This window comes from Carassius carassius, chromosome 18 (genome assembly GCF_963082965.1).
Source record: "Carassius carassius chromosome 18, fCarCar2.1, whole genome shotgun sequence".
Lineage (NCBI taxonomy): Eukaryota > Metazoa > Chordata > Actinopteri > Cypriniformes > Cyprinidae > Carassius > Carassius carassius.
In genome coordinates this window covers 16,289,580-16,411,923 of record NC_081772.1, presented here as the reverse complement: position 1 = coordinate 16,411,923, position 122,344 = coordinate 16,289,580, and the positions used below count along the sequence as shown (strand labels likewise).

At 39.0% G+C, this 122,344-nt stretch overlaps 2 protein-coding genes across 10 annotated transcripts in view; one reads left to right on the top strand and one right to left on the bottom strand.

Moving 5' to 3' along the window:
• Positions 1-8,242: 8,242 nt before the first annotated feature.
• Positions 8,243-84,554, bottom strand: LOC132092544 (disheveled-associated activator of morphogenesis 1-like). 3 transcript variants are annotated; one of them, XM_059498824.1, is made up of 26 exons: positions 84,421-84,554; positions 46,491-46,763; positions 37,240-37,329; positions 29,645-29,716; positions 29,326-29,420; positions 27,098-27,431; positions 26,869-26,979; positions 26,637-26,740; positions 26,480-26,546; positions 26,199-26,316; positions 25,801-25,939; positions 25,532-25,590; positions 24,701-24,888; positions 24,291-24,602; positions 23,515-23,622; positions 22,369-22,398; positions 21,772-21,869; positions 18,192-18,276; positions 17,503-17,609; positions 16,255-16,343; positions 15,223-15,391; positions 15,017-15,124; positions 13,144-13,204; positions 12,938-13,069; positions 9,681-9,851; positions 8,243-9,455 (listed from the first exon to the last, which is right to left on the bottom strand). In XM_059498824.1, exons 2-26 carry the CDS (start codon positions 46,671-46,673, stop codon positions 9,243-9,245), a joined length of 3,243 nt encoding a protein of 1,080 aa, XP_059354807.1. In that variant the 5' UTR covers positions 46,674-46,763; positions 84,421-84,554; the 3' UTR covers positions 8,243-9,242. The 3 variants fall into 3 exon arrangements, with proteins under 3 accessions (XP_059354807.1, XP_059354808.1, XP_059354809.1); XM_059498825.1 differs by lacking the exon at positions 84,421-84,554 and adding an exon at positions 62,847-63,126; XM_059498826.1 differs by lacking the exon at positions 22,369-22,398.
• A 31,824-nt stretch (positions 84,555-116,378) lies between these two features.
• LOC132091895 (neuromedin-U-like) overlaps positions 116,379-122,344 on the top strand; it is an 8,845-nt gene continuing 2,879 nt past the window's right edge. Inside the window, exons 1-7 of one of the 7 annotated variants that reach the window (XM_059497974.1) lie at positions 116,379-116,553; positions 118,564-118,619; positions 119,000-119,047; positions 120,052-120,111; positions 120,441-120,470; positions 120,744-120,794; positions 121,980-122,054. In XM_059497974.1, coding sequence (XP_059353957.1) covers positions 116,439-116,553; positions 118,564-118,619; positions 119,000-119,047; positions 120,052-120,111; positions 120,441-120,470; positions 120,744-120,794; positions 121,980-122,054 — 435 coding nt within the window. In that variant the 5' untranslated portion in view covers positions 116,379-116,438. The remainder of the gene's footprint in view (positions 116,554-118,563; positions 118,620-118,999; positions 119,048-120,051; positions 120,112-120,440; positions 120,471-120,743; positions 120,795-121,979; positions 122,055-122,344) is intronic. The other 6 variants (XM_059497975.1, XM_059497976.1, XM_059497977.1 and 3 more) reach the window with 6 other exon arrangements.

Here is a 122,344-nt window from a genome sequence, read left to right as displayed (position 1 = left end):
TTAAAAAGCTACAAACTGAGATGTGAAAACTTAATGGTCTAATGCTGTGGTTCATTTTAATGCCATGCGACGTCCTTGGCAGAATGATGTTGTCTGGTACAATGCATGACTTGCAGTTAAACCATTAATTAACCACAAAAAGTTTTACAAACTCACAATGAATGAACGCGGTTGGCTGTCTTAGGTTGCTGCTCATTCTCCTCAATTATTTCCCAAACTGACCTCTGGAAACATTGAAAGTGAAAACGAGCACTGCACGCGGCGTCGCGGCAATTATTTGTTTGAAGTGTTTCCTCCGCCTTCAATACGCTTGAATTTGAAATTGAACGCACCCTTATGAGCCCAAGGGCGCTCGAATTGTTTTAAAGAATCGGTTCGCTCAAACGATTCGTTTCAATCAACTGGTTCAAAAAGACGAATCGTTTGAATCATCACTAGAGTGTGTGACATTTTTTTTGTGTGTTCAGCTGCGTTCTTTAAATGTTAGCTAAATGCTCCTGTGTAGCACTGCATTTTTGTTTGTGTGTTATTGTTTTTGATTCATCATTTCATGCCACAATTTAAGTGCTAAATGGTTATAATGAATCATTTATAAGGAACCGGTTCAAGAGAGCCATTCATTCGCGACATTTAAGCATACCTATTATTTTATTTATTATTTATTATTTATGCATCTGAGAACTGTCAAAGTCGGCATTCTTTATGACTCACTGATTAAATGCAGTACACATTGCGTGTTATTAAACCACTAGGTGTGCCTCCGCTGTCGATCTATTAATAGGTTTTAAAAAACCTGTTAACTGTTCAGTTAAATGTTCAATTTATGAACTTGGTATGTCCTCTCGCTAAGCATATGTTCACTGTTTCACTAATAGCCCATCTGACATACTTCCTTGTAGATGTCCTAACTGCGCCATCTGGCTGCATCTCTCTCATTTCACATTTCAAAATTGCCATGTAAAAATGGAACAAACCTATTCGAATGAAACAACTTTTTACACGTGAGACTGTAGCCTACTTTTCATTTTGAAACATTTATAATCCATTAATCTATCCAATTTAGAATCCTTTATGAGTTCCCCCACAACCAATGTTGATGAAGGTTGCAGGTGTTGGATCCCAGTGGATCGGGCCATATAGTGTACTGGAAAGAATTGGAGAAGTTGTTTACTGGGTTCAGTTGCCTCCAAGGGGTAGGAAGGTGGCCGTGCTCTGAGATAGACTGGCACCTGCAGCCCTGGCACCAGACTCCTCTAAGGCTATGTCTACCCCAGAGGGCGAGGCAGGACCTCAGTTGAGCACTTCCAGTCAGTCCCTCCTGCAGCCACACCAGTTCTTGAGCTGCAGCCTTTGCGTTTGGATAGCCCTGTTACAGTAACACTGTAACGGATGGTTTTGGGACGTTGTTCATTCCTTCAATGTCAAGAAACTTTGTTTCATCTGTTACACGAGTGCTCACGATAATATAAAGCCTAAAACTGTCAAGTAAGTCTTAGCACTCATTACAGTATTCTGTTTTTTTTCCTTTTATAAAAATAAGGCATTTTGACCAAATGTCGTAAGAGTTATTTAAGTGATGTGATGTTAATAGAGTACGTTTATTATATAACCATTCCAAACTAACCATTCCAGATTGCTTTGCAAGTAGAATTTTGGAATAGGTGTGTGTGTGTGTATTGGGGAATAACGGTTCAAATTACTCACAGTTTGGTTTGTATCATGGTTTTAGAGTTATTATTTCTGTACGCTTTGGTATGTGCTATGTTTAGGGAAAAAGGGGCTATACTGTCAAATAAAAATAAAGAAAATAAGAATAATCTAACAACAAACAAAAGCACAAATAAATACAATAGAGCAAAGATAAATAAAATAAACTGTGCTTCTCAGTTTTTTTTTTTAGGTAGGTCTAACATTAGTTTTAAGGTTCAGAAATTGAAGAAAGCAATCAAATGTAAAATAGCATTGCATATTTGACTGTATAAATAAAAGATTAATCCTTATTAAAGTTACAAAAGCTAAGGTATTTAGTCAAGAACAATGAGTGATTTCTTTGTCTTTTTTTATTTGATTAACATGAAAACTTTAAGACTATGCATGGATCGAGTGTTCTGATACTGTACAGTAGTTCGACTATGTCTGCTGGGATACTCACAAAGACGGGCATGTTAACATATTTTTTGTGTGAATTTTTGTGAGGGCTCCTGAATGTTTAAACTGGCAAGGCTTAAATGAGTGCAGTTTAAACATAGCAATGTGTGCTGTTCAGGTCTCACCTGATATGACTGGTCATATTCGAGCATATGGCACTCGAACTGAACAAAGTTTCCAAGAGTGACTGCTTTGTCCACGTTTCTTTTCTTTTTTTCTTTGTTAATTGCTATTGTTGTAATGTATTGGGAAGCCATAATGCATATCCATCAACAGAAACATGCGTTAGCTGAACTCTGTTTGTCTTACATGTTGTTATTTTTAACAAGCCATTACAGATGCATTGTCAGATTAAGTTGAACTGCGGTGCAAGTGTGTGCCGAACAGTATGGTTCAATAATTTTTTACAGAGAATCCTTACACCCATAGTGTTTATGTGGAGACCTATATGTATTGTGTGTGTGTGTGTGTGGCTTCAGTGAGTAAAATCACTTTTTGCAGGAGTCTGTTGGGTCATTATGTCACATGAATAAGACACCACAGCTGAGTGCAGTAATATAACCAGTGCAATACAATTAATATATATTTTTATTAGGAATAAATATGATAAATATCTACATTTTTAAAACTATAAATACACAATATAAAAGGTTATTTACTATATATTTAAAATATATACAATACTTTAACATCCCTAAGCCTAAGTAGAGGAACGGTATAACATTTTTAAATATAAAGAGTATAAAACTATTTAGAAAATATACAATATGACTATATACAAAATGTAAATATTGCTGATCAGTAATATAGCCAATTATGAGGCTGATCTAAAAAGTATAAAACCTAACAACTATTTACAATATTTAAACATTCAGTAATAAGGCCTAAATTGAGGCATGGAAAGGCCACGACACCGACATTATAAAACTACTTCTCATAGATGTTGTGAATACTGATTAGATGCATTCTAGTTATTTGGCAGGCCATTGTTATAATTGGAGACCCAGTGAAACGCAGGAGACGAGAGATCCAATCGCAGTAGGGTTTTAATGGGTAATCCAAAGAGAAATCAACAAGCAGGGGTCAAAACCAAAAATCCATCCAAACAAATAAATAAACAGGAATAGGAACAGGAACAGGAACGGGAACAGGAACTCGGAAGACGAGGAACTCGTAAGGCGAGGAAACTGGGTGACGGAAAGAAATGACTCCATGAAGACAAACAGAAAAGACCAGTTAATATAGGCAGGATAATGACTATCAAGTGAAGACACCTGAGTGCAATTAACAGGAGTGCAATTACTGTGATGAAGGGACAAGGCTTTGTGGGAATTGTAGTGGCTACGGTGAGGTGCCTATGGGGAAGTGAGACCACTAGTGGAGACTCAGGGAAACAGAGACCAGACAGCGTGACATTACCCCCTCCTCCACGGAGCAGCTACCAGATGCTCCACCTGAACCCAAGAAGAGACCAAGGAACACAGAGACCAGGAGGGAGGTGGAGCGGCGGAGGACCAGGGGGAGGGACGGAGGGCCAGGTAAAATGGGGAAACAGAGACAAAAAGTGCAAAAAAACAAAAACAAGGAGCCCAGGGAGGTGGACCGGTGGAGGATCAGGGGGAGGGACGGAGGGCCAGGTCCATAGAGGGAAACAGAGAGAAAAACAAAAACAAGGAGCCCAGGAGGGAGGTGGACCGGCGGAGGTTCAGGGGGAGGGACGGAGGGCCAGGTCCATAGAGGGAAACAGAGAGAGAAACAAAAACAAGGAACCCAGGAGGGAGGTGGACCAGCGGAGGATCAGGGGGAGGGACGGAGGGCCAGGTCCATAGATGGAAACAGAGAGAAGAGGAGCAAAAACAAAAAACAAAACACAAGTCCAGGAAGGACATAACATTCAGTGTCCCAGGGCCGAACCGACAGGGCAGGAATCCAGAGAGGAGCAAGGTGGAATTGGAGCCATGCGGTCAAGACAGAAGCCCACCAGCGCGGCGCAAAAGACCACCGCATCCGTGCGGTCGAGACAGAGGCCCACCAGGGCGGCACAGAAGAACACCACATCCGTGCGGTCGAGACAGAAGCCCACCCGGGCGGCGCAGAAGACCACCGCATTCGTGCGGTCGAGACAGAAGCCCACCCGGGTGGCGCAGAAGACCACCACATCCGTGTGGTCAGGACAGAGGGCCACCCGGGCGACACAGAAGACCACCACAGAGGGATCGATGACACAAGAGAGCAAGTCTGGTTAGGCAAGTCTAAAACAGAGAACATGAGCAAGTTAAGGGTGGCCTCCGTGGCCACGACAGGATCAGTAGAGCGCTCAGAGAGTTCGGCTGAGATGTGACGAGACCCTAGAAGTTCCGCAGAGACGAGGAGAGGCTCTGGTAGTTCAACCAAGACGAGGAGAGGCTCTGGTAGTTCAGCCGAGACGAGGAGAGACTCTGGTAGTTCAGAGGCGTTGAGAGGCTCTGGTAGTTCCGCAGAGGCGTGGAGAGGCTCTGGTAGTTCCGCAGAGGCGTAGAGATGCTCTGGTAGTTCCGCAGAGGCATGGAGAGGCTCCTGTAGTTCTGCAGAGGTGTGGAGAGGCTCTGGTAATTCCGCAGAGACATGGAGAGGCTCTGGTAGTTCCGCAGAGACGTGGAGAGGCTCTGGTAGTTCCGCAGAGTTTGGACTGGATTCAGGAAGATCAATGATGACTTGACTCTGCTCATGAAGATAATTGGTGACCTGACTCTGCTCATGAAGATAATTGGTGACCTGACTCTGCTCATGAAGATAATTGGTGACCTGACTCTGCTCATGAAGATCAATGGTGACTTGCCTTTGTCCATGAATATCAATGGTGAATTGCCTTTGTCCATGAATATCATTGGTGACCTGACTCTGCTCATTAAGATCATTGGTGACCTGCCTTTGCCCATTAAGATCATTGGTGACCTGCCTTTGCCCATGAAGAACACCAGTGACTTGCCTTTGCCCATGAAGAACACCGGTGACTTGCCTTTGCCCATGAAGAACACCGGTGACTTGCCTTTGCCCATGAAGAACACCGGTGACTGGCCCTGACTCTGGAAGGTCAACGGTGACTGGTCCTGACTCTGGAGGGTCAACAGTGACTGGCCCTGACGCTGGAGGGTCAACGGTGACTGGCCCTGATGCTGGAGGGTCAACGGTGACTGGCCCTGATGCTGGAGGGTCAACGGTGACCTGACTCAACGCTGGAGGGTCAACGGTGACCTGACTCGACTCTGGAGGGTCAACGGTGACCTGACTCGACTCTGGAGGGTCAACGGGAACCTGACTCGACTCTGGAAGGTCAACTGTGGCTGTCATCCTGTGCAGAGATGCTGGACAAGCAGCCATCTTGTGCCATGACTCTGGACCGGCGGCCATCTTGGGCCGTGGTGCTGGGCCGGCGGCCATCTTGGGCAGTGGCGCTGGGTCGGCGGTCATCTTGGGCAGTGGCGATGGGCCGGTGGTCATCTTGGGAAGTGGTGCTGGGCTGGCGGCCATCTTGGGCAGTGGCGCTGGGCCGACGGCCATCTTGCGTCGTGACGCTGGACTGGCGACCACCTTGTTCTGTGGCGCTGGGCTGGCAGCAATCTTGCATCGTGGCACTGGCTGGCGACCACCTTGTGCTGTGGCGCTGGGCTGGCGGCCATCTTGTGCAGTGGCGCTGGGCTGGCGGTCCTCCTGTCTGTAGACCCGGTCTAGAATCGGCCATCCCACCGGGAGAGACAGGTGTGGCTGGGGTATTCCACGGAGACCGATGTTGTAAATAAAATACAAACTCCCAGAAATTATAGGTGTCTAACTGCTCCATTTCAATTTGAGGAACCGGGTCATTCAGCCCAGTGTTGAAAGTGTCCTTTAGGGCCGCATCATTATATCCCATCCCTTCAGCTAGGGACCAGAACATTTGTGCCATGGCACCCACCTCATTGCCCTCTTGGCAGAGGGCGGTTAATTTTAAATATTTCGCCCTCTGCTCCACCATACTGGCTGGGGAACAGGAATGAAGTCCCACACCGCTGGATCTCGACATTGATGGAGTCCTTCCTTTACGATCGGAGACCCAGTGAAACGCAGGAGACGAGAGATCCAATCGCAGTATGGTTTAAATGGGTAATCCAAAGAGAAATCAACAAGCAGGGGTCAAAACCAAAAATCCATCCAAACAAACAAACAAATAAATAAACAGGTATAGGAACAGGAACGGGAAGAGGAACTCGGAAGACGAGGAACTCGGAAGGCGAGGAAACTGGGTGACGGAAAGAAAGGACTCCATGAAGACAAACAGAAAAGACCAGTTAATATAGGCAGGATAATGACTATCAAGTGAAGACACCTGAGTGCAATTAACAGGAGTGCAATAACTGTGATGAAGGGACAAAGCTTTGTGGGAATTGTAGTGGCTACGGTGAGGTGCCTATGGGGAAGTGAGACCACTAGTGGAGACTCAGGGAAACAGAGACCAGACAGCGTGACAGCCATTAGGAAAACCCAACACAATCCAGTCATTGTAAAGCATCTGCTCCAAGAGAATCCTGCGCTCTGGATGACGCTGCAGACAAGCCCACAAAACATGGATGCATTCTGTGCCAAAATGATGAGAGGAATTTGATTATTGCCGTAACTTTACACATGCAATCTAATTATTCATTCTTTGCTGAACATCTCACCTTGTGACACAGCAAATACAGAATGGTTGTTGCCTAAGCAGTACATCTGCCTCTGTCATGATATTCTGTGCATGGAGGAAGGACATTTTGTTTGATGTTTTATAACACAAGAATGTGGCCTGAATCCTTAATGGTTAAAGGTCCCCACACTGAAGTCGAATAGTTTGATCATAGATGTTGAGCTTGATGCCACGATGACAGCAAAAGCTAGCAGCATAAATTACCTGCCACATATTCATTGTTAATGCACAACGAAGGGTACAGCACCATGTGTGGCCACGCTGTCATTGCTCTCAGGTGCTTTGGGGTGGATTATGGCTTGATTAAATCCCTCACTTCACCAGAGGCACAGATAAACACACATTGCCCCTGCGGCTCAGTGAAGGCCTTTACACAGTATTCAAATGGGAAAACTGGAGCTGTCAGATTCCACAGTATGCCAGCGTTTGATTTCACTACAGGTGAGGAATATGGTGTTATCATGATAATATGATCATACATTTTTTATTACGTTTTATTATGATGACGGTTCTTCCTAATATGAAATCAATTGTCTGATGAGGACTTGTCTTTTGCTCCTCAGTCTATGTGACAGAGGTTTGTTATAGGTGTTGTCAGGTGGACAGAAGCCCTACAGGTCAGGCATCACTGAAATCATGTTTAGACACTGAATAAACGTTGTACTGTGACTGTTACTTGCCGCAGGACTAGTCTTGTAAACATTTAAGGCAGAAGATCTGGTGTGGTGTACTGATCATTTTCTGAAAAGTCCAAAACATTTATAGAATAATAAAAGGGAAAAGATGAACACTTTCCATAAGACATTACCACATCATCAGTTGTGATTTAAATAATAATAAAAAAAATGGATACAGATTAATGAAAATGAATTATGTATTGTTATAATTTGATACAACCTTATAATATTTAAAAATGATATCAAAATAATCTTTATCAATATTATTGGAAAATGTATTGACTATATTGAACTCAATAATATTAAAATAAATATATGTGAACAGTTAATGACATCTACTGTATGTGTGCGTTTGTAATTGTTACTAATCATTTCCTGAAATGTTTTAAACATTTAAGAATAATAGAAGGGTAACAATTTTCAAAAGACATTAATATATCATCTGTCTGACTGAATAATAATTAAAAAAAAAAATTATTATAATTTTGTTAATATTGCCCACCAGAGGGCACAATTTTACTATATTTGCCCAAGCAAAAACTAGGAACAGTGCAGTAAAATTATAAAATAATAATAATACAAAAAGTGTTTCAGTTTATGATCATCATAACCCCCCCCCCCCCCCCCCCCCAGCATTTTTCTTAACTGGTTATTGGCTTTTTGCCATTCACTAACAATCAGAGGTGACTTAAATTGACAGCATAACAGAAAATACTACTCAGATTCTTCCATTTATTCTCTTACAATTCATCTTACAATGGAAGGTTGTACAGTATATTCCTTAAATTATAAAAAGTCCAATGGAGGTATCTTACACTGAAAAAGGAAACTTTGTTACACCATACAACTAGGCTGCTGATTAAAAGAAACAAACAAAAAACAGGAGAAACTCCAGGAAGGAAGAACGGAAGAAATAGAGTATTGCCTTGATCCAGTTACTACATTTCACATAAAAGTCCTCAAACAGAGAGACCAACACTTGACATCAGAAACTGCATAGTCTGTACAATGACCGTCCACAGTGTTTAAGACAACGTGGGCACCAGTGGCGCCTAAAAACACATCTTTATTTTAAAAACCTCATTCCCAGTCATCCTGTACCGGATATCACAATGCAGTCTTCTTTCTGTATAAGCAACCCACAGCCCTGGTTATTGATGTAAGTAATATTCCTTAAAAACACTCACATCAAAAAAAAAAAAACTTTCTAAAAGGTGTATAGTCAACTTTACAGCTCTTCAGTGACCTATGTACAAACGTTTGTGATTAAACCTTTAAACACCATCCATTCCCACCTTGAATCAGTCAGAAGAGCCAGAATTGGGGTAGTTCAGATGAGTGACGCGTGCCAAGACTCAGTGTCACTTTGGCGATTTGTTTGGTTACAGTAAGAAAAATTGGTGTTGACAAAATTTGCAGTTTCTATGGTCAAATGAGTGCCCGACTCGTATCCATTCAGTAAACTCAGTTATCTCAAAGTCTAATAATATTCAGGTGCTCCAGCAGTCTTGATGAAATAAATCATTAACTTAATTTTCTGAATTCAAACAGGTTCCCCATTACAGTCTCAGGGCACATGATAAACTGACCGTCTTTGGGTAAACATGCTTTCCTGCGCTACCAGGGATCGTGCTTCATCTGAGGAGAGGAGAGGAGCTAATGAGTGTCCTCCAGACATTCACCACCGCAGGGAGTGGGTTGGTCAGCTTGAGCGCCGTTCAGAAGTTAAGCTTGGTAACTGGACGCTCCCTGCCGCTGTCTGACGTCTGGCTGTTGATGCGTTTGCGATTGCGCTTCATCTTCGACAGATCTTTATCGAAAACCTCTCCAGAACGCAAAGCGGACACCAGGTCGTCAAACTCGCCCCCATCATCCTCTCCGTTCTCTTTGGCTTTTCGAGCCTTCCTCTCTTTATCTCTCTGCTCCTTGAGCTAAAAGATGTCAAAAAGATGAAGTCAGATTTGGCAGTGAATAGGTGAAGAATGAAAAGATGAGTTATGGACCTGAAGGTTGAAGTTGTTCTCTTATGCATAAGAGAAGTATCTTATGCTGATCAAGGCTGTGTTTATTTGATTCAAATGCAGTAAGAACAGTTATATTATGAAATATTATTACAATTTAAAATAAAGCAGCATTTTCACACATAGTTCACAGACCTGAACCTCCATTCGTGCCCTGCGCTCCTCCTCCTCTTTGCGTCGGCGCATGTTCTCGTTCTCTTGACGAGCCTCTGCAAAGGACTGCAAGAACTGGTCGAATATCCCAAAGAACTCATCAGGCTGCATCTTATCAGCGTCTTCGCCGAAGTGCTTGACCACCTTTAAGAACTGGAGAACACAAACAGTGGTCATATGAAAGCCATTTCCTGCTCTCTTTACTTTTCAGAGTAATGACGAACAAGAATACCTCAAGAAAATCCTGATAAAAAACTCAATCTCAATATTTTAAAGGCACAAACGTGGCTCACCTATTTTTTTAGCAACATTCTGTGTACTACTTTATTAAATAATCGTCTGTTGTTGCTACATTAGTGATTGAAAATGAAATTGTGGTTGTTTCTCCATAATGCAGCTGAGAGACAATTTTCCATTTTTTAACAAAGTATTAATAGTACCAAAAAAATGTAAGATAAGTAATATGATAAATACAATTATTTATCAATTGACATGTCTCTGAACAACTTAGCCAAGTAACATGACTGTTTCATGATAATATTTACAGCATAATTTGCTACAACAATATTTGATTTACCACAGGAAACCATATTCTTAATTTCGTATTACATAAAAACATGTAGACTGAATGTGAGATGTAGTGACAATGAAAAAAAAAAAATCATAATTATAAAAATAAATAAATAAATATATATATTTTTTACAGTGCAAAGAAACTGCAGACTGTGAGGAAAAATAAATTGCAGTGAAACTGGCAGACAGTAGCATAACAAACTCTGGGTGTCTAATGAACTTCTGGTAAATGAAGTGTGACGCACTGCTAGTTATCCAGTAACTCGTAGCCAAGCATAAAGTGGTCTTGTTAACCCAGATTTCTGCAGTGACTGACTACAGCCTAAACACAGGGGACTGGAGCCTTGCCATGACTCTGCTGCTGCCTCGTGCCGTCTCACCACAGGGGAGGAGACCTAGTCTTCCCACAATGCTTTGATGTGCCTTTATTACTGCCATATGGAACTGCGCCTGTATGTGCCTGAGCCAAGGAGCATATTTCTATTTCTCCTTTGCCCTGCTTTTATATCTCTTCTTATCTGTCTCAGACTTCAGACAGGAAGCCTAGGTTAAGGTTGGAGATACATCCTTTCTGCTATAGAATGGATGTGGCAAGTTATTGTGCATTTACGTGTAGGTCCTCTCGGCTAAAAGGTTAGTTCAACCAAAAATGAAAATTAGCCAATAAATTACTCACCCTCAAGTCATCCTAGGTGTATATGACTTTCTTCTTTTAGACGAATCAGTCTGAGTTATATTAAAATGATCTTTGATCTTTCAAGCTGTTTTATGGAACTTAGCGGGCGGTGCAGTACTTCAGTCCAAAATAAGTTAAATTAAAAGCGCCCATCCATAAAAAAAAAATATGAATATCGTTTTTGTAAGAAAAATATACATATTCAAAATGTAACAATCTCTTTAATCTAGCTTGTGCTCACTGTTGTCAGCATTGCGCTTGTGCCGGTGAGTCTCTTGAAAACCAACATTTGATAACAGAAGGAAAAGGAAAAAAAGTTTCCTTACTTTAGCAAAGGAACACCAGTCTCCTCTTGGCTTATATCCTCCAACATTCTTCTTTAGAAATCCTCATTTTGTACTTCCTCGTTTTGTTTTGATCTCTCCCCTGCACTTCCGTGTGCGCCACTTCTGAGCAGATGTCATTTTCATATGTCATTATCATAACAGTGAGCGAAAGTTAGACTAAAGTGATTATTACGTTTTGAATATAGATATTTTTCTTCCAAAAACGCAACGATTCACTACAGAAGGCCTTTGTTCACCCCTGGAGCCATGGGAGACACTTATGGATGGGCACTTTTTATTTCACTTCTTTTGGACTGATGCTTGCAACACCTGCTGGGTGCCATGAAACAGCTTGAAAAATCAAAGACAATCAAACTCAGAATGGATCCGTCTGAAAGAAGAATGTCATATATACCAATTAAGACTAGAGGGTGAGTAATTTATGGCCTAATTTTCATTTTTGGGTGAACTAACCCTATAAGTCATTCAAATATGCATTACAATACAATTTATACATAAAATCTAAAAATTTTATCTGTCATGATAGCATAATAAAGAAAAAAGACTCAATATAATTCAGTAGTACAGCATAACCTGTTATAACTATGAATTAGATTTTTTTTTTTTTTTACAAAACTGTTTAAGTGCTTATTAATATAAAAAAAACAACAACAACAAAAAACAGATGATATCATAGAGAGAACCCTTGTGTGCATCAAGGTCAGTAAGAATTTTAATAAATTTCAAATAATTTGCAGTGGTGTTATCGTTAACTAATAATTTCCAGTAATTGTGTGTGTGTGTGTGTGTGTATATATATATACATATATATATATATATATATATATATATATATATATATATATATATATATAAACTAATATAAAAATTACAACAAACAGTTAAAAGCTAATATATTAATAAGTACTGTAATAGCATATAACTAATACTAACATAACATTTGACAATGCCATTATATGACAACACAAGTTTAGTTAAGGTTGTAACGTCATGTGATGAGACTCCCTAAAAAACAATATTTATTAATAATTAATCATATTTAGAAACACTTAAGCTTAATCATTATCTTAGTGCATTAAATACTGTAACATTAAATATGAAACCAATCTTAATACAAAGAGGATGTTTCTAAGAACTTGAATGTGGGCTGCCCCATTTATGAGAGATTTTAACATCCGAAACAATCACAATCCTGTCATAAAAGCCCACTCTCATGAATTTACTGCATTTTACCTATCAAAAACCAAGTAAAAAGAAAACATATATATATATATATATATATATATATATATTTTTTTTTTATATATCCATTTCCCCTCACAGAACTGGAAGTTATTGTGTAGCATGTGTATTAAAAACTGTCTGCCTCCCTCTGCACAGATGGACCTCTCAAAAGCAATACGAGTTTTATGTCCTGTCCCTCTCCGTGTCCTGTGAGGCCCCCAGAGGCCAGTGAAAGTGCCAGGGTCGCTACATAGGAAGCGTTCACAGCGAGAGGTGGAAGGTCAGCTCCTGCACGCTGGAGGATGTCCAGGGTGTCCGCAGCCTGTTTCTCCAGCTGGCCTTTGAAGGAAAGGCTGAGCACCAGCACCATCTTAAAGATACACACTCAAACAAACAAATGCAATCCGACACACACTCACCAGTTCTTTGGCCTCACTGAGGGAGTCCTCGACATCAGAGAAGCTGAAACTGGCCACTGTGATGAACTGGCTGACTACTGACACAAACTTATCCCCATATTCCTGAGGACGCTGCTTCTGGAATTCTAACTCCTGCACGAGAGAGAGAAACTGTTAAATGATTTGGTTTTAAGCTTAAGAACAAAGAGGAATCATGCAGCACTTACACTCTCTACGCTCTTCAAGCCACTACGGAGATGATTGATCTCCTTCTCCAGTTCAGTCATGCTGGAAAGACACAATCATAGAGATCCCTGTGATTTTATGTGTAATCAAGAATACATTTTCTAGAGGAGAGGGGGGTAAACTGTGCCCCTTTTGAATTAAGTTAAGAGAAATGATAAAAATGAATACTTTAGTCTGTCTACTATAAAGTCTATAGCATAGGGATACAGACATTTTTTATATTAAAAAGTGTTGCTCCACATTAGGGGCTAACTGGGCCACATAAAGCAGCAAGTTAAATCTGTTGGAAATATGTAAATTAGTTACATAAACAAAAAAACATCAAAACAAAAATATTAAGTGGGGGAAAATACTAAATGCATCATCCCATACCAAAACTTTTTTTTTAGATTTAACTATTGAACTTTATTCATATGTAATACCTGAAAAAGAGAGAAAGCTTGCAATTGGAGGCAAAGCTTACATTTATTAGTTAATATTTGCAGCACCTGATACACTTAACCCCACAGCTACCGTTTTGTAAATGCTTCATTTAATAATACGTGACTTATAGAATTTAGATAATTAAAACAAATTAAAATTTGCCATCAATTATTATATATTTTAATTATTATATTTTTATATAAATTATATTTATATTTTGTTTCATTTCCCCAAAATTAATTGTAATTGCCATATATATATATATATATATATATATATATATATATATATATATATATATATATATATATATATATATATATATATATATATATTACTGATTTAATTATTAAATATTCAAATATTTTTCATATGCCTCTCTCAATCAGACAGTTGTACATAAAAGACCCTTTTTAAATATATTGTCATGTAACAAAAATCTCCATATCCATACAGGCTGACCGTGTTTTAGCCTTTAATCCAAACAAGTCGCACTGATAAGAAGCACAGATATGCATAACAGGCCTTCATCTGAACTTTAACCCCTGTGATAGCACTCAAGTGACTCCATTAGTAAGATACTGCATATAATGTGTGTGAATGGCTCTGTTTAGAACTCAGCTATTCTTAACTGCAGAACTGCTAGCCTTTATTCCTCCCTCCACACAAATAGGCCTTTGTAACGAACTGAACTGTCAAAGTACACAGAGACGTTGTTATGGAAAAACCTGTCTGCATTTGCTGATTAGCCACTCAAAACTCATTGTACCTTGTGCAACACATTTTTTTATTTGCTGAATAAATGACACTGATTGATAGACTGAGATCAGAAACAAACAGAATCCCTTATTTCATTCTTTCTACCCCCTCAAATGAGATCATGGGCAAAATCTGTCTTGTGACTTCAATTGGGAACCGAGCATGATTACATTAGTCTCGCTGGCGTGACTAAAAAAGTAGTTTAGTGGCCGCTCTACTGTACATTTGGATAGTCCCTTTAAGGCACGGACTCAAAATTAGAAACTATTTTCCAAAGGGCAAGAGTGTTACAAGCATATCACTCACAATTTGTCCCAAATTTGTTGGCACGTACTTCACAGCAGCTCCCAGATCTCAAAAGGTCATCGCGTGGAGCTCTATTCACACTCTGTCTGCTGTGGTGGTATGCATGTATCTCCCTTTCACTTATATATTTCAGCACTGAGAGCCGAGGGCCCCATTTCCTCCCACTATAATTTGGGGTTTTGCTATGCTTATGTGAGTAACCAAAAGCTTGTATGACCCACAGAATGGATTTAAGCCCAGAGGTGGGCGGGAGTGACACCGCAAAAACTATTTCAAAATCCATTTAGCGCAAGTAGACCCTAAAGGCCTGTAAATCGTAAAGCTGACGAAAGAAGAGCACACCAGCGACTCCGCAGCTATACCTACTTTACTTTTGCAGCTTCCGGCACGTTCTGCAGCTCCTCTGAGAAGAGCATGACTTTAGAGTACTTCTTCTCCAGAATGGTGATCAGGTAGTGTAGGAGAGTGATATTCCTGCAATGGGACAGAGATGACAATAAAAGTAGGAATATAAAAGCTATAATTGACTGTGTTGTTTATTCTTTCATAAACATTAGGATATATCTTCTCACTTGTCGATGCTGGACTTGGTGTCTGCGATCTTGTTGAGTGAGGAGATTTTGAAGCCGTAAGCATTTCCTCTCTGTCCTTTGTTCATGTAGTTGCCGAACGCCAGCACCACCTCCAGCAACTGCTTGAGATTCCTGCTGTGCAGCACTTCTTTTGAGGCCTTGGTTAGCGCTGCAAAGTGAAAATAGTCATGCAATGCAAAACAAGCCTAAAATGTTTAATGTTCATGAACTATACTGTAATCACTATCACTGACAAATTTAGGCAATAGAATATCTGTAGAATAGTCTGTCTATTGTGACATGATAATGTAATATTGTGAAATATTATTACAATTTGAAATAACTATTTTATGTTTGAATATACTTTAAAATGTAATTTATTTCTGTGATGCAAAAAGCTGAATTTTCAGCATCATTACTCCAGTCTTCAGTGTCACATGATCCTTCATTCTAATATGATGGTCTAATATTTGCCGTTCAATTATTATTAGTGCTCAGTTATTGATAATGGTTCTTATTATCAATGTTACAAATAGTTTTTGCTGCTTAATATTTTGTGGAAACATTAATTATTTGAAATAGAATCTTTTGCTACATTATAAATGTTTTTCCTGTCACTTTCAATCAATTTCATGCATATTTGCTGAAAGTAATAACAGCAGAAAATTCAGATTGGCATCACAAGAATAAAATACATTTATGTTACAAAGAAAAAAAAAAAAAAAAGATACCTTAAATTGAAATAATAGTTCACAATATTAGTTCACTGTATGTAAATTATATATATATATATATATATATATATATATATATATATATATATATATATATATATATATAATTTTAATTAATTTTTATTATATAAATCATACTTTACATTTTAATTTATATTCTGCAACTGAATAAATACTTAGACACTAAAAAAGGGACTGTCAGTGTTTAAAATAAGTAAATAAATGTAAAAAAGGGTAATCTACTTTTTATTTTTACATTTTTACAATAGAAATGTATTTAAAGTGCACATGCGCAAACCTTCAACTTTAGGTTTAATTTCTGAAATCCTCTCTGCAAATTTCTTCTTGAAGTACAAAGACTGTAACCTCTGCTGGTAATGGTTTATTCTGTGGGAAGGACAAAGATAGAGGATTGGAAAAGGGAAAAAGGGAAAGTATATTAAATATAAAAGCAAGGTCCATTAAAAGGACTGCACACAACATCGCCCATAATAGATTCTAAATGAGCTGTAGAGATTTATTGTTTTGCATATGACACAATGAAATGCATATGATCTGTATACACAGCATTAATGGTTCCACTGAATAAAGAACAAACAGCCTGAAACCAGCGATCTGCCCCTGACACTGCTGTGTTGCATTCAGCACTCTCGTGTCAGGGAATATCACCTTGGTTACTGCACTTGCCGAGAGGCCAAACACAGCCTTAGAGATTAAAATCAGACAACCCAGTCGATTCTTGGAAAGATTCATCTTACATCCTCTATACTCCAAACACAGCCACAGCGGAGTAAAGAAAAAAAACTCACTAGGGTCTCATAAACAGAGGAAGAAAAAACAAGCAAGCCAAGGCACCTGTGCTTTGCTTGGCTAAGCCCTTCTGCTAGAAAACATAAGGCTGCTGCATTTCTGTGATGAGATAGTGCTTATTTAGTTACCAAAAATACTAATGCTGAATGGGATCCTCAGCTTGACCAGATCAATGTGTCACCCAGGATTCATAACCCTTTTCCTTCCTTCCTGCAGGAAATCGCATTTACTCCTGACACCGTGTGTGTGTGTGTGTGTGTGTGTGTGGAAAAACAAAACAGATCTGAATAAGTCACTGTACAGTGATGGGTGGCCTTCACGGATGAGATATTCCTTACATACAACGTTGTACTAGATCAACATCGTGAAATCCACTGTGTGGGACTGTGGAGGTGAACAGCACGACGCTCATCGTGGTGCCAAGATGAAATAAAGATCCATGGCAATCAGCAATGGGGCTTGTGGGTAGTGTGCAGCAAAATGTAGGTATCAGGTCAAGTTTCTGGAACTCCTTAATAAAATGAGTGGGGAGCTTGTATTCAACATTAAATAGACAAAGATGAACTTAGAGAGAAAAAGGAAATAAGTTAATCAAATAAGACTCCATTCTTTTTACTCGAGATGCATCACAATGGTCAGACTTGTGTATGTTTACAAAGACCAGCGATTAAATAATAAAATGTGTCCTATGTGAACAGCCCCCTTAAACTGTCACCATGATGATTAACCGTCCCACCTGCTCATTTCATAGAGGAAACGGTCTGCCTTTGCCATGCGGTCCAACTCATGTTTGTGTTCCTCCAGCAGGTCCACATCACACTTCTCTGGGACAAACTTCATCATCTGGAGCAGTGAAGAAAACACCATTAATTACATTCATTCTTTCTGCCTTATAATAAAAGTGTTCTATTTAATTATTAAATTGTTTCTTACAGTTACATGTATGTCACAATTGCAGCTTTTTAACTCACAATTTGACTTTTTTCATAATTATATCTGATAATTGTTTATTTCTAGTATATATTGCTTCATATACTTCATAATTGATAAGCGTCTCATAAGTGTGAATTTCCATGATTATTTCCCATAATTGTAACTCACAAATGCAACTTTTTTCATAATTGTGACTTTATTTCTAAAAACTGCAACTTTACATCTCACAATTGTGTTTGTTTACCCCATTATTGCAATTGCACAGTTGGGACTTTATTGCACAAATATGACTGAACAGACTGTTTATCTGACTGTATAGGACCATACAGATATGACTTTATATCTCACAATGTGACTCTAATTCTTATTTAAAAACTTACTCTCACCATTAGCTGTTGCATTTTTTACTCTAAGGCGGAAACAGATTTCCATACATGTTTGTTAAGCCATTTTAAACCCAGAATGCTCTTCCTTCTGTCAGTTCACACTCACCTGCTCCAGCATGTCCTTGGGCAGATCTTCCTGTTCATCCATAGTCAGAATGGCTCTCTTTATTTCCTCATTGGAAAGTTTCATTCTGAAACACACAAGCACAAGATATACAGATCAAGCAGACTGGGACAAATAAATTCATTTGAAATGAATTCCCAAATTAAATCAGAGCGATAGATCCACATCAGCAGAAAACTCAGTGAACTGAGAAAAGGGAATTGCTGGGAATTTCCTCCGCTTGCATAAAATTTTCTTTGCCATATAGTTTAAATAAATTAGTGTATGTTATTTAGAAGAGCTATTAATCTTGAGGCCCAATGTTGAACCCAAGTGTTTATTCCAGTTACCAAGAATATCTTGGCTAATATAATATATATATCATTACTGGAGTGAAGAAGTGATATTATCACATGACTCATAGAAGTTAACCCAGCATTTGCCTGCTTTAAATAATCTGTGAACATCACTGGTTAAATCGCAACAGTAACATGAGATTTGTTGATAGTTTGTCCTATGTGAATTCCTGCCCTTTCCACCAATTAGTTTGAGCTATACATGATAAGTATGTTGTAAAACTAGCTGAAAATATTTTCCTCCTAAAATTGAAGGTGTTGGCAGATCTCCGATAGACACGGACAAACTGCCCAGAGTAGAATCCACAAGTGCAGACATGATTGCAACTTAATGATATACATGCACATCTGATCCAGAGATAGCTTTGTGTGGACTTTAGGCCAAAAAGAACAGGTGTTTGATGGGTCTGAGATCAGCGTTGGAGAGCAGCCTTCGTTCCCCAGCGAGGATCCAGAGAGACTGCAAACCACAGCAACGACATGAAACACGGCCAGAGCTCTTTCCGTGTTCGAGTCGAGGTGTTTGTGCCAAGCAGCGCTTCCAATTCCCAGCATTCTGTTACCAAGTTCTTTCTAACAAAGTTCACATGTGTACAGGAGTGAGTGAAGTTAAACTCAGGAAGGAAAAGAAAGAAATAATGGCAGCCTCAGTTCATTCAGAGGCAAGCAAACGTCATTATTAGGATGTCATTAGTGTAACCACAAGACTCCCTCTTTATTGTTTAATCAGTAAATAATAAGCAGGAGACAGCGGGAGGAAAATCTTGTGGCGTTGTGGAAGACTTTCCATTTCATGTGGTCACAGACACTTTTTACCATGATTGTAAAATGCAATGAATCAAACCTTTAGAGACCCAATGAAATCACAGTTTTAGTCCCACATTTAACCAGATATGCAGGCATTTTCTCCTCCAGGAAAACAGATTATATTAATTGACATAATATTTAGTTATTTAAACAACAACAAAAAAATATTTGTTTAGTTTTTTATGTAACTTTTAAAGTAAAAAAAAAAAACATATACACACATATATAAATATATATATATATATATATCCTTAACACAAAATACATTTATTTGAGAAGCAACACTGCATAAGATATTAAGACTTGTTTATTAAAAGCATTTTGTCTTTTTTTTTTTTTTACTTGTTTAAATTCTCCATACTTATAGTGATGAAAGAAAAAATAAACTTGTGTTAAAGGTTCAAACACTGGACCTACTGTTCAAAATCTTCAAAAAAAAAAAAAGAATTCATGTTTTTGACATGACTCTTTTGTTCACCAAAGCTTAGTTTATTTGATCAATAAAAACAGTATATTGAAAATCACTGTTAAATTATAATGTGAAAATGATTACAATTTAAAATAACTGTATTTTTATTTTATTATATTTTAAAATTTTATTTTATTCCTATGGTGACAAAGCTGAATTTTCAGCATCATTAATCCAGTCTTCAGTGTCACATGATCCTGCTGCTCAAGAAACAATGTAGAATTTTGAAAACAACTGTGCTGCTTAATATTTTTGTGGGAACTGCGATACATTTGTTTCTGGATTCTTTGATAAATAAAAAGTTCAAAAGAACATTATGTGATTTTTTTGTAAAATTAAAAATGCCTTTATTGTCAATTAACCAATTTAAAGCATCCTTACAATGAACCCCAAAATGTATTAAAAAACAAAACTTTTTTTAAAGATATTGGATTTTATTTTTCTAAAGTGTAAAGCCCTTTCCGGTCTAAAAAAATTGAGAACTGTCAACAATGAGTTGATCTGATCGCTAAACTCTAATTAGCCATCACCGAGCACATGTTACACGTCAGTCTCATCTCCCTCCAGCCAGACCACCATCTCACCCTCCACCGCCTTGACGTCCAGCAACACATTCACCATTCACCTAAACCAACACTGAAGACTCTACAGGCTTCCACTTGAGAAGCAAAACTATTTAAATCCCTGTTAATCCCTGGGTGGTCCGTTCGGTGGCTCTACAATGGATTACACCCAAATCTCTGCTTGTGGAGATCCTGAGAGATCATTAAGGGGGGATAAGAGTGTAATAGAACCACAGGTCTTGATCTACAGATGGTGCTGAAGTCAGCTGTTAATGTACGTAAGATGGGGTCTCGATGTCGTCATTCATAAACTGTCATTAATAAAAAATCTGCAGGGAGGATTTTGGAATGAATCTGGCAATACTGGAATTGGTCTGGTTTGTTTCATGTAGTTTGGAGTCTTGCTTTACGAAAGCCTTTGGTGTCTGGGTCCCAGGCCAAACCGCAGTCAGTCAGTGAGCTGTTATATATCCGACACCGTCTGGATTGGCAGCTGTGACTAATTTACAGTTTGCTTTGTGGGATACATTTCGTACAGAAAGGGTAGTCCTGAGGTGGCAAACAGACATTTAACCTAAAATAAGAAATGGATCCTATAATGGAGAAATGGAGAACCCATAAGCAGGCCCTTCTTCCACATATTCTGCTAAGATTTTGGGAAAAATTCAATAGGAGGAATATATTTAAATATGGTACACTATCATTCAAAGGTTTGGAGGCAGTAAGATTTTTAAATGTTTTTGAAAGACATATCATACACTCAAAAAGGCTGCATTTAATAGATAAAAAAACATTAAACCATAATATGCTAATTCTCAAGATTCTTTGGTGAATAAAAGCATTTATTTGAAATATAAATATTTTGTAACATTATAATTGTCTTATAAATGAGAGCCAAAATATTTAATAAATGAGCTCCCAAAGGGCAATTTTTAATATGGATATTCCAAGCCACAGCAATTTGTGGAGCTTCTGTAATCACAGAATCCTTGCGGGTTCCTTGTGTGTGAGAAAGTCAAATATCATTCCTGGCAATGACAACCAGGTTGTCAAGCTTGAAAAATGACTTTTAATGATTTAAGGCTCTTAATTAATGAGGCATTGTTCCTGTTGATTTTTAAAGGCCCATGCTGCACTGATTTACAACGAATTCAAGGAAGCCACCTCATACTATATACTCATGAAAAATCTAAGGAGCGGTATGTCTTTCATTGATAGGAAATGCACAATAGCCAAGGTGGAAGATATAGTATCAAAGCAGGATGTAGGAACCGGAAGGTTTTACCCACAGGATATGACATTTACATCTAGTGAGGTCCACACACACACACACACACACACATGCCAGCCGGAGGTGAACTCATACCCGGTGCAGACACATCACTCACCGTGAGAGAAGGATGTTGCAGTTCTGAGCCCGGCGGCCATCGATGACAGAGAGCTCTTTGACTTTCTTGGAGCTCAGCGCATCGTCTTCAACCTCCTTCTGTGGTCGAAGTCACAAGGGAGATACATTTCACTCAAGAGAAATAAGAATTAAAATAAAAGAATCAATACACTCTGATTTTGAATCTCAAACTAACACTGACAGTCAAAAGTTCGGAATAATTGTGATTTTTGAATGTTTATGCATTAAGTCTCTCATGCTCACTGTCTGCATTTATTTGATCAAAAATGCTTTAAGATGCTTTTTTAGAAATTAGAACTGTTTTGTTTTATTTAATTTTTATATATATTTCAAAATTAAATTTTTTCCTGTGATGCAAAGCAGAATTTTCAGCAGCCTTTACTCTCGTCTTCAATGCTACTTCAGAAATCATTCTGATCTACTGATTTCAAACTTTTGACCAACTGTGCATATGAACATTATCAGTAAAGTCACATTAGGTTTCCACTTTTAAACACTGTCTGGATACAAAATGAATGACAGAAAGAGTGGGGTAGAGATGATGCAAACACTATTAGATCTGTTCAACCACACTTACCTGCTTGCAGTTATTGACCGTAAAGAAGTCCTAGAATGCAGGCAAGAAGCAGGAAAGATGCAGCACATGTTAGAGAGACAGTGTAGTCTTGTGAATTCAGCCAAAACAAACTCAAACAGGCATGTGCACATGATGACATTACTGGGGTGGTGAATGGGGAGTGTGAGGGTGCATGAAAGCAGAGCCTTCTGGGAAGTCTGTAAATATGTGTGTGCATTGAAAGATGCATGCTAGTTGCTCACAGATGATAATGTATAAACAACAGCTAAACATCACAAGCTACCTCTCCAACTCTAATAGTGGCCAACATTGGTCTTTTCTCTAGCAAATGAAAAATTCTTTTCATGATGTGGAAATCTGCACAGTTCAGAGAAATTACAACAAATAATCGCAATCGACAGGAAATTAAATTGCAACAGTGAAAAAATTAATTACTAGAAGCATAGTTATCATGCGAAAAAGATGCAACTGCAAGAAATAGAGTCAGTTAAGTTGCAACTGTGACAAATTGAATTGCAATTAATAAATACATTTGCAATTAAAAGAAATAAAGTCAGAATACTGAGATCTTAAGTTGTAGGCGTGAGATATATTATATAAGCTACATTTTAATTTATTTGCACTGATACAAAAATGGGTTTCATAATTAAATCTGTAAAATTGTGAGAATTTGGTGAAATTGGAGAGGTATAATGAATATCTGTTTTAATACATTAAGCATGCTTTCAAGACCTACAAAAAGTTATTTTAAAACCAGCTTTAAATAATTTATGATTTAAATAATTTATGCACTGTTTTAAAAAGCGATTATGAAGACACTATCAATTAAGTTTCAAGCTTTATCCAACCTAGCTTATTCTTTTTTCTTCTCTAATTTGACTGTTAAGCCATAAGAAATATATGTAATCGCTTTATGAGACTACGTGTGTGGTTTACCAAGCGTAATGAGGACATTTTGCCAATGTCTGCTTTTCATAGAAAACTGCTGGTGATATCAATGCATTATACAATCTGCTAATTCAAACCTCATGCTCTGTGATGCAGGATTACCATGGGAAAACGTATGAATAGCATGCATGAGAGACAGTGAATGCTTTGTGAGATCATCTTGGATGAACACCAGAGAAAGAAGCATTGTTTAGTGACCTGTTGCCTCTGATAGGCAGAGAAGGTCTTCTCAATGTCCACCAAGTCTAGGATTTTGAAAACTTTGCTGTCGTCAATGTCTGCCCAGACGGTTCCCTCAAGCTTGTTCTGTAAAACAAAGTGGGATGTTTAACTCAATTATTGTCCAGTGCAATATCACATGTTGTAAGTCACATGCTATATTTCATTAATTGTAATAACTTGAGTAAAAAATGCATTGCAAAACTGAAAAATAAGATGAAAAAAATGCATATAAATAAATCTGCAAAATAAATAAACATTTTATTTAATGCAAAAGAAATGATGATAAAAATGCTTTCATATCATTAAAAGTCATTTTATTCAATGCTAAAATGCATAGATAAAAATGGTTCCGTAAAACAAAAAATTGAAATAACATTTTATTCAATTAAATTCAAAAGAGTATAGATGGAAATAGTTTAAAGAAGTTAAAAATCTAAAAAAATGATATTAAATACTAAAAAGGACCGATCAGAATGGATGTATTTAATTTAAAATGTAAATAAATTAATAAAAAACAACATACTATTTAAAAAGTCTAAATATAAAAATAGTTTAATGATATTAAACATTTTAAATATAGTCTTCTACCCATATGACATTCTGCTGACAACCTGGCAAAATATAGGACAATTTCTGTCACTACACTTCCCAAAGTGTTTCTTGATTAAAAGTAGAAGGTTTATGAAACAGATTTTAGTCTCTGTGAGTGTCAGAATGCACAAGTCAACCCCTGTGATCCATGCCAGTCTCACCTCAGACAGCTTGGCCCAGTTGAAGGACTTGAGTGGATTGGACGGCTGAGGAATGCTTTTCTTCTTCAGGGAAGGTCCCATGGGAGCTCCTGGTGGAGGCGGAGCTGAACCGAAAGGAGTACGTCCAGGGGGTGGCGGGGGGCACCCAGGGGGCGGTGGAGGAGGTGGCGGCATCAGGGCGCTGCCCGGTGGAGGAGGTGGTGGAGGAGGCATCATGCCACCCGGTGGAGGTGGAGGAGGTGGAGGGGGTAGAAGAGGCCCACCTGGAGGACCAGCGATGGGAGGACCTCCAGGAACACTGGCTATTTGTCTCTAGAAATACAAAAGGAATGAATGGTGGTGGGTTGTTAATGTTTGCCTTTGTAAAAGGACATTTATTTTTGTTTGTATTTCTGCCATCTTCAGCGTACCGTGCTGAGGTCATGTAGTCTGGCAGTCATTTCTGACACCTTCAGCTTGACTAGTTTATGTTCCCCCATTTCTCTTTCTAACTTCTCTTTCATCTTGTTGAGCGTCTGCATCATCTCCTCCTTCTCCTGAGTTTTTGCATCACACTCTCGCTCCTTCTTTTCCAGCTTCTGTTGAAGCTCATGGTGATCTACAAGACAAAGATGTTAAAGGGCTAAATGTTATACATCTGTACAATGCATTCCAACCTGCTCAATCAAACTGAAAAAAATAGCCTATGTGTCAGAATTAACATAATTGTGAGATGACAACTCAGAGAATCTATTCTGAGCTGATGAAATTATTAGTTCATATGGTAACATTGCCAAATAGATGTCAATTAATTATTAACAAGTTATAAATTAATACATTTTCAAGTCACTCAGTGTTCAAGTTCGACGACTTTGTCATTGTTGTTTAATCAGAGTGATAATTCCTACATGAACAGGTGAAGACGAGGAAAAAATTTGCATACAAATAAACTGCAAAATAAAATGATCTTCTGAATGAATGAATAAACAAACATTATATGAAATGCTTAAAATTACAGCTAAAGACGTTTCATGAAATCAAATATATATATATATATATATATATATATATAAATAAACATTTTATTAAATGCTAAAAAGTATAGATAAAATGGATCATTTTTTTAATGACGTCAAGTCACATGAAATTCAAGAATGGTAATTCCTTCAAGATGCGAATGCATCAACAGTTACAGAGAATTGAATCTTAATGCAAAAAACAGTCTGTGGTAAAAGAAACATCAATGTGGACAACGTGCTGACCTTTACGCATTTTTTCTGCCTGTTCCTTCCACTGTTTCACCTCATTCTCGTTGACAAGCCTGAAAGAGGATAAGTGATGTGATTTAAGGAAAACTCATTACTCCAGTGCAGACCTTGGTTTATTTGGCAAAGACTTAATTGAGGGCATAAAAAACTACAACTACTATAAATACACAGCAACATATAGATGCCAAAGAAAATCTTAAAATAAAAAAAAAACTAAAATGATTATGATAAAGTTGCAAAAAAAAAAAAAAAGAGAAACTCACATTCGAACCACATTCTTTACATTGAAGTTTTCTAATGGTGTGACGTCAGGGTCGTGACCTTTGTCATTCTGCAGGACCATCTGTTGAACAATACGGTCCAGGAGCAGCCAGTACTGCACTGTGTTTCCACTTCTCTTATCTAAAACAAATGGCAGATTCAAGCATTTCTGTATGCAGAACACTTAAAGTCATTTGTGGCATTAATCCAGCTAGTTTTTGCATTAATAAACAGATTACTGCACATAATCTAGTTATAAACTAAGAGGGCCAAAACAAATGAGCTATTCAGATTATTCTGTATTTTATGTTGTGTTTAACTTGGAAAATCCTAATAAACATAATAAATAAAAAAAAGAAGAAGAAAGAAAGAAAGTCCAAACAATGATGTAAGCACTCACGAGGCATTAGCAGGCAATGGTGAAGAACGGACATAAAGTGCGGATATGCATCAGTGTGGGCCAGCTTCTTCCGTACAAGCTCAAAAACCTGTGTCGCACTCTTCGTGTCTATATGCATCTGAAAAAAGTGTTAGATAAATTCTATACAATCATATTAAATGGCAAAGTATATGATTAAAAATACGTATGATTATTTAAATAATAATCTACATTTCATAATACTAATTGTAAACAATATATATTTACAAAAAATAAAAAAAAAATAATACAATTCTACTCACAGACTCAAAGCGCCTTGATAACGTGAGCTCATCATCATTTCTCAGCATCTCAAAGTAATCCAAATGCCTGAGGAGGCAAAAAAAAAGAGAAACAGCAAAATCAAGATGCTCAAATTTTCTGATTTATTAAGCTTAAGTTAGCAATTGTGACCCTTACCTGTCTAAAGTAGAGTTTTCATGTGACCTAAGTTTGTCAATGACGGGCTGAATCCCCAACATGAGGAACTCGTATCGCAAATGAACCCGGAACTCAAGGCTGGCCTACAGGTTCATTCAAGAGCAAACAGGAGAGTTATTTTGGTAGATGCTTATAGAAGAAACCACAGATCTGGACAGTGAGTAAATTAAAATGTGTTAAAATAAGTGTGGAAATAGCCAAAATGGCTTACTTCACCAGCTCCTTGGCTTAAAACAGCATTAATGAAGGACATAATGGCCGTTTTCAGGCTGACCTCGTCCCTGTACCGCCCTGTACTTTTGTCCAGATCATTCAGTAACGTCTGTGACAAAAAAATAAAAAATAAAAAACGACAATGGGATAATCATTCATGCTGATACAGACTCTCTTGATGTTTTCATACTGTACTTGGATTAAAGGCTTTAAACAAACTAGCCCACCTGAAATCGTGTGCGCTCACAAGAGAACTTCTGATAGTGCAACATGGCCTCCAAAATCTTCTTGTGGCCGCCCGGCACTAAACACACTGCACCCATGATCTCCAGCACCGCCACTTTGGTCTTGACGTTCTCGGTGGCCAGACTCTGAGCGATGATGTTGATGCTCTCGGAGTGAGAGAGCACGTGAGCGCGACCCTGGGAGTTGTTCATCAGGGCTTTGATGCAGCCAATGAGGGAAGTGTGAATCTGAGACTCGGTGGTCTCATAATCCATGCTCTTCAAGAAGTTCAGGATGCAAGTCAGGCCGTCCATGTCAATGAACCGTGTTACAAACCTATGAGGAATGAATTCAGCTGTTTGTTAAACATCTTTCCCGCTCATATTAAACTTCAAAAGCCATGATAGAAAATAAACAAATAAAAGCTTTAACTGTAAAAGCCATCATATTATACATTTTTCTAATTTAATATAAATCTTTTTTTTTTATTATTACCATATAACTTTGGAGTTACCATATGATTTCCTAGGATATAAGGAAATTACTATGGAACACAGAAATTTTAAACAAATAAATGACTATGAATATACAGTTAATTTGTAATTAAATTTAGTACTGAATAAATTAATCCTCATTTAATAATAATTAATTAATTCAATCAAATAAATTTGTCCTTTATTTATTTTTATATTTTTTTGTTTATTTATTTTTAATTTCTGCAGGATTGGGCCTCCATAACTATATATTTTTCATATATTTCTCCTTTACTCCTAAACAGAGAAAAATCTTTCATTATAGTGAATGAATAAAAAAATCTCTCTTTTTCTCTAATTACAGTAGAATGTGGCATATGTAACATTCTTTTTGATAAAAATTTATATTAAAATTAAAATTAAACTATTTATTTTTATATTAACATTTTATTTAATTTATTGGCAAAAGTGAAGAGATGACAGGAAATTATGGGGAGAAGATGGTGCAATGGGACTGCCACGTGAAATGGGCTTTATTCAAACCCACAATAATTTGTGACATGAGCTCCAACCCAGGCATGTGTGTTAACCGCTAGGCCACGGATCTGAAAACAATTTGTAAATCTGAAAATGATTGACTCCACAGGGAGGTGATGAATGTGTAATGATATATCACATTGGTAGCTAGATTTATAGCCCCTATAAAGCCCTAGACTTTTAAATACAATTGGCTAAAACTGTGAATGGTTTGGTTTGGATTGGTTTGATATGCATTCTGAAGGTTATTAGGCCCAAAGAGGGCTGGAGTGCTTTGACCCGAGCCCTGCAGAGGTCTCTGCTGATGATCTATGACCCCAGGATCATATGGTAAGAGCAGGAACTACTAATCAAACCCATGTGTATGTGTGCATGTGTGTGATGAAATTAATCTCATTTGTGTAATGAGATCCCAAAGCACACACTATAAGGGAAGCGTCTTTTAATAACAGAGTGAGGTACTTGCCAATGGAAAAATCATTGACGTGTTAAACTATCGACATGAGACAGATGCCCTCGTCTTCAAATACAAGCAATAATATAATCTAAGCCATTTTTGTTGCTGTTGTTTTGATTTTGATTTTGATTTAGTGAGCAAATATGGATTATTTGAGATATAAAGTCCACCCAAAAAAAAGAGATGTTTTGAATTATTAATGCATTGTAAAAAAATAACCGTTTTCAATTTTGCTGTTTACAAAATAGTTCTCTTATGCTAAAAAAGGCTGCATTTTTGATGAAAAATATAGTAAGAACAGTACTATTTTGTAATATTATTGCAAATTAAAATACCTTTTTCTATTGGAATATATTTTAAAATGTAATATTTTCTTGTGACGGCAAAGCTGAATTTTCAGCAGTCAGTCTTCGGTGTCACATGATTCTTCAGAAATCATTCTAATATGCTAATTTGTTGCTTAAGAAAGATTTCTTATTAGTATCAATGTTGAAAACAGTTGTGCTGCTTAATATTTTTAATTTAATTTTTTTTTCAGAAAATAAAATAAATTAAAAATAAATGAAATAAATGTTATTAAAAATTTAAAACCCCATTTAAAATCTTATGAATTTCTTGACATTACATACAATTTTTTTTTTTTTTTTTTAAAGAAATGATCAATTACAAATTTGGGGGACTTTGATAAAGACAGAGTGTGTGTATCAGATTATATTTGATAAAAACAGAGTGTGTGTATCTATTTGTGTTACAAAGTGCAGACCTCATAGGTTGAGTCCGCAGTGCCGTTTTAAGGCTTTCGATAGTCTTGTTGCGTTCCTCCTCCTCTTCCTTCTCCAAGACCAACAGAGTTTTCCTCTGTAAAATAAAATGAGATGCCATGCTTACAGTAGAAGCACATACAGCAAGTTAGCTAGCTTAGATGTACATGTCTAACCATGGATATTATATGTCATGTGTTTTAAGGCGTCAGCATCCAATGGCAATGTAAAATGTATTATCAGTTTTACCACTGTAAAAAAAAAAGACTAATTCATAGACATTAAAGGACAAAGAAAGGTCATTAAAAATGACATACTTACAGCTGCCATTGAATTGAGCTGGTCAATGTAGTACTCTGGCCAGCTAGTAGCACCTTTAGTCTCCTCTTGTTCCTGAGAGAAACAAATAAATGGATTAAAAGGCACAGAATTAACACACTTTATCTTTAAAGAGCCCCCATTATGGATTTGTGAAAATTAAATTCCAGCAGTGTGTAATGCAGCTGTATATAAACAGACAGCAAAGCTGTTGTAAAGTTGAAAGTGCATCATAAATAAAGTTATTGTCTCTCAAAAGAAAGAGTCTACTCTGAACCGCTGATTTTAAATTCAAATCCCATTCCACCAATTTTACCAGTCACAAATTTGTACATTTGCATAATGGCCATGTATGTTATGCGTGGACATCCTGAGAAAAAAAATATTAAGCTTGTTCGTGTGGATGACATAATGTCAAGAAGATTCTGTGCTCTGCGCTGTTTTTTTATTTCCAAAGGACAAGGCTGTGAGGAATCAGTGGTTAAAATCCATCTTTACTAAGATACCACAGCTGTATAATCACAACATTTTGCTGCGTTCCTGTCATTTCACTGACTGCATCTCCAATCTCCCCAAGCTCAATGCGGGATTCTTTGAAAGATGGATCATGTTCGGGTCTTTACTACCAAAATGTGGATCCGGTTCACTAACATAAGTGTAAAACAGCTTTTTCACCTTCTGATTCTTTCATTTGAAAACAGAGTGGAGCACTTTTATTATTATAATAGGATGTATTATTGATAAGTCGTATTACAGTACTGGTGATGGGCGTTCCTTTTCCAACATGTGCTGTACGCAGTAGACCAATCACAACAGACTGTAGAGTAACATTCAGAGCAGAATGACTGTAATGAATTACAACCTTTGTAATCTTCGGCAAGAAGGAGGCGGGAACCGGCGGACAATCAACATGAAACTTTAATAACAAAATAAACACAAAACAGCGCACCAGCCCCTCACGGACGACTGGTGCGTGCAAATAAAAACCAAAACACAACTAAAATCCCAGGCCTGGTCCTCTCTCGTCCTTCACTGTCGTCGCTCCAGTTTTATATCCTTCCATCTCCTCTGTGGGACTCAAGACCGGTGGTGGGTCGCAGGTGTAGCGGATTTCCCAATCACTCCACCGGCCTCACTCGTGTTCCCACATCCCTCGGCCCTGCCCCATTTGTCACATACCCCCATCGCCCCTCACAGGCCGGGGGGTACCCTCGAGACTGCGCTCTACTCCCCCCCCCCCCCTCCCTCCGGGGGGGAACGCTCACGGGGACCTGCGGGAACCTGGGGGTAGGACAGATGAGGCGATAGAAACGGAGATGGAAGGAGGAGCGACAGAGACGAGAGAGGGGAGAGAGGAAAAAAAAAAAAAATTCCGGTTCCCAGACGCACTGCTGCTCGGCCCTCCACCGGCTGGGCGATCTCCTCCGCGGTGCCTGGCGGTGGCACTGGACGGCCCTCGGCGGACGGCACAACACTCCTCCGCCGCCCGGTGGACGGCGACGGCTCCTCCGGTTTTGGGCAGCCGGCAGGAGTCCCCCGTTCCCTGCTCCTCCGGATTCCTTCACGGAGGCAGCAGGCTTCGGCCCCCTGGCGAACGGCGCCGACTCCTCCGCTCCCTCAAATAAAAACCAAAACACAACTAAAATCCCAGGCCTGGTCCTCTCTTGTCTTTCACTGTCGTCGCTCCAGTTTTATATCCTTCCATCTCCTCTGTGGGACTCAAGACCGGTGGTGGGTCGCAGGTGTAGCGGATTTCCCAATCACTCCACCGGCCTCACTCGTGTTCCCACATCCCTCGGCCCCGCCCCACTCGCCACAATGACATTATGCAAAGGAGGGATCTTTGGAAAGATGAATCTTTGAATTAATCGTTTGAGAGTCGTTGAGGGATGAAGTAAAATTAAATGCATATTATAAGAAAATTACAGTGTTTTTTAAACTTGCATGCATGTAAACCTGTTGTTGAGGATTCCAAATTACGAACATTTCAAATAGCATAATATGGGCACGTTAAATTCTATCTTCGAGACATTAGTTTCAATATGTCAGCATGAGTATATAAAAAAACAAAAACAAACTTGGCTCTTGTTTTCATTTCAAACACGTCATTAATCCACGTTGCCCTCTGCTTGATGCTGGGACACGAGATGTGTGTTGCACACCAATCAGGGCACACACAACGGGAACATGACACTGGGAATAGAGGAATGTGAAACTACATATTGTGAATGAGCTGCATAATTTGGATGCTTCGGGGGGAATGAGACGTCCCAGAGTGTGCAGCAATGAAAAATGATCTTTATCTTGAAAATTATCTTATTTTGATACTGTCCAGTTGTGAGAAAATATATTTTTTTTCATATTATTTATTTGGTTATTATTTGAAGCTGGAGTTGAATTCATATCTCATTTTACTCGAGTAACATTCATTGCTTATATGTAACTGAAGCAAATCGAACATGAAATTGAGATTTACACTGCTATATTCCCACTTTCCCAAATATACAGACTTAGAAAAAGCACATCTGAAACAGAACATCATGCTCAAAGCGCTGGCAGAAATAGCACATTCTTTAAGTAGGCCAGCAGAGATTCACAGACACTAGAGAAACAACACGGATCCTAGATTCAGCCAATGCCGCATTAGCACAGAAGGCAAGAAGGAAAGTAAGGAGCTATGTAGGGAGTAATGAATTAAAAACGAGTGGATCTTGTGAAGTGTGACAACTTTCTTCTCAAAAGCAAGCACAGGTTCTCTGCGCGGCCACAAATAGGGAGTTTAATTGTAGCTTATGTTCACCGAACACACAGGAAAGGAAAAAATCTGGCATAGCAATGAGCTCCTTTGCAGCTACTGAGTGGGACGTTTCACATCTGGCTCTGCCAAGCCTTTTGGGAGATGATGGCATCTCACAAATGGACATCTGTTCGGATGAGTGGGGAGACCCCTGATCTTCCACTGTCCTGCATATTTCTTAACTCCCCCTCACCATTTGGCCTTAAAGGGATACTCCACCCCAAAATGAAAATTTTGGCATTAATCACTTACCCCCATTTCGTTCCAAACCCATTTGTCTTCGGAACATAATTTAAGATATTTTGAATGAAAACTGGGAGGCTTGAGACTGTCCCATAGACTGCCAAGTATGTTTCACTGTCAAGGTCCAGAAAAGTATGAGAGACATCATCAGAATAGTCCATCTGCCATCAGTCGTTCAACTGTAACATTATGAAGCGACAAGAATACTTTTTGTAAGCAAAGAAAACAAAAATAATGACTTTATGTTGTACTTTACTGTGTCTCTCCATATTACCGTATGCTGCATATGCTCTGTGTCAGCACATCCTTGTGGCGCGGCTGACACAGAAGAACAATATATAGTCATACAAATATAGTCATAATGAATAAAGTCATTATTTTTGTTTTCTTCGCTTACAAAAATTATATTCGTTGCTGCTTCATAATGTTACTGTTGAACTACTGATGGCAGATGGACTATTCTGATGATGCTTTTCATACTTTTCTGGACCTTGACAGTATAACTTACTTGGCAGTCAATTGAACAGTCTTAAGCCTCCCAGTTTTCATCTAAAATATCTTAAATGGTGTTCCGAAGACGAACTAAGCTTTTTGGAATGGGTTTAGAATGACATGGGGGTAAGTGATCAATGACAAAATTTTCATTTTGGGGATATTCCACCCCATTCCAAATTTTGTCATTGATCACTTACCCCCATGTAATGAGTAAGGCATTAATGTGGATTTCTGGCAGGACTCAATTCCAATGCTGTGGAAGGACTTTCCTCTGCCCTTATCCCATGAGCACTTCATTCTCAGACAGACATGTCATAACAACTGTGATATTGTTGGTTGAGGTTGGTTTGGAGAGACACTCTTTATAAGAACCAGACACACTTGAAGTGACCTGTGGCTAAGTATGGTGACCCATACTTGGAATTTGTGCTCTGCATTTAACCCATCCAAGTGCACACACAGCAGTGAACACACATCTGGAGTGGTTGGCAGCCATATTGCTGCGGTGCATGGGGAGCAGTTGGGGGTTCAGTGCCTTGCTCAAGGGTCTCACCTCAGTCGCGGTATTGAGGGTGGAAGAGAGCGCTGGTTATTCACTCCCCCCCCCACCGACAATCTCTGCCGGAACTGAGAATTGAACCCACTACCTTCAGATTACAAGTCCAACTCTCTAACCATTAGGCCACGACTGCCCCTGTGCAATGTGCTCAATGTTCAATTCAGATTATCACAATTTCAAGAAATCAGTTAGCAGGAAGATGAATCAGCCCAAAGATCTGACTGAAAGTATCAACAAGCAGTTTAAAGCTCCTTTAAACTGCACTGCTACCAAAAATTAGCTAAACAATCTCAATTGTTGCATAGCAGTCAAATGAGACTATAGCCAGCATATTTTAACACAAATTAGGGGATATCACATAAAAAATGCTGGAGTGAAATTTGTTCACACCAACAAGAAAGTTGAAAAGAGATTTCTGTTCTCTTTTTGTCTATTTATTACACATTATTCTTCGCATTATTAAAAGAATAATGTGTAAAAAAAAATGGCAGATGAGCTGAATATAAAATAACACTAAGATATTGTTTTAAGCAGTTTTTTTAAGAAACAAAAACCTTGCTGTAAAAACTCCTAATGACAGCATTAAAAGACATTCATTCAAATGCAAATGTTTATCATACTAAACATTGAAGGTTTTAAAATTTGCATTCAGCTAATATGCCGCGCTGATTAGACACACATCTTCATGCCATATGAATACTGAACATGTCATCGATCAAAATTTTGTAATGCACTTAAATTTAGATGAGCTTACGTCTCCTGTCTCCTACATTCGTAAGCATATAAATGGAAGTCAATGGAATGAAAAATGTAGGGTACATTTAAGGAATTTAAAGTTCAAAAGAACAGCATTTATTTGAAATAGAAGTTGTGTGTATTATAAAGGTCTTTGCTGACACTTTTGATCAATTTAATGCATCCTTGCTGCATACAAGTATGAAAAGTATCAATTTCTTACTGACTGCAAATGTTTAAATGACAGTGTTTTTTAAGATATATTCGTACATTAACATTTTGCATTGACAGTCCAGCACCTTATAATAAGTGGAAAGAGAATATAATAAAATAGATGATGGCTGCGAGTGTTGTTTCCAAGGGTTGACAGACCGTTCAAGAGCCCTGGTCCTTCTAGATAACATAATCTGCACCTGCAAATGGAGGCCTTCCTGTTTTCTTTGGACCAACCACTGCTTCCCTTATCCTTCCACCCTATCCCAGACTGAAGCCCTGGGGAAGAGCGCCAAGCCCCTGTTTTACTAGTCCCAGGCTGGGCACTATGCTGAGTCGGCATGAATGCTGTTACACAGACACGGGCCGTCTCATGACAGACATATTCTTCCTTAATCTCATCCATCCGCTCACCGTCTTAAATCTTTTTCATTGTTTCCATGTGTTGAATCATAGAGCATGACCTTCCATGCAAGTAGAGTGAAATTAAATGTGGCTGAAAGACACTTATCAAAACACAGAAACGGCAACCCGATCTGGCCAAACGCTCGTTCTGATATGCTTCCAAATACAAGGATCAGGTCAGAAAGCAGGTCATTTACAAAACATAAAAAAAACAGAAGTCAAAGGACAATTTTGAGCGCCCTACTTCACGTCATGCCCTCTTTCGGCTCAGTGTCCCATGACAATAAGTAATTAGGTCTGTAATTGGGACACAGCATATGTGGCTATACAAGAAAAGATGTCATGGCCAGACAGATGGCCGACCTGTAACCAATACCAGCTACTGAATCACTGCAACTCATTGATAAGATCATCAAAGAAAAATCTCAGTAGGGCGCTTTCTTTTAATGTATCATATTATGGTATTTTAAGTGGGGTAGATTCCATAACCTTCACTGTGCTGAAGCTGAAAAAAGAAAAATCTCTCCCTATCACATATCTAGAGAATAATCGAAGGTAAGCTAGAGTACAGATTTTTTGTTCATCCCCCTGCAAAAATATCAGTTATCAGACAATATCTGCTTAAAAAAAAAAACTGTATTAGACATCCTTATTATTAATATAAGCCAGTGTCAGATAATTTTTTGGTTCCACCTTTAAAAATTTTTTTTAGAAATCATCTAGCAATATCTAACAGATAGAGATAGATCATGGCAAGCTTAAACTGTAGTTCAGAAATCATGGCCTGACTGTCACCCTGACTGTATTATTGATGTCACATCACCGGCAGTTATCCACCGACCACCCACTGTCTGTGTCTGTGTATGTGCATCATGTTTCAGTGCTCAAGCTGTCTCGAGTCAAACACATGGATTCACGTCAGAAGAAACGTCTGGCAGGGCTTATGTTTGTGGCATCATAGAGGGTTTGATGTCATTAATGAATTCAGATTGACATTGGTATTCCTCTGCTCTCTAAGCTCCATTAGGTCATGAATGATAAATGGCATTGGCCTCACTGTTTCATGCATACCTAAACATATAGTGTCCAGTAAAAATTAATAAGTGTGATTTCATAAAACATGATTTGCTCGTTAAAAAAACATTACGCTTGAGGAAACTGACAGAATCACATGGTGATAACAGGAGACCCATGCGATGGCCTCACGTATGGCAAAATACAACATGGACACAGTAAATTCCTCTCTTCCTATCGCAAACTACTCAAGACTGAAACCTTTGCTTAAAGTTAATGAACTCATCATCTAGCACAACTCAACAGTGGCTCAATGGCCCAGGGCTAACCTTTTGACTCCAAATTCACACTAATATTCATAGGCCCTTATGATGTTTTTAGTCATTTGTGAATAACCGAGTAAGGATTAGGCATAAGGACTTTTAAAAGTATGTTTTCCTCTCAATTTCTAAGACTTTATTAATTGACATGATTTTTCCAGGTCTATAAATCACACTTTTGAAATTAAGTTACCTCATATTATCCAGGGTTTTCAATACAGTGGGAATTAAAATATGAAATGTCTTGTTTTATAGTTGTTTTACGTTTTGTCTTATTTATAATAATTTCACTGTAAGTCATCTTGAGAGCCCTCTAAAAGTCACTATGTCTTGTCTTTGATGTAAACACAAACAGGGTATCCTGAAGATCAGCATACAATATTTTTTTACTGTAGGTCACTTTGGTTTGAAATCATCTTTTAAGAACATAATGCCAGAGAAAGTCTCTTTATTTTGTGTTTAAGAAGTCCAACATGTCCACTTATCCAAAATCTCTGCTGAAACTTAACTGACAATGAAAAGATTAATGGAAACATTTAATAGATTAGCTATTTTTAAATCAGAGAAAGTGGAGATAAGATGCATTAACTCAGAATCCTGTTTCTTTCAGACGGAGAGGCACTTTGTTAAATACCTTGATATACGAGATGTTTAAACACCATTCTGACAGGATGACAGTGTAATCTGGCGCACAGAACCTTCGACCGAGGATGAGAGGGTAAAAATCCCATCCATCCATAAACCCACCCACCCTACCAACCCCCCCCCCCCCCCCCACACACACACACACAATGACCTAATGTTGGAGAGCTCTAACCTTCTTCTTGCTGCAGTATATCTGCCATTTCTTTTCTGCTGGTAAGGCAAACATGGCCTCTCTGTGCTTCTCTGTGAGGTCCAGCTCATCCTGAAATGATAAGGAAAAAAAGAGAGATTTTAGAACCTGGATATGGAAAAAAAAAAAAGCGTAAATCCTTAGAGGCGGGTCAATATCCAGCCACAAACCTTTGATAACAGCATAAGGAAACCACAGAATGTTTTTTTGCAGCTTTCTCTTTACTCACAAGTGCTTCCACCAATCAGCAGAGAGGACACAGAGGAAATCGACAGAAAGAGAACAAAATGTCTGTGACAGCAGACTGAGTTAGTGGTGATTTGCACTGCAACTTTTGTAAGTGTCGTTTTAATGCCTTTTATCTTTTTAGTGTGCGTTAAATATTTCTATTAAAACTCTGTGATTATGTTGAAATCAGTAAATTTCCTCTTTCTGACCAATTCAGCATTCTGTGGAGTGCCTCAAATTCAATTCAAATGTATTACAGCTAGCAGGGAATTCTGCCCAAAACCATCTGTAAACACTGAACGACTGATGACTGAACAATCAATGGCTTTGGCAACGAAAGGCCTACATATAAACTTTAGCCAATTGTAATTTCCTTTTGTTTTGTCCTTATAACAGCAGTTCACCTCAACAATCACTGTGTTGTGGTTCGTCCTCAAAGTGGGTGTGGGTTTCCACAAAGAAAGAACTGGTTTGTTTGTTAGCTGCTCTCGACATGGGAGTCCCATGCAAACTGATGATTCAATTGTGAATTCCCACTTGTACACATACACAATTGAAAATATTCATATTACAATGTATATGGGAGAGAAACACATTCACTTAAGCAAGCAACTAAATCAGTGTACAATCAGAAAGAATATTTTGTGACATGAGGGTGGTGTTCCCTTTCTAAATGTTCCTTTACAAAGCTCTCTGTTGTCCTCCAGAGACACTGCAAGATTTTTCCCATAGCCTCCTATTTCCACTCTATTAATTTATATAAAATGCTGAGGGGGGGGGGGGGGGGGGGGGGTCTGTAAGATTTTTCTGAAATGTTTGAAACTGTAAATCCCTGCATGTAGCACTACACGACGATCTGTCTGGCAGTTCTTGGTGACAGTGATGTCCCTGATGCTCCACAGGGAAAAGCTGCTGTTCCTCTTATCCGGCCTGGTGTCTCTTCCATCCCTTATCTTCCTGTGAATCCCCCAGCCTTTAGCGGAAACAAGCTGCACAGTCAGCAGTAAGTCTAGACATCTCTGGCATATACGCATACAGAACAAACGTGTACAGTGTTTTGTTACAGTCAAGGACAGCCAGACTACAACCAGGATGTTCCATTCATGCAGAAAACCACACCTTGCCTTATCTGAACCCAACATGCCACATCAAGCTCCAGCATTTAGCTGCAGAGCAAACATTAAAGTCTAGGCTATGTGCATCAATCTATCATTGCTCTACAACACTACAGCAAACCTTTCAGCACTCATGAGGAAAACGTCCACTGTAGAACATAAACTCTCTATTGTAGTCTGTACAGTAATGGATGGAGCTGTCAAATCAACTCTTGATTAAATAAGACTTGTACTCTAATGGATAATACAGTTGGATACCTCAAATGACATCAATGGAAATAGTTGAAGTGTTTACTCTATAGTAGTTTATTGAAGAAGAATACAGCATTAACTATGCCTTCATGCTTTATACGGATGTTAAAGTTATATTTCACCTGAAAATCTCATTATTTATTCACCCTTATTTTGCTCCAAACTTTTTGGTTCTGTAGGACACAAAAGGAGAAATTTGGAAGAATGTGCGGTTTACTCCTGAAGTAAAGAGTATGCTCCGGTTTGCCACACTTTGATGGTCCTCACTGATGGCTTCACACGGTTGATGTGGGGTGAATACTTAGGGCTGAGAAACAAAGAAAGGTGATCAGACTGTCCCTGGTGGGGGAGGGGGGTCGCGATGTAAGCTCCATCAATGTTTGTGTAAACATGATCCAAAGTTTAGTCTCCTCTAGTGTGGCAGGAAACATGATGATGTAATTTGGGGAGCATTGTCTTTAAGCAAGCAGCCTCTGGGTGAGCAGTCTAATGTTTACTAGTGGCCTTATGCAGTTCGTTCATAGCAAGCTTGGCATTAGCATCTAGTGGAATATAAGCTGCAGTTATAATGGTGGAAGTGAACTCCCGTGGCAGATAAAAATGTCTATACTTAACCATGAGAAACTCTAGGTTGGCTGAGCAGTGTCTTCCAACAATGACAGAGTTCGTACACCAAGCTTTGTTAACATAAATGCACAATCTGCCGCCTCTGGTCTTGCCTGAGTCATCTGCTGACCTATCTGCCCGGAGCGTGTAGTGTCCGGCTAGCTCAATAGCATCCAATCCGTAATTCCATGCAATTTTTATAGCTGTTACCATCCATATTCTTTTATAAGCATTTTGGAATATCACATAAAAAAGCTGAATGGAAATGCAAAGATGTGCATAAAATCTTAAAATGTGCTTAAAAAATGTTTGTGTACAAATGCAAGATAATATGACAGCATTTGTTATTGTTAGCTACAAGCTACTTAGGCTTTCCTGGTTGCGCAAAGTCTCATTTGTATTAATTCTCATTTGTGTCAGTTTCCCAGGAAGCAATTATTTTGTTTTATTGAACACAAGATGGGAAGGATTTTTTAAAAATGTTTTATGCAATGCGCTGATGTTTAAATTCACAAATTTCGATGGAAACATAGCTAATAAGAGTTTTCTACACTTAAAAAGGACACAAAACACTGAAAATGTGGTGTGCAACATTTTGTAAGTCTTCTGAAGTTATATGATAGCTTTGTGAGAGACATATACAGAAATTTGAGTTATTATTCAAGTAAAATTATGACATCCTAGCTCTCTTTGGTGTGGTCATGAGAGAAACAGCATTGTCCAATATATGAATGAATCAAATGGACTGATCTGCTTAGGGAATTCAACTTGAAAATCGATTCAAATATGTGACGATTCAAATCGATTGAGAAGCCAAACAAATCACTATACAATTGGTGTCAGGGATCTGCAAGAAATGGGACCCAAATGCAGAATGAGCAGTCAAGGGTATTTTATTAACAAAACATAGACTGGAACAGCTGGGGGAATTTGCAGTGAAACAGATCGAACAGATGGGCAGGGCAGACAATAAGGGCAGGAGGGATGACCACAGAGAGAGTCCAAAATGACCACGGGCTTGAGCACAGAGGAGGCAGCTCCAGAGGAAGGGCCAGGCAGACACAGGAAACCCGTAGCTTCAAGAGAAACTCAAATGTCACCAGTCTAGTCGCCAGGTAGAGACTCACGAGACTTGACACGTGAGAGAGTTGAGCTGCTTCCAGGCAGTGGGGTTCAGTGGCCAGGAAATCTGAGTGGGGGCAAGACAGGACAATACACAAAACAAGACTAGACTCAAAATGACACACAGACAATAGAAAACAAAGAGTGAACAAAAGGCAAAATAACCAAAACTATCCAAAGAAATCAACCAGTTTAAAACAAAAAGCCAGGATCCAAAAAGGAACTGCACTCTCAAACTGAGTAAATGAAACCCTAAACCAAAAAGAGAAAAACAAAAACTAGATTAGGATGTGCACAATCAAAAAACAAGAACTAGATAAAACTAAAAAAGCCCAAAAAGGAACCAAGGATATAGACTAACTAGACAAGAGATCAAAAACAACTTGAGCAAGATCAAAAGGATAAATTCTGGCCCAAGAAGCAGGTAAACACCAAAAACGAACCAGCAGAGACACAAGGAAAGAGAACCCGATATATAGAGCAGTACACATGAGGATCAGGTGAAAACGATCAAGCAGACAAGGGCTAAACAAGGGGGCATGACCAGGGGTAACAAGGGGGTGGGACAAGGGGAGCACGTGGCAGACACGAACAAAGACAGAACCATGTGCTTAGACACAAAACAAACAAAGAAACATGGTACAGAGACAAGATGGACAGGACTGTCAGGGCAGGATCCTGACAGTACCCTCCCCCCAATGGACGCCCCCAGGCGTCCACACTGGGCAAAACAGTACAGGGAGGTACCAACTGGGGGGGTGGTTTGGGAACAAAGCTTGGAACTCCAGGATAGCCATGAAACCTAAGGGGTGGGACTGGGAGGGAGGAAAATAATCCTGGGGAATAGTTTGAGGTGGACCAGGGAGGTTCTGGTGTATGGGATCCAAAAGGACTAGCTAATAGGGTGGGTGGGATAGGGATCTTGTTGGTGGTCCTTCTAGGGAGGTGGACTTGTTTTACTGAAGGAACTTTGGAAGTAGCCCTTATGGCCTCTGGGGCCAACTCTTGCTGCGTGAAGGGCCTTGGGACAAACTCAGGTGCCATGGCCACATGGGCAGAGAGGGTGCATCCTTGGGAAAATGGTTCCGGAGATGCAAGAATGGATTCCGATACGGACTTGGAAGCACTCTCCAGGGCTTCGGAGACAGCCATTGGGCTGGACTCTGGCATGCCCTCCTGGGCAGTAAGGGCAGGCACTGGGCTTGACTCTGACGTGCCCTCCGGGGCTGCAGAGTTGGACTCTAGAGGCTCCTGGACCGGCACAGACTCTGGGACTGGCACAGACACTGGAATGGGCTCAGAGGTTGGAGCGGACACGGGCTCAGGGGGTGCCATCTCAACAGCAAGCTCTGGGAACATGACATGACTTATATGATTGCCCTTCTTGGGCATGACATAATTAACTGGGGGTTCAGGTGAAGTTACATAGACAGTCACAGATTCCTTCTCTAGGGGAGAGACAACTGGTGAAGTGGGCATCTGAGGGTGTGGTTCCACCAGGTTACATACTTCTGAGACCACTGGATATTGGACCACCTGACTAGGATCCACCTGGATAACAGGACTAGGGACATTCTGAAACTGGTCTTCCAAGACCACTGGAGGTAGGGCATCCTGACATGAGAAATCCTGGACCTCTGGACTTGGGGTCTCATGGCTTAGGCCCTCCTGGACCAGAGGACTAGCGACCTCCTGGGAGGGAATGTCGAACTGCACAACACAGGCCCTCATTTGATTCAGCTTCTGGGGGCACAGCAGTGTGTTATCGGCTGCCTCTGAATTGACTGCATTTAACTTAACCTCCTTAATCTTGGTTGCTGACTTGGCCACCTCTGGGATGAAGGGCCCCTTCTTTACTAGCTTTGAAATAGCAGGATCTGACTTGATTGGCTCTTGAATATCTGGGGCGGACTGAATTCGCTCTGGAATGACTGGAGCAGACTTGACTGACTCTGAGACAGATGCAGCATTCTGGACGTCGCCCTTCCTTCTTGCCCTATACTTCCTTGGAGTCAGAAGATGATCTGGGACTTGACTCGGTGAGGGTAAGAGAGCAGGCTGGTCTCTGCAATCTGGCTCTGGAAAGACTGGACAGACTTGGGGATTGGTTCCAGACTGTATACCTCTGGACCCACTGAATACATGACCAACTGAGTCTGGTCCTCCTGGACCAATGTGTTAGAACTCTCCTGACACTGGTCCTCTTGGCGCAGTGTGCTTGGGACCTCTGAAAGAAGAGTGTTTGGCTGCACAATGGGTGCCCTCCTCATCTTACATCTTTGAGGGCTCAAATGTGCATGACTTTCAGCTTCTGGGGTGACTTCAACACTTTGAATCAACTCCGGACTGACTGGCGTGGGCATGACCGGCTCTGGTGTGGGCACGACCGGCTCTGGCGTGGCAAGGGCAGATCTAACTGGCTCTGCTACTGATGCAGCGTTCTGGGCAGCTCTCTTCCTCCTCAGTCTACGCTTCAACGTAGGAGATGGAATAGGGTCTTGAATTTGACTCGGCATGGGAGGGAAGGTGGCATGGTCCCTGCAGGCTGACTCTGGGGGTGTAAGAATCTGCCAGTCCTTACGATGGTGCAAATACTTAGAAAATGTCCAATAATCTATGCCTCTTAGTTGCTCCATCTCCCATTGTGGTAGGGGATCATCCAAGCAGAGATTAAAAGCCTCCTTTAGAGTGGAGTCCGGATACTCCAAGCCCCTTGCCATGGTCCAGAAAAACTGGGCAAATGAAACAACCTCCCGCCCCTGCTGGCAGAGCGATGGCACTGCCTGTTGGAGTACCAGTCTCCCCTTAGCGGTACTGGGAGGAACAATACGGATGCTCATTGCTGGGTCCTGAGTTGGCTGGTTCGTTCTGTCAGGGATCTGCAAGAAATGGGACCCAAATGCAGAATGAGCAGTCAAGGGTATTTTATTAACAAAACATAGACTGGAACAGCTGGGGGAATTTGCAGTGAAACGGATCGAACAGATGGGCAGGGCAGACAATAAGGGCAGGAGGGATGACCACAGAGAGAGTCCAAAATGACCACGGGCTTGAGCACAGAGGAGGCAGCTCCAGAGGAAGGGCCAGGCAGACACAGGAAACCCGTAGCTTCAAGAGAAACTCAAATGTCACCAGTCTAGTCGCCAGGTAGAGACTCACGAGACTTGACACGTGAGAGAGTTGAGCTGCTTCCAGGCAGTGGGGTTCAGTGGCCAGGAAATCTGAGTGGGGGCAAGACAGGACAATACACAAAACAAGACTAGACTCAAAATGACACACAGACAATAGAAAACAAAGAGTGAACAAAAGGCAAAATAACCAAAACTATCCAAAGAAATCAACCAGTTTAAAACAAAAAGCCAGGATCCAAAAAGGAACTGCACTCTCAAACTGAGTAAATGAAACCCTAAACCAAAAAGAGAAAAACAAAAACTAGATTAGGATGTGCACAATCAAAAAACAAGAACTAGATAAAACTAAAAAAGCCCAAAAAGGAACCAAGGATATAGACTAACTAGACAAGAGATCAAAAACAACTTGAGCAAGATCAAAAGGATAAATTCTGGCCCAAGAAGCAGGTAAACACCAAAAACGAACCAGCAGAGACACAAGGAAAGAGAACCCGATATATAGAGCAGTACACATGAGGATCAGGTGAAAACGATCAAGCAGACAAGGGCTAAACAAGGGGGCATGACCAGGGGTAACAAGGGGGTGGGACAAGGGGAGCACGTGGCAGACACGAACAAAGACAGAACCATGTGCTTAGACACAAAACAAACAAAGAAACATGGTACAGAGACAAGATGGACAGGACTGTCAGGGCAGGATCCTGACAATTGGAGCAGGAGTTTATATGAATGTATCTCTGAGGGGAACTGACTATCTTTAGAAAAGTTTACGTGGTATTTTCTTTTCATCTTGCCTCTCAACAATGCATAAGAAAAAAAAGTGTAAAGTAGTGTAAAGTAGTGTTTATAAGCGCAGCTCTGCTTTGTTTACAGTGGTAAACAGGAAACACTGTATCATTGCTGAGTGAATCTGCGTCTCATTCAGCTCATCTGCTGTTTAGTTCATATACGTTTTATGTAGTACAGATTCACAAAATGAAAGTCAGACCATTCTGTTTTTGCTTCAAATTTCCAAATTATACAGTCTAATTTAGAGTAAAAACTACTCATGCTGCATGTATGCTGCATCTTTGTTTGGATCATGATTAAGACCAGTGGTGGCCTCTAATTTTAAATGGAAAGAGCACAGACAAAGCCTTAGTTTGTTCATATTAAGATACTGTATTTATTTTATTTGTGTAACTTACACAACTGTATGTCACGTCACTACTTGTTTGATTTGGGGTTTGTTTTAAAATTTTTATTTAGTTTTGTTATATTTCAGTTTCACAAAGAAAAATGCAGCAATAGCCTTATAAAATTACACCTTTTCATTTACTGTATGTAAACAATACCATTTTGTAAAAAGAAAAAAAGTGAGAAAATCGCATTGTGAAATCAAAATCGTTAATCGAATCGTGAGTTGAGCGAATCGTTACATCCCTACTGGTAACATAATGCATAAGTCATGTTAACAACTTTTGTGATATTTTTATGGTCCTTCTATGCCTACATGTATTGTAATTGTATAATAAAGAGCAACCAGTAGCCTACATTTTTTATCTACAATTTTTTTTCTTAGTTATGCAGGTTTGGAAAAAAATTAGGGTGAGTAAATAATGACAGAATTTAATTTTTTGGGTGAACCATCCCTTTAAATCTATGCCATAAAAGGATTATAATGCAATCATTTTTGGTTGATTCTCAAATGTCATACCTGGGGCCAGTCGTAACACACAAATAATTCTAATTCTATGAAAAAAGACATCATGGCTAAATCACATGGAAACTCCCTTTATGTACCTCATTGTTTTCATTTAATCCTGAAAAGCCCCTTTGTTCGGAGCATATTTTTGTAATTCTAATGTGCTCAGTGTGCTGAATATGATAAATTTGTAAAAAGACTGCGACAAACTCTGACATTAAGCTACATTTGCATAATAACCTCCAAATAAACACAATAAATGTCAGCTACAGTTTTTCAAATAATTACCCAGGTATCTTCTACAAAATGAGAATATAACTTTTCTTGAAAAACAATGTGTGAATAAGCAGGCAGGTTGCCGGTTACGCAACACTCGTTTACAAACTCAACATAATTTGCTAGAACGGCATGTGCTGAGAGCATGAAATCTTTCTGTGAGGGCTGTGAAAGAGAGCAACTGCTGCTGCTTTGTGCTGTAAGTCAATTCAGACCCAAGTACAGGGAAAGAGAGGTTAAGAGCATGTCAGACCAAAAACAAGCAATTGCTCTGCAGTGCAGTCTAACACACAAGGCCACTCAATGGGACCCATTGATGTGCAAAGTGGAAGCTGGCAGAGATGAAGGAGTAAACGAGAGAGAGAGGCAGAGACTGCAGCACGCCTCTGCTGCAATTTCTATTCAAGCAAGGATTAAAGACAACACATTTGATGGATCAATTACAGCTCTTTAATTACACTTAATCAGAGCGCAAACAAGGAGGGTTTGAGTATATGGTAATTATGGTTTGGTTCATTAATTAACTCTGTAATCAACAAATCAAAATATTAGTGTGGTGATAACCAGAGCTATTAAAATAAAATAGAATAAAATAATGTGTGAGGTCAAGAAGACTTTTTTAACAAAATAAAATATTATTTGTATTCAGCAACACGGCATTAAATTTGCCTAAAAATGACAGCAAACACATTCATAATGTTACCAAAGATTTCTATTACAAATAAATGAAAATAAAAGGTTTCACTGCTTCCACAATCAATTACATTTAAAAAATAATAGACATAAAACTGTACAGAAATGTTAAGCGTTGGCACCTACCACCAGCTCTGAGAACATGGCGTCCAGCTCGTCATAGCTGGGGAGGGGCAGTGCGGGCTCCATGGCCTGCAGAGCAAAGTCCTCCCGCAGACGGTAGGTGATCTCTGGGTGGTCACTGCTCTGAAAGCAGCAAAAGAAGAAGGACATGCCATGGCCTCCACCTCCGCGTTTCCGTGGTGCCATGGCTGCTTCGGAGTGGGGGCTCAAGGGATGATGGGAATGAGAGAGTGGTGGTCCTCCCCCAGCTGAGAGCTACGCTTGGGTCACTCAGACCTGTGAGAAAACATAAAGAGAAACTTTTGTCAAGACATGACGTCATTTCACAGGATAAAGACTTTCATCAGCCTTGATAAAGTCCAGGCAACAACCTGAGGATCTAACAGTTCTGCTTCATCTAAAGCTCTAAATCAAGACGTCAACCCAGTACAACTCTACTAGGCCTAGGCAACACCACAAGAAGTCACATAACGTGCATGTAATCATCAGATTGGCTCATTCCAACTAACCACATCACAGGAGTGACTATGGACCACAATGCATCTCTTCCTACATAGCATTACAGAGGCTGTGCAAATGAACACAGCTTGCATCCTCATGTGTCGGGCCACATCTATATTTAGGACAATAGAAAGAAAATCTGGGTTCCAGTGACCACAAACAAAAATAAAAAGCCTTTTTTAAGATCCAAACATGACAATTAAGAAGACAAAGACCGCAAGTTAAGTCACTTGATTGGATCAATGACAAATAAGTCACAATAAATGTGTTTACAATAAATTAAATAATAAAAAATAAAACGCCTGCCAATATCTTTATAATTTTATGTAATTTATGTAATTTTTGTATTGTTTCATAAAACTTACAAATTTTTTTATTATAATTATTATAATATATTAAATTGTTACAATTGTTGTCTATAAATATAAATGAACAAAGCCAAAAATATTTAATTTAGGTTTTCTTTTTACATCGTAAAATTTTATTTTTCAATTAGTTTTCTTTCCCTATTAATGTTGCATCAGCCTGACATTTTTGACTTTCTGCCACCATAAAATAAAATGTATATTAATTCACAACAGATAAACATGCTCTTCAAAGAAAAGGTGCATTCAAGCCATTTTATGTACGAGTTACATTTTTGTGTTTTTGAATAAATTAATAAATCGAACCATACTGACCCTATTGCCATATAATAACCACAATAATCCAAGAGTAGCCTCTTATGTTTGACACACTTTCCCAAAATAAACAACTGGTGTAAGAATGTATAACAAATTTCGCTGTGTAGAAACATATGCCACTCAAGCCCTGCAGCAGAAGGTGCATCAGCTGTCTTTACAGCTTTGCATTTGGGTGTGGAACCACAAACAAATAACACATGGTCAGACTCAGAGCAATGAACACCACGGTCACTGAATCTACAAAACCAGCCAGATTCTCTGCCTTAGAGAGACGTACAGACATGCAGGTGTGAGCAAACACCTGTGAGGCATTTCAGCGCTGATAAAGTGGGGAACCGTTTGCCCTGTGGGCCACAGTATATGATTCTGATCACAGATGGCTGCCCTGAGGTCACTAAGAAACATACTGTGGGAAAATGTCCAAGACTTCCAGATAAAACCCTGACAGAAGAAGATTGAGGATTATTCTAGGAAAAAATAAAGAATGTGGAACTTAAGAGAAAAAAAACAAAGTGTATGAGAGAAAGTGTTTTCAAATAATGTAGGTGGATATGTAGACATTCCTAGCCAAGTCTCCTCTTGAGTGGGTGAGTCTGGCACCGATGCCCCTTCACAGCCTGTCGTTCACCAATATTGGCACAGCTGGAGTACAGCTGAATGTAACGCCCCTCCACAAATCCATTGCCACACTGGAATTCCCAGCTGCCCCTCCCTGAAATTAGAGTCAGCCTAATCCTGACTGCAACTGTAGACTTCAAACAAGCTTTGTACGTAGAATGTTTCATCCTTAGGATAACAACCAAAGCAGCCTTGGTGAGCACAAGAGACTTCTTTCAATCTCACCAACCCAAATCAACATCATCAAGATATTAATAATCCAGCTGAGTCGTTACTTGCCTCACCCAGCAGTCAGCGTCTGGTTGCACTTATTGACATCCTGCATAGCGGCAGGAGAGATCTGGTTGGGTGAACTCTGAGATCATCCCACAGTCCACCAAAGATCACGAGCCACCACGCATTACTTCTCTACTGTGGTGAACATCAAAACACGTGCCCTGTGAACAGAGGTGGAAAGTAACGAATTACATTTACTCGCGTTACTGTAATTGAGTAGCTTTTTTGTGTACTTCTACTTTTTTAAGTATTTTTTTTAATCTGTAATTTTACTTTTACTTAAGTATATTTTGTTTGAAGTATTGTACTTCGCTACATTTTAAAACACATTAATTACTGAGTAAAAAAAAAAGTCAGTAAATAATGGGCAGGAGGGCAAACTGGCGCTAAAATCACAAGACAGATGCAGACGGACAAAACAGGCGTTAGTGGTGCAGACACCGCTGAAAACGAAACCCCGTCATATTCTGAAGTTGAACTCAAGGAAATGAAGTGAACCCCTGGCCATATGTATGCTCTATTATGCTGTGTATGCTGTGCTTGCCTAGGGAGACCAAACTAGCAGTTTATAAAATCTCGACAAGACATCAACCCCACGTAAGCATATAGAGGTGAGCTAAATAATTGCGTCATTGCATTGGTGGTTAAAATGATGCTTTGACATTTTAGCAAGAGGTTTTGCACAAATTAGCCAAAAAGACTGGTGCGGAGTGTGCGATATATATTGTCTGCGATAATATCATAATTGTTGTTTTAATGATGTACGCGCGCATTTAGAGTGTTCTTTCACTGTGTGATTCAGTCTGTTGAAATGCATTTAGAATGAAATCAATCAAAATCATTTAGAATCAAAATCACACAAAGAATGCTGTCTTTTCCTCTAAAAATCATAATCACACACACACACACACACACACACATATATATATATATATATATATATATATATATATAGATCAGTGGGGATTTCTTTAAGACTGCAAGGGAAGCTCAGCTTCCCCTCTAATGTAAAAAAAAAAAACCCAACGGTCAAATATGTACTATTGTGTATTATGTATTGTGTTAATCAGCTACATGTCGGCTGACTCGATTTTCTTCTCATACATTCCCGTAGCGTCACAGTGCATTTCCCTGTTGAAGCCGAGCGTCCATTGACTTCGATGGGGCTGCTTTGAACAGTTTTTTTCAGTGCTCCGAAGCTAGACGGTCATTGGATAAATGCTGCGATTATGTCCCGCCCACGGACGCTCAGCGTCTCTGGAGGTGAATGAAGACTGGGCTTCCGCGTGATGATTGGAGGATCTGTCGATCTCCTTTTGACTGACAGCGGTCTGCACCATAAGAAGTCGGCGAAGCTGTTTCACGCTCAGTCCCATGATCGCGGATTTCTCAAGTGTATTCGAAAGACAAACTGCGGCAATATTTCTTGATATTTGTAAAATGCAGAACCACCACAAAAGTAAATTGGTAACTAAGACAGATTGAAAATGTGCGCGCGCGCACACACACACACACACACACTATAGCCATCTAGTGGTTAAAGTGATTTATTACAATTTTTAAACTGAATTTCCCCAAAAATGGGCAAAAATCTTACATTAAACCTTATAAAATTATCCATGGTATCCCCATGTATGAAAGTTAGAAATCTGGGTCTTTTATGAAGTGAATTTTACCTGAAATGCTTTTTTCTTTTTTTGTAAAAAAAAAAAGCCTATTTAAATAAATATTTATTTATTTATAGAAATGTAAAAGATTTAAATCCTCCAAAAACTGTACAAAGTTTAGTAAAAACATAAATGAACAGAGTAAAATTATATTTGTAAAAAATTTAAATATTTTACTATTACAAAATGAAATGGTATTGTCTGGGGTCAAAAAGACCCCGAGTGTCATTACAAATGAAGACCATCAGAGGGTTATAATGTAGGCCGAAAATGAGCTTCCCCTCTTTGAAAGACCAGCAGCCGCCACTGATATATATATATATTTTTTTTTTTTTTTTTTTTTTTTTTTTTACAACAGGACAGTAAACTAAGAGACTTGTGTTTTAGACACCATATTGCCATTGTTTTTGCTCTATTTCTACAACAAAAATTTATTCCAAACACAGCCACCAAAGCAAAATTTTGCATCTCTGAGCAACATGACAGTGTTTCGTTTCTGAATGAATCAACCGTTTAAATGATTCGGTTCAATCACAATGACTCACTTATTAACAGTGACTTGCTAACACATACTGGCCATTTTAATTTCACATTTAAAGTATCTTTTGATTTTTTATTTTTTATAATTAAGTTTTTATAATTTCAAATGAGTATTCAACATTTTATGTCTGGCATATCAAAACATTATTCATGCATTTGTAACTGCAGGTTAAATGCATTCTTGTCCTGCACTAAACAGTGTAATACATCTAAATGTCACGTCCGATGAAGCTTCTGCATTTCCTCTGCATTAAAAGATGAGTTTGTTGATACTGATTTGCCTGGTAACAGCCCAAATGTTTTATTATTCTAAATAACTGATTCCTTTAATTAAAAACAACTAGTTTGAGATTAATAGACCTATCCCAGGGGTGTCAAACTCAGTTCCTGGAGGGCCGTAGCCCTGCAGAGTTTAGTTCTAACCCTGCTCCAGCACACATATCATGTAGTTTTCAAATAAACCTAAATGATTAGATTAGCTGGATCAGGTGTGTTTAATTAGGGTTATATCTAAACTGTGCAGGACTGTGGCCCTCCAGGAACTGAGTTTGATACCCTTGGCCTGTCCCATTTTTGACTCCCTCCCACTGTTAAAATGTAACTAAGTAATTTTTACTCTGAGTAAATTTTAAATGAGCTACTTTTTACTTTTACTTGAGTGGATTTTTTAGACTGGTACTTTTACTTGTACTTAAGTAAAATTTCATTAATGTAATGGTACTTTTACTTGAGTAGAATATTTTTGTACTCTTTCCACCTCTGCCTGTGAAAGTGATCTGTGGCCTTGCAGTACAGTGATACTGGACTCCTTTAACCTGCAGTGAGGAAATGCTACACCGCTGCTGGCACACCAACAACACTCACTCTGGCTGACTCCAAGCTGATAATAAAATCACCTTTAACAGCGTTAGATCACAAGGTTAGCATCAAGACACTTTGACTTGAGAGTAATCAGTGTCTCTGTTATGAGGAATGCCACTAATTGACATAGTTGGTTCACACAAAAAAAAAGTTTTAAACAGTAAAAATATTTAAACATGCGTTAAAAGATTGTTTAATTGATTCCGGAGTTGTTTAACTGATGTTTTCTTAATATCATTTTTATATGAATTAATATTATTGTTATGTTAATTAAACAAATTTTCATACCTCGTTTTTCTTTTCTAAATCTAAAGAGGGTTGTGTGTATTTTTTGCTTGATTGTTCGTTGCTTTTAAGATATTACTGAAGAAATTCGAAAACAAAAATAAAATAAATGTTATGAAATGTCATTGCATTGAATGGTTTTCATTCAAATTATTTTAATATTATGAAAAAAATTATACTTTTACTGGAAAACAGGATTTTCTGTTGGATTAAGTTTTTTTTTAACCTCCAAAATCTGTAAAATATCCAACATTCCTCTTGAAATTCCACTCTGTGCCAAACTCTGAAGGTCTGTGTTTACTGTAAGTTAGCATGGACGGGGTGGTTTTGGACTTTGCTTCAGATTTGGCCAATCCGGCCTGTCTTTGGGTTTTGTTTTTTTCCAATGTCTTGCCCAGTTTTTGGAAATCTGTGCTGTGGTTTATTCCAAAGCGGTGTTTGGAGAGCTGCATTGCAAGTGGCCCTGACCAGAAAAAGGGAGTTATGGCTGGAACGGCAACAGTAAGAGATTCATGCATTGCACATACAAATTACCTCCATTTTCACAAGTGGAATAAACAACTGTTACAAAGTCTGACATTCTCACGTCATCAGACACAAGCACAAAAACAAGTGTCAGTCAGTCACAAATCAATTAAATAAAACTATATCTTTTGATTAAAAAATCAATTCAACTGATAAACATTTGTACTGTATATGATAATAAGGCTCATTTTCAGAGAATATGCCATGAATATGAGTGCATTATATATATATATATTATATTTAGATGTTTTACTGGAAAAAAAGAAAAGAATACCAGTTAAGAAGTGTTTAATGCAACATTACTTCTTGGCAAAGTCACAAACCATTATTAGAACTGACAGAAACAATCACTTGTTGAAACTTATGTGCTTTTTTTAAATATCAGATTACTGTAAACACAGAACTAAACAGCAAAACATTTGACTATGCAGTTATGTAACCTAAAGCTATAACCTGTACTCAAACATCCTAATATAATATTTGATTCCATCACTGTTTATTTACAAGTTTGTATAAGGAGCCCACATTTTGATCTAAATCTAAAATCTGTATCATTAAGTAGCAGTGAGGTGAGAATTGCTAGCAAACCAACCTCTCAAAAAATGTCCATTATGTTCTGTCAGAAAAAAAGAGATTATTTTTAGTGTTAACATGATATTTTAATTCACTCACAGTTTTACTGCATTCACATATTGCCATTTAACAAACCATATTTTAAACTGAAACCAACTATGTGGATGACTTGTGACTTGTTGACACACAATATAATCTCTTAACATCTTTCTTCCTATTCAGCTGACACAACAGAGGCGGTCATGTGACCCGACTGCTTTGCATAGAGCAAAAAACAAACCCCGCTCCGACACGTGACTGCCGTAGGGGTTGCCATTTAATCTTTTACAGGCAGATTAAGATTAATCAATATTTAATTTATGCTGATCCAAAACACTCTGACGAAGGCTGTACATTATGTGCCTGCAACATTAGAGGGAATGCAGTGGGGTCAAGAGTTTACCGTAAATCACTTCCTTGTTATTTCCATAGAAGTGCAAGGTATGCTCAGCTGGAAGACACATGAGCAGGAACAAAAAGTCTTAAGTGTTTAAGGAGACACATTTAAGACTTCAAAAAAAATACTACCGGGAGAATTAGAAATGGTCAGCGGACTGTAATGGTTTCATTTAATAACCTTAAAACTCAGAGCTCAAAAAGAAATAAGATAAAAATCGAATTATCTTGAGACTACATTCTTTAAACATTAACCCTATTGTTTAAAGTTTCCAACAACATAACAAATGAACAACCAGAAAGATGAGTCCAAAGAAGATAAACAGGAAGGCAGTGAAGGAGGGGTAACTAGCTAAAAGTAGTGACACTACCACTTGATTATTTTGAAAAGCGCATAGTGTTACTGTCATACTAACGAAAATGGTAACTTTTCCAGTAACAGATTTACTTTTGTCACATAAGGTGGATCACCATTTTTTTTCATTCACAGTCTATTTCACAAACAACAGAGCTAAGCACAGCTATGTTAATATAATAGAGTGCAGAAGACAAGAGCAAGAACTACATCCCATGAAGCACGAAGAACCCTTAAACTATTGATTTCATTATGCTGATCATACACAAATATTTAAGTACTTTGAGAGCATAGGGAGACTAACTCAACATCATGCACCAAAGTTATTTCTGTGCAATTTCCTTATCCCGATTCTCTGATTGGTGAAGAATTCTCTGCAGAATCAAGCAGGAATTCAGCTGTTAAATAGGATTATATAAATTGAAACAATGCAGGCTGGTGGCTTCAACAAAAGCATATGCCATTGATCTTGTAGCTCACATTAGGTCTGTCTTTAAAGATTTAGAAGTTATTGTTCAAAATCAGTTACCCAATGGCGAAAATTAACAGTACCTCTAGAACCCAACTGTTGCACTCTGTACGGTTTCACAGTAGCTTCCCTAACTCTTGATAACACTGTCCTTCGAAGGAAGTAGAAGCATTTCAGAAGTACTTCGATTACTAACATTACAAATATATATTATATATGCATATACATCATCGAAAAGCACATTTTCGGTGGCAAAAATGTACGAGGAGAAAGCACAGTTACTAAGCATTTTTGTTTACTAAGACCTTTCATTTGTTACAATAAAAAGGGAGAGGGGTACTGTTGAATGATTTATACAAAGGAGTTTAGTGTAGACTGCTACTGTAAGCCCACTGGTGTTCATATCAATACAGTGACTGCATTAATCTTCCAACTCACTCACCTCTGACCCTGCTGAGATTTTATCTTCCCTGTGGGCCTGTCCTGACAGGCCACATTCTGCACATTCCCAGCTGAGCTCTGCACAACCCTACTGCCACCTCACCACACATCCTCTTGTCACTCTTCCTGTGTCCTCTGGGCACTAATGGTAATTAGGTTCAAATATGAATTCGAATTCAACACCCATTTGACTGCTTCTGTTGCTTTTGTGTCACAGAAACAGTCCATCTTCCTTGAAAAACACAATGCTAAAGACTTTCAAACCACATGCGCAAGTAGTGAGTAACTACAACAGCACTGACAGTGAATCGAAGTTATAAAATGGTTATCAGGTGTGGCCATTGACTATCTTCTCTAATTCACATTATATTGCATGTATACACTGAATAGAATGTGCTGTTTGTGTGCCATTAGCCTCTTATCTGTATGTATCCGTTTACGTATTTCATTACATACTGCTGTATGTATTGTGACTCAGCTTTAGGGCTGGACAATAATTCAATATCAATATATATTGCAATATAATTTTTTTTTCAACAACAGTGATATGATTTTTAAACACACATCCGATATTTCAATATACAGTGTTTCTCATACATTGTTTTATTTTTGGCGGCCTGCCACAATATCATCACCGAAGGCGGGGCTTCGTTCGATAGAGCCAGTGTTGTCAGCTGTATGATATTTATTGCATTTGTACGATCATTTTTACCCCTGTATGACGTACGATCAATAAAAAAAATAAAAAAAAGAACTTCTGAATTTCTGAACGTGTTTTTTTCCAAAGTCATCTTTATCAAAACAAAGCCATGCAATACACCTGCAGACAAAGGGTGGAGATGCACTGACATTTTCTTAGTTTGGAAATGAAGATAAACATCATTCCAGTCAGTCAGGTTATCAAAATAAGAGAGATATGAAAGAAAAAGTTAATAGACAGGAATAAGAGCCATGTGTCAGGATATAGTGGCATTGACTTTACCCCATAAGGAAGGCCTGTACAAAACAAGGCCAGTTCTGTCCTACCATTTCAGCCTTCTATTTTCTCTCTCTCCATCCATCTTTCCATTTCTCTTCTCAGCTTCTACTCAGCAAAAACTAAGTGCACTTAATCAGATGACTTGGCTGGAGTGATGCACGGATTAGCTAGGGAAGACTTTATATTATATATGTAGACTTTATTGTGTTATATATGTATATGTATATTCAAAACAGAAAAAGACTTTAAACTACATAACAAGCATCAACATATACAAGCAATTATATTTTATTGTAATATACAGTATGGTGGACTTTCTGTGAAAAAAAAAAGAAAATTCACAAAACTATCTGGCTGTGTTCTTTGTTGTGTATTTAACCCACAAAGAATGAGTCAGTCTTTTATATAGCTTTACAAGTAACAGGCAAACCATTAGGCAAAAAATAAAGGTAATTATAAGTGATCCTCAATTAGCAGGTTAACAGCAGCATGCACAGTCAAGTGAAATAAATACCTCTTTTGGGCTGGTTTCATAAAGCACGATAAGAGCTATGGAAACATCACAAACCAAGAAAAGCTTTCAATGATTACACTGAAAGTCCAGTTAAAGCAGAATAAGCTCTTATAATCCTTAAACAGCGTCTGCAACAATTTATAGTTCTGTTTTTATAAAATGAAATAAAAAAGCACTAGTAAATAAATATTAACTATACACTGCCAAAATTGCTGCAGTGCAAGTTACTATCCCAAGTGTCCAACAATGTCTGTAAACATTTACGTTTTTAAAATAAAAAACCACTGTCACAACTGCCTCAGTGCCACAGTGGCATTTAAAGCAGAAAACTGTAAGTTCAACCCCTAGTCCAACAGCATCTGCCATGATTTACATCTCTTTTAAAAAAAAATAATAATAATTAAATAACTCTGTGGTTAGTTCATACTGGTTGCCTGGATTTTGTACGACTTCGTTGAATGTAGAGTCAAAAGGAGCATTTCTGGGGTGAAAATTCATTATAACATAGTGCCCTTGGACCGTTCTGGGAGTGACTGCCAAATCAGATTTTCTCTCCGAATGCTGACAACAGGGCTTTCGGGGTAGTAGCTTTTTGTTTTTACTATGTTCAAGCCATGTGTTGATCTGTTTTATAGCTGTAAGCATGATATTTTACTTGTCTGAAGCATTTACAATTTAATTCTACAACTAGAAAGTGTTCACGCTGATTACATCACATTGGTCAAAGAGTCACTGAGTCACATTTCCGACTTGATTTTATTCCCACTGATAGCCATTGCATTTATTGTTTATTTGCATATGGTTATCCTCTGCTTAACTTTATTGCATCATCAATGGTTGATGTTGTTCATGTCACGACATATCACCAACTGTCACTGAAAAGAATAACTTCCAGTCAATTTGTTGCTGAAAAGCAATACTGATGTGAAAAGCCATTAAGTAAAGGCTATCATGTATTGATATTATTGAGTAGCAAACAGTGATGCTTGGTTGATGAAACCAGCTTATACGGTCAATAAATACTGATACAAGGACAAAATTTTAAAGGAAACGAAAAGGGGTCAAACCCACCATAGAAACTGAAAAATAATAATGCACGTGTCCCAGATGACAACATTACCTAACAGTCTACAGTCTATTAACAGTCTACCCTTGAAGCCTAGTTGATAAAACCAACTTTTATGGTCTATAAATACTGATAACACACAAAAAATTCAAACCTAGCTTAAAAACTGTAAAATAATGGAAGTGTCCTGAATATCAATGTCAGCCCTCACTGTCCTTCAAATCTACACTTTGATGCAAGGATTGTTGAGTAATATTCCACAGTCAAGTAGTGGTCGACCGATATTGTTTTTTTACAGCTGATGCCGATATCTTGGAAAGCAGGGGGCCAATAGCCGATATAAAGCCAATATAATTGTTTTCTTTATTCATATTTAAGACATTTTTTATCATTTGACAACGGATAAAAAAAAGTGTAAAATAAACATACTTTTACTTTAGATGACAAAGTATTTTCCACAAATAAATAAATGTTTAATAAAAATATAAATAAAAAGAAAGTAAACACTGTAACAAACAGGGTACTCAGTATTTGGCAAAGTTTGTGTGTATTGGGAATCATATTTTTCAAATAAAGCCAGGGTAACACTCATTTTTCACATACAGCACACAGTGAGGGCAAATGCATAAAGTTGCATAATTGCATAAATGCATAATTTAATTAACAGGGACAGACAGTCACGCAGAGAACACGTGATCATGCTGGATAAAAATGCACACTTCACAAGATCTCACAGATCTCAAAGTTTGCAAGGTTTGTGAAATTAAATGTTCATTAGTCATTCAAAGATTTGTTTAAATTATATAAATGCGTACTTGCAAATGAGAAAGTATTATAACTTTCACCTTTCTATAACTAATAATATAAAAGCAATCGTTTAATACTTTCTGTATACATTAATTTATTTGATTCCTTTGTTTAACCGCTCTGATTATTAACAGACTTCTATCCGTATTAGACAGAACTGATAACTATGACAGCGAACAAGAGAGAGAATGTGAGCACCGTGTGCTCAGGCGCTGCTGCTCTCAGCGCCATCAAAATAAAAGTCCACATCGGCCAAGCAGAAAAACGTATCGGCCGATGTCGATATTTTTCATGAAGTAAGTTTTTCTGAAAAATACCAAATATCGGTATATCCTTGGCGAAATATTGGTCAACCACTGCTGTGAAGTCCACAAAGTTAACAAAAGGTTTAAAAGGCGCACCCTTCAGAAACTTAAAATGACAAACACGACAGTCAACAGTCTTGACCACAAGGACAGTCCACATCAATTGTGTCATTTGGGATGGGGTCAAAGTTTGTCTGCCCAGCACAGATTTCACACATCGATGTGGTTGCACTTAAAATAGTTTCTTAAAATCAGCATTGTGGAGAACAACACTGGGGAACCATTGAGTGCTCCCCTGAATGAGATATAGACTGAAGCTTTCAAAAGAGGTGTTGAATAACACTACGATTGTGAGAAAAGCCCTTCATTAATCATGAGGGTGGTGGTCACTATCAAGCTAATGGCTACGTCTCCCCCTCATGTTTTAAGAAACACAGTACAGAAGACTATGTTCACGGCATGGGCCAGGCAGGGATTCTTACAATGTGAACCCAAAGCTGGGGTTCAGATTCCACACACCCTCCTGTCAGAGGTAAGTAAGAAGGAAAAACGGGAGTAGATGAAGAGATTTGAATAGCTGCTCCCCCTTGCAGACAGCCTGTCAATCATGTTCTGCAGACAATGAGACCACCACCCCCCTTTCAACATTTTCATAAAAAACTGCATACACAAGCATGTACACTAGAGGTCTTTTACAGTCCACCCGAGACCCGTCGACCCGGGACCCGCACGGGTTCTATATTTTAAATGATCAGCCAGGTCCGAATCTATTACTTTGGGTCCCAGGTCTGTTTAACATTGTGTGTAATACCATGCCATCGGAGTCATTTGACTCTTAGAACACCCGGCCGTGATCAGACACTGCTTGTGTTTTTTGTAACTTGCAACATGTAAAATTAGGAAAAGAAAAGTGTGAGTCTCTCTCTCTCTGCCGTTAGAAGCAGAGCTTGTAGACTCAGAGTTAATGCAAGTGCACGCACGGTAATAATGCTTGCAGACTTGACACACTCACATTTAATATATTTCAAATCAGCAACAAAATCTTAGGTGAACACTCACATGAATGTTTTCTATGACGCTCAAATTGCAAATATTTTAGGTTGATCCAACTACACACATATGCAGTCTCAAGCGCGTGTCTTGTTTCTATGGCAACCAGTTTGACCGCCAAACCGCACTTTACATTTTCTCCCATTTTTATAATAATATAAATGAACCGTTTAATCTTAAAGTTTTAGAGGTCAGATTCAGACTCAATGCAGAGCAGAGAGCCAAGAGATGATAGCAAATAAATAACATCAGCGGCCATGGCACTGATCGAGCAATCGTTATTATAGTTTAAAAGGGCAAACAGTCGAAGTTATTATGCGAGTTAACTCGAGTCAGAATGTACATGTGCACAGTTGCATTTGTCATCCGTCACCGTGACATCAAGTGGACTTTTGAAACTGAAATAATGAGTGGATTGAGCTTGGACTTGGAATAACGAGAGGAATGACATGGATAACTTTCTTGTCGGAGGATAGTAATGCATCAATGGCAGTCAGGTACAAGGAAGAGAGACTACGGCTCCTTAAATTAGGTAAGACAAAAAGTTGTATTTTTCGTTTATTGAAGGTGAAATACGTGACAATCGGGTCCTGTTGGGTCTGTGTCTTTCCGGCGGGTTCGGGTCCAGCTTTCAAATAATAGACGGGTCCAGGTCGGCATTTTGTGGATCTACACAGCTCCGGGTCCAGCTTTTGAAATAATAGAAGGGTCCGGGTCAGTTCGGTATAGTACATTACGGGTCTCTTTCGGGTTCGGGCATGAATTTTTGGACCCGTGAAGACCTCTAATGCACACACACACATACATACACACACTCACTTGTGAAAAGTATGAGCATTCCTCTGACACTCCCATCTGAGAAGCTAGGCCAAACTGGGCTTAACAGAATGGTGACCTCTTATCAGTTGTTCATTATCCTACCCTGGCCCTAACCCAAACTCAAGCCTAACAAGCCTACAACCAGTTAAGCTCAAATTACTGGCATATTATTTTTAATGTAAATATGCATTTTTCATAGCGATGCACAATATTGATTTTTGGCGGATACATACAAGGTTTTACATAAATTATATTAAAAACATAAATTGTCCAGTATTGCATCTACTGTACATATGTGTGTGTGTGTGTGTGTGTGTGTATATATATATATATAGTACAGACCAAAAGTTTGGACACACCTTCTCATTTTATGTTATTACCTTTTCTTTATTTTCATGACTATGAAAATTGTAGATTCACACTGAAGGCATCAAGGGCTATTTGACCAAGAAGGAGAGTGATGGGGTGCTGCGCCAGATGACCTGGCCTCCACAGTCACCGGACCTGAACCCAATCGAGATGGTTTAGGGGTGAGCTGGACCGCAGACAGAAGGCAAAAGGGCCAACAAGTGCTAAGCATCTCTCTGGGAACTCCTTCAAGACTGTTGGAAGACCATTTCAGGTGACTACCTCTTGAAGCTCATCAAGAGAATGCCAAGAGTGTGCAAAGCAGTAATCAAAGCAAAAGGTGGCTACTTTGAAGAACCTAGAATATGACATTTTCAGTTGTTTCACACTTTTTTGTTATGTATATAATTCCATATATAATTCCACATGTGTTAATTCATAGTTTTGATGCCTTCAGTGTGAATCTACAATTTTCATAGTCATGAAAATAAAGAAAACTCTTTGAATGAGAAGGTGTGTCCAAACTTTTGGTCTGTACTGTATATATATATATATATATATATGAATGCTAATGATAAAAATGGAATGATAATGGAAAATTACCCAATAATTAAATTAATAACCCAACCCTAATAATTAAATATTTTTTTTTTGTCTATACAGTCTATCTTGATAGGTCTGTGGCCAACCATGCATTTTAGCAAAAGCAAAGCCTGATTTTACATTTTACTGCACTGTTCTGGTTTAAACAGCTAAAGCCCTGAAACGTTGAGTAAATGTAGCCCACATTAAGAAGTTCAAAGACAGCAGGCATGTTTTCTAATGGTAGTTTGAACTTGCCTCAGCCTGGGGCCCACAAGAGTTGTGTGGGTTGTGGATAAGAGAAGGAAGGATTTCAGTGGAGAGATACCGGTGAACTCTGAGACCCTGACCGACAGGAAATGACACCTGACTCAAATGTATGGTGGCTCGCTGACTCCACTGACCACTGTGAATGCTAACTTGACCCTATCCTCACGAACAAGGACAATGAGTTATGCAATCAGACATATGGCGAGAAAAAAGGTTTTATACACTTTGCATCCTATCAATATTTTTTCATTAACATAAACAATTGCTAACTATGCACTTTGGACATAAATATGTCGAACAGACAAAACATATCATTTATTTAGTGATGTGGGAGCAATATATGACAAAAGGACACGTGTAGCAAAACGTTGCATTGAGGATGCTATCCCTTGCCCCGCTGTTGCCATGGCAACCAGCACACGTATAGTAGACTCCCCACTTTTTTGTTGCAATAATCCAAGGACAACCACAATTAAAAAATAATAATTAACTTGCATTTTTGATTACTTCTGTCTAACAATTTTCCAATGACCCAGTGAAATGAGAATCTGTCATCTTAATTTAAATCCTGCAATCCAGAAGGTGAGCCCCAGCTTCTTATTAAAAACCATTTACCTCCCGATTTCAGCCCGAATGTTCACGTGAATTATGAATGACACCATCCAGAGCTCTACAGCTGAAAGACTCAATATATGAAAGAATAAAATAAAAATTAAGCAAAATAAAGGTCAAGAGACCGATAAAGCTTCAGAAACTACTGCTTTGAAACCATAACTGCCTCAGTCTTAACCCAGATACCTTTGAGGTTGGGGTAGTGCTTGAAACAGATGTAACAGCATCTTACATTTGAACCAAAAGACCATAAGCGATCTCAATATGACAGCTCAGAGCATGAAAGATACCATGTAAATGATCGCTTATGCTGGAGTAAGACAACCAAACAACTTGTTCTCCTTTCAGCACATTCCATGAGAGTACAGTACATCCAACCAAAAACGCTCAAGACAAGGAATACAGGGAGGAAAGACTTGTTAATTTGTGATCAGACAACAAGAGCAGTTTGCTTTCAAGGTCTCTGATCTCTGTTCTCAACAACCTCTTTATCTCCACTCACCCAGTCCGGTCATATTAAAATGCATGCATGCAACCCTTTAATGCTTTCATTTATTATGTTTATGCATAATGCATGTGTTTAAAGGAGAGCTGTATCGTGTCACCTCAACCAGAGCTAAAAACTGGCGGACACCGTAGCACTGCAGAGCCGTACACGTCCACAGCGTTCAGTGAGAGAATGCGCACCCTTCAAGGCTTTAGGAGCTATTAAAACCGCTCAGCTGCCGTCACAGCTAAAGAACAACACAGGAAAAAACCTCTGCTTGTGTTAACTTACCCTTTATGCCTTCGCTTACGGTCCGTTTAATGTTACATCCCTCAAGAGAAAAAAAGACTGACTCCTGAAGCGCAGAGGATCTTCTCTAAAATGCTTCAAAAGAATTCAAAGATGTCACTTTATTCATTATGAAAATAAATGTGTCATTATACATCCGTCCCAGAATGCTTCCATATCTGAGAGCCAGTGTAAGCAATCCTCCTCGGCTGACCGGTAAACACAGATACGTCTCCCTGCGGTTCAACAGCCCATCTCATACAAACGCTCCACCAACCCCTCGTCTTTTCCTTTCTCGCTCTCTGATCACACAGGCACAGATGTTACTATCGACAAACCACGCCTCTTCTCAACACCCAGGTCTCTCATAGGATACAGGCTGAGTTAGACTCCGCCCACTGCTCTTCTTTCCACCTCATTCTATCTCCTTGTGTTCTGCCGCAGCACTGTTTAGTTTGTTTAAAGAAGGGCTGTGAGATCGACAACCCAGGTGTGTGTGTTCACTGCTATTTGTGTATGTGTGTGTGCCCATATCTTGGCCTAAATCTACGCTAAATAAGACAAAAACTCTTTGTGTGTGTGTGTGTGTGTGTGTGTGTGTCTATATGTTGGGAGCTGCTTAATAGAGAGTGAAAGAGTCAGTGAATCATCTTAAGTATTTTGTACAGTTTGTTAGCAGATTCATTCAGAGAACTCAAGCTAAAGAAAAAATAGAACTGGGAAAAGAGAAACAAAGAGGCACATGATCAATCAATCAATATCTTATGAAGAAATAGAAAAAAATATGGACCAGCTTGTATGCAGGTCAGGAGAAATGTTTATCCAATAAAATGCTGGAACGACAATACAACACAGGACCATTGTATGGTGGTCTTGTTATTTCAAATTCTCCATTAGACAAAATTTCTTTCCTTGCATTTGAGTTTTTATAGACTTCACAGTATCTAGTGTCCGTCTTTGAATAGACAAATGATATTGGCAGCTTAATACTAAAATGCTTCAAGCAGCAGAAAATGTAATTAGTGGCTTAAATAGTAAACTGAGGAAAATCTGATGGCAGGGGGTGTAATAGCTTTTGTTGTGTTCGGCACAGGAGGCTGTGTGGCAGCTGCGGACACACTAACAGTGGAGAGTAGGGAACAAAACACTGAAGCTACCCTCCCGTGGAGCTTATGGAAAGCTTGTCTGAAAGTACTCACAACCTCTGCCGACCCTCAGTAATCAACCGATGACAGCCTGAACACAGTGGAGCAAGTGAGGCAGTTGTCAATCAACTGATAATTAAGAGCGTTTGCCTTCCTGTCTGTCCTAGTACTGTGTTTAAGGTAGTTAAACATGACATGCACAGGAGTCTCTTTAAGCTGGAATTTCAGAAAGTACAGTTGTAGTCTGGAATGTATAATGTATAAACAAACACGTATATGGCCAAAGAATATTATCTTACAGATATCCATGGCTTCTGAAATGTAGACAGCCTACTGTAAATGATTGTATTTGGCACAACTTTAACTGTACTGTTTATATTCCACTTCATAAGGCTTGGTTAATATCTGACAATGTACAAGTAATATGCTCAGAGCTAGACTCAGTTCACCTGTTTAATCAACCACACGGTAACATGAGGCATCTGCTTCCTTCTCAAAAGCTCCGCCAGCAGCTGCAAAAACAGACAAGCCCCATTCCCACTGGAATAGCCACGAGAGAGACAGACTGGAAGAAAGCTTGTGGCTATGAAGAGGAGAGGGTGGGCTATTAGACTTGGAGCTAATAGGGGTCTGAAGCAGGGTGCAGATCTTTTATGTGGAAGCAATATAGATGTTTTGGCCAGTTGATATTTTAAGATGAAAATTTTGATTGTAAACTAATAACATTTTGGCCAATACAAATATGGAAGGACTCATTGATGTAAAAAATTTCTGATCAGTGCAGATAAGTTGATTTTCTCTGTGTAATATATATATATATATAGTGCATCCCAACCATAGATGAAAATTATTTTATAGATGACTATAAGCTGCCCATTTTAAGATACTTTAGATTATTAATATCGCTTATTGTGTCTATAAAACGGATTTGTTTTGAAATCTGCTTAAATCAGCCGACCAAAAAAAAGAAGGGCAACTTGTACTCGATGAACAGGTTTGGTCATGCCTCCAAGCTCTATCCGTGTGATGATGATGATGATGAAGACGAGGGCAAGGCCTGTGTGCCGGGGCAGCTCTGGCTGCAGAACCACTTGACAATACATTTTATATGACCGACATGGTCGACTACACTGTTTTCAGTGACCACAAAACACATCATCATCATGATTACCTCAAACAACAGCTTATCTTGTACAGACAAGTGATGTTGACGTCACTGTACCTCAAAAAAAAAAAAGAAAAAAAAATCTGCATGTGATTCAGTACATCTGAGCCCTATAATTGAATGTCCCAGACACAGCCCTGTTTCTATTGCAATTTAGGCTTAAAGAGCTGTGGCCAATTGAATTGACGTAAATGTATTGTTCTGGAACACCTTCAGAAATTTTTACTGGACGCCTCTGACAGGTAGAAAAACTAAAAATAGTAACATGCATCATGATCTGTCTAGTGTTGCGAAATGGATAATTTAGCTCAGTTCCTACAATGCACAATTCGCTGCCAAAATCTGTGGCGTGTTCTGCCAAATCTGCTGCCGAACAAGCTCTGAGACGTGCTGTCAAAGCCAGAACGAGATCTCAATCTCCTCTCTCAGAGATCATAGACATCTCCTGAACACCCCGCGCGCCTGCAGCACAATGCCACGTCTGAGCTGCAGCTGTGCAGACACAGAGGACTTGTTCTGTTTCTATTTTATGGAGTTGTTTCCGCCTGTAAATGAGCTGAATCAAGGTTATCTGATGGTGCTGTGCACAAATCATGTTCTTCTGCCCTGTCTGGTAATCCCATGTGACCTCCAGGAGTAATATACCTCATAAGGTTGTGTTAAAAGTGGTTGCGGATTAAGGGCTGTTCACACCAAATTTTTATTTTACTTTTAATTATTTAAGTATATCAAGTTAAGCTAAATGAAAATCAGAACTGTTTTTTGGCAACTAGCTGAAATAAAATGTGTAAAAAAGTTTTATTAAGCATTATTTAATTTTTATTTAATGTTTATTTTATTTCAAGTAACATTTTTTTAAGGATTAACTGAAAATTATATTCACTCCAGTACAGGTTGCAATGGTTGATAAATGCACTGTGCAGGACAAGCAAGACAGATGGACTAATATTACAAACAAAAATAAAAACCTGTTCTAAAATAAATAACTTGATAACTGAAAACTGTTCTACAAAAGCAAACTCCATTAATTTGTGCCATTAATTTGAACTTTTAACATGTGACACTAATTAAATTACTATTTAATGTCACAAATATTATGATGAATACATTTCTGGTGTATCTAAACTGTGCTATAGAGAGCAGATGGCTCCTTATGCTTTGGAATCACTCTCCCGGTACAAGTCGAACTCTCTTAATATGTACCCGTATTTGCATTGCGTTTACAAGGGACGGACTCATTTTCCAATGCGCATTCCAAGGCAATGATGTTGACTCAAGCTTGTTTCTGCTTGAGTCTGGAGAGCAGTTGGCATCATCATCATTGCTCTAAATCGCCCATGGGTGCTGTTAAGAAAAAGCCCCACCAGAATCAGTTCAAGTCTAAGTTAAGAACAGCGGTTTAAAAGAGTTTATGATGAACTTTCAAAAGACCTAAATGGCGGCAAATAATGGAACTTCGAACTCTTCGCTGCACTGCAGCTGTTGTGAAAGCTGGAATCATGCTTACGCCAGATTACTGGAATCTGAAGGTTAACAACTCTGGTTTCACTTGTTGATCCCAGATGTGTGCTGTTCTTTTTGATGATGAAACCCTACCGCAGTAATCTCTTGCGCCCTTGTATTCTTGTGCTGGGAACGGCCTGCTAAAGTCTCAGTCTTGCTGCGTTATCCTGTTCACTAAGAGCCAGTAAAAGGCCGTGCTGATGAGGAGATCAGAGGTTTCTCGTTCTGTTATGCAGCATGGCACGATCACATTACGAAAGCCATCCATGTGAAACATCAGCACCAGTATTCCCCACACTGTCCTGCATTTTTTATAAAGCCTGCAGGATTGTGGTAGGCTTGAATGGATAAAGAGAAAGTGTGGTGGGAAGTCCATTAGCACTCACATTTCCTGTGTCATGTCAGACCCGCATGCTTCTGATTGTGTATTATTTGGAGCACTGAGAGACACAGTGGGGTAAAGAAATAACCACGTGATTGTTGGTAGAAAGGAAACTAACCCAGACATATTGGCCACTGCTGACCCACAAAGTGTTGCTAAATCCAGTTATCCTCTTACGTGTTTAAAACCTGCTCTGCTGCACATGAGTAACTCAAAACACACCAAGTCCACGCCTCTGAATACACACAATTAGTAGGTAAATGAAACAATAACAATTAGTAAATTATATATTAACAGGTGTGGTGATAAACCCAGTTAAGGCACGTAAACAGCACAGATGCAACACCCGCCTGCTGAGTAAGACGATCAACCTTCAGCTAGACATGTTTATGGTCGAGAAATGTCATGTGATGTTAGTAAGACAATAGTGACAATCACTTAATCACAGTGCAGCATTCAAACAAAAGCATGCAAGCAAGCAAAAAATAAAAAACAGGTTTGGTACTGCAAAATAAATAAAAAATAAATATATATATATATCTTATATATATATATATATATATATCTTGTTCACCCTCATGTTGTTCCAAATCTTGTATGAGTTTCTTTATTCTATTACACACAAGAATATATTTTAAAGAATGTGGGTAACCAAACAGTTGACGGTAGCCATTGACTTCCATTGTATGGAGAAAAAATAAATAAATAAAAACTTTGACTAAGATGAACTTTGTATAACTCGCCAAAAGCACTCCTATAAACATTTTCAACAATGTATTTTATTTTTGAATAACTTGTATGTCTTGAAATATAATAACTTTATTTTAAGACACATTTTACCTTGTCCTTTTTTAGAAATATTTATTTTAAGAAACGTTATTTTAGGTATTTCTGAAAATATAATAAAATTCTATATTTCTAAAATAATTTTTTTTTTTTTAAATAAAACAAAATTACATTTCCTACAATAAAATAAAAATAAATATTTCTAAAATAAATAAATTATACAAAAAAAAATACATTTTATATTAGCTTACTTTTAAGGTTTTAAAGATTTCATTCAAGGTGGTACATTACACAAGACCTTTTTTGTACTCATGGAAAAGCAAACCAGCTCATACAAGACCTCCTTCTCAACAGGACCTGTGGACTGAACTTGGCTGAAGAGCAAGGCACAGCAGGAGGGAATCTTCCTTTGCCATTTAAACATGCCTGAACAAGATGACATGTTTGTCTGTTTGTGAGAAACAGGGCATTTTGTTGTCTCATAGGTATGTGCTTTAAAACATGAAGTAAAGCAGGTCATGCTGTAACACACACAATCCCTGCCTGCTCACCCTGAACCAGACCAGGCCTGCCGCACAAAGCCAAGTACGCAAGCCAAGGTCTTTCGAAGAGAGTTAGTCAGAACAACATGATGGAGCCAGCAAAAGTGGAGTAATGAAAACTTACTATAACTGATAATAGCGGCAGCATCGTCCATTCAGAATATGGTATCACTTAATTAGAGGCAGTCCTGTTTGTCTTTTAATTAATGTTTTATTTTATTTTATTTTTTTGCATTGCATTGCATTGTTGCATAGACAATATTTTCTAAGATTTTCTGTTGTGACTCAAGGAAGAGAGGAAATACAAATGAAATGGTGGTGAGCAAATGATCACCATTTAAATGTTATTTAATTTCATAATGACCTCATTACGATGTCAGTCTAACAAATACAATACATGTTTGTACAATACCATGTCTTAGGCTACGTTCACACTGCAGGGCTTAATGCTCAATTCCGATTTTCTTTTTAAATTTGATTTTTTTGCAAGGCCGTTCACATTTCCAATTAAATGCGACCTTTTGTGATCTCCTGTGTGAATGTGAAATGACCCAGAAGTGACCCGCATGCACAGAAGAATACTCAACGGTCAACGACGTCACTCGTTGTTTGCGGAAGTAGCTAACGTTAAACATGGATGTCAACAACAGTGTAGTCAACAGCGGAGCTCTTTTTGCAATATTAATTGTATTTGGCTCGGAGGCTTTTTATTTATTCGCTGGCATTGGAGCCAGGATCGTCTGTAATCACGCTCGGCCATATCGCTGGAAATGTTTTCGTAAACCGCCCGGTTCCGATAATATACGATAAGAGCCCTAGAGTTTGCCCTGAATAGAGCTGTCACCCCAAATATTAATTAAATCTGGGACCTCGCTTCCCTTCCATTGACTGGTCTCAGCAGCATCGTCCGCCATGGTTGTTGTTTATCTTCTCGTTCCCGCCTACTTCAACGCAGAATTATGACGTTTGTAGCGTATCAATGACGTACGGGTCGGATACATGTGGCCTGGCCGTTCAGACGGAGGTCACATTTCAAAAGATCGGATACGTATCGGATTAAGGACCACATACCCAAGTGGCCTGTGTCACATTTGAAAAGATCAGATCTGTGTCGTTCAGACTGTCATGAAAAGATCAGATACAGGTCACATAGGGGCAAAAAAAAATCGGAATTGGGTCGTTTCAGCCTGCAGTGTGAACGTAGCCTTAGACACAGTCTGCCACACTGAAAGTAAAATCTCATGTGATGCAATCATAGTCAGTCAGGACATTTAATGTTGGACATACAGTTATGTGGAGCAGGACTTGGGACCAATGAGATTGCACTGTGGGCGGGGCTACCCAGTGTGATGATGCAGAAGTACAGTACGAGTTATAAACAAAATGTACTGCACCTCATTGTGGCTGGTTAAAACAAAACCTCTAAACTCCATGGGAAGAAAATAACAACAATTCATTGTGTTATCAATGTAGTCCATCGCATCTGGAAACAGTGTTAACAATGCCTTTCCTCTTTTCTGCTGAGAGCAGTGCTGTTTGGAGACTGGAAAATAGGTCATCACTTGTCATTGGGCAGAAAGCAAGAGGTTGCTCCCCAAAGTCCTAAACACACAAGTGGATCACAAGATTTAATTTATGTTCATTTAATTAGAAAAGGAATAAACCAAATTGTGGAAGGAAGTGGATTAAATAAAAGCAGGATTTGACAAAATCCTTAAGCAGACCTTCGGGAAACATGCAAAAACATTGGAGACTTTTTAATGGACAAGCATGCCAAAGACCTAATTCTCAACAACTTGCATTGCAGATGCTTGGAGTGAAAACTCAGAAAATTGCCTTATTTTGAAGAACTAGAACAGCCGGTGCTGACACTCCAGGGGACATCAGCAATGAGTTTCACCAGCACAGATTCTGGGTCAGAAGCAACCCAGTTCTGCATCTATATCAGAAGTCAGGAGAAAGACACAGAACTTTTGCATAGACCTGAACCTGGAGACATTCAGTGAAGGTGAGGTAAACACCATAACTGCACTTACCACAGCACATTTTATACATGCACATACATGTCAAACCTGGGATGGCTATACAACAAACATGCAATCATGAGAGACAAGAAGACTCCTGATAGTCCTTATGCTTTCAGTATAAAAGGGAATTCATTAAAAGGCCTTTTTTATTAGCATTCATTTTTAACTTTCACTTGGTTTCTCCATAACTATTATTCAAATCATTATTACAATATAAATCACAATTTCAGTCTTAGACTAGGAAGCTTGTAAAACAGTGTCTTGACATAATTCTGACCTAAATTTCAATCTAAGAACTGATTCAATATAAGGTCTGAATACTTTTCCTAGTCACTGTATCAAGATCAGACCTATCCAGGCTTCACAAAGAGACTTTAGAAAGTTTGAGAGAGTATCCTATTCAACAAGGAAATTAATAGTTGAAGAATTAATAAAAATGTAGTTTTGTAGTTATTTTTTCAGCCTCATGTCTTTTGAATACTGTACAACTTTCTTACTTTTGTGACACACAAAAGAAGCTAATTATTATATCAGAATGTTCATTTCCATACAGTGAAAGTAAATTGGCACAATGGCCATCCATGTAGTTAATAAAAACAAAAATTATTATTTATCAAAATTCAAATATAGCTGAAACAAGATAAATATTCAATAGGGATGCACGATAAATCGACCGATCACGATAAATGTTAATTTTTATGGTTATCGTTATCGACCCGATAAGAACATTTGGTTGATGGCTATATTGAAAGTTATAAATAATGCATTATTTTCTTTAGATACACTTGATGCGCACTGTTCGCCATGTTCGTTTTAAATTGCTTGAAATTTGGCTGGAATTACTTCAAAAAGGAAAAAACAGTTACGTGCAACATGTGCATGGCAAATCTGTCATATATGCTACATAAAATTAAAATGAGAACATGTACTGTAAAATAATGTGGAATCTTTGTCCTCCAAAAATCCAATTTTCTTTTTCTTTTTTACTTGCGATGTTTCAGCACATTGTTACGAGACAAGGACATCCACAACAAAAGTTACATATTCTGTTTAGCACATAACTTACTTCGAGTTCACTTGTGCATTTGCATATTTTTGTACATAATATATACGTTTTAAAATTATGCTTATGTTGTGTAAATAACTGATTAATCTCAATCTTCCTTCAGTTAAATAAGATGCTAGCAAAGCACTTCAGTTTTCCAGATTTCATTCAGCTATTCGGCTTCAGCGCACGCAGCTCAACAGCAATCCACAACATTAATAACTGTAATTGGGAATGTCATATACATAACATTATAAAGAGAGCACTACTGTAATAAAGAAAATGTGAATTCTTTGGGTGTATTTGCTGTGTTTCAGCATGTTGTTACAGGAAATTCCAAGATCACATCCACAACAGGAGTTACACATTCTTTCTGACTATAGCACATAACTTAGTTCAAGTTCACTTGTATTTGCATATTTTTGTGCATATAGAAGTTGTAATATTATGCTTACGTTGTATAAATATCTGATTCCCATATAGTCTAATTAATCCACTAACAAAGTGCTTCAGGTTACCAGTGTTTATTCAGCTCTTCACCTACAGTACACGAGGCTCCATTATTATTAATAATAACCACCATTTTTATTTGTATCTTAATGTTTATTTTTTTCATCAACAATATGGTTCAAGGCTCCAAATTGCGACTAAAACAGTCGCATTTGCAATCACAAATATTAAATTGAGAGTGACGTTTTTGCTGAGGTCGCCACTGGTGACTAAGCCTATGTATTTACATGTTATAACTTAAATATTTGCATGTAATGCATTTTTTTTGTGATTGTTTTGCAAACGCATCATTTGCTATGTTCACGCATTAAACGGAGACGATGCACATCAAAGTTTCATTGGAAAAAAAAAAAGAGTTTCAAACGGTCCTCATCTCTGCAGCGTTGACACACCTGATAAACGCAGCTCAGTTGTACAGTGCGAGAGAATGAGAAATGACATACACATGCAAGTTAAAGTGCAGAAAAACAGCGTCTATTTCAGGCAGAACTTGAACAAACTACAACAGGTAAAGCTGTCAGCTGTGTGGATATTGTCAATATGATTAACAATTCTCGTTTATAATCATTAGGTATATGTTGTGTTCTGTTTCGTGAACAAGTGAACAAGAACTCAGTTCAAGTGGCAAGTAACCCATTCAATCTTTCTCTTTATTACTATAGTACATAATGAAAATGAATTAACATCAAAAGGTAGGCTATTTTATAAGAGAGCCTACAGTACAATTTACTGAAATTTCTCATGTAAAAGCTCATTCAGTGTTTCAAACTGCAAAAATTGTGTAAAGCTTGTAAACATTGCAACGTAATATACAATATACAAACACTTTTCCACATCACCTTAAAACATTCTTTGAGTTAAGGAAACATCAATGACAATTCACAAACCCTTTAGTGACCTTGTAAGCCTCTCCCTCTAAAACGAGGAGCTCTAAATACTGAGATCCTCTCTAATACTGCAGCTTCTCCGAAAAGACACCTGGAGACACAAACATCTCGATAAAATTAGAAATAGTAATACTTACTTTATATCTTTTGAAACCTTCTCTGATGAACAGAGTTTGTCTCTGCTTCTACCCCACACAATTTAACACTGGATTTTTTTTATTTGACACCCACATTAGTCATTTAAGACAATGCTCCTGATGTTCTTTTTTTCCTGCAGCAATACTATTGTTTGAGCCCACTATCACTATCTGGAGCATCAGCTGTTCTTTGGCTCCAAATCAAGCCACATCATAGAAATGACAGAGCAGGTAACAAAAGACGGTGTATGACCAGCATCATGTTAAAACACGAAATGTGTCTTCTCTGATGAATAGAAAGATTCACAGACAGGATGATGATGGAATCTAACAAGCACTCAGTTACCAGAGAACAAAACACTTAATTGAAGTCGTTTCAGTGTTTCTGACACAGGGAATGGTATGAAAGCGTCTGGCGAACTGTGGTCTGTGAAGAAGTTTTGTAGCATTTCCTTCACTGATTCAGTCATTAGAGAACGAACAAAACAACATCACTTCACAAACACAGCCGTTAGAGAAAGAGTTCACCCTCAAAAAAAATGGAGGAAATTCTGTTAGTATTTACTTACTCTCAAGTCATTCCACACCTGACTTTCATTTCAAACATAAGCGAATTATAATTATGATGAAAATGGAGACTGGGGTTGTTAAGCTCCAAAAAAAAAAAATATTAAAAAGTGGTCAATATAACACTTGTGTGCTACACATCTAAAAAAATAACAGTGCTATCGGTTACCAGACTAATATTTTTGCTATACTTTTGCGCACATGGTCATTCAAAAAGATATCTAAAAAATGTAATAATTCATCAATCATTCATCTAATCTACAGCCCTATGGAAAAAGTCATATTTTACATGAGTTTGCCATTTCAACTGAAAGTACAGAGCATGCTATGTAATAAACTAAATAATGGCAAGAAAACATGTTATGCTACTGATTTTTCTTCACAGGCTGGATGCAAAACCATACAGCACAACCAGTTGAGTCTGATTTACGGGCTAAAAACTCTTAAGAAATATAAAGAAATAATTCGAAAAGATTTCCAAACTCATCTGTTAAATGAATAGCAATGGAACTGTAGATTTTGGCCTTTTTTCATTAATATTTTAATAAATTTAGATAACTTACAGCAATAGTTTAGAGAAAAATGTGTAAGCAAAATGGGTGCCTACAGTTGGAAGCATGTTTGAAATGATGCCTCGGCAACTAACAAAAAGTAAAAGCTAATTTAAAATATGAACAAATACTACAATATTGGACATTGTAATTAAACATTATTACAACTATACCCATTACCTAAATTAATCAGAATCAAATTGTGAATCAGAATGTTTCAGGAAATGTTCATTAACATCCAGACCCAACAAGATTTTAAGTTACATTTTGGTCTGTTCTTCGGACAAAGCTACTGAATAACTTCAGAAGAAAGAGCGGCCAGGATATTCCTTAAAATTCCCGTTGTGTGTTTGTGACGAGTGGGGCGGGGCCGAGAGCCGTGGGAAAGGGGCGAGGCCGGCGGAATGATTGGAAATGAGCAACACCGGCTCGACCCACCGGTCTCGAGTCCCACGGAGGAGATGGAAGGATATAAAACTGCAGTGATGACAGTGAAGGACGAGAGAGGACCAGGCCTGGATTTTAGTTTGTGTTTGCTTTTTATTGGTGTGCGACAGTCGTCCGCGAGGGGCTGTTGCACTGTTTTGTGTTTATTTTGTCATTAAAGTCTTTATTGGACTGTCTGCCGGTTCCCGCCTCCTTCTTCCCAATGATTATGAAGTTTAATTCGTTACAGTGGTGCCGAAACCCGGGAGAAGGAGGGACGCGCTGCTGAAGATCCCTCGCCGCTGTGGTGAATCCGCAGTGCCATCGAGCAGGCGAGGAGGTGTGCCGCCATGGACGCTCGAGGCGGTGGGCTGGAGTGAGTTGCCGGGGATGGGCGAGCTCGCTGCCGGCCGCCCGTGATGTGGAGGGGCGGCTGCTGTCCGTGAGGGAGCGGAGAAGTCGGCGCCATTCGCCAGGGGGCCGGAGCCTGCTGCCTCCTTGAAGGAATCCGGAGGAGCAGGGAACGGGGGACTCCTGCCGGCTGCCCAAAATCGGAGGAGCCGTCGCCGTCCACCGGGCGGCGGAGGAGTGTCGTGCCGTCCACCGAGGGCCGTCCAGTGCCACCGCCAGGCACCGCGGAGGAGATCACCCAGCCGATGGAGGGCCGAGCAGCAGTGCGTCTGGGAACCGGAATTTTTTTTCCCTCCTCTCTCGTCTCTGTCACTCCTCATCCTTCCATCTCTTTTTCGCTCACCTTGTCTGTCCTACCCCCAGGTTCTCGCAGGCCTGGATTTTAGTTTGTGTTTGCTTTTTAGTTGTGCGCGACAGTCGTCCGAGGGGCTGTTGCGCTGTTTTGTGTTTATTTTTTCATTAAAGTCTTTATTGGATTGTCTGCCGGTTCCCGCCTCCTTCTTCCCGATGATTTTGAAGTTTAATTCATTACAGTGTGCTGCAGAATAAAGAAAATATCGGAACAACATGAGGGTGTTTAAATAACAGAATAAGAATTTCTTTCATTTACAGTGCACTTGACTTGCACAAGAAGCTCATTGTGGAAGGAATGCTAACCAAGTAACTTAACGACTCAGGTGTCGCCAACAGGCTGTCTGCGTTAATCATACCTGTATAATAAACACGTTCCTGTCCTCTGCCCCCATTCTCAGCCTCTTAACATTTCAAACATTTCGAAGGGGGGCCAGAGAACCCCTCAGCCACACTTCACCTCCTTAAAGAGTCGTGAGGGAGGATGGCGCTACAGTTTGTTTTGGCCGTTGGCCTTGTTTTATCTGTCCAGCCCCTGCAGTGTTGGGACAGAGGAAGAACCATGTCTGTATGCCTCCACACAGTTAGATTTTGACTCTCAGATTACAGGGCACTGAGGACGGCAACATCAGCGCTGTAGAGAGAGCATACACCACCATTGAAACCACAGGCCCAAACACAGACACTGCTGGACATCCCTACAACAAATCAAACTATGGCAGGTCACACAGCAGGAAACAATCAAACAAGGAAATCTGGTTGTCGTAAACAACTGTATTTATACAAATGCTGAGCTCACAAAAGAGAGAAAAAAAAACACTGTTTATTTACACAAAATTTTAAGCCCACATATGTATGCTTTTCCATACGAAGAAAAACATTTGTGGCAGCAATTTAAAAAAAGTGCACATTTCTTAAGGGTGTGAGGCACTTGGTTTTAAGTTACTGAAATATTTACTTTACCAGGAAACCACTGAGTTCTGAGAATTGCTGAGTTATTTAAAGGATATGAAAAAGGCATTTTTTAAAAGGTGACCACCTGACTATACCTAGTCTATGTACGAACACCAGTTTCCATAGAACTTGTCGATAAGTCCTGTGAGCTGCCTCTACAAACCGATATATCGATAATAAATCCCAAAGGAATGGATTTAAACATCCACTAGAAAAATACCATTATATTTTTTACCATTACAATGTGAAGCTGTAAAGCCCAAAATGACTATAAAAATTATGAGAACAATTATTTTTAAATTATTTTTGTAAATAAAATTAAGCCTCACAATTCTGCTTTTAAATCCCCATTCATATCCATGTTCCTCAATTTAACTGCAATTTTTTTTAAAGAGGGACAAGATGATTTTTTTTTAATCAATATTATAACACAGATGTTAAGCTCAACTGACAACTTGTATCGAACAGCAATAATTCTTTAACTTAAAGAGAGCTCTTTTTGAGAACGTCATTGTACTTTGTAGGACACACACAATTTATTTTATGTCACGGTAAGTGTTAATAAAACACCAACCAACCATCCAGGTTCGCAATATCCTGGGAGCAAAGTTGTGGAATGCACCAGCAACCCTCAATGAATTAAGAAAACTACAACTATTCAAAAGCGCCCTGAGGATGACCTGCTCCTTGACCCTGGAGGAATAAAGAAGGTCATGGGGCCTCCAAGAGGAGAAAGACCTCATGGCTCTGAGGGAAGGCCACTGATTTTATCTCAGCAACACCTCTCAGCTTGAACGCAAGTACGCTAAAAAGCTTTAGGAAAAATCCACCAAAAATGACAATTATGTCATCGGTTACTCCTGTCGTTCCAAACTTGAATATCTTTGGAACACAAATAATAAAATATAATAATAAAATAATAATAGCATTTTCATTTTTAGTGAACTATCCCTTTAACTCACCAAGCCTGAATACAGAAAATGATTGTGCAAAAGGTTTTAGTGTTTAATTTTGCAACAAAAGTTTGGTTGCCTGGAAAATGGCTTTGCAGAGACCATAGAGAAGAGTAAGAGCTCAGGCAGGTTTAATCCTCCACTAAACAACCATGAAGAGCATGTACAATCATAATGTTTGCAAAGTAGGGTTTAGGGCAAAAGCATGGACAAACACAAAAGAAACACTAGGAGAATGAAAGTGAAGCATGGAAGAGATCAGAAGTAATTACAGTCAACCTATTATTCACATAATCTTCTTTGAGCCAAGATGAAGGACAGCTTGAGGATACAAACTAAAACAGGATTACACCTGACTGAGTGGCGAAAAGACAATAAGATCTCATATTACAAGCAAACACAAAAATTGTGACTGACAACAGAACACACAAATCTTTGATTCAAAACTGCTGAAGGTGTGTAGATGCAGAACAGTAGGTCCAGAACGCAGTAAACAGGAGTGGCATGGTGACATGCAGGGCCTCTGGAAATAAATGATGCAAAGTGAAGCCATTGTCTGATCCAAGTGAACCACACCACTCAGAGAATTGGACATTCAAACGGTCACACAGGCCCATTGTTAAGGGCAAGTTGAGCAGGGTCCTGTCTCACAAGGTCTGGCCGGAGCTGCAAGGCTCGTAGAGCATTGCCATGCTGTGACCTCTCTCAAGCCTCATTAAAGAAGTCCTCATCCAATTCTGTAAAAGACTCAAGAGACTCAAGTTGAATGCAATACATTTCCACTGAACGCCGAGGTTGAATACTGAGCACTTAGGAGGTGCACCTCAGCTGTGAATTAATATAAAGAGATTTGGTGCAAAGCATCTTCTGAAATTAAGTATCCTTGCATTCTTTATAAAGGTTCTAGTTCTTGAATGTTTGCCAAGGCTAAATGTCATAAGATGGAAAACATAAGGATGAGAAGGGGACTAGAAAGTGCTGAAGGCTTAAAGCATACTTGTTTTGATGCAAAGCAGTGTATCAAAAATTCACTTCAGAGAACACTTCAATGCTTATGACCAAACAATGAGGCAGACACAGTGGATTGCAATGACCAAAAGTGACAGTAAAGACATTTATAACAAAACAAAAGGTTTCATTTTCAAATAACTTTGAACTTTATATTCATGAAACTATCCTGAAAAAAAGTCTCACCGCTTCCACAAAAAATATGAACTGTGTTCAACACTGCTAATAAGAAATGTTTCTTGAGCACCAAATTAGCATGTTAAAATGATTTCTGAAGGATCACATGACAGTGAAGACTGGAGTAATGGCTGCTAAACAATTAATATTAAATCGTAATAATATTTCACTTTTGTTTTGTATTTATAGTGAAATAAATGCAGCCTTGGTGAGAAGAAAAGCCTTATTTCAAAAACATAAAAAACATAACCAACCCAAACTTTTGAAATATAGTTTTTATATATGGCAACACTGATCTCAGTAATGCTTTGTTTATCAGAGTAGTCTAGTGTGATGTGCTGTGCTGGTGTGGGTTAACCCCAGCTGTCCCGGGACCACCCTTTCACCAGCGGAAACAATTACGACTCCCAGTGGTGTCTCGGCTTTCTCCACATTAACAAACATGAGTTGTGGAGGCAGCATCAGCAGCAGTAATCTGACTGGCCAGCTGGTGTAACCCTATGCCTAATTAATTACCCAAACACCCCACACATACCATTCAACTGCATCCAGGCACGTGGCTCTGCAAAAGAGGCAGTTTGTTGATAGCACAGTCAGACAAAAGACAACACATGCCACACACACACTCACTAAGGAATACCTCCATAAACATAAAGGACAGAAGACAGCTTTAACATTATCACTCAGTGCCCACTTCCCAGCCCTGATCTCACGCCTACATACACAATACAGCACGAAAAGAAAGTCAGACCTTTCACCATGTGGTTAATAAGGGTACACATGAGTGGCACTGCTGTAAACCTGTCTGGACTAATGGGCAGTACAGCTAGAACAAATGTACTATGTCAGTGGCAAACACTGTGCCAAGCAATGGAAAGCACTCATTCTCTTAAAAAATTACTTTTCACCAAAAATGTAACTACTGAATGATCATTGAGAGTTCTCAGCAGAGCATTAAACATCTTCACTACTGCAAAAGCACAAAAAGAAAGACAAACACATTCATGTCTAAGTCCAAGTACAAAATCTAGCTGGTAAAATCTGCCATAATTTACTAAATAATAAAATAATAAACTTCTGTCATAATTTATTCACCCTCACGTCTCTCCAAACCTGTGTGCCTTTTTTTCTTTTATGAAACATAAAAAAGACATTTTGAAGAATGTTGGCAATCAAACAGTTTTGGTAACCATTGACTTCCACTGTATGGAGAAAAAAAAAAACACTGCAACATTCCTCAAAATATCTTCTTTTATGTTCCACAGAATAAATAAAGTCTTACAATTTTGGAAAGACATGAGGGTGAGTAAATGACAGAAATTAAAGTTTTAGGTGAACTGTCTCTTTACGGGACAAAGCGCATTTCTGTGAGAGCATGTGAGGGTTGCAAAAGACCCCAAAACTTGTACACAGAGTTGGGAGATCACAAGATAATGCATGTTGACCTACACTATGTCTTAAAAGTATAACTCATAACAACACGACAAAATAATACAATCATTTCAGTTACAATGTCATAAAATGCAAACAAGACTTATATGTTAGGGAAATCATGCGAAACAGTCATTGATCACCATGCCTTATACCGAGGGCACATATGCTCAGTCTGAGGGGAATACAAGTCAAGTCAAGTGCAGAAATCCATCACTCATGATTCCCTGCGGTGCCCACAGGGTATATTTCCCTAGTAGTAGAGAACTAGCCGAGACTGATGAAAATGTGGGGTGACAGGGGCTTTCTAACTCAAGAGAACTGAGGATACCAGTATGCAGCTATCTGCTGGTGGATAAATAAGAAAGACTTAGGTCTAGTCAGCATAAAGTGTAGAAATCAGGCTGCTATCTTTTGTTTGGTCTCTCTTTCACCAATCAAGTGTTCAAGTATTTAACACTTGATTAGTGAAAGAGAGACCAAATAATGGGCTAGATACTGTAGCAGCCTCATTTCCACATTACAGCATTATCAACTAGATGGGATTGGCGGGATCTTACAGCCATAAATAAATCTCATCATTCACTCAGTCTCATGCCATCCCAGATGTACTAATCTGCATTTAACTTTTTTCTTGAGATGAACACAAAGATTTAGAAAAGTAATCCATCTTTGTGCGAGCACATATAATGTAAGTCAATAGTAAACCAAATGGTGACACTTCAAAACTGCCCCAGTAGATAAATCATGTCTTTTATATCAAACCATCAGTGTCTTACCTCTATCCATTGACGGTTAATCAGCATCCCTCCTCCACCCTTCTCCTCACTTCGAGTTCACTTTATATTTAGACGGGGAAGGGTGGGGTGTACTCTAGGTTCGGGCCCTTCCCTAGCTAGGAGCCCTTCCCTGAACAGCACACCAAATACGCATACCATACCTCAAGCGTGAACTCGTGAAGGAGAATAACAGAGATAAAGGAAGAGGTGGAGGGATGCCGGAGGAATTGCAAGTATTATTTAATGATAGAACTCATTTAGAATTAAAACTTGATAACCATGTATGCATATTAGTCATTTTAATCGAACTTAGGACTGGTGGTGGGTTTTTTTGGTCATTCAGTGTTTCTGTAAAAAAAAATAAAAAATAGGGAAAAAACTAACATAAATACTAATTCATAACACATGAAACACATTCTACTAATAAGAACAATATGAAACGCGCTAAGGAGCTACTGGATTTCTGAACATTAATCAGTCTATGTGCATTCGCTCAAACTGATTTGCTGAAATCAGATCGCCAGCCAATGCGATTGCCGGTCATTAGACAACATTTAGTTGCCAGAATGAAGATTTAGTCACATATGCTAGTGATTTACTTGCAATGTAGAGGGTTGCCCAAGGATCCAGGGCCCAGTAAAAAAACACAAATGCCTAAAGTATTTATCAAGAAAATGCTATTTGTAAGTGCAATTATATATATATTAGGGGTGTAACGATACGCGTATTCGTATTGAACCGTTCGGTAAGAGGCTTTCGTTCGGTACGCGGTACGCATTATGGACCGAACGGTTCGTTGGACTAATTAATTATATTTGGAAAATAAAAAAAATTGTGAAATATAATGATATGCGTTCAACAAGGTAGCCCAATAACCCAAACGACGTAACAGGCAACGCCCCTGACACCCCCGAAGAAGAAAAAAACACCAACTTATATGTTTATGTTAGGCTACTCAGTCAGGCGCTCGCTCACTCAGCAATAAAGGCTGAAGGCGCGTTGCAAAATGGCCAATGCGTTTAACAGGGAATCCAAAGTGCACCCAAACACCAGACCTGTTGGTTATTGGAGGATCTTCTATTTCTGGTCTGTTAAACGCATAAGCCATTTTGCAACGAGCCTTCAGCGCGTACTGAGTGAGCGAGCGCCTTACTCTGTAGTGCAGTGATCCTCACTATTTTTTTCACAAGAGCCACATTGGCAGAGCAAAATCAAAAGGCGAGCCACTTTTACGACAACATACTAAGTCACCTTTGCAAATGTGCATTTCTACATATAAATTGGACATCCCACAAAAAAGAAATAACACGGCCAATACATTTTCGTTTAAGAACAGATTTACTTTAATAGTGGGATGAGCGAAAGCTGGCATGCATGTCAAACAAAATGCCCCCAAAAGAAAAAAAAATCTGTTTTCAGTGCATTCATGTAACATTTAAGGGCACCTAAAAGCTGTCACAACGAATTGGCAAAATTAATGATTATGAATATGTAAAATATAGCAAATGACATTTAATTTTTTTTTTATGTCTGTCGGCTAGAAAGATGCTGACTCGTGATCTTCGCAGTAGTGAACGCGCCTGAGAGAAATGCACATTTCATACGGGAGGGAGAGTAGTCTGTTTTCTTTCATTTTGAATTGTTTTGTTTAAAAGTAGACATTTCAATCCTTATATATAGCCTATTTGTCGGGTCTGTGAGGCAAGTAGGCTATACGCTGAGTTTCGGTTCATTCATGAGACAAACTCCAGGTTCACACCGGCTCCTTCATATCGTGGTTATCTATTTTCTATTTACTTCTTATTAAATCCAGACAATTGGTTGATGAAACCTTGATTAAAATTAAGATACAATTAATACAAAACGAAATCAAATTTAAAGACAGGCTTTGTGCTTTCTGTTTGAGGTCTCAGTGAAAGTTTTAAAGCAGTCTTAGTGCCGCTGTCAGAGCGCTCACGTCCGTAACGGAGAACTGTCCCGTCCATAAGATTTTTTTTTTTGTTTTTATACATTTCTAAATAAATGTGACTTATAGTCCAGTTCGAGGCCTATATGTTATTTCTTCTTCATGGCGCATTTTTTGACTGATTCGCCTTATAGGCTACTCCGGAGCGACTTATATTGATAGGCTACACCTGTATGAATTCTCATTTTACTTTTTGAACTCCATTATTGAGCCGAGTTTTGCTTGAAAATAGTCTACTGTTGATGACTGTGCAAGACTAATGGATTCAGGGTCAGGCTTGAATGAGCATGCTTCAGACTCGTGGTGTGAGCAGAGCCAAATTGGAGCGGGAAATGCGACGCTCGGTCCACCGTCCTTTTGAAATTGCCGCTCTGCGCTCTGTCCAAGATCCGCCCGCTCGCGCTCCCCGCTCGCTCCCCCCGCTCGCTCCCGCCTCACATGCTCTGAAGGCAAGTGGCAGTGTGATACTGTAAGCTACTATGCGAGCCGCTAGTTATAGCTTGACGAGCCGCATGCGGCTCGCGAGCCGCGCAATGAGTAACTGTGCTGTAGTGGAAAACGTAGGTTTTAAGAACATGCTTAATGTAATTGAGCCCCGTTACAATATTCCTTCACGAGCTCATTTCAGACAGACCGTAATTCCTGCTTTGTTCCAAAAAACATAAGCCCTATAGAGAACCAATTGAGTAAAAACACACTCAATATAAAGAGTTATAGAGTTCCATATAAAAAGTTACATCTTTGTATTTGTTCATAACTAATATAACATTTTCATTTTTTTTTATAAGGAGCTGTTTTTGTTTTATACAGTATGCTGCTAAGAAAACACCATAGAAGATGGGTAAAGAATAGCTCCATCATTGTTCAATGTAAAAAAAAAAAAACATACTTTGTTAGTTTTAATAAATAAAACATTTTTATAAAAATCAAGGAAATTTATCTGCTAATTTTTTCTTTTTGCTGTATCTAAAACGTACCGAGCCGTACCGAACCGAACCGTGACACCAGTGTATTGTATCGAACCGAACCGTGAATTTTGTGAACCGTTACACCCCTAATATATATATACATATATATACGTGTGCCTTAGCCTACTGTTCAAAAGTCTTATGCCATTAGTATTTTATTTCCATCAAAAAAGAAAAAACAAGGTTTTCCATTAATTGTAATAATCCAGTGGTTGTTTTATGCACAAGGAGTCTGACAACAGTCAGTGCTCCATACAGAGATATGATCTCACCATCATCCAGTCCATCTGGTATGACATGAAGAATCAGATAAAACGGAGACAGACTAAATCCAGAAGAACTGTGGCAGCCTTGAAGTGGCTTAAAACGTTTTCTTAAAACCCTCAGGAACACTAGAAGGGAGTTTGGAACATTGTCTTGGACACTTAAGTGCCTTGGAGTTGGGGAGGTTAAGAAGCACTACAATAACTCTTGGTGAAACATTTTTGTTGTTGTTTATAACTCTTGGTGAAACTGCTGGGAAGGGAAGCCGGTTACATGATCGCGCGCAGGCTGTGCTTGAGCGCGAGGGGTATGACACAATAGGTAGCATTATTTGTCAGAACGCCGGCTTCATTATTCAAGAGGAAAGAACATCACATACAAATAAGATGCAAATCGTTCGTTCATTTTAAACCGCGAGGCTAAATACAGAATAAAATAAAATAAAAGCATATTCGAAAAGTGTGACAAACTCTTTTTTTTTTCGCATTCGCAACCGCACATACCATCATCAGTCAGCATTACCCTTCCGTACTCTGATCGGACAGCGGTTAACACACTTCTCAGGTCACAACATAATCCATTGGCGCGCATATGCGCAGTACACACATTCATCCAGAATGGCAGCTGAAAGGCTGTTCTTACCTCATGCGTGGTCTCATCCTTCATTCAAACTTCGCTGTTTTGTTTGGGTGAAGTGGGTAAATGAATGTGCTTGATCTCAGCATTGCACAGACCCTATAACGAGGTGACGTCATCATCCCCCCCACACTCGACCAGCGAGCGAGTGCGCATGATCACACAATGTAGATGTGATAACGGGAGATGTAGTGCAGGTTAACGTCAGGTAAAACGAGTTTCCTTTATAAGGTGTACTTATATATTCATAAGATAAAAAAGAGCATCTAAAAGTAACGTTTTTTTTTTTTTGCATTACCATTTCTTGCCATTTGGTTATAATGAAGATGATAATTATATTTTGTGTCAAATGTACACAAAGCAGGAGTCTCATATATGAGTAAGCTGAACACACTGGGCCTTGAGACATCATCTTGACTCACTCCTTTGGCAAATAACAGTGTAGGTATAAATAAACATTCTATGATACTTAAACTACAACATAATTTGTTAACAGGCTCCAGTCACCGTTTACATCACTTTATGCTGGATCTTTATAAGAAGGAATAATACTGTTACTGCCGTAGCCAATGAGGAAGGCATGCTCCCCTTCTCATATGAAATATTAAGATTAGTAGTCAACTGATATGGGGTTTTCAATGATCGATTTTTAAACATATATATTCTGAATATTTGGTTACGTCCTTGTGAGTGTATATATGACCACAGCTCAGTAAATTTGAAGAGCTAACAAGCTCTTTTTTGTCATTGCTTATTAAATTACACCTCTCTTCCTTCACTGGCTGTTTCTTAACTACAACATTACCTTGTTTATAATGGCTTCCCTTCCTGCTGCTCCATATTAAATTAAGGGGTGTGTAGATTTTTTATTTCATTTTATTCATTTATTTTTTCCGCTGGAAGGAGCTGTTGTTCCACAGGGGATGTCCAAGTCATATGATGCTACAGGGTGAATTACTGGATGCTAAAAGAAGAGTCACTCTTTCACAAGCATTGTACAAAGCAGATGCTTGTGGCTCTTTCATATTGTTCACAGTCTGGTGTGTAAGTAATGTGACACTTTGAATTGTTTTTCTCATATTCTGTGTTCTTTATGGCCAGGAGGAGAATGGCTCCCAGACATACAGGCACCCTGAGCTTCAGCGCATCCAGCCTTTGTACATTCAGGACAGGATAAATCCATGAAGACGACACAAGGGAGCCAGGGGTTTTCCACATATTAAAAGAATATGTATAAGAATATGTATATATATATAAGAATATATATATACAGTACAAACCAAAAGTTTGGACACACCTTCTCATTCAAAGAGTTTTCTTTATTTTCATGACTTTGAAAATTGTAGAGTCACACTGAAGGCATCAAGGGCTATTTGACCAAGAAGGAGAGTGATGGGGTGCTGCGCCAGATGACCTGGCCTCCACAGTCACCGGACCTGAACCCAATCGAGATGGTTTAGGGGTGAGCTGGACCGCAGACAGAAGGCAAAAGGGCCAACAAGTGCTAAGCATCTCTCGAGGAACTCCTTCAAGACTGTTGGAAGACCATTTCAGGTGACTACCTCTTGAAGCTCATCAAGAGAATGCCAAGAGTGTGCAAAGCAGTAATCAAAGCAAAAGGTGGCTACTTTGAAGAACCTAGAATATGACATTTTCAGTTGTTTCACACTTTTTTGTTATGTATATAATTCCATATACAATTCCACATGTGTTAATTCATAGTTTTGATGCCTTCAGTGTGAATCTACAATTTTCATAGTCATGAAAATAAAGAAAACTCTTTGAATGAGAAGATGTGTCCAAACTTTTGGTCTGTACTGTATATATATATATATATATATATATATATATATATATATATATATATGTTCAATTTATATAATTACTTCAGTCTTATTTATCTTATTTACAATCAGTGCCAATTAAATAACTATTTTACTTTAAATTTTAATAAATTCAATCAAACCAATTATTATTATAAATGCCACCTTTATGCTTTTATGCCATTATTTATTGTGAAATAACAGATCATTTTACTGTAATGATATCTATTGTGCATTTCTGCACATGTGCTTATGACCTGAATTCCTACTCCTATACAACGATTTCAAGCTTTAACACATTAATTTACATGCTATCTAATTGCATGTATAACATATATGTTTTGACATATGTTTTTATATGAGGATTGATCCTCTTAGTTTCAAAAGTATCCATACTTCAGGAAGGATCCATTCAACTGTGCTAAACAGCTCGCTGTGAATGCATGTTGTGCAAGAGCATGCTGTCTTCTGCTGTGCACTGTTACAAATCAATACAAGTTGACTTTTGAACTCATATTACCAGTGACATGGTTTAGGGGGACTGACTGAGGGGAGGAGGAATGGGACTTCATTTATGAATTCTTAGGAGCGGCTCAATTACCAAAAGTAAGCTGTTTAGGGCACAAGCAGACTTTGAAAAGTTGTCTGAGGCATAAAGTTGATCCACATTTAAAGAGGATGAGTACCATCCAGCTGTTTTAACCTCCTTCAGTAGAATGTATTATAGAGCAAAGACAAAGGCCTACATGCCTTTAAATGGACCTGAACCCTCCTGAGGTTGCTCCAACAGTTAAATGTTTCCCCACCAGCACCACCACACTGGGTCTCTACAGTTTATATTTCCTGCTGGTACTGAGAATCAAACCCGCAACCTTCAAATCTAACCATTAGACTGCAACTGCACCCATATTTCTCTCCTGATTTAGAAAAAGTCATCTCATCTGAGTCAGGAGAGAAATATGCACAGATCAAGCATCATTTACAAGCAAAACAATGCAAAACAGTTCTAAACAAATATATTGGTAGATTTTGAGAGGACAACAGGGGATGGACTTTATCACTGGAGGAAGCATTATTATTAATTATGGACCAGTATTCTGGCCAGAAGTGGCAGTATAAGGCTAAAACGGCTTAATGATATATTTGTTTCTTACACACATGTAGCTTTTCACTTTACAAGATGTTATTTGATGAACTGGAGTCATGTGGATTACTTGCGGATTATTGTGATCGTTGCTGTGTAAGCGTACCCTAGAAATAATTTGTCTCGAAACAGAGGCATGTTTATGTGAAACTGGTAAGACCAGTCGACACATCTGTGTGGAAGAACACCTGTCTGAGAGATCAAAGCACAGGATCTCACTGCAGAACCAAAGCCGTTATTTCACAGCACTGTGGACAGGTGTTTGCACACAGCATTTTTGGAATCTAAAACACGCCAACAAGAAAAAGACAAGATACGTGCATATAAATACTAGTCAGGAATGTTAAAACTGTGCTTACCAAGCCACTATTTATACACACACAGTCACTGGTTTACATGTTTTATGGGAACATTCCATAGGCATAATGACTTTTTTGCTCTACAGACTGTATTTTATATTCCATTACCCTAACCTTACCCCTTACAAAACTATCTCCATTTTCAGATTTTCAAAAAAAATTCCTTTGTTTTCCTCATTCTTTATGATTTATAAGCTTGTTTCCTCACGGGGACCAAAACATGTCTCCACAAGGACAAAAAATACTTCATCCTTATCCTTGTGGGGACATTTGTTCCCCATGATGCAGGGGGACCAGGAACTGTACATACACATATCATATTACATCACAAGAGGAACTGCCTAAGAAGGGGTTAACAATGAATTGCAGACATTAAGATCATTTCTACTCTCATACAACATCTTATTGTTTGTCATAAATGAATCAAAAGAACAATCAAAAACAGCTGTTTAATATTTGGAGTGTTGCATGAATATGAATAGAGTACAAAAATGCAATACTCTGATGAAACATAAAATAACAAACATAGAAATGTTTTTTAGTGTCTTTGCTATCTTTTCTAACACCATCTCCCCCACTTAAGCCTTTGGTACATTTAGCATAAAAAAACAAGTGTAGTGTAGTTTTTTTTTTAAATTGGTTCACTCTAGTAAAAGCTTGTTCCTTTTAGCTTACATTGCCCAATACCTCACAATTTTTCTATATTCATATAGTAGATTTTATTATCACTGCATGACATAAAATCATGTAAATCCTGCAGAGATACTGTAAACATGTAAATAACATTATTTTAAATTTCAGATTTATTACTGTTAAATCTTGAGAAATTGAAACAGTAAATAATAGTAATAAAAAAATATGTTTTGTGAAAATCTACATTTTTGTATATCTCTCCCTCCTTGCAATGCAGTGTACATATGTTCAAGAATATAGGTTTTATTTGTGTTTTATCTTTCCAGGGAGTTTTCATCACCATTGACATTTTTGACCTGTTCACTATTGTATCACAGTATTTTCAGTAAAGCTGCTTTGGAATGATACAAAAATATAACTAATTATTTCTGTACTGAATTTTAAAAAGATTTAACTCTGTAATATTGGACATAAAAAGAAATATACTGTTAAATGCACATTTTCAATTATTTATTTATTTGGCTTCGGGAAAATTACAAGTAAATCATTTAAGTTCGGAGGCACCATGTTGACTATAATAATGCACTTAATATTTTATTCTCACAGAATAAATGGGTCTGCAATAAAATATTCAGTTTATATTTTAGTAAAGGCTCTTAAGCAAGGGCAAAGACCTGCTGGTAATGGGATTTACAGTTTTTCCTTGTGGATGCCTGATTGTTTTGTTTTCCACAGCAACAACACATCTCACTGAATGTGGCATTTCACGTGTTTCTGACACACTGTGCATTCTGGAGAGAGCGTGGAAAAAATACTTAACATACCATTCCACATGTTCTATTTCTCCCTGTACCATGCACTTAGTGTTTGGGAGCATTTTAGTCTTGAGCAATAGCTTGTGTGTGAGGTCACTGATAAGAGGGATGGTGGGAGACTTATGTCAGACTGTGATATCATTCACGCATCCATGAGGAGGACCATCGTGTGTGTGTGTGTGTGTGTTTGAATAGGTGATCTGCATCCTGTCAGTTCTCACACTGAGCATTTCTCACTTGTCTTGAACAACTCTCTCCCTATTTATGATCCCTTGCATGTTTATTAAATTAAGCTGTTAAAATAGCATTTTAATGAGAACAAAAAACTACAGTAACACCTGTCAGTGTTTGAAATGAACCCTTTTTCACATTTCTGAAGCGGATGTCAACATAGTCAACATAGTATGCATCTATACGCAAAATAATTAATCATGGTGAAAATTAAAAAATCATATTTATTTTTATGTTCACTGGGATTTTTTGTTTTATATTAAATTGTACTGCATGTTTTAGTGAATATTTTTTGTATTGTTTATGTTTTTTGTATTTTAATGCAGTCTGAGTAGGTTGATATAACATTATAGTTAATTACTGTATATATAGTTATGGAATATAAAATAAATAGGCACCAAAAACATCCTGAAAAAATGTATATATTATATTATATTATTATAAATGTTATTAAACAATGTACATTGCTTTTGTTTTTATTATTATTATAGTTTACTACTCATTATCCAGTATTTGCAACTAAAAATTAAAGATGAGTTAGTGAGTTAATATTGCACTTTTGTATTATAGATTTTTGCTATAAACATTACATGTTGTAGTCTCATGTCACTTACAAAGCGTTTCAGCAGGATTTAATATGCTGCCCCACATGCTTTTATTAATGGTTCTTTATATGAAGGTCTGGGGGCTTCACAGCAGGATTTTACAATTACAACCCAGCAGACCGTTTAATGGTTTTCAGCCCAGGGCCTGATTGCTGATGGCTCTAATGTGAATCTCTACGAGACAGTGTGATCAATGGGAAGAGAGGCGCACAACAAAGGCACTGCTCTGTTCACCAGCTGCTGATCGCCCAGCCCTGGTCTTTCCTGGGAAGTTAATGTTTCCAGGCAGTCCATGACCTGGATTGCTCACATATACAGTTCAAGCACCGCTGCTCAGTTCCAAAACCTAGTGGGCAGCCCTATTTTACGTCAGCATAAGCTTCATTATGTTATGCATTAACTTCAGTGAAAAATAAATCCAGGATGGTGCACAAGGGGAGAGAAATATTGAATATAAATAAAAATGTACATTTGATTCAATACTGATTCAATAAAAACTATTTTTCTATTCTACATAATTATAAATGTGTTATTTTACCCCATGTGTGTGTGTGCTCACATGCTGTGTATTTAGTTTGCGTTTATTAAAGAATCATGATGTTAGTTCAGCAACATGCTAATACAAAAAATATTTTCTTATGTTGCTGCCTATGTACAGTATATTGTTGGATAACTTATGAGGATACACATATAATATTCATATATAAATAGATTTGTATTTCAAATAAATCCTATTCTTTTTAACTTTTATTGATGAAAGAATCCTGAAAAAAGGTATCACGGTATAATAATAAGAAATGTTTCTTATTAAACGATTTCTGAAGGATTATGTGACACTGAAGACTGGAGTAATGATGAGGAATAAATTCCTTTACTTTAAAAGTGCTGTTAAATTATTTCAATTATTATAAAATATATTAAAACAAGAAATATTTATTAGGCGTAATAATATTTCACAATATTTCTACTTGTAATATATATTTTTTAATTTAAAATAAATGCACTAGAGACTTCTTTCTAAAACATTAAAATGCTCGCCTGGATCTCTTCAGGTTCTTTCCTCAGCCCACCCTTAGAAAACCAATACGCCAGTAAAGCTCTGAGGCTTATGAAGATGTGGATCATCTGGAGAGATGGTCACGGGCCGGTGGGGAAGCACACAAACTGTCTCTTTGCAGCTGTTGCTCTGTCCCAGACCCCCTAACTGGACATACACTTAGAGAATCCATTCATCTGTCTTCTCTAGCTGTATGCATCAGTGTCTCCTCTCAGACTGACACATTCAGCCAGAATATGGCAGGATTTGGTTACACCGAACATATGGTTATTTTCATTTGAATTAGGTACAGATGCTTAACTGCTGGATTTAATTTGAATAAATGTAATGTGTATACAAGGTAACATGCCAAAATGAAGTAGAAGACTGGATTATAATAGAATTAAAGCTTTTACATTAAATTAATCTCCTGCAAAGCCTGCAGGCTGCAGCAAGCAAGTTTCTAGCTCACACTCTGCCCATTTCCTCCCAGTGCCCACGTGCAGGATCTGGACATCCACACCTTCCACTGGAATACATTTATGTTTATTTGTGCAAAATTACCGAAGCAGATGCTCACTTAACTTATTTAAAAATACAAAATTACATATTGGTCATTCCTACTAGATATCTTAATATCTTAAAGTAAAAGTTCACTCAAAAATAACAATTCGAACATCGTTTAAACACTCGTATGACATTCCAAATCGACGCTGTTTGTTAAGTTTGTTTTTCCCCGTTGAAAATAGTGCGTTTGTGTGTGGGTGTGTGTGTGTGTGTGTGTGTGTGTGTACGTTTAGGAGCATGACAGCCACTGGTCACGAGCCGTGATTATATTGCAATAACTCCATAACAATTCTCCTAACCCCAAATCACATTCGGTGGTAAATTATACCTCATAAACCTAAGTAGACTAAGTACCAAGCATCTTACAGCTCCTCTTTCGCAGTAATGAAAAGTTAATTGGATGATGCTGCACTCTTGTGGTCATAATTTGAACTGCACGAACTACAATGTGGCTACATACAGTATGAGTATGTCACATATGTAGCGTTTCAGTCATCCATTTCGACTTATTTAAGCAGGGCTAAACTGGTAGATATATCTATTAGTTAATAAAAATAAGTCCATTTTATAAAGCTGGTGTAAAGCACAGCTCACACCGATGCCAAACACAGAGATTTCAGTCCAGACAGTTTTCTGTTGTTCATTGTGGCGATTTCGCGAGAATCGAGCTTCATCTTGAACTAAATGGACAGTGTTAAAAGCTGATTTCTAGCGACTATAGATACAATCCGATGATCGCCTCATGATCTATAAAATAGCACAAAACATCAATTTGTTTACGAAACGCTTGATGTACCTTTCTTCAACCGCTAAGAGGCGCCATTTAGCAGCTGTTGTAATTCAACCACATTTACACTCTTTTAAAGCCACTTTGGATATCTCATGGCAAGTTATATTACATATTGAATATTTTGGCTCTTACAAAAGTGTTTTTGCAGCATCCCTTTTTGAACGTATTAACTGTAATGCGTTCCATCTTCATTTTACTTTATAAAAGCTTAATTCCATCTATTGTAGCGTACTATGTCCAGGTTTTAGTTAGATCATGCAAAGTTAATAGCCGTTTGGTCACATCTCATGAAAACATGTATCCTTTTATGCAGATGGATACAATAGTTGAATGTAATATCCAGGTTATTTGTGTCGGAAAATGAAGAGTCATTTAGTCAACGTAAGGATGTAATGAGGGTGTACTGTGACTGTGGACAGTTACACAATGTTATTACCATTCAAAAGGCTTGTATTCCAAAGCCATCGCTTCTTTTGAATAAATGAGCCAATGTAACAAGCAAAATATATGAAAAGAAGACTCAACAGATTTGTAGTTATATCATGTACAGCCTGATTCTTCAAACTTTAGGGTGCTGCTCCCTCAAGTTAGTATGCATTATTTACTGGAACCTCTTTTTTCAGGACCTACTTTCTTTTTATTAATAACTTTTATAGTAATTTACTGTAATTCATATACTGTATCTTAATTTCTTAAAAATATAATCTTACTGATATCACAAAATTTTTAAGTGACACAATAGGTGCTTGTATTGTTGTAAGATGTAATGCTATAATAATGTTTTTCAAAATCATTCTAACCTCTGTTTTGCCTGTTTTTTATGTGTGCTAAACAATGAACATCCAACAGGTGTCACGTTTGAAGATATAAAACAGTTATCAGGGTGAATGGTCTTTTTCAACATTATAATGGCTTTTTTTCTGTTTGCTTTGTGTGTTTTTTTCCCCTCAATGTATCTTCATTGTTCACATGTTAAGAGAAAGAATTTTAGAGAGATCTTTAGAGATTTTGGTACTACTGTTCTCCTGACTGTTTTACATGGCTGCTGAATATCCAAAGTCATGTTGACACAAATACCATGTCAGAGGAGTTAAAAAAGTGGTTAAATCAATACACAGCATCACCTGCCCTGGGCAAGTCAACACACTGCTAATGCGTCACTTCAGTGGCCTGTATGCTTTGATTTGCTTTTAGTAGTTGGGAAATTGGGAATAAAAAATCAAAACATTCAAATCAACACTCAGGTCGAATCGAAGGAAAGGGTGACAGACCATACATCATCTTCCCAAATGGCTTTTCACATTGAAAGTATCATCATGATACACACTGACTTTTGTACTGTTAATGACAGGCAACAAAATATTGATGTTGGATAAGAGAAATCAGAATGTTAAACAACTGTGAGACGAGTCAGTGAATGTGAGGCACAACTGGCAACATTAGGCTACATTTCATTAACGAACAGATCAATGGTTTATAAGTCTGCAAACTAAGACTCCCAATATTGAGGACTTATGGGGAAATATTTCTGTTTCTAGAAGTTCGGAGAATCTGTTCAGATTCTGTTCAGGATCACACTTTGAGAGTTAAGCAATGTTTATTCTGGATTATCTATAATCTAGATAAGGCCTAGTTAAATTTATAAATATTAACTGTTAGTTTATTTTTGTTCATAACATTAATGTTACTAATGTAACTACAAGTAAAAAGCCAGGCGAGAAGTAGCCACTTGTTTCTGAGTGACTCATCGAACACTGATTCATTCAGGAACGAAACACGTCTTTGTGTTGCTTGGATGGAAATACTGCACAACAGTTGATTTGGTTGGTTTGTCTTCATTTGGTTTGGAACACCTTGGCAGAGCAAAAATACATAAAGTAACTGGCAAGACCGTCTCTACCAGGTAAATACTTTTTTGTTGAACTGTTGTATCCACCTTATTTTTCTAAGCAGAAGTAAGCTGTTTTCTGTAAAAGTATGAGACTTCCGATTCACATTCATTCATCCTTTTTGTTTTTATTAAAAGAACAATAACATACAATGTTTTATCAACAAACAATTTCAAAAAGAAGAAAAGGCAAATAAAAAAATTACAACAACAAAGATTCAAACAAATAAAAGTTGCAGAGGGGGATGTAAGTGTAATGTGGGGAGCGTGACAACGGAGTTGAGGATCCATATGCAGCTTTATTTAGAAGACTGGTCAGAACAGGCAGCTTCAAACATCAGCAAACAGGTCTAACCCAGGGCGAGACAAAAGAGTACTCCACAAAACAGGCAATGGTCAGGGCAGGCAGTAAATGATCAAAAAACAGTAAACAAGGCAAGACAAGAAAAGAAAACAAGGAACTAGGAAACCTTAAATAGAGTGAGGCTGATGAGGTAATGAGATACAGGTGAAGGCAATCAATGATGATAAGTCAAAGGATTATGGGAAATGTAGTCTGCGGTAGATTGGCAAAAGTGCCCTCTGGTTGAGTTCATAGGCACTCCAGCTGAATATCGTGACAGTAAGTAAAGTTCAAAACAAAGATATAAGATATACATACATAGTACACACATAGGCACAGAATATATTATAAAGTTCACAAGTTTTCAAAGTTCTTACAGCTTTCTAATACAACGTTTCTGATACTGTCAATATACATAGGCTATTTCAGTCAACAAAACCCAAAAATTGGATTTCTGATTGGTAAATCTGCACAGATTCATTCATTCATCGAGAAACAAGCACACAGCCATCTTTATAATTTTGGCTTTGAACTTCTGTTTTGCGGAAGCTCTGTATATTTCTACAGAAGAGCTATTAGTTGGTTAAGTGGATTTACTTATACTACAATTAACAAAAGTTATTCTGAGCATTGTGAAGCGAATGTCATAACAAATGTCATTACAGTGGTAAGATTTTAAAACCAGTGGGTAATTCCTAAATATATATGATCTTACATTCACAATGTGGAAATACAAACTAGAAGACAGAAAACCATGTGTAGAGTTAAATAGGTGGCTAGAGTGGTAGTGGTGTGTGTGTGTGTGTGTGGGAGACTTTTGTAAACCCATATTGTTGCTTGCAGCTATTCTCATTTCAGTGTCTTCTACAAGCTTGATCAAAAAGATTCTGCAACCTTTGTTCCTCATGGGTTTTTCTCTAAAGTGGAAATATCTAGATGAGACCCACAACGCAGTTTATGAATATATATATATATATATATATATATATATATATATATATATATATATATATATATATATATATATATATATATTGCGACGGGAGGAGCACAAGACAGACACAGTGGGCGTGGCGTCAGGCCTCGGTGGCCGCACGCCAGTGGCGCCCCCAGACAATTTTAATAGGGGTAGCCAGATGAAGCCACAGTAAATCTTGGGGTGGCACATAAAAAAAAAAAAAAAAAAAAAAAGATTAATAATAAGGGTTTTGTAATATTGAAATAAAACAATATCTGTGATTTCTGTTTTTTTTTTTTTTTTTTTTTACCTTTTTTTAACCTTTTTTTTAAGCCATTTTTTTTTCTAAAAGTGTGCACCATCTTTTAGGTCAAATACTTGCATTTGGGCTGTTACCAATCAAATGCAATCAGTATCAACAAAATTTATATTTGCAATGCTGAGAAAACAGAAGCTGCATCTGAAGTGCCATTTAGATGTTTTTATACAGCTCTGTGGGACATGGAATACTTTAACCTGCAGTTACAGATGAATAAATCGTGTTTTGATATTTTAAATGTAAAACATTGAAAACTGATGTTTGAAATTATTTAAAAAATGATAAGGTACCTTAAATGTGAAATTAAAACCGCCAGTAGGTGGCTGCGAGTCACTGTTACAATAGATTGCAGTAGAACCGAATCATTTAAACGGTTGATTCATTCAGGAACGAAACACTATCATGTTGCTCAAAACAGTGGCTGTGTTTGGAATGATTTTTGAGTGAGGGAATATGTTGTCTAAAAGGTAAGTCTCTTGATATTAACTTCTTGTTTTTATTGAACTGTTGTATAAAATCAATATCACATTTGTAATTATGCTGACTTTTGGAGAAAAACGTCACTCTTTGTGTGATAGTAACTATATGAGTAACTATCTATAAATGTTCTGTCCCATATATTGACAAATTTGATAATTCTAAATTTCCAGTGAAAGAACGCACTATAAATGATTATGAGCACTAGTCTAGAACATCACATGTACATGCCACCCCTTGGAGGCGCCCCTGCCGCACGCGCTCCCCTCTTCGGTCCGGGGCGCGAGGGGTGGCGGCTTCCTCTAGCGGCCGCATCACTCTCGTTGACCGCGGCGCTGGTAGGGGATGGACGGCCCGGCATCCTGGCCCGACGGCCGTGCAAACGGGAGCCTGGTGAAGGGCGGCGATTTAGGACGGGGTGCCGGTGACAATCAGGGAGGAGGCAGCTGACTCGTCACAATATATATATATATATATATATATATATATATATATATATATATATATATATATATATATATATATATATATATATATATAGCCTACATATCATGTCAGATTGAACAGAGAACTCTTTATCTTTACAAACATAAAGAACACTGATCCAGGCATACAAAAATTCATGGTGAAAGATGGGTAGTAGCCACATGGGAAATAAGTTACAGTTTTTATTAATGGTGAACATGGTGACACTTGTCACATTGAGTAAGTTATGCAATTTCAAAGAAGCCCCCTGGGCTCAACGAGATTGATGAAATGTTGAAAGAGACATTGAGAGGAGCATAACTGCCTGTTCTGGCTTATAATAATTTCAATGACTGGGAAATCTTTCCTTCTTTGTTACTTTTGCTGCTTCCCTACTGTGTTATCATAAGCAATGGTAATGTAAAAAAAAACATTATAATTTCATATCTGTTGAAAATTCAGAACAGTTTAAGGTGAGCTGTGAATAGAAAGTGAAGAGGAAGATTAAAAGCAATTAGAAGAGAGTAAGATCGTAGAACAAAGTGTGTGCAACTGTGGCCACGGAAAGATTACAGAAGTATTATTTATGCTTTATAATAAGTTTGGGAAAAATAAAAACAACGGCATGGCAGAAATTTAAACTATGAAAAATTACTTTTGATTGAGAATTTGGGAAATAAGTTATTCCTCTGCTTCAGTCGATATATTTCTTAATGTAGTTTAATTTGTTTAAAATCATAAATGTATAAGGTGATGAGGGGGACCTATGACCCCAATCTCGGGGTAGATGACTGACCAGCATGGGCCAAAAGGCCTGCAGTAATTAATATAAATATTTTAGCTAAAGTAATATGTTTTGTTTAGTAATATACTTGTTTAAAACAATAACTTCAGCAGTGTGTATATTCTGCTTTGATAAATAAAAATTTAATAATAATAATTTAATGTACTTTTGTGTCATAAATACCCAATTAAATATAGCCTAATATTTTATTATATCATATGATTATTTCAGAATTAATATGGTTATTATTTATAACATGGGCACCCAACTTAATAATACTGATCATTTGAATCTAACAATGTCACAACAACAAATGGAAAATACATTTTTCTAAATCAATTACTATGCTTTTAGTTCCAAAAGTAAGGCCGCTTTTCAAGATCTCAAAACATATTTGGTTATATTAATGATTTGATTAACGAGGTAGTCATGGCCTAATGGTTAGAGAGTTGGACATGTAACCTGTGGGTTTGAGTCTTAGGTCTGGCAGAGATTGTAGGTGGGGGGAGGGAATAACCAGTGCTCTCTTCCACCCTCAATAACACGACTGAGGTGAGACCCTAATTTGATTGTGTCAAGGATCAGCCAAGTTTTCATGCGCATAGTGAAACACGGATGTTTAGGAAAGTGCTGAGTTTTGTGCCATCTAGCGGTTTAGAGAAAAATCTAATACATATCTTTAGGCCATTCCCTACTCTGTCTTTTTCATAGCCCATGAATTGCTTAGGTTGTGTGTCTAATGCATTTCTTTTCTGCAGAGCACACTGTCTGATAAACTCCTCACCCCTCTGAAATGACATCATGGCCTCTAATTAGTACCCTGAAATATTAGTGTTTATTCCCCCAGCCTGGAGTTCCCTCTCTAATGCCTCAGCCGTACTCAACGGAAGCATTAATTACATAGTGGCCTATCAGATGCAGCTACATTGTGTGCAGCTGCTCTCTACCCATTGATCTCCTAAGATTGTTGCGAAGTGGCAATGACATAATGTCAGTATCTTGCTATATTGATAAGGTTAATTACCCGGCCTCTCTTCACTGTAAACAACGGCAGAGGAGTGAAAAAGATACCATCATTTTCGCATTAAACCAAGTGACCGTTGTTTATGGGTATGATTATGTTTACCATGGATTGTAGTGTGGAGTAAATTATTTATAACATAGGTTATAAAAGCTGAAAATGTTTTTGTTGAGGTCTTCTGACTCATATGAAAGGAAGTATATTTTCTGTATAAAAGCACAAAATTTCAAAAACATTTCAGTTGTTCAGAAACAACATCCAGACACAGGATGTCAAGGTTGTTTTATTTCATGATGATAACTAAAAATCCAACACATGTTCTATAATGATCGCATAAGAGGCTCTTGAATCTGATGTACTATATGTTAGTAGGGTCAGGAACAACATGTACCCTCTAAATGGCTAATTACTCTGTTGCTACATGTTTGACATCATGTTGCCCTTACTATATTGATCCAATCGGCATAACTTTGTGTGCTAAGATTGTTAGGCAAATTTAAAACTCTTGGGGAAATGTGTTTGGGAGTGTGTTGTAGGAATGGGTGGGGGAATGAATGGATGTATGATGGGAGAGATTAATGCTGATAAACTTGCTGTGTGAGTCATGCTTTCATTACTTAGGTTAGCATGAAGATGAGTCACATTTTTTCCAATGGTGCTCTTGGGTCACAGAGACCCCAAGTTACCCAACTGATCAATAAATGAGATGGTATAAGCCAATAAATCCCCCGTCCATTAACCTAAAGATGTTGCACTTTCCTGACTCTGTAGTGCCAATAAATAGCTTCATAAGAATTACAAACATGTGGTACATTACAGGGGTCATGAACGGCATTTTTTTAATATTTTTATTTTGCAGTGTTCTCTGAGTAATAAGCTATTTTCTATCCTGCTTTTGAGCCTCTCTGCAGAACGATCTGTTTTATAGGTGGAATGCATTTAAGACTCGCATGTAAAAGCCCTCTGCTTGGCTAACAGTTTCGTTTGTTAAAATAACAGATGGTCGCATCAAGAAACATGGTGCTATTTGATAGAAATCTTTTCTTTGAAATGCATGTTTCTTGCATTTGTAGAACTGCATTTTTTTTTTCATCTTAAAAATGTATCTAAATTACTACCTATGCTCTCAATGTCAAATGCAGAAGGTTAGATTATTGAAAGCGACATCACATACAGCCAAGTATGGTGACCCATAGAATTTGTGCTCTGCATTTAACCCTTCCAAAGTGCACACACAGCAGTGAACACACACACACACCCGGAGCAGTGGGCAGTCATTTATGCTGCGGCGCACAGGGAGCAGTTGGGGGTTCGATGCCTTGCTCTTGGTATTGCCAGCCCGAGACTCAAACCCACAACCCAAAGGTTAGGAGTCAAACTCTCTAACCACTAGGCCACAACTTCCCCATAAATGCTATATTGGGTGGTTGTTCTGCACGCTTAAACAAATAAACAAACTCCAGCTGGTCCAAAATGCAGCAGCTAGAGTTCTTACTAGAACCAGGAAGTATGACCATATTAGCCCGGTTCTGTCAACTCTGCAATGGCTCCCTATTGAACAATGAAAACATTTTAAAATCTTGCTAATTACTTATAAAGCCTTGAATGGTTTAGCTCCTTAGTACTTGAGCAAGCTCATATCACATTATAGTCCTTGCAATCTCAAAACATAACATCCGATGTACTTGTTACATCATAAGAAGAATGGCATCTACGCTAATATTAGTTTCTGACATTCTTATTCCGAGGTCACCGTAGCCACCAGGGGCAACCATCAGCGCAAGACCATGGGAACCAGACAAGTACTCTTCACCTGTGTTGCAGGCTGAAATTAAACCACAACATGCTAGTTTTGTCTGGTCAGAGGAGAACTGCCCCCAACTGAGCCTGGTTTCTCCCAAGATTTTTTCTCCATTTCTGTCACTGATGGAGTTTTGGTTTCTTGCCGCTGTCACCTTTGGCTTGCTTTGTTAGGGACACTTGACTGACTGCAAAGACACTATTGGAAGAGAGCTGAACTGAATGATGACATCACTGAATCATCAATGAACTGACTTTAGCTGAAAAAATTACTCTGTTATTGTCTTCTTGCATTATTGACAAACTATTTTCCTGTTTAACACTGTAAAGCTGCTCTGACACAACCAGTTTTGTATAAAGCACTATACAAATAAAGGTGCCTTACTTACGCTGCTGTGACATACTCTGAAAACAACATGGGTCAAACCCAAGAAAGCAGGGTAAGTCAAGCCCATTTCTGAAAGAGAAAGAAAATAAGAAAAATACAGAAAAATTGTTAACCACATGCATATTTATTTGAGCGGTACAATTTATAGTTGGTAGTTTTCTAACATCAGGGATGCAGAGGACATTAGTAAGGCTGCTGTATGAAGAACGGTAAGGAAAGTGTGCCTCGCCCTTACGCTCTTTATGAGAATTTGTGTGTTGTTTCCTGAGCACAAACCCATCGCAAATGAAGCTGCTTAATTACTGTATGGAATGGAAGGATGCCAGATGGAAGAGCAGTGCGAGATGCTGTAACCACCACCACCACAGCTGTTACAATTATTTGGTCATCTTGATTTTCTACAAATACAATAGCAAGTTATTCTTTTTACTGTTGGATTTTAACACTCTTCCAATATTTGGTATTGTGGCTATCTCCTCTCCCTCTGTTCTTCATTATTTTGCGAGCCATCTTGCTGTTGGCTGAGTAGAAGTCAAATGTTAATTTCATTACTCTCATTAAGAAATGCAGCAGTTTGGTTTAGAGAACATTTAATTATGTGAAAAGAGCATTAGACTATGTGGATTTTATTTAATATGTCAAATGTTTGTTAAGTTACACCCATAAACCTTTTACGCATAAAGCTTTATCTGATTGAATTATGTTTTTATACTTCTTTTTTACTCTTCTTTTGCCTGTGTCATTAATATTAGTTCAATACCTTACCATTCTGCCACTTTTTAACTTTGATATTATAAGGGATTAAGAACTCAAGAGTTTCCCACCTCAGGGTAAGTCAACTCAGAGTTAGTTGAACCTCCTTATTGAAAAGGGCCCCAGGGAGTTCTTTATTTTGCCCCATTTACCCGAAACAGTGCAATGTGACAACAGAACCTATTATTCTGTCTACACTGGATGTGGCACATATTAACACAACAAATCCCCGACAGTAAACTGATGTCCAGCTCTAGTTCTGACATACAAGCATTCTGATATGAAAGATAAATTGATTCGCAACATGACGCAACAGCGTTCTCATCCTATCTAGATATGTTTGGGTCTCAAGGAAGACAATTCAAAGACTGTATTTCACAACTTACACTACACAGTGTCTTTTAATCTTTTAATGTCATGGTTCTGTTGATGGAGTTATCCTGTTTTTGCATCTCTCTAGTATTTCCTCTGCTACAGTGTCTATCAATGGGTGGGTCTACAGAGGCAATGATGTAGAGGAGGTGGTGCTTAGTCACAATATTACATCATAAAGTGGCACATTGCAAAACGAGTCGTTTTCTGAGCTTAGTTTAAATAAAAGCTGTTTTTAAACTAACAGAAAAGTTTTGAGTTTTGAAACTTACAGTATGTTTTTATAGTACAATGGCACAAAGGTTCAGTGTAACGACTGGGTGAAGGAGTGGCAGGAAGCAAGTGCGAGATTAATGAGATTTAATGAAGACAATGAGACAATACAAAACTGAGACACAAATAACGCTGGGAGGAATGCACAGTCCAAGATGGTGGTGAGGAATGACGAATCCAGAAGGCGGAGGTGAGTTGGCAGCAGGAGAGGGTGACACAGGAACTGCGGGGAAGCGAGCCGAAGGTAAGTGGTGTTGCTTGGTGGCGGGTTGTGTAGAGTGGACGGGGTTCCGGGGAGACACGGACATCCAACGCAGAAACACACAAGAAAGCAAGGCATAGGTTACAAACATGAAACAATGCTCTCACAAACACAAGACGCTAGACAAGCCAATATATAGGGATGAGTAATGAGTGACAGCTGTTGCTGATGACAATTAACGGAGACGCCCACAAACTAATCAGTGCTGACGCGTAACACACAGACTTCACCCACAAAGTGCAAAACCCAGAGATCACGGTTTACCAACCGTGACAGTCCCCCCCCCCTCTAAGAACGCCTCCTGGAGTTCCCAGAAGGGCCTACCTGCTGATTGTAATCATCAATAAGGGAGTGATCCAGTATGTCCCTAGCAGGTACCCAACTCCTCTCCTCCGGACCGTAACCTTCCAAGTCCACCAAATACTGGAATCCTCGTCCCCTCCGTCTGGAGTCCAGAATACGATTAACCGAATAGGTCGGTTCCCCATCTACGAGACGTGGCGGCGGGGGAACCGGGGTAGGCGGATTAATACGTGAATAAACACGGGTTTAATTTTGGACACATGGAAGGCGGGATGTATCCTCCTGTACGCTGGAGGTAGTTTGAGGCGGACTGTCACCGGACTAATGATCTTGGTGATAGTAAAGGGGCCAATGAATTTGGGAGCTAATTTGTTAGAAACGGAACGGAGAGGAATATTGTTCATAGAAAGCCACACCTTTTGACCCACAACGTAAACAGGAGGCTTTGACCGGTGGCGATCGGCCTTGGCCTTAGTGCGCTCCCTCATCCGGAGCAGAGTCTCGCGGGCTCTGGTCCAGGTGCGGTGGCACCTCTGGACAAATGCGTGAGTGGAGGGGACTGTGACTTCAGATTCCAGACTAGGAAAAGCTGGTGGCTGGTAACCTAAGCTACACTGAAACGGACAGAGGCCTGTGGCTGACACTGGTAACGAATTGTGAGCGTACTCCACCATAGAAAGTTGTTGGCTCCAGGAAGAAAGATTCTTGGAGACCAAACATTGCAACGTTCTCTCTAAATCTTGGTTGGCTCGCTCAGACTGCCTGTTACTCTGGGGATGATAACCCGAAGACAGGCTAACCGTCGCTCCTAGCAACTTACAAAATTCTTTCCAAAATTTGGATATGAATTGGGATCCCCTGTCAGAAACCACGTCTACCAGGAGGCCATGTAACCGAAAGATGTGATCTAGGACAGAGACCGCTGTCTCCTTGGCTGTCGGTAATTTGGGCAAGGGAATGAAATGTGCCGCCTTTGAGAACCGGTCCACTACGGTCAAAATGACTGTCATGCCATTAGAGGGCGGGAGGGCGGTAACAAAATCTAGTGCGATATGTGACCAGGGTCTCGAAGGGACAGACAGCGGTTGAAGAAGCCCATCAGGAGGCCGGTTAGACGACTTACCACTGGCGCAAACTGAGCAAGCCAAAACAAAATCATGGACGTCACGAGCCATAAGTGGCCACCAGAATAGTTGTTTAACTAACCCCTTGGTTCAGCTTATCCCTGGATAACAAGCAACATTAGAGCAGTGACCCCACTGAATAACTTCGGACCGTAACTCTTCCGGCACAAATAAACGATTCGGTGGGCAACCAGGCGGAGGCGTTTCCCCTTCTAAGGCCATCTTGACCATTGATTCGACCTCCCACACGAGTGCTGAGACGACTATTTTCTCAGGTAAAATACACTCGGGAGTCACCGGGAGGGCGGAGGGATCAAAAAGACGTGGACAAAGAATCGGGTTTGACATTTTTGGAACCCGGACGGTACGACAGAATAATATCAAAATGACCGAAAAAAAAGTGCCCACCGAGCCTGCCTGGAATTGAGTCTTTTGGCAGTTCTAATGTACTCTAAATTCTTGTGATCGGTCCAAACAATGAAACGTACCCCTGAACCTTCCAACCAGTGACGCCACTCCTCTAAAGCTAATTTGACGGCCAACATTTCTCTGTTACCAATGTCATAATTGCGTTCAGCAGGAGATAACCGATGAGAGAAAAACGCGCAGGGATGCATCTTATCGTCCGAGGAAGCACATTGGGAAAGAACTGCTCCTACCCCCACCTCTGATGCGTCAACCTCCACCACGAACTGCTGTGTGGGATCAGGGGCTACAAGGATGGGAGCCGAAACGAAGCTGCTCTTGCGGTTGATAAATGCAGTTTCGGCTGCATCCGACCACCTGAACAGAGTACTGGGGGAGGTCAAGGCCGTCAAAGGTGAGACTAGTTGGCTGAAATTACGAATGAAATGTCGATAGAAATTGGCGAAGCCCTGAAACCGCTGTAGGGCCTTACGGGAATCTGGAGATGGCCAATCTATCACAGCCTTAACTTTGTCAGGATCCATACGTATTCCCTCGGACGAGACGATATACCCTAGGAAGGGAACAGACTGTGCATTGAATACGCATTTCTCCGCCTTGACAAAAAGCCCATTCTCGAGTAATCTCTGGAGCACTCGTCTGACGTGTTGAACATGTTCCTGGAGAGATGAAGAAAAAATCAGTATGTCATCCAGGTAAACATATATAAACTGATCTACCATGTCTCTCAACACGTCATTAACGAGTGCTTGGAAAACCCCTGGCGAGTTGGAGAGCCCGAACGGCATCACCAAATATTCAAAGTGCCCACTAGGGGTGTTAAAGGCGGTTTTCCATTCATCCCCCTTCCTGATGCGGACCAAATTATAAGCGTTACGTAAATCCAATTTTGTGAATACGGATGCTCCCTGTAACCTCTCGAAAGCTGAAAACATCAATGGTAACGGATAGGTGTTCTTTATTGTGATGTTGTTCAGCTCTCGGTAGTAAATACAAGGTCGCAGAGAACCATCCTTCTTACCCACAAAAAATAATCCCGCCCCCGCTGGAGAAGAAGAAGGGCGGATGAACCTCGATGCCAAGGAATCAGAAATGTATTTCTCCATGGCCTCCCTCTCCGGAATAGAAAGAGAGTAAAGTTTGCCTTTAGGCGGAGACTTACCTGGCACTAAATCTATAGCACAGTCGTAGGGACGATGCAGAGGAAGAGAAGCAGCACAGCTAGACAAGCCAATATATAGGGATGAGTAATGAGTGATAGATGTTGCTGATGACAATTAACGGAGACGCCCACAAACTAATCAGTGCTGACGCGTAACACACAGACTACACCCACAAAGTGCAAAACCCAGAGATCACGGTTTACCAACCGTGACATTCAGCCACGCCTTCCTAAAACGCCTCGTTTAAACATGGTGTAGAAAGACATAACACCACCCAAACGTATATGCAAAGAAAGAAGGTGTAAATTTTATTCTTGCTGTAGCATTGTTGCCGCCCCCAACATGTTATGGAGACATTTGTTTTGCCTTCCAATAGAGGACAAAACTAGAATTTAGTGGTTAAGTTTTATTTACAAAACTGTTCCAAAACAATAGGTTAATGTCGTAACCCCAGTTCTCTGAAACATCGAGTGGAGAGATCCACCTATGGGAAGGGCATCCGTACCTGACCTCTGCAGAAGCATCCAATTGCACCAAGTCTGGCTAGACAGACAGAAGCGCGCAGCCAATGCCAGGTAAGGCCCCAGCCCTTACCTAAGGGCATATAATGGCTATGACGCTACTATTCTCCAGTAAGTATATCCGCTTTTCGTGCGGCAAGCAGGGCAAAGCTGGTGGATCTCTCCACTCGATGTTTCAGAGAACCGGGGTTACGACAGTAACCTATTGTTCTCTTTCATCATCTCGTGTTCGAGATCCACCTATGGGAGAGACATGGACAGCTCCCAAATTGCCCAATACACTCACAGTGAGGTTCTGAAAGCCAGAGAAGGAGGGTCGCCCCAGGGAGGTGGTGCCTGACACGTCCCATAATCATGAAACTGCAATACTGACGCAAACACATGACTGCTGTGCACATGCAGCACATGAAACTTGTATGTAGTACACACACGATAGTAACTCTAGCAACACCAAAGTGCATATAAATACACCCAAAAAGGAATGGAAATGCATGCTTGGTGACAGGAATGTACGTGACCTGCCGGCCCATTCCCTCTTATTCGTTACTTCCAACGTGGTTGAAGGGAAGGGCTAAGAAGAGTACGTCGCAGGAAGGCCTGTCTGACAAACCTACGGCCTGTCCCTCTGACCTCTACTACTACGCTCTCTATTCCAGTTGGTCTCTGGAACTGCCAGTCTGCAGTTAACAAAGCAGACTTCATTTCTTCTCTTGCTACTCATTACGGTCTCAACCTCATGGCACTGACAGAGACTTGGATCAAACCTGAAGACAGTGCCACCCCTGCAGCCCTCTCCACTAATTTCACTTGTTCCCACACTCCTCGTACCACTGGGAGGGGTGGAGGGACAGGTCTCCTTATATCAAAAGAATGGAAATTTGATCTTCAGCCATCACCTACAGGTACTGGTTCATTTGAATCACATGCCATTACTGTAACCCACCCTGTTAAAATCCACTTTGTGGTCATTTATCGTCCCCCAGGTCAATTGGGAAACTTCTTGGAGGAGTTGGATGTGCTGCTATCAAACTTTCCTGAAGATGGTACTCCTCTGGTACTGCTTGGTGACTTCAACATCCACCTAGATAAACCCCAGGCTGGTGACTTCAAAACTCTGCTCTCCTCATTTGATCTCAAGCTAGTGTCTACTACAGCGACTCACAAATCAGGCAACCAACTGGACCTCATCTACACACGCTGTTGCTCTGTGGACAATTCTTCAGTTGCTCCACTGCACACCTCAGACCACTTCCTCATTACTGCTAACCTAGCACTTACTCCTGAAGTGCCTCACACTCTAACGCAGGTCACCTTTCGACGGAACCTACTGTGGTTTCATCCTCGTTTCCTGCACTCTCTCAGTTCTCTGCTCTGGACATGAACAGCGCAACGGACACTCTTTGCTCCACTTTAACATCTTGCTTGGACAACTTTTGCCCACTGTTGTCTAGACCAACACGCACTGCCCCATCTGCCCCCTGGCTGTCTGAGGTTCTCCGTGAACATCGCTCTAAACTCAGGGCTGCAGAGAGGAAATGGCAGAAATCAAGAAACTCTACAGACCTCAGTGTGTATCAGTCTCTCCTCTCTTCCTTCTCTGCAAATGTCTTCACGGCTAAAACATCCTACTACCACAACAAAATTAACAGCTGTTGTGACGCTCGGACACTCTTCAAGACTTTCTCTTCTCTTCTTAATCCGCCGCCACCACCTCCTCCATCGACTCTTACAGCGGACGACTTTGCAGTTTTCTTCACAAATAAGACAAGATCCATCAGCGACCAATTCTCCACACCGCAGACTGAGGACAACTTCACAATGACCGACGCACACTCTTTCTCCTCCTTCTCCCCACTCTCAGAGATGGACGTCTCCAAACTTCTCCTGTCCAATCATCCTACTACTTGTCCACTTGATCCGATCCCCACTCACCTCCTTCAAGCGATCTCTTCTTCAGTCATACCTTCGCTTACTCACGTTATCAACTCCTCTCTTCACTCTGGAACATTTCCCTCAGCATTCAAGCAGGCTCGGGTAAGCCCACTGCTCAAGAAACCATCTCTAAATCCAGCGCTTCTTGAAAACTACAGACCGGTATCCCTTCTTCCATTCATTGCAAAGACACTTGAGCGAGCTGTGTTCAACCAGCTTTCTATGTTCCTTGTACAGAACAACCTCCTGGACAGCAACCAATCTGGCTTCAAAAGTGGCCACTCAACTGAGACTGCTCTGCTCTCGGTTACTGAAGCCCTGCGACTAGCAAGAGCAGCTTCAAAATCCTCAGTACTCATCTTACTGGACCTGTCTGCTGCTTTTGACACTGTTAATCACCAGATTCTCCTGTCCACCCTCTGAAAGATGGGCATCTCTGGAACAGCACTCCTGTGGGTTAAGTCCTACCTCTCTGACAGATCCTTCAGTGTGTCTTGGAGGGGTGATGTTTCAAAGTCACACCACCTTGCTACTGGGGTTCCTCAAGGCTCAGTACTTGGACCACTTCTCTTCTCAATCTACATGACATCATTAGGATCTGTCATTCAGAAGCATGGCTTTTCTTATCACTGTCTTTACTCATTTTCAAGAAACAGCTAAAGACTCATCTTTTTCGCCTGCACTTAACCAACGAACACTAGCACTTTTCCTTTTCTTGTCTTTTAATTAAAAAAAAAAAAAAAACCTACCTATGCGTTCTATACTAGACTAATTGAGACTTGTCATGGCACTTGTATACTGTTGTTGTTCTCTTGTTGACCTGACTGCTTCTATTGTTCTCATTTGTAAGTCGCTTTGGATAAAAGCGTCTGCTAAATGATTAAATGTAAATGTAAATGTAAGAGCCCACACCTAAAACCGAATGTGCTACCGAGATGCTGGTGACATCCAGCCGGTAATAACGCACAAAAGTATGAGGAGAAGCCCAACTGGCAGCGGAGCAGATGTCCTGCAGTGACACTCCCCTAAACAAAGCCCAAGAGGCGGCTATGCCCCTCGTGGAATGAGCCCTGATGTCCCCTGGGGGCTGCACTCCCTTGGATTCATAAGCCAAAGCTATAGCGTTCACAAGCCAATGTGAGAGGCATTGCTTAGATATGGGATTCCCTACATGAGGGGGTGCCCATGAAATAAAGAACTGGTCGCTCTTCCGGAAAGCACTGGTCCTGGTCATATAAGTCTGTAAAGCACGGATGGGACACAGAGCATTTAGCCTCTCACCCTCTGGGGGGGAAAAAGGTGGAGGGTGAAAAGCGGACAGCTACAACACCTCCGAAGTAAACGCAGGGAAGTACTTCGGCATGAAGGCCGGATTAGGCTTAAGGGAAACCTTATCTCCACTAAGAGAGAATTTAGTGCACGAGGGATGAACCGAGAGTGCATGTAGCTGACACGTTTAGCTGATGCCAAGGCCAAGAGCAAAGCTGTCTTGAAGGACAGAAGCTTTAAGGAAATACATCCCAGAGGCTCAAAAGGGTATTGAGACAGAGCCTCCAGCACCATGGAGAGGTCCCACTCAGGGACAGTTCTCCTGATGACTGGCAAGGAGCTGCGGGCACCCCTCATAAATCTGCGGATTAGAGGATGCTGCCCGACTGTAGAGCCCTCAAAACCCACATGACAGGCCGAAATCGCAGCCAAGTAGACCTTGATTGTGGAAAAGGCCTACCTTTTTCCAATAGGTCTTGCAGGAAACACAAAATATCAGGAACTGAGCACTGATAAGATGTGAGACCACGCCCATCGCACCACCCTTCGAACACTTGCCACTTACAGCCATACAGGGACCACGTAGAAACGGCCCTGGCATTCTGCATAGCAATCACACGCGGCAAAAGTCCCAGTGCGCTTAGGTTCGTCCTCTCATGGGCCAGGCCCAAAGAGCCACCCTGTCCGGGTGCGGGTGATAAATCTCCCCGTTCGCTTGAGACAGAAGGTCCGTGCGGGGGGGGGGGGGGGGGGGGGGGGGAGGTGCAACGGCTCGGCATATAACAGAGGGATTATCTCCGCCAGCCATGGTGCTTTGGGCCACCTGGGTGCTATCAGAATGAGAGACAGGCACTGCTCTCTCACCCTGGCCAGTGTGGGAATTATCAGGCACAGGGGAGGAAAAGCATACAGCAGCACTCTGGGACATGGGTGGGCCAGTGCATCTACCCCGAGGGGCGCGTCCACGTCCTTTAGCGAGAAGAACATAGGACAATGGTAGTTTTCACGTGAGGCGAATAGATCTACGGTTGCCTGTCCGAATCTCATCCATAGCATATCCACTATAGATTGGGTTTCCCCTCGATAGAAGATCTGCGCCTCTGTTTAGAATGCCCGGAACATGAGTCGCGCGTAACGATAGGAAAACCCGTCTGCTCCACACCAAAAGCTTGTAAGCTAGAGCGTGAAGTTGAGCGCACGCCGCCGCCCTGACGGTTGATATAAGCCACTGCTGTGGTATTGTCGCAGCGTACGAGCACATGATGTCCCTGCAGGCGAGGCAGAAAATGATTCTGGCATGGGCAAGCGAGCCATGAGTTAACATTCTGAAATCGTATTTCCTTAAATGTTTGTTCAACACACAAAGGTCCAAGATAGGGCGGAGAGAGCCGTCCTTCTTTGGAACCAGGAAATAACGAGAATAAAAACCCTGATTCATCAGACTGGGGGGCACCACCTGAATCTCTCCCTTGTTTAGGAGAGAGGATATTTCCTCTTTCAGAATGTGTGAGGCGTTCACTTCTGTGTGTGAAGAGAGAAAGCCGTTGAAATGCGGGGGTTTCATTGCAAACTGCAGGCTGTACCCCTGCATTATAGTACGCATCACCCACTCGGGAACCGAAACAGTCTGCCAAGCCCATTCGTGACTCGCGAGTGTTCCCACCCGAGCCGCAGCGGAGCTGTGTAACCCCAGCTGAGTTATTTGTGATGCAATGGCGCCATCTAGTGGACGAACTAGGGGCAACATGCAGGGGTTCAGACAGACTTTCTCTCTCCACAGAGAGATGGACCCTCTCTGCAGAGAGAGATTCTCTCTCCAAAACGAATTCATTAGATTCGTTTGTTTTAATGTGTTTTTTTTTTTGTTTTTTTTGTGTTTTGTGTTGGGGAAACACTGGGGCTGAAGCCTTTAATAATTGGGTGAGGGGAACAGAGTGTGTGCGGTGTGGTGACACTGCTTCTTCACTTTTTCTCACAACAGACCCCCTGAACGTGAGGGGGGAACACACAACGTTCATAAAACACATGGGCTGGGCAGCCTCGAGAGGAGGGGAACCGCTCCATCCGCGGGCGACCCTGCGTCTCTTTTACGGGGGTTCCGGGACAGGAAGATAGTCCGAAGGGCTCGTGGCCCGTGAACGTGGACTCGATGCCCCCATCAGCCGGACATCAGGCAGGCCGCTTACGCTTCGAGTCGGTGGGGGCAGGGTTAGATGGTCTTCCAGCCGCGGTTGCGGCGGGAGTCGATTTTCCCCAGTACTTAGGAGGCGGTGGGTTATTCTGCTGTGTAGGGGGTTTGTTGCGGGGCCATTCCTTGCTCTGGTGGAAATGTCGTCCCATGGCAGATGTGTTAGGCAAACGCGCAGGGGGTGCCTGGCGAGGGGCCGCCTTCCTAGGGAGGCATAGCTTGAAGGCCTCATCCTCCTTCTTTTTGTTGTCACACCGTTGTTGCATCAATGCGACGGCGGGGCCGAATAGAGCCCGGCCGGGCTCTACCGACGCGCCCGCGATGCGCCGCTTCTCACTGTCAGGAAGGGCCGACAGGTTAAGCCAGAGCGCGCGCTCTCCCACCACTGAAAGCGCCATAGAGCGCCCGCAGGCTTGGACGGCCTGCCGAGTGTTACGGAGAACGAGGTCGTTCACGGTAAGTATCTCCTTCCACAAGGGTAGGGAAGGAGTTCCCTTTTCCAGCTGTTGCCCTAGTTCGTCCAAAATCTCCGCCTGGTAAGCGGAGAGGAGGGAAGAGATGTTCAGGGCCCTAACAGCCAAGGCCGAGGACTTGTATGCGGCCTGGTGAACTGAGGCAGAAAAACGGTCCATTTTGTTGGGCAAGACCGGCTTAGGGGGAGCGAGCAGCCCGTCCTGAGCGGGGTTAAGGTGCCTGGCGATGGAAGGCTCGATAGCGGGGGGGTCACCCATACCATGAGCTGCCATATCCTTCACTTCAAGGCCTGTGAGACCGTGTTTGAAGTCGAGCGGGTCGCTCCAATTGTGCCTCATGTGCTTAGCACACACTGGAAGGACGGGGAAGAGTTGTTTCCCCGGACCAGGAGGAGGTCCCAACACTTTCCTGTCATAGATATCCCTCTCCTGGTCGGTGGCACTCTGCGGAGCTGGCTACTCAATGTTGAGGCGAGCGGCCGCTCGCTCACAAACCTCCAGGAGGATGGACTGAGGCAGGGCTGCATGGACGCTAGCCTGGGGAACGCCAGAGGGCGGGATGGCCTCCTCGTCCTCTGAGATCTCAAATAGGGCCCCATCATCCTCATCACCGGAACCGGCCGGTTCGTCGACGAGCGTGAGGTTGTCCGCGAAGATGTCCTCTTCGGGGAATGCGGGATTGGGCTGGTCAGCCCAAATAAGTGAGGCGGCGCCCCGGGAGTCCCCCGGTAGCGTGACATCGTCACCATGTCCCCCGTCCGAGTCAGAAAGGCCAAGCTCGGAGCACTGGGTCGCTGCAAATTTAAGACAGCGTCGTAACAGCTTCTTGGGCAGCATAAGGCAATGGCTGCAATTTTCCGGATTCTCCAGGGCTTCTTGAGCGTGTTTAAGGCCCAAACAAACCACACAGAAAGGGTGAAGATCCTTAGCGGCAATAAGCGCACCACACGCGGCTGGGCAGGCCCGTGATAGGCTGTTAACCCCGGGGGAAGCGGAAGGTTTAGACAGTGACATACCAGCGAAGAACTCGGAAAAAAATCCGTGGCGGGCAGCCGTGGAAGGAGGAGCAGGTGAAAAAGGCGAGAGTGCGGGCGGCTCCGAATGCAGAACACAGCTAAAAGGCTGAAAAGACGACTGTCACATCTGGCGGAGGCTGATCTGGCGATATATCCTCTTGAAGACACGAAAGTGAGCAGCGCAATCCAACCGAACTGTGACAGTGCAGAGATCGCGAGAAGCAAATGTCAACTGGAGAATAGCAGCGTCGTAGCCATTATATGCCCTTAGGTAAGGGGTGGGGCCTTGCCTGGCATTGGCTGCGCGCTTCTGTCTGTCTAGCCAGACTTGGTGCAATTGGATGCTTCTGCAGAGGTCAGGTACGGATGCCCTTCCCATAGGTGGATCTCGAACACAAGATGATGAAAGAGAACTGTTCAACCCAAATATTCGAGTTTGTACAGCGCAGTTTATGTAGGAAAGTTTCCTGAACCTGGTAAGGGGCGTAACATTTCCATCACAAGCTTGAGGAATTCTGCCAATCACAATGCACTGGATAGCTGGCCAATCAGAGCACAACTCGCTTTTCAGACCAATGAGCTTTTTAAAAATTGATGTGGCATAGAGGAGAAACAATTATGTATGTGGAAAATAATGTGTTTTTTTTACCTTAAACCACGTAAACACATTGCATTACATCAAATACACAACATACTGTTCTTTTTAGCAAGGTCATATGACCCCTTTAAAAGTACACTTGCAAGTATGTTTTGTTAGTTGATTCATATTAGACTCCACATATAAGCAGATTTGTCATGCATGAATTTATTCTGAAATCAAAAGTATTTGATAATAAGGCAAAAAGTCCATTCAGTTTTTTTTTTTACAAAACCGTGAAAATTTCACCAGAAAAAGTGACAAAAGTCTAAATAAAAAATAAAGAAATTTGTTTTTAATTACATTTTAACATCATTGCTAATATTGTTAGTGTCCTAAAATCACTATTAAATTGCTTTTCTACATCCTACATAATAAAACATAATAAGCAGCTATCGTTTATAATGTTACTCAATCACTATAGGATGAATCACATTAATTCTGTTAATGTGCATTATATGTGTTTCCATCTCACCTGTCTGTTTTGACTGCAGTGTGGTTTTCTTTGTGCTCTTTTTTGATTAATCCTCTTAATTTCATTCCTACCTCATTCCTTTACGGTCCCTCATGCAAAATAAATTATTTTTTTGACCTGTGAGAAAGCTCTCGTTGTATTTATTTCAGTCCTGATGAAGCTACTCAGTCATCCAGTCCCAATCCTCCAAATCTCCAGCAATAACCCTCTTGTAAAGGATATTCACTGATTATTTATTCACTTTGATATTTAGCCGATATTTCCCAGTGGTGCTATGCTTAACTGTGTATCAAATCTTGCTCTCCCATGTGCGTCGTGTTGTGTGGCGACAGACACACAAACTCAAGCACACCTCCACCTACTCATACACAACCACACGCTTCATTTTAGGTATAGACACACTGAGATACCTGTTTTGTTAGCATGTTTTGAATCAAACAGATATGAATATAAATAATCCTACACATACACACACACACATTCAGAATATGCCCGGAAATATGAGGCCATATCGTAATTCTGAGAATCTTACTCTAGAGTCCATGACACCAAGATGGTTGACATTTTTATAATGAGTTGATATTAAACAGACACTGATGCAATCATATAATCTGTATCTAGATCCCACTCAAGGGAGCTCATTCCACACCCCCAAAACAAGACAAAGCTGATTATGAAAGGCTGAATTTAGGCTTTTTATTTTTCCGTGACACTCCAACACCTTTTCATTTAATTGGAAATTCAATGAAAGTTATTGTAAATCTCTACTATTTATTTCAATAATGTGATATATAAGCACTCCCTGTTGCCAGTATTTACACAATAAAATGTACTTAATATATCACTGAGTACTGAATTCCCACATTGCATAAAAAACTTAAGCTTGTAACATGCAATATATGATATGCATGTTTGTCTTCCACAAACAGCATTCATATGGAATTTTAATGTTATTACTTGTAGCTCATATCTGTCAAATTCATACAGTGATACTTTGTGTGAAAGGTTTTGAATCACAAGTGGCATCTGTGTAACTGTATATTTATGTATGCACTGCATTAGTGTAGACTAGAATATATTTTAGAAATATTCAATTATTTCCAGTGTTTGAATGTGTATTTTAGACTTAATCCCACGGTTTCAAGTCATGTTTCGTGACCTGTAAATTTAGTTCAGATCCATTAGTTCTCGGTGGTGCTGATGCTGTTATGTTGCGTTGCATCAACACGTCTCAGCTGACGGTACACAAGGTACAGTTTCACAAGGTAGACTGCAGTTTGCTAAAGCAAGGAAATTGTAGTTATCAAATTGCATTTGTGTTTTATGAACTTTTAATGTATAATTTTCATTATTTTTTTTTTCTTTAATTAAGCAAATTGTTATTTCTGTTGTCAGATATACATACACAGTGATTAAGCGGCTATATGGCTTCCTCTGGCTACACAACAAGGGATATTTGCAAAAAAAAAAAAGGTCCAAAGAACATGATTTATTAATGTAAAGTTTTGTCCTCTCTCGGGCATCTCTTTAGTGATCCATTTTAAATGACAAACAATAGTATAAGGTTCCCTGTTTGAACACCAGGAGTTAGTAAGCATGGATTCCCAGGGGAATACATTTGAAAGAAATATTTAAAAAATTCATTTTCTGAAAATTGTGTGGCATAATGGGCTCTAAATCAAGTTTATATCCCTTGTGGTTTAGTAGATATTCCAGAGATATGCAAAATCCAGAGGAAAATGGATCGAAAGTATAATTACTGGCATGTGAGTCCAGTTCTTTCCAGGAATGATAAATGCCTTTTATTATTTTGTACTAGATAAATATGTGTGAATGAACATCTTAGTCTGACTCACTTAGAGGATTTACATTTACATTTATTTATCCTCTTTGGTTTGCTCAAAAAAGACGGTTAAAGAAACCAGAAAAATCTTATTTTGCTTTGAACTATCGTATTTATCTTGTAATGTCTGTTGTCAACCAGAGGTATTACCGTATGCATATTTAAAAATATTGATAAAATATTTAAAATATTAAAATATAAAACCTATAAATATTCATATCTCAGCAAAGGTTTTGTCACAAGTATTCTTTAAAAGCATGTATTTTACAGTAAAACAATCCTGTTTGTAAAAAATGTCTGGCTGAAGATGACAGATTTTAGTTTTATTACTCATAGCTTTGACCATATGTGGAAGTTGTCCACTCATTTCACATCATCATTTGTGTTACTCACGTGCCGGGGCTGATACAACGTGATGTACGTCGCAGGTCAATTAACGAAGAGGGTGTGTGACTGCGAGAGTTCATAATGTTAGACTGTAAGTCACACTGAGAAAGCAAAGCACCAGTCGAAGCTGCGCGAACTGACGGACTGACGCGCACGAGAGCATGAGGAGCAGCAGTCAGTGTGAACGCGGAGCAGCTCAGCGCGCGATGAGCCGAGCGCACAACTCAGCCCTGATGCTCGGGGTGCTCCTCATCTCCTGCATACCCATCACCACAAGTAAGTCATGCATACATCTCTCCTTTTACTCGAGTAATGTCACAGGAACTTAGCTGAAGTTTGGTGGCCTATTACTTACTCTCTAATGAGAAATCTGATTATTATTCTTTTTTATGTATTTGTTCTAAACGGCAACATAATGATAATAAAAAATAAATAATAATATAAATAAAATATTTAAAATCAAGTTTATCTGTTAAAATGCTGTTTTTGTTTTATGTATATATATTTTATTCTTTTTTCTCACATATATTACTCACAAATATAAAATGTGAACAATATATAAAAATTTAGTAGAAATTAGTCTTTATTGTGACAAATTAAATGGATGGAATACATAAATACTGAAACGTTAAAAACAAACAAACAAACAAAAAACAACTGTTGCTCTCCACCACTGCAACTTCTGCCTTTACGTTGTCTTAGACTGACAACAGTATTTACACAATAAAATTTACTTAATATATCACTGAGTACTGAATTCCCACATTGCATAAAAAACTTAAGCTTGTAACATGCAATATATGATATGCATATATTTCATGTTTGAAAATAATTGTGATCTTTATTGAAGGCTTAGATTTCTTGCCTGTGGTTCAAAATGTGCTGCAATAGTGTGTCAGTATATAATAAGCACGTCATTGTGATGCATTAACTAAGAGCTACTGTACAGGGCAGTGAATTCTGTCATAGTGCCTTGTTATAGGCTGAACTAATTAGTACAATGAAAACTGTGGGATGTTTTCCCATAAACCTGCGTAATCAGTCTAGGGTAAAGAGTGTTATGCATATGATTCCTTTTGTGAATTATAATCATATAAACACCACAAGGATTAAAATGATCATCTGCTTGATCATCTGCAATATTGCAAAAAAGAATTCACTCAATACACCTAGAGCTATATTACCAAATTAGATTCAGTCACGTAACTTCTAATTATGATGTCACTGAGAAAAAAAAAGTATTATTGTACAGCGGAGACAATTTTGACAGCAGTGATGTCACAATAATTTGAATAATATAATGACAGTGTAAGAAATGGCAGAAGTTTTTGGCATGTATAAATGCCAAGAGTTAAATGCCATTTATTAATATACAGAATTATACTATAATGACTGATTGTAGAATGTCATAAGAGACCCAGGGGGACATGAAGAGACAAGTTTACAATAACATCAGATTAGACTGTTTTTTTTCATTTTAGAGTAGTGACTTTAGTAATGGTTTATTTTTATTTTTATTTTTTTTGACAAGTTGTTTTGTGGTTGTTTTTGACTAGTGATCTCACTTATTCTAGGTCTTAAATGTGTCCCACAAATCATTCACAGAAAACACCTTTTTGACAATAATGGTTCAAAAAGGAAAGCCTGATTGAGAGACCCATATACACTCTCAGAAAAAAAGGCACAAAAGCTGTCACTGAGGTGGTACCTTTTCAAAAGGTACACTTTTGTAGCTTTTAGATACTAATATGTATCTTTAAGGTACCAATATTGCCTTTTAAAAAGGTACAGCCCCAGTGGCAACCTTTGAACCTTTTTTTCTGAGAGTGTTGATCTATAAACAAACTCAGTTAAATTGGATCTTATTCCTTTGAGGGAAGAGGTAAAAATCACCAAAACATGAAAATTGATATGCAGGGGTAATTAATTTCATACCTGTACAGCTTATCCTCACAAGGATAACAGCTGTTAAGGCTTCTAGATTGATTTCACTGGCAGTTTTGTGATGCAGTTGCAAAGAAACCTCATGACAATGAAAACAGCTTTAGAAATGATACAGAAGTCATAATAAGATTTGATAGTTACCAAATAATTATGACCAGTGGAGACTTTGTAATTATTAAAAGTGCCTAAAACTAGAGAATGCTTGTAGACAAAATACCTTGATTTAATTGTTTATCTTGATCATATCCCATGCAAAATTCATGTTATTAAACTTAATTGTACTTGTAACACTAAATATTATTAATGGAATTTATGTAATAATGATTTCTGCATGAATTGCAGGTGCTCCAGTGCTCTTGAATCCATCTTCAATAGAGCATGAGCAGTTACTAACCCAGGTGTGTATGATTTACTGTCAATAAATGTACTTATGCGTTCTTTCATTTTAACCATATTAACTCCCAACATTCATTAATATACACATTTCCTCAGAGACAAAAGTTAATTTTAAATGAATCATCCCATAATGCCTTTTAACTTCACCCTCTAAGGTGATGATTACTTCTTTGTTTACGTATGCTAACTGCTAAACCCGGCGATCTAGAGGCTGGGATATGAAACCATAGTTTAATGCATGTTTATGGCCATGGGCTTAAATGAACAAAGCAACATGTAAATGATATGTGATGCATTTTGAGTTTGCACTTTGTATTTGTTCTTTGAATCTTCATTTATATAAGCCCCAAAATTACAACTGCATTTCTGTCTTTTGATGTAGATAACTGATTTGTGCTCATTCTACCTCTCTGCAGACTCTTCCTTTAGAGTGAGTAATGCAGAATCGTTGCCATTTGCAATACAGATACTAAATTATGTGTGTTTTTGAGAAAGCAAACTGAGAGTGAATTATGGTACATAACTCTTGTGCTAACAGTCACTTAACTGTGCTGTGAATCCCAGATAAACAGTGAATTATGCTCTTAAATGTTTCTATAGGAATTCCTTTAAAATAAATGAACACTGTTAGCAATTTCAGTACAATGCACCTGACTCATTCGGCTCAGCCGCAAATGTTTAACACTTATATTGTGTTCTGGACATTTTGACATGGAGGTGATTACCTTTTTCCGAAGATTTTAGTTAAGTCAATCTTTGTGTCAACTTGTTTTCTTTCAGTTGGAACAGGTTTTGTATTTCTCTTTGGAATTGATCTGAAGTGAACATTGCCAAAATTATCCAAGCCAAGTTACCTTTATTTTTAAAGTGCTGTATATAACAGAATCAGTGATGAACCTCACCAAATAAGACAAATTCTGCTGTAAAGCAGCTGTTGCAAGAAAATATTGACTTCATTCAGTTACAGTCAGTTTAGTTCAATTATTAAAGTTCAATATTCATAAAACAAGTTACGTTTGGCAATAAAAAGAGCAAATGAAGACTGTAGTGTTGTTCAGCTCAAGTGAGTTCCATGTTGATTCATTTCAGTTCAATAACAGTGTTTATGTTGCAAAATTAGTTTATTATAAAATTATTTTGTTAATCATATACTGTATGAAGCTATTAAGCAGTGCTACAGAAAAGCTGATCCACAAATAATGTTTTTTTTTCACTCAAAAACTGAGGTGCATACACTCAGATCAATGAGGCCTACAGCTAATCAGTTCCAAGAAGATATACAAAACCTGTGCTAATTGAAAGAATACAACTTGGCAAAATTAGGTAATAATATAGGATAATGACAGGTTTACAAGCATAAAAAAAGACACTGAATTAGGATTTTAAGACTTAAACTGTCCTTAATCCATTTATGTTTCTTTTAACCTTTGCCAGACATCTGATGTCCTGGAGGACCTGTGTTTCCGAATGCTGGGATCACTGCAAAAATCGAAGGTGAATATTATTCATGCTCACATGCAATAAGCATGTGCAAAAGATTTACCAAACATTCTACACATCACCGCCAACCTTTACATATTTGTTTATTAAATAGTTGTGGTAATTTGATTGTGCTTTGAGTTAAGAGTCAGTGTGTAACAGCCTCAACTAATTTCACCATGTTTCAATCCATTCCACAGACCCCCCAAATCACAGCATAAAATATGAAAAACAAAATAAAAAATAATAATTTTGTCTGGGTGAACTTATCAGTGTATTAATGTATAGAATAACGAAAAGACAATTTGCTTCGATGCTTTATCTATTGTTTTTTGTACATGCAGGAGATCACAGCTCGAGAGACCAGAAAAAGAGTGAGTATGAGACATTAGCAGTCTTAATTTGAGGTTGTGTCTTCAAGCACATTCAGTGCAATGACAATTCAAAGACATCATAACATCAGCATCCTTTTATCTTTGTCTATTCATATATGTTCTATTCATGTAATTGTTTTTGTATATGGATCTTTTTATGGATTATGGTTATTATGTTTTTTCATGTTTTTGTCTGTATTTATTTGTGGTGTTTGTGTAACTTCTGTTTGTGTGTTTGGTTTTGCATTTGTGTGTCTGTACATGTGTGTGTAGTTTTTATTTCATTACACTAAACCGAATGGTGCAGGATTGTCAGATGGGACGGTAGGTTTCCTCACGGGTTGTTTAGTGTCTGTTGCTTTTAACACTGTTGCTACGCTGCACTGTCTCCAATAACACACTCAACTGTGTATTGTAATTAGGGATATAAAACTCTTAAATACTCATTAAATAAAGTGAAGGAGGTAAATGAAATAAACTGTATTTTAGGCCACTGCACAGTTCGCTTCTGGGCCAAAGTTATGGAAAATCAAAATGCAATATACAGTATAGCCACATTCCCAGGAAACTGGTTATATTAAGGGATAATGCAAAAAATAAACTTTACTTGAAATTATTATATTTTTATTGTCTCATTTTACTTGAAAACATTAGCTTAATGTTTCCACTAAGTCTAATCATTCGGAGATCAAGTGTAGCTTGAGGAATAAATAGCAGACCACTCAATGATTCTTTAGTATTTAGATGATTTTTTTGATAATTATTATCATTCTACTACATAAAACTATTTACTCTTTAGTTCCCATTGCATGCATGTAACCTCTGATATCCTATGATTCCTCCTTGACTGCATCCACACTTATGAAAAAGAAGATAATTAAACTGATATTGTGCATTACTTTTTTTCCTAAAAATATTTAAAAGATGAAAAGATTTTTCCTTGAAATATTTGATTTTGTTTTTTTTATCAACATTTTGGGCAAATTTGGGAATTTGGGCAGTGACTCAAACCACAAGAGAAGCTAAATTAATCTTAAAGTAAATTTGTCCATATTTAATTATTTTGTGTTGATGCCGTCAGAGAAACTTTTCAGTGTCTTCTCCTTCCAAACTATCCATTCCTTGCATATTCACCACATTTCATCTTTAAACTTGTATCATACGGACATTTCTTAATTAATTTTACAGTTTAAAATATTTTTATACCAGGTTTGTGATACATTTTAAATATGCAGTCAAATGTACTGCATATTTGTAACATCCCACCGCATACTGTATGTTGCCATGTGCTCTGGCATGGCCTGCATGTGATTGCGTTATACTGAGCATCAATGCACTGTGTGTGCAAAATGAACACTGAGTCGCACTGAGGACAGATAAGTGTGAGGAAAAGTACTAAATGAATCCTCTCTGCGACCCCTGGCCAATCCCCAGGAACAGATGTTCATGGTTTTCATATCTCTCCATGTCTGTCTTCATGATATCTCTCTATATATGTGTATGTGTCAGTCTACTGTGTTGCACCCTCTTCTGGAGCTCATACCCCATCTTGCCAGAAGAAGAAGCAGGAGAATGAAATTAAATGTATGTATCATGCATGCTTACCTTCATTAGCACTGTGAGTATGACACGCTGCAAAAGCAATTTAGTTTAGGTAAGTGCCAAGAAAATAAATACTGTAAGGACAGTACTGGAGGATTTATATTCAGAAGTAATTTTAGGACATTTAGCTGTACTAAACATAAGAAATAATTCATCTTTTGTCCCCTAATTCTCTTAATGATTAGTGCATACATTTTTGAATTAGAATTATACTCATGATATTTAATGAGTCTTCCCTCGTCTTGGTTTTAAATAGAGTCCAGTACTGTTAA

What these genes read in the sequence shown, in the direction of transcription:
- LOC132092544 (XM_059498824.1), bottom strand. Translation starts at nt 46,673, where the DNA reads ATGGCACCACGGAAACGCGGAGGTGGAGGCCATGGCATGTCCTTCTTC. An exon ending in TATACTGCAGCAAGAAGAAG is followed by an intron (nt 29,717 to 37,239) that starts GTTAGAGCTCTC and finishes TGTTTCTCTCAG; the next exon opens with GAACAAGAGGAGACTAAAGG. An exon ending in TAAGCCAAGGAGCTGGTGAA is followed by an intron (nt 26,741 to 26,868) that starts GTAAGCCATTTT and finishes ATGAACCTGTAG; the next exon opens with GCCAGCCTTGAGTTCCGGGT.